The sequence below is a fragment of the Chlorocebus sabaeus genome, chromosome 24, assembly GCF_047675955.1.
Source record: "Chlorocebus sabaeus isolate Y175 chromosome 24, mChlSab1.0.hap1, whole genome shotgun sequence".
NCBI classification, from domain to species: Eukaryota; Metazoa; Chordata; class Mammalia; order Primates; family Cercopithecidae; genus Chlorocebus; species Chlorocebus sabaeus.
In genome coordinates, this window is record NC_132927.1 from 75,518,857 (window position 1) to 75,663,035 (window position 144,179).

Consider the following 144,179-nt stretch of genomic DNA (forward strand, 5'->3'; position numbering starts at 1 on the left):
TTTGTAGGTACAGCTTTCATGTACCAGGTACCTTGTTTGCATTTTCTTGCTTGATCCTCTCAAGAGCTCTGTGGCATAAAGATCCTTGACCCCTTTTTACAGATAAGGAAACTGAGGCTGAGAGATTGCAGACTCCACACATTTAGCTGGTAAGAGGCAGAGTAGAGGTTTCTACTCAGCCTCAGATGCGCCCAGATAGAAATTCCAGGTTCCTTCTGCTGCACTAACAATTCTAAGCTCATGAGAAAACAATACACAAGATGTTTTGAAGCAGTGCAACCTTGCAGGCTGGAGCTGTCATGGGGCAGTTGTGACTGATCACAGCCAGGGAGGTTCAGATATAGCATGAGCAGTATACTGGAATGGTTTGTGGGGTAGAAGGAGTTATCTCTTTATTTATTAATAATCCTTTACCTTAGCATCTTCTAAGACATACTATGGAGGCTACAATAAGATTACATATACAATAAAGCTATCGCAATGGTAAATCAAGAATAATATAAATGGAAGAAAGGACTTTTTAAATTCTCAAACTAATACTGTGGCTATGATTGACCATTAAATTGAACACTGAGCTCCCTAGCAGTCTCAGCAAAAAAGGGAAATGCAACAAGTTATGTGGCTCAAATACAAAATGAAATGTACTGACTTACCAAGGCAGATATTTCTTTTCCATTGCTAAGTCCTAGAAATCAGTGAAAAGACTTCTAGAAGGATAAAATATCACAAACACTTGTCATCTCATTTTATTTATAGCTACGCACATGCACACACTCATAAAACAATATATATAGTGTGTATATATTAATAAATATGTGTGTGTGTGTGTGTGTGTGTATATATATATATAGCCAAGCACAAAAGAAAGAGAATCCCTGAAAGCTGCAGAAATCAAACCCAGAGTGAGGAGAAATGGCTTCATAGTTTATAGATTTCAGACCCAGAAATGGAACTAGAGATGAGAGCTCCAATGTCCATATGGGCACAAGTCCATGTGTGGCTGGGCACCTGGAAAGGAACCTCCTGCGTAGAGGCTGAATTTTGAAGAGCTTCTCCATCAGTAAAAACAGGACAAGAAAAGCTACACTCACCAGGAAGTGGTGAAACAAGAGGGCTGCCCACCTGAGCCGTGGGATGGGGAAAACGCGCTGGGGCCAGAATCTGTGGGATCCAGATTTACAGTCCCTTTCCAGAACAACTAGAGGCCCTCAGCTCTTATAGAGGCAGCCATGAAAGTGCACTGAAGGATATTTTTTAAGCCAAGACACATCAGACACACCCAAGAGAAACCCACAAAGATAAGCTCATAATCTGAAATCACAAACCACTAAGGAATCAGATCCATGAGAGTCCTCAGAGGAGAAAACACAAGAGAACTTGGACAAATGGAATGGACTAAGCAAGAGGACAAAACAACCGTGTTCAATGTACATCACCAGCACAATGGAGGCCAGGCATGGTGGCTCACACTTGTAATCCTGGCAATGTGGGAGGTCAAGGTAGGCAGATGACTTGAGGTCAGGAGTTTGAGACCAGCCTGGCCAACATCTCTACCAAAAATACAAAAATTAGCCAGGCACGGTGGCATGCATACTCCTTTACAGGTGCTCCCAGCTACTCAAGGGGCTAGGCAGGAGAATTGCTTGAACCCAGAAGGTGGAGGTTGCAGTGTGCTGAGATCCCACCACTGCTCTCCAGCCTGCGTGACAGGGTGAAACCCTGCCACGCACACGCACACACACACACACACAACACAATGGAAAGCATCTTTAACAACTTTTCTGTTTATTTTCATCAGCCACAGTAGATAGAATTGTTAGGTAACAATAATTTTTCTTGTAGCTAGTTTCAGAAATAACCATCAATGGCAGATGAAAATAGACATTACAGTCAACCTTGCTCTGGATGTTGATGTGTGGGTAGCAAAGCTAACGTGCCCCTCCAGTGCAGCCTTGTGATGTCCTACTTGGAAATAAGGGTTAGAACTTGAAATTCAGACAGAACTGCAGAGTCCCATGGACTGTCATTACTGATAAACATGGTCAAACCCTGGTGAGAACCTGAGCCCTAGTCCTCCTTAAGAAAGGGGACAGGTATAGGTGCTCAGAACTTTCCAGGTGTTTGGTTCACTGTGTACTCAGCCACATTTACAAATAGTAATTAACTGAATCCTCATCATATCCCTATGAGGAAGGTGCTACTACTTCCCCATTTTTACTGATGAGGAAACTGAGGCATGACCAGGTTACATGACTGGGCCAAGATCTCACAGCTTGTAGGTGACAGCCAAGCAAAACCCCCATGCAGTCTATACGCAGCATGCCTATTAGTGACTATACTGTACTGTTGCTTTGCAGGTCTTAATATTTTTTTTTTTTTTTTTTTTTTTTTAGACAAAGTCTTGCTCTATCTCCCAGGCTGGAGTGCAATGGCGTGATCTTGGCTCACAGCAACCTCTGCCTCCCAGGTTCAAGCAATTCTCCTGCCTCAGCCTCCCAACTAGCTGGGATTACAGACACACACCACCATACCCAGCTAATTTTTTTTTTTTTTTTTTTTTTTTTGGTGTTTTTAGTAGAGACGGAGTTTCACCATGTTGGCCAGGCTGGTCTCAAACTCCTGACCTCAAGAAATCCACTCACTTCGGCCTCCCAATGTGCTGGGATTACAGGTGTGAGCCACCACGCATGGCCTGGCCTGGCCTTAATTTTTGGATTCTCTCAACGACCTGGTGAGATAGGCATTGTACGCACTTAACTAGTTGTCTCTAGCTTCCTGTGCCAGAGAGAACTCTTGCTTCCATTTCCCCTAACCCTACCTCCTCACACATCTCTAGTCTTCCACCAGGTCGGTAAATGGTCATTCATCCTGTTGCTCATCTGAAAAACTCATGATCACCCCGATGCCTCTCTATCCTTCACACCCCTACTTACTCCATCAGCAAATCCTATCAGCTCTTATTTGCACCCCAAACAGATACTGGATCAGATATCTTCTTACCATCTCCTTCTTACCTTTTTCAATTTAAGTCTAAGCCACCAACTTCTTACCATGGAAAACCCCTACTTTACATCCCACTATGACAATCAGTCCCTCCTCATGCAACCTGAAGGGGCCTGCTACAAACAGCCTGCAAACGGCCACAAACAGCCACCATTATCCCTCCCTTGCATTTCCTTCCCACACTTTTGTTTGATTCATCGCGTCTTTGTGAGACCACAAGTAGGTAACTAACCCCCTAATGTGTCCGTCATGAACACCTCTCCAATACCATGTATGTTATTCTGACAGCAGTATTTTTGATAAATGCCTGATGTTCCATTGCACTGACATCCTACCCCTTGCTTATCTAATCCCTTGTTAATGGGCATTTTCTTTATTTCCGGTTTTTGCTATCGTAAATATAGATACAATGAACATCTTTGGAGCTAAATTTTTGGCTGTATTATAGCTTCCTTAGGATGATTTTCTAGAAAAGGAATTATTTTAGAGATTAATCAAAAAAAAAAAAAAAAGATGGCTTGTGATGTGCTTAGTGTTGGTTATGCAGAGAGCAAACCTTTTCCACATCCAGCAGTGATTGCATGCAGACCTTCATGGGCACCAGAAAGTCACCATTAGCCAAGCAAATGGCTCCAAGGGATGGAAGATCCTGGCGAGACATCCATGAAAGTCCATCCAGAACACATTCATTTGAATATTTTCAGTTGCAAAGGCAACAGGACTAACTTCCTGAAAATTTGGAAAGGTAGGAGAAATACCTTCCTGAAAAGCCTTTCCTCCCAAGCATCTGCATCTGATACACATCCATGTCCACACATCCCTTCAACTAGATCATTTAGACTCACATTATCTCATACACAGTTTTCCTGTTGCTACCAAAGTCTTCAGCCCCCTCATTTTCGATGTATGTAAATAATGAACGAGTTCTTCTTCACTCATTCACTCCTTTACTGTTGAACACGGAGGCAGCTTCCAAAATTTTGCTATCATGCATGTCACTCCCTGGCATATTTTGTCTGCATGAATAATAAGCAGTGTATCTACATTTCTTTTTTCCCTTTGGCTAAAAAGAAGCTTAGACTCAAATTTATGATTTCAGTATAGCTACGTATGGCCGTCTTCTCTAGGCAATATTTTTACATAGGTGTAGACATCTTACTAGAGCTTTTAATCTCTCTGATCCTGATGTTTTGCTGCTTGTTTATGCTTTATTACATTTCCTATTGGCCTGCTCACAATCTCGAGGAATGAGGAAGGATGCAAATTACTAACAGAGTATTTAATGAAATGTCAAAATGGCCATCTACGGGCACATAGCTTTTCCTCTCTCTAGAAATTGCGAATTAGTATTCTTAGTATGGTTTCCAAGAACGATGTCACCAGATCAAATAGTCAGAAGATCGTTTGGGCCCTTGATACACACCACCCCAGAGCTTTGCAAAGGGAAGAGGGAAAAGTGGTTGAAACATGATACAGGTAACAAAGCTGAACCCTCAATTAAACTTCCAAATGCAGGCAAGAGGGCTGGGTTGTGCCATGTGCCAAATGTAGTCAGGGGTCTGAGGTGTTACCTGCGGTCTGCCCCTTCCTTTTTTTCTTTTGCTTACCAACCCCTCTGCTCTGCACATTTGCTTCCCTGCTGCACCATAGGACCAGGAGCAGATGCTTAGTAAGATCTTGCTGACGGAAAGAAGTCAGACTAAGAAAAGAGAAGGCAGGAAGGAGGCACTCTCCCTCCTCAATAGCTCCTTGTTTTGCTGGGAGGCCAGCCTAGCCTTTGCAAACCTTTGCAAATGCAGCCTGCAGTGCATTTTCAGTCAAAAAAAAAAAAAAAAAAAAAAAAAAAAAAAAAAAAAAAAGCCCTTATGGGGCCTGGCCAATGAGCAAATACTTCAGCATCACTTTCTCGTTTTGGATAGGTAGGAAACCACCTACATCCTCTAGACAGCACCCCTGGGCTCACATCTTGTGATGCATCCTAAACTGGGCATTACTTACTTTAAATATTTTTAATTATGAAAGATCACAGAAACACAATTTCATTTTTGTTATGGTCTATGAGAAATACACCATAGTAAAAGTTGACAGTTTGGGCTGTGGCCTGGCACAGTGGGGCGAGCACTGGTTTTCCTTGTCTGTAATGAAGAGCATGAACATTTCCTCCAGCCTCCTGGTAGACCCTAAGCTCCTATCCAGAAGACTGAGCCCTGATTGTCTGTTCACTGCCTCCCCAGCTAATCAGGAGTTCTTCCAGGGCAGGTATTGTACCCCCTGGCCTAGGAGGGTAGAGCACGTGGTAGGAACTCCAGGAGACTTAAGGGAATAAACAACTGAGCAGATAGATAGATGGATGTCCCATCCTGCCCACTGAAGGGCAAACTCTGGGAAGGCAGGGGGAAGTCTTACTGACCCCTATCTTCCCAGCAGGGTCTGTGATGCTGCAGAAATGTTTATTACACGAACAAGCTTGTGGCTGGCTGGATGAATAAGTGGCTGTGTGGATAAATGGATGGATGTACAACACGCTAGTGTTTGGGAGACTATTTCTGATACAGTTTGGCTGTGTCCCTACCCAAATCTCATCTTGAATTGTAGCTCCCATAATTCCTATGATTCATGGGAAGGACCTGGTAGGAGGTAAATGAATCATGGGAGCTGGTCTTCACCATGCTGTTCTTATGATAGTGAATATGTCTCATGAAATCTGATGGTTTTATAAAGGGAAGTTCCCCTACACAAGTTCTCTCTTGCCTGCCACTGTGTAAGACATGCCTTTTGCCTTCCACCATGATTGTGAAGCCTCCCAAGCCACATGGAACTGTGAGTTCATTAAACCTCTTTTTCTTTATAAATTAACCAGTCTCGGGTATGTTTTTACCAGCAGTGTGAAAACAAACTAACACAGTTTCTATGTTACATAGGGTTATAGTAAATGACTTCTAAGGGTTCCAGCCAGCTCTGGGATCCTGCATCTCTTTGGCCTTAACCGGGCTGTTCCAACCTCCATGCGCATTCTCTGCAAGACAGACCACTGCTCCCTCCCTGGTCCTCATTTTCCTGGTGAATCTTTACTCATCTTTCACGGAGAAGCACAACTTCCCTAATCCTCCCTCTTCCAGGCTGATTAGTCACGCCATCTTCCCGGCCCCTCTCACTGCCCACACTACCCTGTCCTGTTTCATAACATGTCTCTCTCCTTGAGGACAAAGACCAGGCCAGAGACTTCCCTGTGCCCAGTCCTGACATCTGACTCAGTCTTTGCTTTGGGAATTAAAGCGACTTCCAAGCTCAACCTTTTTTGACTTCTTTGGGACATCATATGTGGTCTGTAAGCAGGATCCCATAAAACCGTTTTGAAGATTATGTAGGGCAGGCAATTAGTGACTAAGGTTTCATCTGCACACAAGAAAGTCAGAATTTGTATCCTCCCTAGCTCAAAAGTTACGTGAGACTCATTCTATATTTCCATTGCATTAACATTAAAAAAGAAACCCAACAAGTCCTATTCATCTAGTTTTATCGGCAAGCAGACAGGGAGGTTTTCTAGTTTTAATTGTCCCAAACCACAATTAGGAGTGCTTGGAAAACATGGGGACCTTGTGGCTTGCACGGTGGCTGAAGACTCCAAGTCATAGCCAACAGTAAAATGGGATTTTCTGTCCTTGAGAATCCATCCTCGCCCCGATTTTTGTAATCTGAACAGCGAACATTTCTGACATTACCTTTCCCATCATATCTTGTGACTCTGTACACATGTGGCACTCTGATCAGGGTCCAGCTGTTCAAAGGTAGAATAGTTCCTTCCCAACTACCTTAACTCTCCATTTTACAGATGGGGAAACCAAGGCCCAGAAAAGGGAAGGCACTGACCTAAGGTCTCAGAGCTGGTTGCCGACGGAAGGGACTGACCTAAGATCACAGAGCTGGTTACCGACAGGACAATGGTGAGAACCGAAGTGAGCTTTTCCTTTGCCCCATGGGTAATCCCCAAGTTTGACCAGAAGTGTGAAGACAGGTATTCATGAGTGTTAACTCCCTCCTCCCAATCAATTCCTGGTACTCAACCTAGGGGTTTGTTCCCCACCTCTAAAATGGAGAGCATCTCCCCGAGATGAGCATATCCTGCTGTATTCCAGCCAGAAAGTAACTGAGCATTTCAGTTCTGCTATTTGCCTAGCTTTCTGGGTGGGAAAGACAGACACATTAAGGTTTGGTCAGGCACAGTGGGAGGATTGCTTGAGGCCAGGAGGCTGAGTTTGAGATTAGCCTGGGCAACATAGGGAGACCTCATCTCTACAAAAAACAAAAAAATAGAAAAAAATTAGCGGGCATACTGGCACACACCTGTAATCGCAGCTACTTTGGGAAGTTGAAGCAGGAGGATTACTTGAGCCCAGGTGGTTGAGGCTGCAGTAAGCTGTAATTGCACCATTGTACTCCAGCCTGGGCAACAGAGCAAGACCCTGTCTCCAAACAAAAAAGGCTCAAATATCTGTGTTTCAAAGCCTACTGGGGAAAAGACTTGGAGCCCAGGACCTATGGAAAAGGAAATTTTTTCTCCGGGAATTCTTATTCCTTAAGGCCCTAGAAAGCAAGGCAAGTGTCTCAAATAACCATCAGCTCCATTTCTGGTGCTGGAGTTCAAACCCCACTTCTTGTCCAGTGGCCTTGGGAGAACAATGGCTTGTGTGGGGTGAAGACAAGACATAGAGGAACATGCTACCCTTCTTTTTCTTCTCATCTCTGTGAGCAGAGAGCCCACAAATCACCTTAGCAAGCATGGCTTGTTATTTTCATTCTTGTAAAGTCTCTTTATGAAGATTCTTGGGCTGCCTGAATTCTTGGTACCTGGTTCACATCAGTGCCCAGTGATAGTTTGCAGAAGTGGTGTGAGCAGATTGTTCTTTGTCCCTTTAAGAACAGAAAACATAGAAAAAGAATGGTCAAAAACCCAGTGGGCCCTTTGTTCCCTCATGCTCAAGGGTGGACCTGCCTCTCTCTTGCTCACATGGAGAGAACCAAAGGTTCCTTCATGCCTTGGTGTGACTGGAACCCAACAGCCGTGCCTCCTTCCACCCCATCTTGTTGGCTGCTCCAGGCCCAGCACTGGGAAATGTGGAGTTAAAGCTACTTCATTCTGCAAGGGCTAACTTTGATCATCCCCAATGAAAGTTTCCTCATTCCTCATGAATGAGTTTTAACATAATTCATCAACCTCATTTTACAAATGGGAAAACCAAGGGGACCTGCCCAAGGGCACAGAGTCACTTAGACCCTTGGGGTAGGGTCTCCTTCTCCCTGGATTTTGATTCCCCCGTGGCTCACAAGAGCTCTCCCTGGGTATTGAGAAAATGGGAGCTGAATTAGGCTCAACTTGAGTCTAATCATTCCTAACCAAGTGTATTTTCTTTTCAATTACTTGTTCACAAGTTCAGTCGGATAGGAGAATCACCTGGATCATTTTCAAAAATGCTGATACGGGGACCTGCCTCCAGAGATTCTAACAGAATTGGTCTGGGATGTCTCCTGGGCCCTGAGATTTTTAAAAGCTCCCAGAAGATTCCCATGTGCAACTGGGCGGAGAACCACTGTTCTAGATCACACTGCTGCACAGGGGCTAAGAGAACTATAGGGCTCTCGTGCCATGATTTCTTGTCATCCTCTCAATGGGCTTAAAGATTTGGGTCAGGAAGAAAATGGAGAAAGACCTTCAGTTCGCCCTTGGAAATAAGCTGTCCATCCCCCACCTTTAAAAGACACAGAAAAGGACAAGGTTTGGAGATCAAGTTAAATGTCCAATTTATTTTTATAACTTGAAACCAGAACAAACTTGGTTTTGAACAAGCGTACAAATGAAATGGCAGACACATGCTGAACTCAACATTGTGACATTAAGGAAAAAAAGAGGCCCAAAATCTTGTACAGAGAATAAAGGAACAATAAATATTTTACTAAGCCATATTGAAATGACCTCCTGTCATCTCAACATTTTATCCATAATAAAAAAAAAAAAGTGCCTGTTTCTTAAACAGAGCACAAATACCAAGCAATAATAAATAGTTCCAAACTTGTAGTAAAAGACAAAACCTCCAAGTAAACAACAAAAGCTCATACAATAATAGAAAAGGTAATAAAAATATTTTGCCTTGCCAGTACAAATGCAAACAACTTAAATCAATGGGACTTTGCTTTGCAGGGCTGAGTTACAAGGAGCACCAAAATCACGGGTTTGCCTGTGTTCCACGAGACCTTCGGCTGACGGTTACTTAGGGCTGGGATGAAAGGCTGATTTCCTTACTTTTCACATTTTGCTTAGAGTAATTCAGTCTCCTCCTCTCCTCATGAAAGACTCTCTAATGGCAAGTGGCGGGTTCCAATTGGGGGCAACTTTGAACAAAGTTGTGGCAGTGTGGAAACCGGCCTGAGGTCGGCTGGGTCACCCATGCTAGAGGCGTCTCTCCGGATCACCTGCTTCCATGTTGGTTTTTTAAACACAAAACGGAAGCAAAGTTCTCTCTTCTCTGCAGTCACAGAGACACACAATGCTTGTGCTTTGGGATGGCTTAGTCTTGGCAATCTGGTAAGCTGGTGAGCACTGGCTAGCTGTTATGACTACAGGAGGCCCACCCTGGAGGCACTCCAGGACCTCAGCGGGGCATCCAAAGGCAACAGCAGCCCCTGGATCTGCAGGTAGGAAACTGCAGTAGGAAACTGAAATCTCAGCTTTCTCTCCCATTCCCTCCCCCTTTTTTTAACTTTGCAAAGGTAAGTGGCAAGGAGGAAAGAGTGCATCGAACAGAAAAGCTTCTGCATTTGGTAAGGAATTGCCCAAAAGGATGCTTGGTTACACTTTCATAACCTGAAATAATGGTTTCTTACATTTCCTGAAATAAAAAAATGGCTTCCTGATATTGGTATTTTATTTAAAAATGCATTATTCCCTCATCCAAAAGACCACCACTTTATCTTAAAGCTACTTGGCTTTACAAAAAATAAAATAAAATAAAATAGAGGATTAGGGGAGGAACAGATACGAAGAAAGAAATTAAATAAAATGTGAAAAAAAAAATAAAGGACCAATGGAGGATGAAGGATGGAGAGGAAATGCAGGGGAAGGAGAGAGAACGAGATATGGAAAGGCACCAAATTCATCCCAGGCCCTGGCATTCGGAAACTGACGGAATGTAGGTTTCAGAGAGCAAAGCAGCAAAGCAGGGAAGAAAGACAAGAGGCCAACACTCTCCACGGCACGAAAGGTCCTGGCTGTGATGGAGTCTCCTTCCTGAAATCCAATTTGTACCGGTCTCAACAGCAGGTCACTTCACTCGGACCCAGCTGAATCACCAGCTCCTTTTATGATATTTGTGTTTGTTTCACAATTTCTCAAGGACTAAAGCAGCTCGGTTTGCATTGCTTTCTGCTGGTAAGGGCGGGAGAGGTGGTGGTGGTGACCGCCACAGAAGTGATGGTAGAGGAGGAAGATGTTCTCTCGCTCTCTCTCCTCTACATCTGACATCTTACAGATGGCCTCTTAGAGAAAGGGAAGACAATGTGGAATGTTACTGACATCTTTACAAAAACTGATTTTTCTTTTCCACTCAACACAAATAAAGAATTTCCCATCCGGTCTGCTGTGGCCACACCAAGGAGCCTTGATGCAAGGTTCGGGCGTTCAGAGAGAAGCCCAACACGAACGGTTCTCTGTGTAGGCCAATTCCGACAAAAAATATATACAACTAAATGATTTGTGAACCAAAGCATTTAACTACTTCCTTTTGTTTCTTTTTCTCAAAGGTTGTCAAACAACCCTTTTTCTCCTGTACAATAGGACTTAACATACAAATTTTTTTTTTTTTTGCAATATTTTATCCTGCCAAATTAAAAAAATATATTATGGCAGCCTGTTTGTTTTTGTTTTTTTTTTCTTTTTATTTCCAAATTCACTAACAAAAAGGTACATTAAATCCCTTTAAAAGGACAAGCTTACAGTTAAAAAATTACGAGCTCCAGTAAAAATACAGCAAGTGCCTACATCATATGAACCAACCAATATATCCATTCCAGAGGGAGGCGGGAAGAGAAAAATAAGTACAGGTCAGAAATGTGATTTTTTTTTCTGCAAAGCAATAACAATATTAAGCACTTTTTTTCTACATACTTTTTCTACATGGTGTAGCAATCCCCTTTGAATCCCCAAATACAAGTTTCTATACATTTTTTTTGAAATAAAAATTCAACACCCAAGGCAGAAAAAAATTTACTAAAACTCCGACTTTACAGTTACTGTGACAAGAACAAATTTATAGACCCACCATTTAAATTTTACTGCAACATTTTCAAGGAAAAGAAAAGGGTATTTTTTTTTTTTCTTGTTTTGTAAAATGCCCAGGCATTCTCGATTATTACAAATACTGGTCCACTTTTACAGTAATCAAGAAATTTTAATATATATAATATATACTAAAACCCCGTCACCAAAAGAAAACAATATACACGCGGCCACTGTGGCATTTTTGTATAACCTATTAAGCAAACTTTGAAAAAAAAATGATCGCTCCAACACACACACAATTTTTTTTACCCTTGTATGTACCCAATACTGTAAACGTATTTTTAAGACAGAGTGCACTAAATTTAACTTTAGAAAAAATTAGCCGTTGTTCCTGAATTGTTTTTGTTTTGCTTTTCATTCAACGATATCAACTTGTAACTTGTGTCACTTGAGTTTTAATTCAGCAGTAGATCACCTCCACTCCATATCTAAGCAGCGTTGTCCCAAAAACAAAAGGGGCTGAGGATAATTCAGCTAATGGATGTCCAAGGTTGTGCTGGGTTTATTTCTTCATTTGATTGGGTCTTATGGCATTTCATATCCTCTATCTTCAACCAGAATTTTTTTTTTTTTTTTTACTTAAAGTAAATGTGGCTTTGTTAGTTTCTAAAGAATGTACTTTTCTTGTTTTACTTTTTTAAAAAGTCTTTTCATTTCAAAAAAAAAAGTTTTGCATTTGTCTCAAGAGACTCAAATAGGAAGATCAGTTTTCAAGGCACTCACATCAAATTGAATGGCAGTAGAAAAACTGTCCTATAAATTATTATTTTATTTTGTTCTTTATAGTGCCAGTATTGTGAATGCCACGCTTAGCAACACTGACACTCAATCTCAGCTGTCCCTTACAGTTTAACCCACCTCTGGGCCAAAGAGAAGAATATGCTGCAATTTCTTGTTTAGAAGCCATTTAATTTAAATGCAAACAAAAGCTTTAAAGTGCGGGTCAACAGAATTCAAATGTCTAATCTTAACAGTTCAATGTTTAGTACCTTCCAACCTAATGAGATAGAAAAAAAACAAAAAAACAAAACCTGGGAAGTAGCGCTGGGCACCTTCTGATGGAACTCCTCCCGTGCTTTTTCAGCAACAGAGAACAGAAATTTGCAAGATCCCACCCCACCCATCCCTACAATATCATCAGTGTGCATTAAATGAGAGAACACTAACTCCAATTCATTAGGGCATTCGTCTGCTTGGGAAATGATCAATGACCCCTTGTAGCAACATAGGATTTGAGATTTATGTGGTGGGGGTGATAAATAAAGAGAGAAGCCGTCAAGCCAGAAAACGCCTAAAAGAACACCGCTAGTTTCTTCCTTTTTGTGTCACTGCAGGCCAACCCATCTCCCCAAAAAGGTACCCCTCAGCCCATTTTATGTAGCCTAATCTACAGCGAATAGCAGCCATGGCACCCCAGGGCACGCCAATATTCCAAGAAAAAGATAGTATCTGCTGGTCATGCACAACCTCAGAATGCTGTCGGGCCATTTCCCAGAGGAGCCCTCCAAAATCCTCTCTGGCGGTGCTGAGTTTGTGGGGTGCCTCTTCTAGCACCACCACTCAAGGCTTCCCTTATGTAGTATGAAAGCTGAAATCAACACAGAAACGGCCCCTTTACTTGGGACGACATGAGTGCTACATCTCCATTCCAATTCTGAAAGAAAGTGCTACGACTTTAAAGATTGTTATCCGCTGTACATCCACATCCCCCACCCCAAAAACAGAAATAAAAATAAAAAAAATTCTTAAAAAAACTGCATGCCACTTTTTATTTCAGGACAAAAAAAGAGGAAGGAATGAAAAAGTAAACAACTTTAAAAGTCATTTGAGTGTTGGCTTCTTCACAAGAAATTACACATGCTTAGCTTAAATTTCAAAAAAGCAGCACCACCCCTCCCCCCAAATTATAATTTAAAAGATATGCTTCCCCTCTAACATTGCTTGCGAGTCATTGCTCAGGCTACTACCGGGTTTTAAAAAAAAATAAAGAAGGGATGGATACCCAACAAAATCTCTTAAAGGAATTCAAACAGAAAAAATAATAATAAAAAGTACCTGCACATGCCAAAAAAAATTACAAAACCCAATAAATACAGAAATTATTGCACAGTTAAAAGGCTCCACAATTTGTACTGCCTTAATCAACCCTCGGGTTTCCATAGGACTTCGCAGACACAGGTTAGGTTGGAGTGCCGCCTCCCCTGGGCCCCGGGGACACGCGGGGTGCGGGGTGGCGGTGACACGGAGGCAAGTCAGGTCAGCATTCTCTCGGTTGGCAACGGTTCCACTGTACAGGTGCGGGGCGCCAGGGCCCGCGCGCTTAGCTCCTCTCGGCCTGCTCGATTTTGACGTCGTTAGTCAGCAAGTGCTCCCCGTGCCACTTTTTCATGTGTTTCTCCAGGGTGCTGTAGACGCTGAAGGGCATCTGGCAGATGTCGCAGCGGTACACCTCCTTGCCGATCTGCCCGTGCGTCTTCATGTGGCGCGTGAGCTTGCTGCTCTGCGCGCATGCGTAGTTGCACAGCTCGCACTTGTAAGGCCGCTCGCCGGTGTGGCTCCGCCTGTGCACCGTCAGGTTGCTGCAGTTCTTGAACACCTTGCCGCAGTACTCGCACGTGTCGCTGCGGCGGCCCTCCTTGGAGCTGGGCCGCCCGGGGCCGGGGCCGCCCAGGTGCGGGGTGCTGCCTCCGCTGGCCGTGCCACTGCGGCCCGAGAGGCCGCCGTCCAGCAGGTCCCCGGGCGGCGTGGAGAAGCGCAGGCTGCCGTTCTCGGACGAGTGCTCAGACGACGTGGCGAAGGGCGACTGTCGTGCGTCCGTGAAGCCCAGGAAGGGGTCCTTCATGAAGTGCCGCGACGCCGCGTAGCCCACCAGCCACTGCGAGTACACGTTCTCGGACGGGATGAGCGCGGCGGGCGGCAGCTCCAGGTCCTTCTCCACCTTGATGCGCTTGGCGGCGCTGTTGAGTCCCGGGCTGGGCAGCGGCGCGGGCTTGCGCGGGAAAAGCCCAGGGAAAGGCTCGGTGCCCGGCGCGAAGCCGCCCCCGCGCCCGTTGACCGCGCCGCCCGCGCCCGCGTCCCCACAGCCGCCCGCGTCGTCGTCGTCGCCCGCGTCCCCGCCGCCAGCCGCGCGCTTGAGGAAGGCGCCGCGCTTCTGCTTGTCGGCCAAGAGCTCGCCATACTGCGGCAGTGCGCCCAGGCCCACGTTCTCCATGACCTTGCCCAGCACCAGCGCCTTCTCGTCAGCCAGTGCCTTGGCCGCGCCGCCCCCCGCGCCCGGGACCCCGGGCACCCCGCCACCGCCGTTCTCGCGGTTGCGGCTCAGCTCCGAGTCCATGCTGAAGCTCGACTCGGGCCGGCTCTCGTTCTCCAGCAGCAACTCTTCCTCCTCCTCCTCCTCCTCCTCGTCCTCCTCCTCTGGCTCGTGGCCCAGCGATGGGTCGCTCTCATGGTGGCGGAAGTCGCCATCGGCCGCCTTGAGGCCCTCGCCCGCCAGCTCGCTTGTGCCGGGCTCGGGGGAGCTGGCGGCCGAGAGCCCGTCGTCGGAGCGGCCAGCCAGCGAGCCGGCCTTGTGCATGTGCGTCTTCATGTGGCGCTTGAGCTTGCTGGCCTGCGAGCATGCGTGGTCGCACAGCTGGCACTTGTAGGGCTTCTCACCCGTGTGACTGCGCCTGTGCACGATGAGATTGCTCTGGAACTTGAAGGTCTTGCCGCAGAACTCGCACGACTTGCTCTTGGCCGGCGGCTGCGGGGGCGGCGTGCCGCCAGGGGGCATGGGCGGCAGCGGCGGCGTGCTCAGGAACGGGGACTTGGGGCTGGGCTGGAAGGGGTTCAGGAGCCGGTGCATAGGGTTTCCGCGGCCCGGGGACACGGGCGGCGGCGTGGAGCTGTTGCCCGCCAGCTCGCGGAGCCGCCGCGAGAAGTCCATGGCGGGCGAGTCAATGGCCATGGGGTTCAGGCGCATGACTCGGTCGAAGGCACTGGGGTGCTGGGCAACGAGCCCCATCTCCTCGGCACTGAGGCGGTGCGGGTCCAGGTGGTGGCGTGGCGGGGGGCTGAAGAGAGGCGGCGTGCCCGGCAGGCGGCCCTCGCCGAAGCCCGGGTGGTCCCGCAGGATGGGGCCCGTCATCCGCAGCAGGTTGAAGGGGTTGCTGTCGCCCAGGAAATTCATGAGCGGGGACTGCGCCACGGCCTCCGGCCCGAGCGGCGGCGGGATGGTGAGCCGTGGCGTGAGCGAGCTGCTGGCCGGCCCGGGCTCCAGGTAGATGCGGAAGCCATGCGTGTTCTGCGCGTGCTGCAGCAGGAACCACGCGCTGTTGAAGGGCTGCTTGCATGTTGTGCAAATGTAGCTGGAAGGCTCATCTTTACCTGGGGAAACACACGGACAGAAAGGCAGAGACAGCGTGAGAAGCAGCAGCGGGGCGCGGGCACCGCAGGGCCACTGGCCTGGGGGATGCAGCCCAGGCGGATCCGGGATCCCAGTGCCCTGCCTGACAGGGACTGCAGGGCGGCTTTCAAGCAGGCCCGGCCTTGTCTCCACCTGGCTGGGGGGCCGAAGAGCCAGGGTCTGTGGGCAAGCGGCCCTGGCCACCTAGGCACCAGCGACTTACTTCAATTGTGTAAAGGCCCGCCTTGCTCCCTCAAAGGAAAGGGATTATGAGCCCCATTACCTCCGAGACCACGGGAGATCGTGTTTGTGAGAATACGATCCAGTAGTAGGAATTCTGTCAAGGTTGGACTGTGTAACAGCCCTGGCAAATCCCAGCCCTCCAGGATGCTCCACACCCGAAACCATCTAGGCAAGGGTTTCTCAGTCAAGGCACTAGTAACATTTACATCCTAATTCTTTGGGTGGTGGGGGCTGTCCTGCACATTGCAGGATGTTTAGCAGCATCCTCTGCCTGCACCCACTAGATAGATGACAGGAGCATCCACCTCCCCCAGTTGCGGGGACAAAAAATGTCTCCAGCCTTGCCAAATCTTCCCAGGAAGGGGGGCAAGATCACCACCCCCTTTGAGAACAACCAATTCTGATATTTGATTCCAGGGAGTTGTACAGAAGCACAAATCGAACTGTACCATCCTGCAAACTTTTTTTTTTTTAAGTGAAATAACTGCAATACCTCTGCAACATTTGGGATTTTTAGCTATAGGAAATTCTCGTGTTTCCTACACCACCGTCTGTGCAGAAAGCACTGTACACCGGAACATGGAATCGTAGGAACAGAAGAAATTTAACATGCCGTGAAGACCCGCTACTACTGTGACAGCTGTCCCCACCCTGTGTCCTCACAGACACGCCCAAACACCGCTTGGAATTCCACCTCCAGACCCCCAGGGAAGGTGGGGGCACACTGGCCTAAATGAGTCTTTCAAAGTCCTCTGCCAGAATACTAAGCAAGGAATGAACATCCTCACATCTGACAGGGCAGTCAGGATGAACAGTGGCAAATGCTGACGTGTTAGCAACTGGCTCTGGTGACACACATGGGCAGCAAATTGTAGCGGACACTTGTGGTACAGAGCCAAAACGTCATGGTCTTTGTCCATCACTGAGACTGTCACAAAATGGAGGCTGAACATTTACTCCGGAACCCATCCTGTGGATGCCCTCCTGCACCTGTGGGTGAAGCTCCCTGCTTTTCCAGCATGTACCTCTCCTAATACTCTGCATAAAAGAGATGCTGCAGACAGGACCCGTCTTCCATCATCGCACTCACTAGCTGGGGAAGCAAGAGGAACAAGAATCACAGCTCAGATCCAGCAGAAGACATGGCATGAGAGATCTTGAAAGACCCCTTTTGTTTTCTCAAACTTTCTTCTACCTGGAAGATTTTAACGCAGATGCTAAAGTCCAGGAGCCACAAGCTCTGGTGAAGTCAAACGTGCAAATGAATGACCATACCCAATATCAGTAAGGTGCCGTGGGAAGTGGAGAAAACAGTCCCGTCTCACCCTCTCCACCAATCGATTACAGGCCTTCTGAAATCCTAGGCAGACAGCATTTTTGTTTTCCACCCACTAATTATGTTTCTGGAAGGCTGCACTCTTAGCAGTGTTTATAGGCACATAAACCTTCATTTGGAAACCATCTTTTAAAAATCAAGTGACTCGGGGACCAAATACCCTGAATTCCATCCAAGGGCTTCAGTCTTGAGTGTGGCCTGTGTCTCTGTCTGAACCTGGGCTTGCCAGTTTCTGAGGGGCCGGGACCTCCCCAAGACATCCCATGCCTGCAGCGTGACAGAAGGCTTCGTGCTGTCTGAGGGGCAGGGTGGAGATTCCCCCCACGACCTCAGAACCAGTTGGCCCAGGACACCAACACTAGAAACCGAGCCACGCTTTTACGAGTTTGGCATTACATAGGGATTCTTTCCCTCTCCTCTCCTATTCTGTGTGTTTGGTGAGGAGAAGACGTTGGTAGGGAGGACAGAAATGAAAAAGGAATTCTGAAGTTCGGCCTCATCCCTCTTTTAAAAACAGCTCAAGGAGCACCTCTGAGGCTGTCTTCTTTCTCCAGGGTGTCTGGGTCATTTTCCTGTCTCAGTCCTCCAGGTAACTCAGTTCTCCCACGAAGGAGCCCCTGAGGGGAAGCCTCCCCACCTCGGACAGGGCAGGGACGCCTTCCCAAGGCCCTGGGTGGCCGCGACTCTCCCCATAAGTCCACCCCAACACCCCAGCCCTCCCCTTCTGTGCACCCTCAGCAAACAGAGGAAGTGCCCAGCTTCTCTAGGGACAGCATTTCTGTCCTCCGCTTATTAGTGAATGTACTTGGGGAACAGCAGGCCTTAGCTCAGACAGCCTCACAGGAGAGCTGGCCAGAAGCCATACTTAGACGACTCCTCACACCCTTTTTGGGAACAAAGCAGAATAAATAAGTAATAAAAAAAGAAGCTAGATACACGTCCCTTTCTGACACAGGAGTTAATAACGCAAATGAAGTGCCCCTTCCACCAGGGTTATAGATCTTCAAATTAAAGATGGTTCCTGTACCCTGCACCACCCTTCAGCCACTCCAATTAATCAATTCACGGCTTTCCATCGCACCAGTTCCTCATGTTTTCAAGTCAGGCCACCTCCCTTCCCCCAATCTTTTTTCATCATCTGTTTCCCTGGGAAGTGCTCCAAAGCACTTCCTGTTTCTTGATCAGGGTGGCCACAGATTTTCTAGAAAATTCTGTGGCTGGTGAGGAAAGCGTGGCTATCAGAGGAAAATGCAGAGCTCCTAGGCAGGCCAGCAATGAAGGTGGCTCTACAGCCGAAATGGCCAAGTCACAGGTTTTTCCATGCAAAATGGTAGTTACTGGAAGTCAGGTAGCTACACGTGCTAAAGAGCTCAAGTGTTCCCACTTCTTGTTTGCTTTAAATGCTTCTGGCTGGGCACGGTGGCTCACACCTGTAATCCCAGCACTTTGGGAGGCCGAGGCAGGCAGATGACTTGAAGTCAGGAGTTCAAGACCAGCCTGGCCAACATTGGGAAATCCCGTCTCTGCTAAAAATATAAAAATTAGCCGAGTGTGGTGGCAGATGCCTATAATCCCAGCTACTTGGAGGCTGAGGCAGGAGAATCGCTTGAACCCGGGAGGCGGAAGTGGCAGTGAGCTGAGATCGCACCACTGCACTCCACTGAGATCACACCACTGCACTCCAGCCTGGGCGACAGAGCGAGAATCCATCTTTGAAAAAAGCATCTAAAACTAACTTGGAGCAACATAGGGAGGGAGTTACCTGTCCATAATTCACCATCAGGTGAGAAGAGCGATGTTTATTCATCAGGCTGGATTTCAGGGCCACCTGTCCTGCCAGGGAAGCTCTTACTGGACCAGTGTCCGTGAACCTCTTTGGTTCCAATACTTCCCTCTACACAATGGCAAGATTTCACTGCAAGCAATGGCCTCCAGTGCAGGATCTGATGCCTTCCAATATCCTAAAATCGCCCAGCCCTCAGAGGCCCACCCTAGACAACTTTCTTTCCAGTCCCCCCCGCTTCTTTTTTTAATAAAATGTTCATTTCCTTATTATTACTCCATGGTTATCTATTGCCCAGAAGCAGCCCTGAGCATGAGGCTTGCTCACTTTTAGGAACAGAACGATGTCAGAAAGTCTTTGAAGAGTCACTCAGAACATTTTTCTATTTGAAAACTTGCTAAATATTTTAAACACATGGCACGCAGTCTTGGACGGCTCATTTTTAAGTGCAGAAAAAGACCCCTAGTGAGCAGGCTGCTTCTGACTAGGGGCTGGCCCACTCCCCTTCCCGGGACCAGATGTTTCTTGGCTGTCACCCCCCTCCAGGAACTCAGGGTCACCTGCCCACAGGTGAGCTGGAGGCTGCACTGTGGAGAGGGGTGACAACTTTATGCTCAGCCCAGACAGGCTGCTGAGATTCCCACTGATAGGTCAAGGCCTAGATTATTTAGAAGCGATTTACCCAGCAACATCAAGCCTGGCCTACAGACCTAGAAACGTCAGCTGCACTTGGCTCACTGAGTCACGCTTGGCAACTCAGACCCAGGGCCTCGTCTTCCCTTGCTTCTTTCGGTCCTCCTTCCTTTCTCAGACGTTTTTTGTATCCATTGACAGAAACTCACACTGGATCTTCTTTGCTCCACCGGCTCTAGACAGAGCTCCTGGACATCTTTCTCAAATGCAATACCCTGGGTCATGGGAACCCTGGACAGCAGCAGTGCGTCCATACCCCTCTGCCTTGGTGTTCCCAGAAGGGGGAATTCAGTCAAGTCATTTAACCTCTCTGAGGCTTGATTGCCTCATCAGTAGAACGGGTACCTGGCTCCGGAGAGAGCTGGGGAGACCGAATGAGCTCCTGTATGTGGGCACGGCCTATAAATTGCACATGGCTATGCAGGCGTTACGACGGGTTTTGCATGTTTTGCTTTTTTATTATCCATGCTTGTACCTGGCCATGGATGTTTCAGGGATGACTTTCAGTATAATTCCAGCAATAATGAAACCCTGGAGGACATTTAATGCAGCCTGCCTCATGCGTTAGAGGTTCTAGGGAAGCAGAAACTTGCAAACATTGAGGAAATAATCGTTTTTTATTATGATGCTTGGGAACCGCCATGCAACTGGACTCCTGCAATGAAATGTGACTCTCCCTCTGCCATTAGGCTTTTTTATGAGCATTTAAATAATTGTTCCTCCTTATTAAGCTGGCTACTCTAATAATACCAGTAAAGGTATCAGAGATGTTCAATAAAAAACACACCTTTAATTGAAATTATTATCCAATGAAAAGGCCGTAATTGATAGTGGTCCTCCTAAGGCCAAGTGATACCAAAGGGAAGGGCATTCCTGCCTGGGTGAGATTTAGTGGCCCACTGCTGTTCGAGAAGGAGCAGCAAGGAGACACCCCCTCAACTTGAGCAGGGCCCGGGGTGATATCCCGAGGCTGGGGGGCTAAAGTAAGAACTGGGTCCTGGCTTCACAGGCCCCTCTACAGGTTGCAAAACATTTTACACTAGGCGTGGCATTTCCCATGCATTCACTCAGACCATCTTTGCTAACTGTGGCCTCGAGGGGGGCCAGGCAAAAACTGCACCCCAGCTGGCATGTGAGCATACTGACGCTCAGAGAAGCAAAGTGGCACAGCCAGGAAGGTGCAGACCACACCCCTCTCAGGCTTCTGGACCCCTGAGCAGGGCTCCAGCCCCACCTCGGCACACAGCACCACCTGAGGGATTTATCGTCAGGGCCTGTTTCACAATGAAAATGGCCAGGAAGGAGGTTCTCCCACCACACTTGAGTGTCCTCCCAGTGGAAGGCACTGATGATGCTTGGATGGAACCCGGTCAGGTCCACCACAGGCCTTTACCCTGGAGAGGAGAAGGGGAGACATTTCACAGAGCGAGCAAGCGAGCCTGCTAGGTGTGACACGCCACTGCGGACCTGGTGAGGCAGGCCGAATCCAAGGATGGGAAGCCGGATCCCAGGGCCCCCTGTGGCAGCTCCCTTCCCTGCTCTGGACTTCAGGGTACCCAGTACCCAAGGAGATGGCTGGTTTCACCGGCCAACCACTAAGTCTGCCTCCAGAATCCGTCTGCTAAAGATGCCGTCTCCACAGTTCCAAAATGATCGTAATTATCAGTGTTATCCCTCAGTTGTGTAAACTCCTTATTCATTTAAAAACTATCCTCTTTCATGACGTCAGAAAGGAGATGTCAGTTGGGCACCTCAGGAGTCTATATGTTTCATGTCTATATAATTCCTGGGCACAGCCATCTGCAGAACTGATAACCATCCTTGCCTGTTCCAAATGCATTCTGTGAAACCTCAGCTCTCTCCAAGACAAAGGCAGAACTAGGGAAATAATACAGTGGTAACAAGAAGGCTTTATGAAATCCTTACCACCTGCCAGGCCCTGAGCTAAGCACACCAAGGACCTCACATGCTGCTCCAACAACCCCTGCAGTACCCACCGTTATCATCACCATTTTACAGATGGAGAAACTGAGGATGGGAAGAGATAGGGTATCCGCCTGGGGCTGCACAGCTGCCCACAGTAAAGCCTGTGTTCTTGTTATGCTGTTCTGATAAACGCTGGTCAGAAGAGCAGCAGAGACACTCTGGGCAGGGATGGGGCTAGCTACCTGGGCCTCAGTATTTTACCTTTCATTTCAGCCCATGTGCTAATAAAAATGCCAGGATGTGTTGCTTTTGGCTAGAATTGCAGTAACTCCATGAAATCATGCTGATTATCTCATGGCAAAAATAATAGATGCCACTTACAAGAGAAAAACCTTTCAAAGCAAGTGGCCCACTGAGGGGTGCAAGTGCTGATGGTAGCAGCAGCGGTACTATGACCCACAAGACATGGTCTCCTCTGATGGTAATGTGCTGAGCCAGCCTCTAGCTAAGAAAGCCACTGTCCCCACACCAAGGCCTGTGGTAGACATTGCCAATTCATCCCCGCACTCTCTCTCCAGGCCTTGGACTCCTCTTTAACCCCAGGCTCCAGGCAGTCATTGCCAAATAAAGCTTGCCTGCACCTCTTTGCCATCCCTGGATCTCAGTACATGTAAAGCCAGTAAATGTGGGATCAAAATAGATTGGGCTGAATAAACTTGATAGCACTGTGTGTCCTGCTGAGAACTATATCTACATCTGACTTTCATTAATTCACTGAACAAACAGGATCTGGGCACCCTTCATCTGCTAGGTACTATACTGGTAGATAAGGGTGCAGCCCACACTCCAGGGGGAGACAGGGAACCCCCAATAACCCATTCCATTATTTAATGCAAATTATAAGTGGTGCTAGGAGAAGTTCAGCGTGCTGGGAGAGAGAGGAACTCAAGGGCTTGACTCAACTTGGGGGTTCAAAACCCATGTGATGCCAGACCTCTTTCCCACATCACCTCATTTAGACCCCACCTAACTCTATACACAGTGACCATTGACAGAAGAGATAAAGAAAGTCCAGAGAACTTGGGTAAGTTGCTCAAGAAGAAATTATTGGCCTTAGATTATTTATTTCAAATTCATCTTCTAGACTCCAAGCTCACTGAGGACAGGGACTGCGCTGGTCTTGTGGACTGTTTGGACACCAGCCTGCAACATGGTGACTAACACAAAGTTGTGCTTTAGGACTGCCAGCAGCCAAGACATCCGACAGACCGGGAGTCTTCTTAGCCTTCTGCCAGCGTGAGTCATGTTCCTTCCAGACTCAATTCAAAGCCCAGACACTTTGGCCAAGTTGCTGGACATCACAGGGCTTCAGGGTCTTCATCCCTACAGTGAAAACAATACCTGTTTTCCTGGGTCGATCACTGTAGGATGAAGGCTCATCGTGGTAAAATACCCCAAATGGGACCCACATGCAGTAGGCACTGGGTACATGGGAGGTGACAGAGACTGGGACTTTCTCTGTGTTTTCTCATGGTCAGTGTTCCTGAAGTCCCACCAAGACAAGGACTAGACCTGTGAAGACACTGCAACTCCACAGTCCGCATGCCGCCCTCCACACCGGGCCCCCTCCTGAGTGGAGAGCAGGGCTCCGCTCAGCAGTCTCAACAAAGGACCTCTCTTCCCCGACACCTAGCACTGCCCCCACCCCGAAGCCGGCTGCATCCCAACCACCAAAGCATGCCAGGATCCCAGGAGACTACACACAAAACCAGGACAGTATGCCATTACCTCTGCTGCCACCCACCCCAAAACCAGGGACGGATCTTCCCAAATCACAGAGCTGGTGGGGCCTCCCTGATACCCAGGACGATGTATCAGGCACCCCAGCCTTCGGGATCTGACCAGACTCACTGCCTGCCTTTTGCACACACTCATGCGCTGCCCGCTCGCCCTCTCGGTGCCTCCCTTTGGGCAGCACATTTTCACACCTCCATGCCCTTGCCAGTGCCATTCCTGCTTCCTGGAATACCTGCTGTTTATTCTTTCCCCCTAAAATAACTTTTCAGATCCAGCTCAAGTCCAATCCCCTCAGCATTCCACAGCATTGTATTTAGATCTGCTTCAATATTGATCACCCTACTAGACTGTCATCTTTTGTCCTTGACCTTGGTGTGTTCAACATGGCTACAGCCTGCACGTGCCAGTGTTGCCCTTTTGCTCTCAGGTGGATGCTCACAACCACTTTGGAAAGTGGGTTTTAACCCAGGTTCTCTAGAAAAAAGAAACTAAGTCTCATCACAGTTGAGTGAGGGGCCCCAGGTCACAGGGCTGGTAAGTGGCAGAGCCAAGATGCACACATGGGTCTGTCTGACCCCAGAGCCTGTGCTGGGTCCAGACTCACAACTGGCTGCCCCTCACATGGGGACGGCAAACCCTGCTGTGACCAGCCCTGTCCAATCATTCCACGTGCACCCGGGATTGCCAGTAAGCCAGCCCGGGAGGCCAAGCTGCAGGCCTTCGAGGGCAGGAAATGGACCATAAGAAAGAGGCCGCACACAGCAAGAAAACCTCGCTCACCCCATAGTGTTGGGTGACCATCCACTTACCCTCATGGGACTCCTGCAGCAGAGGTGAGCTGTGCGGCTTCATCTGCCTGGACTTAATTCAGGATTTGAGAAAAATCCTAGGAAGCTGGGCCTGCACCCTTCAAACAAAGAGGCCCAGCATTCCCCTTGACAGCCAGATTTGCACAAAAACGCCAGCGAGTCTTGCTTTCCTCCCTCAAGGAGGTCATAGGTGGGGGTCAGGGAGTGGGAGCGGGTTAAACTGTAGACACAGATAATTGTCAGACACAGCAGAAACCTCGAGTGACTTTTGAGCACCTGGGGAGGAGGCAGGAAGCAAAACTACACGATGAGGATGGGCACAGTGGCTCATGCCTGTAATCACAGCACTTTGGGAGGCCAAGGCGGGCAGATCACCTGAGGTCAGGAGTTGGAGACCAGCCTGACCAACATAGTAAAACCCCATCTCTACTAATAATACAAAAATTAGTTGGGCATGGTGGCGCATGCCTATAATCCCAGCTACTTAGGAGGCTGAGGCAGGAGAATTGCTTGAACCCGGGAGGCGGAGGTTGCAGTGAGATGAGATCACACCACTGCACTCCAGCCTGCGTGACAGAGTGAGACTCCGTCAAAAAAAAAAATTTAAAAATCTATATGACAAGTGATGTTCAAGCCGGACACAGAGAACCGGATGTGCCCAGGTCAAGGAGGGAAAGGTCCACAAGGTAGGGAGCTGTGTGAGCACACTCAAGGTGCAGGGCACTGGGCCACGCAATGGAGAAAGCAGCTCTGTTTGCTGTAGAATGAAGCAGGTTGGGGGAAACGGGAAATGCAACTGGAGAGGCAAATATATACCCAAGAGCATTCCACAAAAGGGGTCTCCATCCAGTGCAGGCCTGGCTCATTCTACAGGGCTGTCCTCACTCCCGCACACTTGCCCTCCTGACCCCGGGTAAGTGTTAGGTGTGCAGAAGACGCCCTGTTCCCGAGGTGCTTTCCCAGGGAAGCCCTAGAGGAATATCAGGATGACCCAAGACCTCACCACATCTGGCAACTCAGAAATGGTATTGTTACAGCAAGAAATGAGAGCACGGCTTCACCATCAACTTCTCAACAAAATTGATTCACTTGTTCCCTCCTCCCTTCCTTCACAGATGCACGATTTGTCCACTCTGTGCCAGGCCCTATGCCAAGAGGAGGGACACAAAGAAATGAAGGTCTGTCCTCACAGAGCCCGAAGTCTAGAGCAAGAGGCCAATGACTCCAGGAACATCTAGGCAAGGTTCAGGCCATTCAGTCACTAGTGAAGGGTGTGCCAAGCAGTGCGGAACCCAGAGGAGGGAGAGGCTGACATCCTGGGGGGACCACGAAAGACTCTCCGAGGAAGAGACCCTGTTGTTCGTTCAGAAGGGAAAATAAGAGTGCATCATGCACGATGGCTCACGTCTGTAATCCCCGCACTTTGGAAGGCCGAGGTAGATGGATCACCTGAGGTCAGGAGTTCAAGACCAGCCTGGCCAACACGGTGAAATCCCATCTCTACTAAAAATACAAAAAGTAGCCAGGCGTGGTGGTAGGTGCCTGTAGTTCCAGCTACTCTGGAGGCTGAGGCAGGAGAATTGCTTGAACCTGGGAGGTGGAGGTTGCAGTGAGCCGAGGTCGCACCACTGCACTTCAGCCTGGGTGACAGAACAAGACTCCGTCTCAAAAAAATAAAAATAAAATAAAAATAAGTACATCATGCAGAGAAGGGAGGGAAGGGGCAGGCCTGCCAGAGGTACTGCATGCCCAAAGGCAGGAGATGGGACTCCAGACTCAAAGACAGGAAGAACTGAATGTGAAATTGAAAAGGGGGAGGTTCTGAAAACACGCAAGAAACTTAGCTGAATATAGAGCAAATTCCATTGCTGTAAATCCCATCATAGTGAAAACTTTCCTATTTTGTCCATGAAAAATTTCAAACCCACACTCAAGGCCTACTCAAGTCAAGAACTGTTCAGTATAAGGGAGAATCTCTATATAACAAAAGGATGCAGGTGAACCTTTCAGAGGGCCACCCTTCCCAAGTTGCGAAACCATAAGGTATAAAGGAATGAAACTTAAAATCCAGTCTATGAAGATCACTAGCAAGAAAAGTGGTTTCTGTGTTACCCTCTACAGCAGAAGTTCAATGATTCCAGCAAGCCTCACATCTGAATACCCTAGGCCTGTGAATCCACCTTCAGAAACAAGACAGTCCAGGCTATTGGTGGAACAGGGAAGTATTAAAACTGAACTATGGCTGCAGGCACCGTGCACCCGAGATTTCCCAAAACAGTCTCTATTTCAACGGCTCAATTCTTTGGTCAGCCCAGGTATGCAGTTTCAGGCTCAGGAAACAGCCACCCAACCCCAGAATAAAGCAACACTGCCAGCCGCAGGGGTATCACGGCACAGGGTGAAAACAGTGGTGCTTGTCAGTAAGATGGAAGAGCTGGGGCAGGACGCACAGAGCAATTTTCCATGTGGCAAGTCATCTGGAGCATTCGTGAAAAACTACAGCACATTCCTAGAGGCTGTCTTTAGAGGTCCCCCCTTCGGATAAGGCACTGAAATCCACTGGAAATAATAAAGAAGGCGTTGTCAGAGTCCCTTGAAATCTGCTTTCTGTGAACTTCCCTGAAAAGGGCCTACGCCGTTCCGGTGGGTTTTGGTGGGCCGATAGCTGAGCTCACTTTGATGGTGACGTTCCCCCACGCCACCCAACATGAGAGTTTTCTGAAAGGATTCTAGAACTCTGGGGACAGGAATTTTGCAGAGAATGTGAAAGAAAAGCACAGAGCAAACCATCCTTATCATTTAATGGACAAATAAAGAGGGAATTAGGAGATAAACAGGCAAGAAAAAGCCAGGAGTCGGCTGCAGGTGTGTGAGCGGGGACCAGTGTGTAGCTGTTTCTCACTCACAGGTGGGATCTCAGTCTCCCCAGAAGCACCCTATGCGGGCCTTCCTCCTCCTCCTCCTCCTCCTCCTCCTCGAGACAGGAAGTCTCCCCTCTCCATAATTCACGACTTCCTTCATCAGGCAAGCCTCCATCTTTCCTTTCTTTAAATCCACAAAAAATCTCTACATTCCACCCCAAGAAGTATGGCAGAGCAGTAAATCTCATTTTAATGGAGTGTACGTTTAGCTCCAAGGAGATAATTGACGTTATGGAGAGCCTCGCCACCGAGTTATATAGGTTAGCTAATGCAGAGGGGACTCATTACCGACACACTACAAACAAGTAGTAATATATGTATATTGTTCTGAGTGGCGTTAGAGCAAAAGTGTTCCGGTCCGCAGGGATTGATAAAGCACAAGAAAACAGCAGATATGCACTTGTAAATTTGTCTCGTTTGTCTCTGAAGTTAAAGGTTATTCCCTTGTTCTGAATTTGTAATAAAAACATGCTAGCCCAGGGTTTGTGGAGAATGTTTGAATATTTAAATTGTGTATAATGATAGGCAATTATAGGGTAAAAAACTGGACCTTATGAATGGGGGGATCACCGTTTGGATCACCAAGTGTTTTCTTTTATCTTTAATGCATTTTGCAAGTAATTTCCCCCCAGTGGGGTTCAGAGACCATTACCCAGTCCCACGACCACTAACCAGTAACTAACCAAGCTTCAGTTTGCCTGAGTGGATGGGCTCTTTTCCTTCTTTTTTCTTTTCCTTTCTTTTGTTAGTTTTATTTCCTTCGATATGCAGAGTACATCTCTCCAACCAAGGGCTGGCCTGAGGCTGGGGCTGGGCTGGGGCTGAGGCTGAAACCGTGGCCTCTCTGTCTCCAGCAAGTCAGTTTGTCTTTCTGGGGTAGGACGAGGCTGGCCATAGGGAAAGGCCTGAGGCGCAGGGTGTGAATTTCCTCTGCCCCTCCAATGGGCTCCCTTCTCCCCAACCCTCTCCCAGGAGGAGGGCCAGGGGCTGGCGGGGAGCCCCAGCTGTGCCACCGGCTTGGGGCGGGGGGTGGCGCTGCGGCTCCTGCGGCTGGAGCCCAGGTGCCCGCCTGGCCAAGTCCGCTGTCGGCCCAGGTTAACCAACTGCAGTGCTAGAGTAACTCCAGCCAGCTTGTCACCGAGCACAAAAGTCATCAGCCAGTGAATGTTCTTTTCTGCACCACAATTAAGACGAATCAATACAACGTGCCACAAATGGTATTTTACTCTCAATAAGAACTCGAGCTGAGTTTATTCAGAATATTTTAGCGCTTCCCCGGGGGATTTTGGGCCGACGCAGATGGCAAATAAAGTACTCAGCCTAAGGCTACAGCACATTATGGTAATTCTAATGTCAGATGTACTTTAATATACAGCTCTATTTAATCACCCCATTATTTCACATTTCCATATGAAAAACCTGCGGCACTTCAGCGGCGCTTTGCCTCTGCCACAGTGCCAAGCTTCCTCCAGCCGCTGCTGGCTGCCGGGACGTGGTCATCTCGCCAGGCACAGCCTGACAGTGCCGAAGTTACCGGGTGCCCGGATGCACAGCCGAGCTGCCTGGTGCCGCTAGAACATCAGAGGACTCTAAGATGCACCAAACACCACCATGGGAGGTTGGGGAAGGGAGAAGCTGCACGCACACTACATGCACACATGCAGGTTCACAAGAAAATGCAGGGGGCGGTGTGTGTCCACATAGCACACACACACACCCACAAACACACACACAGTGTACAGGAGAGAAACTAATGTCAACGAGGAGTTACACCCACGCTCCTAACACAGCCCTCTCCAGACACCAACACCCCAGCACGGTGGCTACTGGGTCAGCAGCTAGATCCAATCACACCGCTGGCTCCAGCCTGTGGCCCCCAGCAGCTGTGCCCATTGGTTCTCCCAGGACTGCCCCCCACCCATGAGGGCAGGATAAAGGCATCATCCACACCAAGGGGCAGGAGGAGGCCAGGCTGGTGACAAAGCCGGAGAGGAGTGCACGAGGTAGAGTGGGGGATGAGAAGGGCTGGGAAACAGCTGCCCACACTGGGTGACCTGGAGCAAGGAGGCTCCCAAAACAACCCCTACAGGGGACTATGGGCACCAGGGAACCTGAAGCCTAGAGGTCCAGGCCCAAGGGAGGTGGAGTTCTGTGAATTCCAAGTGGCAGGAGCACCTCAAGGCTGGCTGGGCTGGCCGGCAGAAGCAGGAGTGTGGGCTGAGCCCAGGAAATCACTCTCAAGGCACTCCAAGGAGGCCCAGCACAGCACCTGCTGACAATCCAATTCTAGATTTCCCAAAGACAGGTTTTGCTGATGGATGCTGGCACCTGACCCTACTGGGTGTCCCAGTAATGAGCCAACATTTAAAGCCACATAACATGAAAACAGTTATAGCATATGTCTTTAAAACAAGGCACTTGGGCCGGGCGCAGGGGCTCACACCTGTAATCCCAGCACTTTGGGAGGCTGAAGCAGGTGGATCACGAGGTCAGGAGATCAAGACCATCCTGGCTAATACAGTGAAACCCCGTCTCTACTAAAAGTACAAAAAAATAGGTGGGCGTGGTGGCATGCACCTGTAGTCCCCAGCTACCCGGGAGGCTAAGGCAGGAAAATTGCTTGAACCCGGGAAGTGGAGGCTGCAGTGAGCCAAGATGGCACCACTGCACTCCAGCCTAGGCAACAGAGTGAGACTTCATCTCAAATAAAACAATAAAATAAAAATAAATAAAAAATAAAAAATAATTTTTTAAAAAAAGGCACTTGCCTGTGCCTTTTTTCTTTTTCTTTTTTTTTTTTTTTTTTTTTGAGACGGAGTCTCGCTCTGTCGCCCAGGCTGGACTGCAGTGGTGCAATCTTGGCTCACTACAAGCTCCGCCTCCCGGGTTCAGGCCATTCTCCTGCCTCAGCCTCCTGAGTAGCTGGGACTACAGGCGCCCGCCACCACACCCGGCTAATTTTTTGTATTTTTTAGTAGAGACAGGGGTCTCACCATGTTAGCCAGGATGGTCTCGATCTCCTGACCTCATGATCTGCCCGCCTGGGCCTCCCAAAGTGCTGGGATTACAGGCGTGAGCCACCGCGCCCGGCCGTCTGTGCCTTTTTTTGTCTTGTTTTGTTGTTTTTTTAGCTAGGTCCCATTCCTAACAATGGGGGAAAAAATCTCTAAGGGAAGGAGGGAAGTGGAAGGAAGGAAAGGAGGGAGGAAGGGCAGTAAAACTGAGAAAGTTCCAACACACACTGCCAAAACCACTGGCAAATTTCTCAAAAGCATCCGTTCACGAATAAGGCTATCAGTAAGCTAATTCTAGAAAGAAGAGTTGTCCTAAAGCTCGGCATTGGGAAATATTTCAGAGAAAAACTGCGTGAGTGTTTGAAGGTACAGATGTCTGACCTACCTGGCCATTCCAACTCCTACAGGTGCGACTGTGATGGACAGCTCACTACCTCCACTCCCACTGCCCGCTTCAGCCCCACGGGGGGTCACCCTCCAAGCAGGGTCATCCTGTTACTTCTTTTTAAAATATGCTTTGGGGTAAAATCTAACAATGGAAATTCAGTCCCAATTTTCAAGGCCGTTGATTCCACTCTTTTATTATTGATTATTCTTGAGCCTCAAAATAGATACTAATATTCCCCCAGGCCTTTTCTGGGTTGTTGTCAGTTAGAAAAAAACAGGCTAGAACAGTGGTTCTCAACTGAGGGCTGTTTTGCCCCTCTAGGAAACCTGTGGCAATATTTGGAGATATTTGTGATTGTCAAGACTGAGGGGCTTAGGCTTGGGGTGCTACTGGCATCTAGTGGGGAGAGGCCAGGGATGCCACTGCACATCTACAATGCACAGGACATCTCCCCAGCAAAGGATGAGCCAGTCCACACAGCAACTGTCCCAAAAGTGGGCAGCCCTGGGCCACACCCGTCAACTTAAACACTGGCTTCCTTGTGGGCACTGCCCCTAAATCTGAAAAAAATAGACTGAAAGAGAAAGTGGGGAGTCAGGAAGAGAGTGGGAAAGGGAGAAAGAGGTGGAGAGAATTGAAAAGACAGAGAGAAGAGGAGCGCCCCACACCATCTACTTCTGGCAATAAAGAAGCTGTGGAATCCCAGTCAATTTCATCATTGTAGAAATCATTTGAATTCCAGAGTTGCCTGAAGCTGAGAATCCAGGGCTCCTAGGAACTCCGTGCCTTGTGAAGGGGGAAGGCAGCCTGAAATGGCAGGGGGGCAGGGGGGCTGCATTTGTCAGCAACCCCCTGCCTGCCCGCAGCCCTCCACCAAAAAAAAAAAAAAACTCTGAGTGACTTCCCTCCAGAGCTGGGCTTGGCCACTAAGGCAGGGATGTCAGGGGCTGCCCTAGATTTGGTGGCTCAGCTGTGAGCCCTGCAACGGCGGCTGCAGGAGATGAAAAACAAATATACTTCCTGAAGTCAAAGAGATAAAAATACAATTTCTGCTGCGTATGCCACTCTCTCATGCAGCAGCAACGCTTATGTGGGGTGACGGGGGGAGGAGGATGACCACGCAAGCTTAAGTGATTTTTTTTTAAACACGATCCAGAGAGATTACATAAAAAGTACAATTAAGGGACGCTCAGAATCCCGAGGCCTTCAAGAACGTGCTGCCTCCAGAATATTTTTAGAACAATCACTGGAGTGATTCTTCTTAGTTGTAGAAACACTCCAAATCAGAAAGTCAATTTTTCCTCTATTTGCAGAAGTGAGCTGGCTCCACTGGACGGAATGCGTGTGTTTTGCTTGGCGGCTGTTCATAATACTGTCTTGGCAGCGTTTCCTTGGAGCGCACACGGTGAACCTGGCTCTCGCATACAGTAGCACTTTCATTTTAAGCGCCCCAGCCACGCTTCCCTAATAACAGCCTGGGAACTGCAAAACCCCTGTAAGCCCAGCCCTTTAAATGGGGAACAGAGCAGGGCTTTCGGGGCCCCGCTCGCCACAATAGGGACTGTAAACTGGGGCTGGTGCTTTCAATCAAGAAACGTGGCTCTCGTTAGAAGGCGGAAAATAAAACAATGCCGGCACGTTGGGGACCACAGCATGTTACCTTTCGCCTTATTCTCACCACACACACACAGGCCCAGCCCTGTGGCCTCCTCTACCCTCCTGCTGTCCTGCCAGGTACCAGGTGTACCAGACCACCTGAAATTTGGATAGGAAGGGACATGGCAACTTGGGAACCACACTGGGATTGGGGCTGTGGGCCAGAAAGATCTGAGTCTCCTGCTTCTTAGCCTTGGCTGAACATGAATGAGTGAGCTCAACTGTGAGCTCCAAGTTCCTTATTCATAAATGTGAGTGACACCTGTATTGAGGATGGTGGGAAGATTCCAGAGCATGCATGGAAGAGTCCTGCCTCTGGTTGGTGCTCAATAGAGAATGCTATTTAATGATCAAAATGTAAATGAGTGAATGAATGAATGAGTGAATGACTGAGTGGATAAAAGAGTGAATGAATGAATGAATGAACGAATGAATGAGTAAATTAGTGAATAAGTGAGTGAATGAGTGAGTGAATGAGTGCGTGGATAAAAGAGTGAGTAAATGAATGAGTGAGTGAATGAAGGAGTGAATGAAAGAGTGAGTGAATGAAGGAGTAAATTAGTAAATAAGTGAATGAATGAATGAGTGAATAAATGAGTGCAAGACAGCAGGATGGGGCTAAGAGGGGCTGAGATGAGATGGGACTGCTCATGAACAAACCCCCAAACCCCTCTCTGTCACTGATCAGCCACGTGGTCAGTCATTGCCACCAAGGAGTCGTCATTCAAAACGGGCCTTCCAGGTACCATTTCAGCCCCTCCCTGGCATCAAGAAATGTAGTGATTTCAGCCTCTTAGAACTGGCTCATCACCACTCTCTCTGTTCACACACTCCTCTTTCTTTCTCTCTATGTTGTTTACAAAGGTTTCATTATGTTTTCAACTAATCAGAAAGGCCCCGCTAATACACAATTAACATGTGATTATAAAAAAAATTAAAATAGCTTCCAGAAGAAGGAAATGTAATTAAGTAGAGAATGCTTTTCAATAAGTGCTTGCTTTAACCCATTGTCAGAACACAGTCTACGTTCGTCCACAATGCCTGGAACAGATGCCAAGGGCAGAATGTTAAAAGGAAGTTTAAAAAAAAAAGGGGACATTATCTTCTGGGGGAATAATAGCCATCAACTTGGCACAACATGCTGGAGAACTCAGATTCTGGCTGCAGAGGAGAGACCTTCCCCCAATCCTCTTACCTCTCTTTTCTGAAGGAAAAAAAAAAAAATTACCTTCTAAAAAAATGAAATAAATGATTAAAGCCAAATCTAAGATAGTAAGAATACATATAACTAAATAGAGAAACCAACAGCCAAACGCACACACTAACAAACTCCATTGCCAACAGAAGTTCTGGTCCAGACCATGAAAAGGGTTTGATAGCACCCCTTTTTAATCAAGTCTGTGATCATTTTGTTTCAAATCATTCCTGGCCAAATTTCAGAAGGGATCTGTCTTTTAAAAACCCCAAATCTAAAATGCACTTGTAGACTCCTGTTTGAGAAGCAGGCTGACCAATCTGAAGGATTTTGTTATTTTTCCTCCTCCTCTGCAGCCTTCCCAAAGCAGTGCTCCAGCCAATGAGATCCAGCCATTTTATTGGCCCCAATGCTTGTCAATGTAAACGGGGGCACTGGGGGTTTCAATGGTTTCTGCCAGCCAATATGGCCCCAAAGCAAATGGCAAATGCAATGATTTTCCAAGGAATGGGAATGTTCTGAGAAACGTGCATGGCCCCGCACATGAATTCTTCCAAACATGATGGAGAAGTCGAAATATCAGGAAGCTCAGGGCAGGTGAGAGGGCGACCACCTGGACACCTGCCCTCCCTCCTCATAGCCCCAACACAGAGCAAGTGCTGCTGGCCCCGGACTGTTCCCTAACAGCAGAAGTCACAGTCAGCAAACCGCCAAAGCCTTCCCTGGACTGCACTGACTTACAGAACACACCCAGGTCTGGTAAGATGGGCCCGCCAAGGAGCCAGTGCTCCTGGACAACATCCCTGGGGGTTGCAGGGTCAGGAAGAGGCCTGTAGGCATGGCCAGAGCTCTATCCTTCTAGGCTTCTGCCCTGTGGACTACTCAGAACCCCATCCAGTGTTGCCCATGCACCTTGAGCAAAGGACTGAATACTTCGGGTTTCTATTCCAAACCAGCCATGACTCGGCAGTTATTAGCTGGGCAACCCTGGGAAAGGTGCGTAACTTCTCTGAATCTGTACTTTGGTGTGAAATGCCTTGTCTGCCAAATGGCCCCCAGAGGAAGCTAATAGTTTCCCTGTCACTCAGGGGAGAAAGGTGAGATTCAACTGGGTTGTGTGGCTGGTCCTACAGGAAGTGAAGGAGCTGGGACCCAGGCTTGGATGACTTGGCTCAAAAGCAGTCTCAAGCGTGCAGCAGACGGCCTTCGATAATAGCAACCCCCGAGGATGCAGACAGGCCTGAACTACGGGGACCCGACCAGTAGGACCTTGGTCAGTCCTTACCAGGATCCCATCTTACCTCAGCTCTTAAGTGCAGAAGCCAAGGATTAGGAACAAAGCGCGTCTACCCAAGGCCATCCAGGCAACAAGGCAGGTCCAGCCAGCCTTCCCTTGCTCCTTCCACTAAAAAGTCACCTTAGCACAGAGCCATCTCCCCCAGGTGCACAGATGGGAGAATGAAGGCTGCCCAGCAGGCAGAAAGGGCTTCCTGAGGTCGCACAGCCCAAGGATGAGGCTGGTGCAGGAACTCGAGCCTTCGGACTCCTTTTCTACCCAGATGATCAGGGGACTGAAAAGTACCTAAATCGAGCCGAGATGCGTTCTCAGGAAATGTACGGCGCGAACCACCTGGCTTCCTGACCTGTACTTTCAAGCCCCACTGTCAAGTCCACCACAGACACCAACACAGTGGTCCACTCTGACCCAGGGCTCCTCTGAAAGAAAAGGAAGAGAAGTTGCCCAGGACTCTCCAGTATTCCCCACACCTTCTCTGTGGGGCTCCCCCAGCACCTCCATTTCGCAGGTGAGACCAGAATGCTGAAGGCGAATGGCACACCCAGCATTCTATCCTTGCCCACCCCACCACACACCACAGCCCCCAAGCCAGGAAACTGCACTGGGCTTTGCACCCCCGAAACAATGGCTGGCCCTTGTTGAGCACTTGCTGAGTGCCTCAATGTACCTTCATGAACCCCCACAAGACTCGTATGCCTTGGAATCCCCATGGAGGATCCAAGCTCAGAGAGGTAAAGCAACCCACCTGAGGTCACACGGCTTACATCCATCCCAGGGCCTGCAGCAGGGAAAGCGCTCAGAATAAAGCATAAGTAAGTTTCCTTGAGCTAGCACCCCACCCCCAGGATGACAGGCCCCTACAGAGTGGGAGCCTCATCCCAGTCATCCCTGTCACCCTTCACCACCCAACACCATCTGACACATAGTAGGTGCTCAGCCAACACCTGCTGGACTGAGCTGACACAACCCTCCTGCCTGCTGCCCAGAAGAGCCCTTAAAATTCTGCAGTCTGCACCCGCCCCTCGCGTCTGCGTGGCGCAGTGAGAACTGACAATTCTTCCTAGATAAATATCTGGAAAGAAGTCGGGAAACAATTAAAACTAGAAGCTAATAAATGATGAAGAAGCCCATGAGCCAAGTCCTGGCCCACTTCCCAGTCTTCATTCATGCATCAAAAAAAACCCCAGCGGTCTGAGGCTTCGAGAGGGCAGCTGGGTGGTGGGGCTGTCCAGCGTAATATAAATGGGAATTAGATGGGATCGAAGGTGCTCGTTGCATTCCCAACAGCGAACACCATCTCCCAATGCTGCCCCCCAGCCCGTGTCTCCCCAGCCCAAGCCCTCTTCTCGGGGAACACATGACAGATGATCTTGTAACCAGGCAACCAGGGGAGGAGGAAAGGTTCCAAAGTTCCTCTACACGAGCAAGGACAGCAGCATTTTTATCATAGTGGTGACTGGGGCACAGCACCGTGATACGTTCTGTGGACCTGAAAAAAACAGGGTCTGGGGGTGCACTAGCCACTCCTCCAACGTGAAGACCTCAGTGTCCTGGCATCCTCCCCTTCCCCTCCTGAGCCATGCCAGCCAGCCCATCTTTCAGGGAGATGGCTCCATGTCCCCGACTATCCTGGTCAAAGCTGTTCCCAGCGGGTTGAAAACCTAAGGGCCTAGGCCACAGCAGCTTTCACTTTGCAGCAGCTCATGTGCCCTGACCATTCCCTGTCTGCAGCTGTCTTCACAGATGCCCCCCAAGATTCCCAGGAGCTGAAGCCTCAGCAGTTCCACTGGTCAGGTGCACACTGGATAGATGTTTGCCCACCATCAGAGAGGATACCTGTGTCCATAAAAGAGGGGACCTTGCAAACGGAACAGGAGCTCTGTGTGCAGTGAGTGTGCAAACCCATCCACTCAAAAAATCCAAATGCTTGCCAAGGCCATGTGACACACCTCAAACGCTGAACTTTTTCACATGAGCACCTCATAAGCCAGGCATTTTCTCAACCAAGGCTGCACGGGATCCTCACCAGTTGGGATTATCACACGGTGATGTTGAGGCTCAGGGCTGGAAGGAGGAAAGGGAACATTTACCAAGAACTTTCCATGTTCCCGTTCCTTCCATGTTCGGAACCTGGCCCGAAGGTTTCGCATTCATAATCCCAGGGAGTTTATTCTCAGACTGGAAGCATACCCATTTTGTTACAGGGGAAGGAACTGAGGCCCAACACCAGACCAGAAGCTAAATGCATGCCTTTCCACCTCCCCAGCCTGCACCTTCTCGGGCTACATGACATCCCTTTGCTAACATCGTCTGTTTTTAGGGCACCGTCTAGGGATACAGTTGGCAGCAGTGGGTCAGAAGCAATGAGCAGATGAGTGAGAGAAGGACCCCAGGGCAGAAGGGGACGCCTACAGGGACCCAGTGTGTGCCAGGCACTGCCCTAGGGCTTAAAGACACCCCTGGCCCCTCTCTTGCCAGTCAGCTGAAGTTGGTATGCAAAGCAAGGTCTCCCACTCTGGATTCAGGGCAGAGCTGTCATTTTATCTCTTTCTTTCCAATATCCATAGTACCCTTAATAAAGAAAATGAGTGAAGTTGGAAAATTGAAGATTGGAAAGAGAATTTTTTTTTTTTCACGTGGCAAGCCTCCCGTTCATTCCTTTGGGTGTCAGAGGGTGGTGAGGGGTGCTCCAGGGAGGAAATGAAGCCCTTGCTGTGGGGAGGAGGATTCGCCTCATATCTAATAAGGTTCTCCTGACAACGCCAAGATACACACCCCGCACACACTCTTCCTCGCTGCGTGAATAGAATATGATTATTTCTAACGTCTCTATCTGAAAGGAAATGACCACAGCCAGAAACGAAGCAGACAGACGGCTGGAGCGGAGACTCAGAGACGGAAGCCATCAACTGGACAGCTGGGTGCGAGGGAGACATCCTCACCAAGTGTCCCCCTTTCTGGGTCATGCACCCCCAGCCCCAGAAGAGGACAGCAGACTCTGCTGTGCAGGCCCCTGACTTCCAATTTGAAGCCACAAGCCAGGTATGGAAATCAGAGCAATAAAGAGACGATGCCTCCCAGATGCACAGGACGCTGGCTGTGTCAGGAAGCTATCCATCACAGCTGGCTGACACGCGTGGGCTTAGTGTGTATCCCCCTGATCCATCGAAGGGCTGGACGGTTTTCTGGGAAGTAGGAGGAGGAGCTAATGAAACCACAAGGTTGGCAGAGACTGCCGATGCAGAGTGCCCAGCTAGAAACCTTTCTTTCCACTGAGCAAAAGTGACTGCAACTTTTGAGATCAATGTCACTTGCACTGTCTGATTTTCAAGGAAAATTTTCTTCTTCTAGAAACCTTTACAGATACAGACAAGGATATGGAAGGAAATATAATCCACCAAAATAACTTCTCTTAAAATGTCAATGTTTCCTTTCGGTCCCTTTCCTGTGGATTCAGATTGACAAGAACACACAGACATCGAACAGCTGAGCTCTTGCTGTATACAGTTTTGATTTGTGCTTGACATTTTCCCACATCACTAGAAGTGCCCTGACATCATTATTTTCAATTGCTGGGTAATGTTCCATCCTATGGCTGGGACATGTTTATTTCACCACTCTCTTTTCCACAATTATAGGGACGCTGCAGGTGTGTGCGTATGAGCCTATGCGTGTCGCTGGTTAGTCTTCAGGCTGTGGTCCTGGAAGTAGAATTCCTGGATCGAACGGTATGAAAGGTTTTGGGACACGTTCTCAGCCATACCCCCAGCCTTCCAAACAGAGTGTACCTTCCAAAGTGCACTGCTTTGCACTCAGCAGAAGAGCCCCGTCTGGGCTAATCCTAACACACGAGAATACCTGTTCCACCCCTCCCCTGGTCAGCACAGCAAAAAAACTTTCCACTTAATCAATAGTTTTAGAAAACCTTTGGCGACTGGGGCTGGCAGACTTCCGACTCTCTGCGCTCCTCCAGGCTGACTAGGTCAGCCATCCCCAAGTGCACCCCAGCCCCGTGACATACCAGAGCATCTCGCTCAGACTCCCCGGACGCCACTTGCTCACCACTGAAGGACGCTTTGCGCGGGGCCATTGTCCACAAACAATCTTTTTTTAAAAAAACAAACAGAAAGGAAGCATCACTGACACTTTTGCGATACTTGTCCGCTTCCTGAAAATGTGAGATAATGAATAAAAATGTTCATTACTGAATTATTCGCTTTTCCTCCCTGATCCACATCCTGGTAATTACCGTGACCAGCCTAATAAAAACTGCTACAAACCGAAGGTCAACTGGCAGTTAGAAGTGTTCATTTTCATTTCAATGTATTCATCTCTGGCTCCTAATGGCCTCATTTTCTCCCATGCTCCTTAATAAATACCACTGAATTACAGGTTAAATAGCTAAATTAAATTATTGCAATTACAGCGTGCAGAGCCCTGAATCTGGGTTTACCTTTCCCAGTTCAATTAGAGGCGAAGTTTCAACAGCCGAGGAATTCTGATTGCTGTCAATATCCTCAATGGCTGAGAATCTGCACAGACGCCCAGATATTTGCTGAGAGGGTTCGTTCCCCCTTCTTGTTTCTGAGGGACTGATTGGAGCGCTCTCGACTGAAACAGAATCACACAATCAAAAGTGGTTTTTGGAAAGCGACCACAAGGCATAATTGATTCTTTTTGACTGAAAAGGGAGAAGACTTAGCAGGGTTCTGGCTAAATGCTATGTGTGTGTGTGTATGTGCGCACACGCACACGCGCGCGTGTGCACGTGTGTGCGTGTGCATATGTGTGTGTGTACACAAAAGAAAAATCCCCGTCTTCTAAAGGGGAAAAGTACATTTCAATAAATACAGACCCTCTGTTTTTCATGCCACCGGCCCACAATTATTTTACGGGTCCACATTAAAGAACTTCCTCATTATTTAAATATATTCGAACGCTTGTTGCTATTGCCTCACCACAGGATTAATTATCCAACATCCCTTATAAGACAGAGTGTCTTAATAATACAGCGTGCCTGGGAAGGAAAAAAAAAAAAAAAAAAAAAAAACCTCACCAGTTCTGTTTTCCCAAATCCCAAGATATGAGAGTCTATTTCTTGTGAAAGAGCTCCCCCTGACTTCTCCATCCCTCGGCTTCGAAAGGCACCAAATTCCACCACAGACAAGGACTCTCGTCTTTTTTTTTTTTTTTAAACAGTCTTATTAACACACATCACGGGTGCGTGGTAAAACCCCATGAGGCCCACTGTGAGTATTTGGGAATCCAGGACCCTGCAGGGGTCTGCAGCTAAGAGAAGAACCTGCTGTCCTGGCGCAGGAGCACAGGCGCTGGTCAGCCTTGGGGAGCTCAGATTCCACCCAGAACGGGCAGGGGAGGGGCACTGGGCTGAAGCCCCATTCGGAGCTCTGTCATTCCCACTCAGAAAGCCCAGGGCCGTGCCAGGCCAAGTGCTAAGAAGCCAATATCCATGGCTGGAGCTAGAGGACATGGGCAGTGCCCAAGATCACCAGCATAGGCACAGCTGGCCATGCAGGGCAAGGCGTCTGCTGACATCTGGAAGCCCTCCAACTGCAACAGGCCTCCTCTGGGGGCGCGGGCATCTGTCCCTCAGAGAGGTGAGAAAATCTCTGCCTGGGCCCAGGGATGCCACTTTGCCCAAGAGGCAGCAAGGCGGGGCATCTATCTTCATACCACATGGCCCACCCATCTGGACACCCAGCAAATGCCAGCTCCAGGGCTGGGTCACAGACCCCCATGGCCACATGTCCCTGGCATGGTGCAGGAGGCTGGCACAGACACTACTGGAGCTAACCCAGGATGGAATGAGAGCCGGCAAGTCCTGGACAAGAAGCTTCCAGAGGGCAGAGACTGCCTGCATGTGCCTCACCTCGGGGCCTGGGACCCTCCCCCAAGGCCTGGCACAGAGCAGCCCCTGGTCAATATTAGCTGACTCAAACTGCATGGTAAGCAGCCCCCCAGCGGTCCACAGGCTGGCCAGGGGGAGTCCAGCCTCCCTATCCTTTATCCTCTCCGACCAGACTTTGCTGGCTTGGGGAAGTGGCACAGCCAGACCCAGCATGGGAGGAGAAGCCAGGGCACCAAGGCAGGTCAGACAGTGGACACACAGCACCCCCCACCAGGCCTCCAGCATTTTCCTAAGAGCAGGATCAAAGCCGCAGAGGAGCCCAGTTCTCCGAGGGAAGTGGCCAGTAGCCCGTGCAAATCATTTCTACAGAGGAAAACACAACCCTCACCAGGGATTTCTCACCCTGGAAGCAAAACCAAGGTTCATTGTAAAGAATGCCTGAAAAGCAAATTGACCTTCACTGGCTGAAGAGCAGTCGGTAGTAAAAAAGTTGTCACACACAAGTAACAGTCCAAATACTGTTTTAAGGGAGGGCGGGACACAAATGGTGACTGGGCGATGCTCCTCTCTCATCTAGAGCCTGATGAAAGCCTGCGGCAACCTGAATCGCTGTCATCATCACCACCATATCACAGGCGGCTTCCTCCCTGCTTAGAGATGAGAAACCCAAGGCTCAGAGAGGTGGAGTAATTTGTCCAAGGTCACACAGCCAGAAGCCCCCACCTCCTATGACAAGGCTACTCCCTAGGGAAACAGACCTGCCCCCAGTCCCTGTCCTGGCCCTGTGTTCACCCTGCTCTGCTCCCAGCAGCCACCCAGGCTATCTCTCTGCACCCTGTCCCCCATCCCTGGTGCTGCACTGCCCCTGGCACATCCCAGAAGTGTCTCCTCACTCACACCTAACACTGGCATCTCCTCTGCCTTGTGCAGCTGCCCCTCCACTGTGCCCACCTGGGAAAGTCTTTGCCTCCTTCACATTTGGGCTCAGACTCCCTTGCAGAGCTCCTGGCCTCCCTTTGACCATCCCTCGGTGTCTCACATTGCTCCCGGGATCTATGCCCAGGTGACCCCAAGGGGCTGAACCCTTCCTCTCTATTTCTGGTGACCAGAACAATGCTAGGCTCCAAGGCGGGGTCCTTGAGCACACAACAGGTAGGAAGAAGTCGGGGCAGCAGCCAGACACACTCGCCTCTTTTTTTTAGGTAGAGACAGCTCACTCTGTTGCCCAGGCTGGAGTGCAGTGGCTCGATTACCACTCACTGCAGCCTCAATCTCTTGGGCTCAAGCAATTCTCCCCACCTCAGCCTCCCGATTAGCTGGGATTATAGGCACGCACCACCACACTCGGCTGATTTTTTTTTTTTTTTTTTTTTTTTGAGACGGAGTCTCACTCTGTCACCAGGCTGGAGTGCAGTGGCGCCATCTCGGCTCACTGCAACCTCTGCCTCCCAGGTTCAAGCAATTCTCCTGCCTCAGCCTCCCAACTAGCTGGGACTATAGGCGAGTGCCACCACGCCCAGCTAATTTTTGTACTTTTAGTAGAGACGGGGTTTCACCATGTTGGCCAGAATGGTCTCAATCTCTTGACCTCGTGATCCGTCTGCCTCAGCCTCCCAAAGTGACGGGATTACAGGCATGAGCCACCGTGCCCAGCCTGATTTTTTTATTTTTTATTTTTGTGTAGAGACAGGATCTCACTATATTGCCCAGGCTGGTCTCAAACTCCTGGCCTCAAGTCATCCTCCCACCTCCGCCTCCCAAAGTGCTGAGATTACAGGTGTGAGTCACTGCATAGACAGCCACTGGCCTCTTTATAAGCACCAGAGTCACTTGTTTCTGGTGAAAGTTTTGCATGTGGTAGGAGCTTCTAAGAGTTCTTTTTTCCTGTTTTTCTTTTAATAGGCCCATCCCAGGAGGACACTTGCGCCTCCCAGCTTGCCAGCTCACTGCCCTTCCATCAGAGAAGGTGTTGGGAGAAATTTCATGATCAGCCGAAAATGTGCCTTGAAGTGGAAGAGGACAGCCCAGTCCTAGGCCAGAAATGACAAACAAGACAGCTTCCTCCTGAAGCCATGCACAACGCAAGGAGTGCAGCTGAGGACTCACAGGGATGGGAGGGAGAGAGAGGGAGGCAGGGCCCACAGAGCCCAGGGGAGGGAGCAGAGGCCACCCGTCAGCCACTAGAGCCCAAGTCTAACAGTCCTCGTGGCTACAGGGCAGTCCAACCTCCCCAGCCCCAGCCTCATTCAGCCTCGCTCACGGCAGGGAACAGTGAGTGAGGCCAAGGCTGCCTGGAGCCAGCAGAACAAGCCTGGGGTCTCATGCAGTGCTGCCCCTGCCGAGTGACCCGGAAGCGTCCCTTCTCCTCTCTGGGTTCTGGTCTCTGGTCAGGAAGGGAGTGAAGCCAGGCAAATCTAATTCAAACCCCCGCCAAGAATCCAGGGCCTCACAGCCCAAGTGCTCTGGGGTCAGACAGCTGGGGAAAAGCTGTTTCCACTAAGAAATACCCAGGGTCCCCACATCCCGGCTCTCAGCTGTTCAATGTCCACACCCCACTGTGGCACGAAGCTGGGCCCTTCCATACTCAACCTCAACTCCCACCTTCTAGAAGACAAATTGAGGCTGTGGCTTTCCCCAGCCACAGATCTGGAAGGCACGGGCCGCTCCACTCCCCACGTGGCCCCGTTCTCATCCCCCGTGACCCCAGTGAGCAGAACAGGCCTAGTCAGCCACATGACCTGGCACCAAACAGAAGGTCCCCACAGGGCTCAGCTCTGCTCCTGCAAATCCCATCATCAAAGAGGGAAATAATCCGGGAAGCCCCAGGACAGAGACAGGCTTCTGAGATGAAAAGTTCTCACTTGACCCCTGAGACCTTCTCAGTGGCAGGATGCTGACACGCATGCCTGGGGCCAACAGAACACTGACACTGAATCCAGAACTTTAATTTCTTAAAGGGGGGTTCAAAGAGGTTAACAAAAGAAAAGGTGCACCACGTGCCATCAGTGTCAGTGAGGATGAAGAAAGGAGAAGTGGGTTCGGAATGGGTCCACTGGCTGAGCAGCATTTCCTAAGCGTCTACTATGTGCGAGGCACTGTGGGAGTCCTGGGAAGGTCCCAACTCACAAGGAGTTCATTCATTTGCTCGTTCATTCAGTGAGTTATTCTGTACCGTGTCATTGCACAAATGGGCCTGAAAACTGCATCTCCTGGGCCAGGCTCTGTGCTGGACAAGAGAAGACGTGGTCATGAAGGGAGTTCCCCTACCCCTGACACTGAAAAGGCATCATTACAGGCCAGCACAGTGGAACCTTTAACTCAGACGGGGATAGAGGGCTGCGGGGGGGTGGCGCACAGAAGGAAGCAGCCACCTCCCTCTCGCGGCCTAGTCAATCTCATCGCGGCGCCCCAAGCTCCCCTGAACCTCCCCCTCTGAGCCAAGAAGTGCCACAAGAAGGTCAGCAGTGCCCAGGATGCCATCGGCCCCCCAGTCCCCCAGGCCCTTGCAGATGAAAAGACTTCCTCCTCGTGGTCTTCCAGCCACTGCCCCCACCCCAGCCTTCCAGCCACTGCCCCCACCCCAGCCTTCCAGGCTCTACCCAGTGTCCAAAGCATGGACATTCTCCCTGCTCAGTCAGAGCTCGGCCTCAGAGTGGAAAACGCTGCCTTGGGGGTGATGGCTGGAGGTGGGCACACCAAAGGGGTTCACTAATGAGCCACCTGTGAACCCATCACTGGCAGGGCTGCTGCAGGCGGGATCCATGCACAAGCTGCCTGGTGGGCCTCTGGGGAAGTCTGTGGACTCATCTTTCCAGGGCGTCTGGAATGAAGGCCTCTCTCTCCCTGGGGTTAGTGCAGAGAGGCTAAGGCACCTGTAACAACCTAACAACCACTCCCCACCCCGCACCCACTGGCCTGCCTTGAGCACCCAAGCTCTTCCATTTGCAGTGGTCAAAGGCATTTTCACCACCCAGTAGCCTTGGGGCAGGGGATAGGGAGGCAGGCAGGGGAACTCAGAACTTTGCTCTCCCAGCCCTATCATTCACCCCACAGTGCTCAGGGACGCGGGTGGGGCAACTCACCAACACCCTCTCCGCCCCACATTGCTCCACCAGCTTCCTGCCAATGCTCAGCATCTGCTCATCCCAGGGGCAGTCCCTGGACACCTTCCGGGGGCCAGGCCAGTGCTAGGCATCTGGGAGCCTAACAAGAGTCTAGAACCTTCTCCCTCACCAATGACGTCCCTTTTCCCCTACACCCAGGCAGAGCGAGAGCTCAATCCCAAGGGGTAAAAAGAATGTTCTAGACAAAATCAAGCACCAGCGTCTTCCTTCCATCCTTGGGTCTCTGAAGGCTGTCACAAAGGGCTGCCTGCATTCCCCATTCAAAAATATTCAAAACCTAAAGAAACTCATAAACGTACCCACAATAAGGCCACATGGGCAAAGCAAAACACAGACATGTAACTTGGGGCCTAAATTCAGCCCACTTCATGTGACAACACCATTACAGTCTATCCCCTGGTCCTTGGATGGAGGCGTACCTGGGACAGGACAGGTGGACCAGGTCCCAGATCACCTGTGGGCAGGTGTTCAGGGGATGCCCCTCCAGTTACATTACTTTGAAAGGGAGCATAAAGTGGTCCTTACTTAATGGAAACAGCTCTTTCACAACAGTAGGAAGAGGGAATTAAATTAAAACAGGCCCTTGAAGGAACCGAGGGCCCTCCTGGGCTGTCAAGAGAGAATTCTACAGCTGGTAGTCACGATGGCTCCATCCTATCCGGCCATTTCTTCATGGAGTTTGGCCACAGGGTCTCAGACCCTGAAAATGAGCACCCAGGGACAGTCCCTAACTGAGACAGCACAGGCCAGCAGGGCCAGTGGAGGATTTGCATTCACTCTGGTGCTCCACATGTTTGATAGTTTGGGAAAATTCACGGACTCTCCTAAAGCCTGCATCTCCCACTTCTACAATGACTGGTTAAATGCAGCCAAAGACCAGGCACCGGCTACACCAGCATGCCAGGAAATGGGAGGACCGATGTGAGGACCTCCTGTGTCACCCTGTCCGGGGTGCTCTGTGAACCTTTGTGATGCCTGAGATGAGCTCCCTTTTCCAGAGGAGGAAAAAAAGAGCCCAAAGTTTGACAGGACACTTGAAGCATCCGCCTCCCCCACCCCCCAGCTTTGTGGAATGAGGTCAGGAATATGTAAATAAACAAACAGAGTACGTGGTAAGGAGCAGAATTCCCAGAAAGTTCTATTCCCACATTTTACCTCCAAAATTAAAAGAAAATACCAGCACACATACCAGTTCCCAGGAGCGGTATGGTTCTCAACCACGGTGGACCAAGTCCAGACAGTCAGAAAACCACTCCCACCAAGGTCTTCCTGCAAAGATCTCTCCTTGCAGAATCAAGTTGTTGAAGGAAGGTTAGCTCCAAAGAGGCAGCCCTTTGTAGCCGGGGGTTGGGAGGGGAGTCTTGTGGGAAGGGAGCCTAAAGGACCCCTGATACCCTCAACAGAGGACAGAGGCTTTGGGGAGGGAACACCTGAGCCAGCGAGGTTCATCCGATGGAGGCCAGGGTCAGAGGCCTCCTGGACCAGACTCTCTCTCCAGGAACAGAGGAAGAGGGTGGTCCAGGGACACAGAACAAGACGATCTCAGCCTCCAACAGGGTCAAGATGGGAAGATGTCACAGTCATCCATCAGGGTAATACTATCTCTTATCTCTGGAAGCCACAAACTACAGGCCATGGATGTCTGCCTGTTTCTGTAAATAAAGTTTTATTGAAACAACAGCCACAATCTGTTCATTAATTGTCCACGGGTACTCTTGCGCTACAGTGGCAAAGTCGAATGCAGTAGCTCCCTGCTACCCATGATTTCACTTTCTGGGGTTTCCACTACCCAAGGTCAACCATGGTCCAAAAATATTAAGTGGAAAAATCCAGAAATAAACAATTCGTCAGTTTTAAATTTTGAGCCACTCCGAGTAGTGTGATGAGATCTTGCACGGTCCTACTCTGTCTTGCCCAAGACCTGAATCTTCCCTTTGTCCAGCATATCCATGCTATAAGACACCACCTGCCCCTTGGCCACTAGGAGCCTTCTTGGGCATCAGATCAACTATGGTAGTATTGCAATGCTTGTGTTCAAGTCACTCTTATTTTACCTAATAATGGCCCCAAAGCGCAAAGGCAATGATGCCGGCATATTGTTACAACTGTTCTATTTCATTATTAATTATTGTTGTTAATCTCTTACTGTGCTTAATTTATAAATTAAACTTTATCATAGGTATATATGTATAGGAAAAAGAACACAGTACAATAGGGTTTACTGCTACCCGAGGTTTCCGGCATCCACTTGGTGTCTCTGAACACATCCCCAGAAGGATTAGGAGGAGACTACTATTGTTGCAAGAGAGACCACTTGGCCCACAGAGTCTCAAGTACTTCATTATCTGGTGATTTATCATAGATAAAAGCTCGATCTTACCTGGAAAACCATAGGATTAAGCCCTCCAGGCTTGCAGTTGACCCAAAACTCTCTATGCTGAACTATTACTTACTTTCATAAGTGAATCAGAAATCACAATGTTTCCATTTTTGCCAAGGCTGCCAGGAAGCTCAGAGGTAAATTCTAGGTTTTCATGCAATGCAAGTTACTAGGACTACCTTTTCTGTCCCTTGATTGTATGATTCTCATTCTTTCACCATCATTTTAATGCTTATATTACTGGTTCACTTAAAGCAAAAGACTTCCAATTCCTTTTATTATGACATAAATAAAAAAGAAAGAAAAAACTCAAGAGGACCCAATAGCTGCTCCAGCTCAGGGGACCCCTTGCACCTTGATGAGCCTTTGCAGACCTAACTCTCAGAATTCACCTGGCCAAGAGCACCTCATCCCTTCCTTTCCAATCTAAAGTCCCTCTAGCTGAGATGTTGGGACCAGAAAATCCCCCACGAAGCTGGGGGGGCTTTGGGCACTCACGTCAGTCACTTCCAGTGCCCTTCCTGTTTCTGGTGGGCAAGAAGGTTCCAAAAACACCCCCTATTCACTCAGACCCTCACTGACCTCCTGTGCACCCTGGGTGCTGCGAGCCAGAGCTAGAGGCATCAGGCACAATCCATGCCCTGGAGGCCTTCACATTCCACACAAAGAGGATGTGACATCATCAGCCAGCCCAGAGGCAGGTGCAAGTGGTGCCTGGGGGAGCTTTTCTTGGAGAGTAAACAGGAGCTCCCTCGGCTGCCTGGGGACGCCGAGGGCTTGCTGGGCAGAGTCCAGCCAGGCCAAAGGGCAGAGGCACCCAGGAGCCCAGTGGAGCAAGGGGCCCAGTGGAGCACAGCTCAGCTGCCAACAATAGCAGCCCTGAGGGACAGGGCTCTGGCAGATCTTGTCCCCAGATCAACCTGGAACTGAGCTCCCACCAGCTGGGTGGCCCTGGGCAAGTAAGAAGCTCCTGAGTCTCCATCTCCCCACACCAGCAGAGCAGCATTACTGGGAGGACTGGAGAGAGCAGGTACACCATGCCCAGCACACAGCGGGTGCTTTGTAAATGAAGGCTACCCCAGGAGGCCTGGCTGGGTGCTGGCGGTCGCGGGCAGCATAGGGAGATGAGTCCAGTAAGTCCCAGGGGCCATGCATGACGCAATGAGAAGTCTACTTTCCCACGGGGGTGTCTGAGAGCCCAGATGTTTTAAAGCAAGAGGCAAAGGATCCTGTCTCTTGTCCTTTCGAGTAGCACAGTTTGAACAAAGATGCCTGCTCAGGCCTGGCATCCCTTCCCCCACTGGAAAAGCCTGGTGTGGTCACCCGGGTCACAGTCACAGTGCCTCGGACTTCCCTGAGCCCCAGATCCCAGGCGTGGATAAGGACCCTTCCTCCACAGAGGCCAGCATCTTGGGGCTGCAATCCCAGCTAATCACCATGTTATTTATTTGGAGTTTATTAAGCAGTTGCTGCCACTGGCCGTTGGCAGGCTCTAATATTTACACCTAGCTTTCCCAAGGTCTCCTGAAGCGCTGAAGTAATAAAAGGGCCGTTCCTTCTAGCTGCAGACAGGGAAGCTAACCCAAGCAAGAGCGAGCACGGGGCTGCACTTAACAAGAGGAAAGGGGACTTTCAGGTTCCCTTTGGCTTCAGACTGGATTCTAGCTAATAACACTGCCTCCCTGCTGTCCGGGCAGGCTCGGGGCAGGGCCCCTTCCCAGAATCCGCTGGGCCCCTTGTTGGAGGCATTTCTGACCCAAGACAGTAGTAGAGTCTGTGAAAGGAGTGCTCGCTGGAAAAGTCACTCTGGCTCCATTCACCCACCCAGCAGACATCACGCCCCTCAGGGTTGGACATGATGCTGATACCAGGACACAGAGGTCATGAGGCTTGTCCCTGCCCTCAGCTCCAACAGCCGCATACGCTGCAGCTGGGCCAAGGCCAATGTGGACATGGAAACCTCGAGCCCCCAAGAAGTGGAGAGAGAGGCTCCATGTGAGAGCCAGGACACCTCCCAGGGAGCAGAGCACAGTGACAGCAGAGGAGGCTGAGATGGGCTACACAGTGGGGGAGAGCTCTACTAAATGTGTCTAGGACAGAGAAGGGCTACAGTCTGAGACCTGGTTACACCCCCCTCTCCGCCACTCTAGAGCTGTGAGGTCCCACAAGAGGCCCTGGACTCCTATGAGTCCCAGTTTCTTCATTTGCAAGATGGGAGCTGCCGTCCTGCCACAGAGTCACAACGAGGACTCTGAAGGGAAAGGGCGAAAGCTAGGCCATGGGCCGGGCAGGGGATTCCACCCCTCACTCAGCTTATAATCCTACTGGACCCCAACACTCCGCTTCTTGTTTATGAAAACACACGGCCTCCACTGACATCCGCAGGGGACTCCTGGGCGACCAGAGAGCAGGGCACAGCCCTGGGATGGAATCTGTGGAGACCATGGAGGCCACGTGACGGAACAAGCCTGGTCATGGGCTGGAATGAGGTCAGTGCCAGGGCCAGCCCAGCCCAGAGCTCTGAGCAATGACAGCTGCCAGGGACACTGGGACAACGAAGGGAGAGAAGCATGCACCCAGCACAACCTCAGCAAGGTGCCACAGGGATGCAGGACCCAGCCCCTGGGGAGCCTGGCCCCAGGCAGGGGGGAACCGCAGCCTCAGGCTGGGTCAGGGCCACAGCTGCAGGAAGCCAAGAGAGCCAGGAGGCTGAGGGTTGGGGAAGAAGCCCGAGGGTGGATGAGAGGTGAGTGGCCTGGAGTGGACTGGCCAGGCCAGCTGTCCTCTCTGCCTCTAAATCTATGACCTCAGATCAAAGCCTTGCCTTCTGTGCACCTTGACTGCAAAACCACCGCAAAAATGCAGTGCTCAGGACGGCCTGACGCCCACTAGCCCTCAACAGGGCAGCCACTGTCTCCACAGTGGCAACACTTAGGCCAAGGCCTCCAGCTAAGTCCCCTCAATGGTCCCATAACCAGGAAGACTTCTGAGCACCCCGAGACTCTCACCAAGGGCTGAGGAAATGGTACGAGGTGGTGCACTCTCTTACTATTTCCTCTGAGGAAAGTCACGCCAGGACAGAAATTAAGTTTCAATTCCTGGGCCAGCATGATTGATTAGCAGAGGCGGCCCTACCTCTCAGCTTGAAGCATCCAGGCCAGGACCCAGGGGAAGGAGGTGCTGTGATGGACAAGTGATGTCTGCTATGGTATAGGACGGAGCAATGGAGGCACATGTGCTACGGATATGCCCAACTCTAATGCACCTCTGGACAACCGCATCCTATTCCTTGAAGAAGAAACAAACAAAAGAGACAGAACAATCACTGCAGAAAGTAGAAAGGTTGGGAGAGCAGGTCCAAAAGAATAGCCAAAACCAGAGAAGGAGAGGAAGAGTTGCCTGCAACTGCCCTATATCCCTGGGCTTTCTCAGCCCACAGTAAACAGGAGACACAGGTTTTCTAGCCCATCTTGACTGCAGAAGTGTGTTTACTGAGAAGGTCTTATCCAGGGAGAAATCACCGAAGAGAGCTTTCTCTCCTCAGCTGGCCACCTCCCTGCTCCAGTCCTTTCGTTCTGGGTCTGGAAAAGGCTCCCACAGGAGCCCAAGTAGCTCATGCCTGAGGACCAAGAAACCAACTTCCCCAGCTTTGGGTCCATGGCCAGGCTCTTCCCGCTCAGGTGTGGACGGCCACTCTAGGGAAGAGAGAGATTGAAGGTAGGGCTTCTCAATGGGGAATAAGGATGTCCCCAAAGCCAGATCCAGGAAAGCACTGCAGCCCCAGAGTTGGTCTAGCAGGGATGCCTTTGACACTGACGTGCGGAGGAGCCCGAGGTGGAAGCCCAGTCTTCACTACCACCTCCTCCTGACTTAGCTGCACTTGGGGCCACAGACCCCTGCATCACCATGGAGAAGACACCATCCCCTCTAACAACGATGACAATGACCATAATAATAAGATCAATAACATCCTCTCGCTGAGGCCTGCAGATGCGGGTTCAATCCTGAGTCATCCACACACGCCTACCCAGGTAATACCGTGATGTCCTTTTAGCAAGTGAGGAAACTGAGGCAGGAAGATGGAAGTGAGGGCCAAGGTCATTCAGTTAAGAAGGCAAAGCCAGGTCCTGCCCAGGCCTGCCTGGCTCCCCATCAGGCTCTCTGCCAAAGAAAGCACCATGGGAGCAGCAGAGATTCCAGTCCGCAGCCCAAGGCCATGGGCAACCAGGGGAGTAAAGGGGTCCCCATGAGAGCCTGCAGCTGGACAGCCTCTGGGCCCAGGGCAGAGTCAGGTACTTGGATGTTGTCCGGGCCCCTCACTCTGTCCTGGCCTGTGCCTTTTGCTGCTCTGTCCTCCTTCTCACAGCAGCTGGCCACAGAGCCTGGTCTCAGGGTGTAGCGTAGAATTGCCATTGCCACTCATGCATCCATGGGCACACACATGCACACTCACACATGCACTCATGTGTGCACAAGACATAAGCGCACACATGCATGTACACATGCACATGCATCCACATGTACACAATTGCACTCATGCACAAACACACGTGCATGCACATCCCCCTCCACCTGGTCCCTTGAGTCCATCGTCCTTACTTGTCAAGGCTGCACCTGACCTCTTTCACATGTGTGACTCTGACCTGCTGGTGCATTTCCCAGCCAGAGGTTCACACCAAACTTTGCCCTGCCCTGTGGAGTACCCCCCGCGGCTGGTTCCTCGGTTCTAAACTTGTGTTTATTTTATGGAAAATTTAATGAGTAAACAAAGTCTGCTTTTCCAGCCTTTCTCGTCATCTATGCTTCTTACTTATAAAAAGGGGAAACTTCAACTTAATACAAGTAAATGAACTTGAAGCCCTGCCCTTCCCCACTCCCCAACACACATCCCAGCAGAAGAGTTGGTTCCAAACTCAGAAACCACACTTTGGATCAGATTCCAAGCCCAAAGCTTCTCCCATCCTGCCCACCAACTTCCACTCATTCTCGTCCTCCCTACACTTTGTCTTATTTTCCAAGAGGTGCCATCAACCCAAGGAACTGCCCCTCCTACACAGGGATTCACGTGAGCACTGTGGGGCTGGAGCAACTTGCTGAATAAAGAAGCAAAAGCAAAATGGACCTCCCCAAAATTTCCAAAAATCAAATGGTGCACCCAAAGCCAGAGAGGCAACCTTCCAGGTTGGTCTGACAGTTGCAGCGTGTGCAGCTCAAGCCCCATATTGTCCAAATGTGCAAACCTGCAGCCTCCCCTGGGCCTGAGCGGGCAGCCAATACGGCGGGAAACTGAGGCTCCGAATGCACCTGCCCTGGGTCTCTGGCCACAATGGGCGTCTGCTTAGTCAGCTTCATTTCACCCAATTTCACTTCATTCACAAGCGCTCACGGAGAGCCTCATGGGGGCCAGACCTCCGCCCGGGCCTATGGGGACAAACAGGGCCCAGGCTAGCTCACAGCCTGGTCTCCCAGGACAGCCAAGGAGACAGGAAAGGAGACCAACCCCGTGATAGGTGTCTCCATGGGGAAGTACAGGGGCCCATCAGGGAGGGCACAGGTGACACGGACCTCAGCCCTGAGCTCAGCAGAGACTTCCCAGAGAACAACCCCTCCACGCCCCACCCTCAGGAGCTGAATCTGGAAGCAAGTGTCCACTTGCCTGTGACCCAGGCCCTGACGGGGCCCATGCGAGAGGCAGAGGGACTGCACTGCAGAAGGCTGGTCCCAGGGCCATGATGCTCTTCAACCTCCTCCACCTGCTTGGCTCCCTTGCCCCAAAGCAATGTGCTGTCTTTAGACAAGAAGTCTCTGGGTCTGTCCCCAAACCCAGTGACATCTCCTGCTTTGGTTCCAGTCTTGGTCATTGGTGGCTTCTGGGAGGATAAAATAACATCACTGAGGGAATAAAAGCAAGCCTTTCTCCACCTTCACCTGAGCAGGACGCCCACGAGGGGAGAGGGGACCCTAGACCCTGTGCCAGCGCAGAGCGGGCGACCCACTGCCATCTGCGTAAAATTCACATGAGCAGACAGACAGCGAGCCTTTTCAGCTGGGCAGGAATCATTTGCAAGAATCCGATGTCGAGACCATGCCGAGGCTCCCAATGAGCCCCCAGAATGAAGAAGGGAGCCCCAGAGCAGAGGCTTGGCCGACCTGGGTATGCCAGCACAAAAGAGGACGGAGGCCCCGAGCTGCTGCCTCTCAAGTGCGGCAGACACAGCCCCAACTAATCAGACAGCTGAGGTTGCCACCCAGAATGCCCGGCACGTTATTCAGCAATGAGGTATAATTGAATGGATTAACATGAATGCGACGTTTCCCCTCCAAAAATTCGAGGAACGCCAAAATGACTCTCATCTGGGCTGGTATGACTCATGTTTTTAATAGAAGAACTTAATTTTCACTTCTGAGGAATCTGGGCTCAGGGAAATATTGTCTAAGAAACCCTCATTTTACTCCACGGGCAATGGTAAGTCCTACCACCCCGAAAGTACAAATGCAGAACCCCAGCCTGTGCCTGTCTCCCACACTCCCGGACGCCACAGGCTGCAGAGTCCATGAGCTTTAGCAGAGCACAAAGGTCTAAGGGGAAGGCGTAGAGTCCAGTGTCAGCCACATGTGTCCTAGCTCAGTGCAGGGACTTGGGGCACGTCCCATCCCCTCTCTGGGGCACTGCTTGGAGAGCAGCTGGCATCAAGGCACAGGGGCCCCTGGCAAGGCCCCTGAGGGGCTGCCCAGTGCGCCTAGGCACCAGGGTACTGCTGGGGCCAGCATCTTGCTTCTGATGCTGGAACGCTCAAGGTGACACATCCCAGCCCTCCAGTGCTCCTCCTCCCAGCAGGCTGGAGAGGAAGCAAGTCCCCAGAGGCTGGGCCCCAGGACACTGACTCCTCCCTCTGCCCAGACCTGGTCCTCAGAGCCCACGGAGGACAGGCAGAACCTGGGCTCAAGTGTGGGAACAACAGGTCACCATTTATCAGCTACCTAATTAGTGGGGAGGACATTACTGACCCCCTTGGTGAAACAACACAGAAGTTCCCCTTCCCTCCTGGCATGGTCAGTGTCCCCCCGTCCACGGCCCTGCCTATTCCTAGCTTCAATTCCCACAAAGACCCTGCCTCCCAGGGACACCTCAGCCTACTGCCGTCCACTCCAGATTCCAACAAGTGGTAACTTCTACATAAAATCTGAACCCAGGTGTGGCCAGGTGTGGTGGCTCATGTCTGTAATCCCAATGTTTTGGGAGGCTGAAGAGAGAGGATCACTTGAGGCCAGGAGTTTGAGACCCGTCTGGGAAACATAGCAAGACCCTATCTCTACAAAAAAATTTTAAAAATTAGCTGGTTATGGCGGTACACGCCCATAATCCCAGCTACTTGGGAGGCTGAGACAGGAGGATCACTTGAGCCCAGAAGGTTGAGGCTGCTGTGAGCTATGATCATGCCACTGCACTCCAGCCTGGGTGACAGAGTGAGACCCTATCTCAAAGAAAAAAAAAAAAAAAACATGCAGCAAAGCACCACGGCACACGTTTACCTATGTAACAATCCTGCACATACTGCACACATGTATCCTGGAACTGAAAATAAATTTAAATATTAAAAAAAAAAAAAAAAAACAGGATGAGCATCTGGATGCAGCCTTCTTAGGAGCATGGGGACCTGGCGGGATGGTGCTGTTCTGCCTCTTTACCTTCCCAGCAGCATCTTATTCCCATGGCCCCAGGAGGTCGATGTGCTTCGAACTGATATGCTTCTCCCCTAAAGCAGGGGAGGGGTCACGGGGGTCAGGAAGTAAGTGCTGGCTTGAGGCTGCAGCACCCAGGTACAGCCATCTCCCGGTTGAAGAACTCCACAGGTGAGTTCACCAAGCATGCAGGGGTGCAGGATGCTCCCACACCACCATTCCTCCTGACAGCACTGTCACCTGGACAGCCACAGCGGAATGTCCCTTCTGAGTGCTGCTGACCTCTCACCAAGGGCTCCATTGGCTGCCTCCATGCCCAGAAGGACCCCCACCTCCCCCAGCCCCCATCCTGCAATTAAGAACAGAGATCCACATTCTCCCTCCCCAGTCCTTCCCCACCCCTGCTCCGGCCAAGGGAGAGGCACTAATTTATAAGTTGCAGATAATGTCACCCACCATTCATCCAAATGTGTCACTAACATCCCATTAGACTGTAATTATTTTTTAATTAAAACTAAGAAAACTGGCATGCCTGAGCCGACTTTATGCATCTGTTATGGGTTAAAATAGCTTTTAAAAAATGTTTCGGAGACCGCAGTCTATTGTGGCCGCGGCCCCTGCCAAAGAAAACGCAAGCTTGCTTATTTTCTCCATGGGGCGCAACAGTGCCTATGTGTGCCGGTACAGAATCGGCTGGCCGTGAAAAGAATTCTAAATAAAACACAAACATGGAATTTGGCAACGCCACAGAAGCAAGCTTAAGACTAATTCCAGCATGCGGACGGCTCTCACATAGTAAGTCTGGCTCCAGCATAAACGAAACCAGGCACTGTAAAATACCAAGGCACGTTGGAGTTTCAACTTAAAGGGGCAGAACACTGATTCCAGGTATAAAAGCTTATTAAGCCGGCTCGCACTGCCTCCATAAATCCATAGGTTATTAGCTGTTTGCTTTCAGCCAATCCCTTCTTAAAGAGATGTATATTAAGAGAGACAGAGAAAGAGAGAGAACAACAAATGAAAACCATCACTTTGCACTTGACTTTTAGTGCAGTGGTTCTGGAAACACTGTGTTCATTATCTCAATTAGAGGAGAAAGAGACCTCAAATACACACAACCCGAAACGGAGGAGAAAAGCAGGGAAGTAGCGGCTGAGAGACAAGAGGATGAACGTGGTCCCCAGGAACAGAGGGCAGTGCCGGGAACAGAGGAAGAAGCCCCGTGGACCCTGGAATGCCTCCACCCGGGGAAGCGGCAATGACAGTGACTGCAATAATAATAATCATAGTTATAACAACAATAAAAATATAGCAGTAATACCTGCTACTATTCAGCCCCTTTCACAGGCCAGCTGCTGCTCAAGGCCACACAGTGTAACAGCGAAAGGCTCTAAGGTAGGATAAAGCAGTAAAGTGTTCTGAAATTGGACTGCCTCCGTTTCCTCATCTGTAAAAAGGGGATGTGAAAAGTGCCTTCCTCACAGAATTGGGGTGAGGGATATTGAAGATGAAGCCCACAATGAACGCTTAGCATAGCACCCCGTTATCACCGCTAGCCGCCCACTCTCAGTCGTAAGATGGTGCTGTTCTCATGCCACAGGTGGGGAACCAGATGCACACAAAGGCTGGGCTACCCGCCCAAGGCCAAAGCTCAGAGACATCCGAGTCGGGATTTGAACCCAGCCGTCCACCTCCACAGCCCTTATTCTCTCTGCACTCACTCCTGGTGGGTCACACACCAGACCGGCCACATTTCCCAGCACTGTGGATTGTGGGCTCCCTCTGAGATTGGGGGCAGGGGGGTCAGTCTCCCCCAGGAGGTACTGAGAAGGTGAATTCAGCTCTAGAGAGAGACTCGCCCTCAAAGTCCTCAGCAGGCCTCAGGATGGACACACACCACAATCCAGGAAGAATCAGAAAGTTCAGGGAAGAGAAATAATCACAAGTGCCCTCACCATAAACACGGAGCATGGGGGGTTGGGAGGGGTCTGTTCTGTGCTGATAGTTCTCCCTGGACTGCACACACACACACACACACACACACACACACACATACACTCAACATGCACATATGCACATACATACATGCTCACACACAAAATCACTCATACACACATGCACACACATATATACACATATACCGCACTCAGATATACACATATGTACTCACATATGCACACACAACTATCCACATACATACACATATATGCACACACGTGTGCACATACACACAAATACATACATATGTATATATGCTCTCACATCTACACACATACACATGCATGCACATATATACACTCAGACATGTACACACATGCACATCCCCACATTCACATATACACTGACATGCACAAATACCCACATACACATATGCACACACAAATACATGTGTGTATATGCACACATATACACAAATATGTATATATACACTCACATGTACACACATGCATGCTCATATATACACTCAGATATGTACACACATGCATGCTTATATATACACTCACACATGTACACACATGCACACCCACACATACACAATGCTGACATAGGCAAATACCCACATACACATACACTCACAAATACATACACTCACATATACACGTGTACACACATGCACATGTATGCACATACACACTCTCACACGTACAAAGACACACACATACTGAGACACACACATACATACAGGGCCTTTTATTACAGATCTGTGCCAGGCACAAGGACCCTGGCAGAGGCAATGGGAAAAACCAGGGAGAAAATTACATGAGGCAATGTTTGGCTCCAAATGAAAAAGCCATGGAATGTTTTCCCTCAAGTCTTGGTTATTTCTTGCAGGTCCGCTCAGACCCTGTCAGGTCCACCTCATCCAGGGGGAACTCCCACCCCCTGGCCTCTGAGCTGAACCAGCTGCTGTTCTCTCAATGCTACCAGCTTCCAGATGAGGAGTAGCCAGGACATCCCAGGCTCCAGCACCCACAGAAGCCGCGGTAGGCTGGTGGAACGCCTCTCCTCAAATACAAGCTCAGTAAAATGGTACTCAGAACTGGGCTCCTTAACCTCTGACCCCGCCGCCTGCCCCCACCCCCTCCCCACAGGCCTCAGGTGTGCTCTGACTTGGTGACATCATCACATGCCAGTGGGCTCCGAGCTCCTCCCCCTGAAAACATGTACCATATCTTAGAAGATGTAAACTAAAAATACTCCTGGCTTCTCAGAGCCAGTTTACAAAAATAATTATATTTTCTTTTAAAATCTGGATTATAGGCAAGTGTGTGTCCAGTTATTTTTAGCACCTATTCAACTCTGTTAATTCTCATAATAATTATTGCAGGGTTTTTTTTTTTGGTTTTTTTTTTTTTTTTTTTTGAGACAGAGTCTCGCTCTGTTGCCCAGGCTGGAGTGCATTGGAGCGATCTCAGCTCACTGCAAGCTCCGCCTCCCGGGTTCACGCCATTCTCCTGCCTCAGCCTCCCAAGTAGCTGGGACTACAGGCGCCCGCCACCATGCCTGGCTAATTTTGTGTGTGTGTGTGTGTTTTTACTAGAGATGGGGTTTCACTGTGTTAGCCAGGATGGTCTCAATCTCCTGATCTCGTGATCCGCCCTCCTCGGCCTCCCAAAGTGCTGGGATCACAGCATGAGCCACTGCGCCCAGCTGCAGATTTTTTGAAACCATCCCCCCGCGCTATTGTTAATAGCTGTGTTCTGACTCAGCGTGGGGGCAGGGCTGGGGGCCACAAGTGACCACACTGCCTTCCATAAACACAGAAGTCTGAGTGCTAGCCGAAGGGCCAGGCATTTCAGAATCACCACATTCTTGAGAAAAAAGGAACATGTGTCCATCTTGTCAAAAACCAGCTCCAGGTTCAATGCAGGAGACACTTGGGGAATCCCCTGTAAGTGCCTGAACCTGTCCCAGACCTCAGTTCACCGAGCAGACCAACTGGGTCTCCTGCCCTGGAAGGGCCTAGAATCCAGCAAGAGGCATGCAGAGAAGACTGAATGGGGCCACAGCCAGATCCTAGGACCTGTAAATGTGAGCTTATCTGGGGAAAAGATCACTGCAAGTGTGATTAAGTGAAGGCTTTTGAGGAGATCATTCCGGATGGTCTAGGTGGGTCCTGAATCCAAAGACAATTGTCTTTTTTATTTTAATTGTTCAGAAGAGAAGACAAACCCAGAGCAGAAAGCTGTGTGCCCACAGAGGCAGGGAATCAGGGAGCACGGCCCTGCCGACACCTCCGTCTTGGACCTGTGGCCTCCCAAACTGTGAGAGAATACATTTCTTTCTTTCTTTCTTTCTTTCTTTTTTTTTTTTTTTTTTTTGAGACAGGGTCTCACTGTGTTGCCCAAGGCTGGAGTGCAGTGGCACAATCTCAGCTCACGGCAGCCTCGACCTCCCTGGGCTCAAGGGATCCTCATGCCTCAGCCTCCCCAGTAGCTGGGATTACAGGTGTATGCCACCATTCTTGGCTAATTGTTTTAGAGAATGGGTTTCGCCATGTTGCCCAGGCTGGTCTTGAACTCCTGGGCTCAAGAGATCTACCCACCTCGGCCTCCCAAAGTGCGCGGATTACAGGTATGAGCCACCGCACCCGACCACAGAATCAATTTCTTATTGTCTTAAGCCACCCAGTCTGTACCCATTTGCTACAGTAGCCCTGGGACACTAATACAGGACAATAGAGAGAAAACACAACCACTAATAAAAATCATTGCAATTACCATCCCAATATACAAAGGACCCAAGGCCACTCACTTGAGATTCCCTGTCCCCAGTCCCTCCCAGCCCAGCCAAGGAGGCAAAACCAGTGTGATGATTCCTATCAGGCAGGAAGACCCCACAAGGCTCAGAGAGGGCCAAAGCGTGCACAAGACACCGAGTGAGCTCTACCTCGCTCCTAGGGATTCTGATTCCAAATACGGGGCTCCTTCTGCTAAGTCACACTCAAATCAACACCCTGAAGACGAAACAGAAAGAACAAAGGAAATGGTCCATTTTTAGAATTTTCTTCCCCAAACTATCAAGGTAGCTAAATGTTCAGATTTGTTTAAAAAAAAAAAAAAAAAAAAAAAAAAGCTGTCCTGGGAGACAGAGCTGAGAACTGTCATGGGGAACCATTTCCAAGAGAAAGGGGATTCAAGACCCTCAACTAAAATATACTGAAGGTGGTAGCCCCCAGCAGTCTGGCAGTGACTACAGGTGCCACACCCAGGCCAGCTGAGGCTGGATTCAAATCGCCCTCAGGTTTATTACCCACCTAACTTGGGACAGTTGTCACACCCCGAGAGGCAGGTTCCTTGGCTATCAACTCCAACTGTCCAAAAAACACTAAAATTACCCAACAGTCAGATTAGGATGCAGAGAAATGAGAACCTTTGTGCACTGTTGGTGAGAATGTAAAACGGTGTAGCCACCGTGAAAAACGGTCTGGCAATTCCTCAAAAATTTAAATATAGGATTACCCTTTGATGCAGAAACTCCACTTCCAGGTATAAACCCAAAAGAACTGAAAGCAAGGATTCAAACAGATTATTGTCCACCCATGTTCTTAGTTGTGCCATTCACAATAGCCAAAAGCAGCCCAACTGTCCATCTACGGATGGGTGGATAAGCAAAATGTGGTCTATCCATACGAAAGAATATGATTCAGCCTCAAGAAGGAAGGAGATTGTAACACATGCTACAACATGGATGGACCTCGAAGACACTATACTAAGTGAAATGAGCCAGGCACAAAAGGACAAGCACTGTATGATTCCACTTACCTGAGGAACCTAGAATAGTCACATTCAGAGAGACAGAATGGAGAATGGGGGGCTGGGGAGAGGGGAAATGGGAAGTTAGTGTTTAATGGGGTCAGAGTTCTGTTTGGGATGATGGAAAACCTCTGGAAATGGACGGTGGTGATGGTTGCAAAACAATTGCCATGTACTTACTGCCACCGAACTGTGCACTTAAAAATGGTTAAAATGGTAAATCTAATGTTTATCTTACCACAATTTTAAAAACTCACAATCGAAGCATTGTGAGAATCACTGGAGATACACAGAAAGCCCACAGCACAGAGTGGACCCTTGATCAATGGTATTTTTTAAGATTAAAATGCTAATAACTGAGCTGGCTAATAAAACGCAAGGAAATTCATGCAAAAGAACTTGAGTCAGAAAGGACTGGTTAAATACAACACCAAGAGCAGACTCACGCACCCAGCGGGCCTCGCCCTACCAGCTATTCCTCACTTCTTAACAAAGGCAATAATTAAAAATGTCCGGTTTTATGAAAAGATTCCAGCGGCCCCCGTTTCTGCAGGTAGTGACTCCATTTTTGCATTCACCTCCCTGGAGAAGTCCTGAGCCCTCTGATCCCTTCCTTGAGAATCATACAATACTGGCGTTCTAATTACCCGGGGCTCAGGCTGGCCCAGCAGCAGCTCCGTGATTCACAAGCTCACTCCTCTCCCTTGGCTGCTCCTACTCACACCTGCCAGGTACAAGGCCGGTTGGGAGGGGCAGGCCAGGAGCCAGACGCAAGGACAGGAGCAGGATGTCCACGTGGGCCGCAGGCTCGAGGAGGCCTGGATTCAAATCCCGCCTGTGCCGTCCACCAGATGCGCAAGGAAAACAAATTCGCATCTGCAAAAACCAGGAGCAGGTCCTGTCACCTCTCACCTGTGAACTATGAAAGGAGCTGCCTGGAAAGCCCAAATTCAGATCTGGGAGAGAAGGCTCCACCTGGGGCACCCCCACCGCAGTGAGTTCCTCTAGGACGCTGTCATGCCCATTTCTGGATCCCTACACTCTAGCCCAGGGTCTGGCACATGTATGACCAGCATATGAAGGAAGACCTGGGGGACCCTCTCAGGGACCATATCTGAGTTTGATCTGGTTTCCCTGGCATAACGCTGGGCCCCACAGAGGGGCCCCTGCCCACCGAGGGTTCTGTCCCACTTCTTTTTGGGTAAAAGTGACCAGCCTTGATTATGTTGGAATAAACTATCTATCATGGTTTAGACTATTTGGGTTTAATTGTGAAATACACACGGAACACAGCCCCTCCACCCCGACCCTGCTCTCAGGTTTGAAAAGTCAAGTACATTTGGTTCCCCTCTCCCGCCACCATAAAAACAACAAAGAACACTTCAAGCTTTCGTAAGGGCTGTGATTTCTTTCACGCGGGAAAAAAAAATGGATTCCACTGCCCTGTGTACAAAAACAAGGAGGACGCTCATAAGAGAATGTGGCTAGCAGCGTTTTCTGTGTTTCCTCTGCTTTCTCTCATGGGTGTAGATACCGCCTTTTCTGGGTCTTCATCATCCCCCAGCATCTCCTGGGCACCTGCTGGGACTCAGCCCTGCCCCAGCCACTGGAGACACAGAGATGAGCCTGGTCGAGGAAATGGACTTGGTCAAGGCTGGTGTGGGACCACATGCCAAGTCCCTGACTCCCAGTCAGACCCCCAAAACCCAATTGGAGGTGATCGGATGAGAAAATCTTGCCTATGCTCCAGCCCTCTTCTTCAAGGTCAAAACCGCCTTCTGGTAGACTGAGGATCGGTGACTTTGTTTCCCTCTACGTCCAGTCAGGGCTGGAGGAAGCTTGGAGTCAGCAGGCCCCTTCCCAGAAGACACCACACCCACACCTGTCACTGCCCACAGTGGACTGGACCCTCGGCCTCACGTTTCCCAGCGGTAAAACCCCAGCAGATCTCCCGACCCTCCCAGCTCCCGTAAGCCCAGCCCTTTCATTTCTTTCTTTTTCTTTCTTTCCTTCCTTCCTTTCCTTTCTTTCTTTCTCTCTTTCTTTCTGCTACAAGTAAACTTTATTTGATGTAAATGTAATACCACATTTTCAAATTTCACAATGAGTATTTGACATAAATAATTATTTAAATTAGGAATATAAGTATGCATGGTCACTTGAGCTAATGTGCAGTTCAGGGGTTGGTCCAAGCTTTGTCTGAAAGCCTTTTTCCCCTTTCGGAAAAAGTGGCCCTTCCCTTTGCCTAGTAAGAAACACTGTCAGTGGGAGTTGGAAGAAGTCCGTAATCCACCTTGGAATTCCAGCTGATCTGTGAGAGGACAGCTTTCTGTATTCTAGAAAAACAATATTCTCTTTCAGTTCATTCATTTTTCCCCATGGAAGATATCGGCACTCTCCTCATCTACTGTCTTTCTGTCTCCTTAGCTGCTGCTTATTACACAGGACCATTTTTTAAAAATATAATATCTGCAAAGAGATCTCTTCTGTTCCCTTACCTGTCCCTCATGTCTACCATTTTGTGGAGAGGGTAGGGTGGTGGGAGCCAGGGACCAGAATTGCTTAGGCACACATTTGATCGCAGGTGCAGAGAACACAGATTCTCTGAAAGGAACCCTATGGGGGTCAGGAGCATTTTCCAAGAGTGGTCCAGGTGACCCTCAGTTCACACAATTCGGTTTAACACAGCGCTACTCCATGAGGATGAACATGTGTATGCCCCGTTTCCAGAAGCAGCACCACCTTTCATGGAAAACCCATTACTCTCTCACTTCTTCCACATAACACACGGTTACGGACCAGCCGTGGGCCCACTGCACTCTTGGATAAAATGAGAGTCAAAACCACACCGATAATCACGTGGATTCCAATGCAGTCAGGCCCCACTTGTGCTTCATTCAGGTAAAAATCTTCGCAGAAGGTACCCCTGTGCTCAGCAGTGTTAGCACAGGGACAAGCTGTCCTCAGGCGGAACACCTCTCCATCCTGAGATCTGCTCCTGAGCTGCGCCATAGCAATAACGGAGAGAGCACCCGGGCGGCAGCCAATTTATTCATTTTTTTCAAATAGAGAAAGGCGCCATGGAGACATGCATTTCATATCCACTGAGTGAGGAGGCCCTCCATGGGGCACCTCCACCATGGTGAGTTCTCTAGGGCAAGGACCCTGTCATGCCCATTTCCGGATCCCTCAGTCTAGCCCAGGGTCTGGCACAAGGATGACCAGTGCATGAAGGACGACCTTCAGGACCCTCCCAGGAAATAAATCGGAGTTTGATCTGGTTTTCTACCAGCAGCTCCTTCTCTGTTGTCCACTACAGCCCAATGGGAAGCTGGAGGGGAGAGCTCTGAGCACATCTGGGAGGCTGGCCAGACCTGAGTCTGAATCTCTGTTTTGAGACTCTCTGTCCAAGTTCTGCTATTTGTGTGCTGTGTGACCCCTGGTGGGTTGTGTGGCCTCTCTGAGCCCCACTATCCTCATAAGCAAAAGGGTGGGGGAGTGCCTCTTCTTGGGAGCATTATGACAATGAGATGTCATGCCTAGGACTGAGCTGGCCCTTTAGCAAACAGTGGCAAGCCCCAGGAATGCTGATGATGTTGGCCCTTCCTCTGCCTTCATTCATACTAAGAAACTCTCCCGGGCAAGTGGCTTTCCAAGAGCTAAGTCATCACCGGTGTGCTGGGTACCCAAGGCTACAGTCTCAAAAGGCTTTCCAGCAGCTCAGCTTTCTCCCTCCTTGCCCTCCCACTGGCCTTTCCCCTCTGATTCCCCCAGGCGCTGGTCATGGGCTATGGCCACACCCAGACGGTGGCTGTTCATGGGACCTGCCAGTGGAAGGATGGTGAGCAAATACTTCACTGTCCCCATTTTACAGATGGGGAAACTGAAGCTTGGAGAGAGGAAGTAAGTGGCTAGCCTGGGATCACATACTCACACCCATTCACTGCAAGGGAAGGACTGAGATGGCCCCATCTCTAGAGCTTCCCACCATGCCTGCAGTCTAATATGGGTCCACAATAACATTTAACTTCAAATACGCATCCACGCCACAGAGCCCCACGGGGACGGGGCAGCCAGCTGTCAAAGCACAACCCCAGAGTCTCAAACCCAGGATGTGCCCGGTGTGTTCCCACTGCAGATAGCAGAGCTGAAGTCCAAGGCGCCCAACGTGGGGCTCCTCAACATCAGAGCTCTACCTGCTGCCCAATCTCACTGCAGGTTTCACACTGAGCCTCACGGTCAGGCAGAGATCAATCTTTAAGTGTCTTCCACTGGGTGACGAATTTCCTCTTCTGGTTTTCAATAAAAACTCAAGAGGGGCAGTATGGCCTAGTGAGCAGACCCAGGTATATGAGTCAGCTCTGCCACCCACATGTCATGGCTTCATCCCCACTGTCTTCCTTGGTTTCCCCATTTATATAATGAAGGCGTTGGAGGAGATGATCTTTTGGGATCCCTAGTCTTGGATTGTTAAAGATTGACTTGACCTCAGGTCACCCAAGAACCCATTTCTGGGCCAGTCCGCTGCACACAGGAGGCAATGCCAGCCTCCCCTGCCACTTTCCAAGTCCCTTTAAAGGAGAACGGGGCTGCCTTGCTCTGAGGTCTCTGATGTCCATGGCCAATGCTGCTTCTTCACATCCACTAACTGCTTGAAAGCGCTGCATCCAGCACTGCATTAAAAATTAATTACACATGCTATCTTATTGCCAGTGCATAATGTAATGAGCACCAGCTGTGCTAAACAGCCAAACTCCTTTTTAAGACAGCTATAAAAAAAAAAAGGAAAAAAAGAAAGAAAGAAAGAAACTGCACTTCCAAATGCCTCTCCTGTCAGAGCAGAAAAACAGCAACATCTTGTATGGATTTGAACAGAATTCTTTGATTTAGCTCTGCCTTCAGAACGTCTGAAGGGCCAGCTCAGAGAGTGAAATGGAATCTGGCGAGGCCGCAGCGATCTCCACTCAGGGATTTGCTGGGGCCTCTTTTATCTAAGGACAGTCATGCTGGTAGGTGCCCCACCCCCAACAGAGCCACAGTGCAGCCCTTCTGTTGTCCCCAACTCCTCAGCTCCTCTGGCCCTTGCTGATGCTGTAGGAAATGTCACTTTCCAGCTCTGTGGGACAGGGGACTTTCTGGCATCCACCAAGCCCTGCCACCCTTGGCTACCTCCAGCACTCTGAGAATCAGCTTCCCCCACCCTGGGGGCCTTGCAGCTCTCCATGGTTTCTCCTGGCACTTCCTCCAGTCACAGAAAGAGGCATCTGGGTTCTCGAGGCAGGCGGGCAGGGACAGCCTCTGCAGCAATGTGACCTCAAGAAGCAGGCAGGTGCTAGGGTGGAATCAATGACACTTGCATGCGGGAAGAGCAACAGCGCTGTAAATGCTGGTTTGCGGATGCTGGGACCACCGGCCCTTGGGCGATGTAGACATTGCAAGGCATACAGATGACTCTCTAAATTTTTAATAACTCCCCTGAAAGCCTTTTTCCTACATCGAGCCAGCCCCCATCAACCCTGGGACCTGTCTGGTTAGCCCAGAAGGATCCTAACAACAAACGTTACTTTGCAAAGGGAATCCCATGAGCACGTTTTCCAACCTTCCCATGACGGAGCTCTGCTGTCCGCACACGCTCACTCACACGGTTCTTTTTGTCTTCACCCCCATACTCACCCCTCCCTCCAATCTCAGTGGCCGATCTAACGCCCTCCTGCAGTGCCTCTGGCACCCCCTGCACCAGAATCAAGGCGGCGCATCAGCAGGGGCCTGGTGAGGTTGCCATCTCTGTCCGCATCACCGTTTGGCTTCCCATGGATCCTCCGGTGTTAATCAAACCCAGTCCAGAATGAAACTACAGCTTGCTTCTTGTTCTGGTATGAAATGTGCAAAGCACAGACCATATCATTAACATAAAACTTCCAGAAATAAGGCCCCTTTCCAGGCAGACTGTATTAATTGCATCAGGCTTCCACAGCTAGGGTGGTCTAATCCACGGCGCCCCATTGGACGGCTCTGGTTATAAAACCAACACAAAATGAACACTGGGATATAATTGAAGGAGGAGAAAAGGATAGATTCTATGGTTAAACCCTACTATTTACTTACAGGTATTCTTTTATCTTTATTGTCCCTTTAACCCATGCCAAGAAACCCCAGACTAGTTAAATAACACAGCAAGCACAATTTCAGTAGAAAAGTAAATTGAATTTAACTTTACAAGATTGCCCTGTGATTTCAGCATATACTAATGACTGCAACTGACTCCCTCTATTAAATCCAAACACTTCCACTTCCCTGAGCTGGGATGCTGTGTGTTCTTGCATGAGACCTTGAACTTCACCAAGTACACGTATTAATCACTGTGGCTGATGACCATTTGCAGCTTTTAAATATGCAATGAAGTGTCTCAGTTCCTATTCCACCTCCCAAAGCTGGTACATGATCTGAGCCAGCCAAGAGGCTAAATATTTTTAAGAATGGAAAGCGAGGATCCAGCTTGCCACGAGACCTGACGGAGTCCCAGTGTTGTGAAATCCATTCGGCTCGTGCATGGACTCTAACTTCGACAGGGCTCACTCGGCACATGGCGCTGTTCTCAGCACCTGGCCCACAAAATTGTGTGATGATCTCACACAATCCCCAGAACGACCCTGCAGAGCCTGTCCTATCCGTAGCTCCATTTTGTAGATGGGGAAACTGAGGAATGGAGAGGGGAAATGACTACGCGGGGCAGAACAGCCTTCACCCCCAAGCAATCTCATACACTTGATGACCGCCTTCCAATTGTGGAAGCCTCAGAACAGGGAAGGGTTCCAGCATGCGGGGCACAAAGCCCAAGAGTGTCCAAGCCATTCTCTGAATGTCCCACGCCCTGCCCTGGGAACCTAGCTAGCCCCATGCTCACTCCACCCACAGCAGCTCCACGCTGACCTGTCTCAGAAAATAACACAAGCCTCCTTTTCAAATGTTGCATACATACGCATAAACACACAAAGATGTATTTTTACAGAAGAGAAAACTGAGGCAATGACTTCTTTAGGGCCTCTGGCCAGCTGAAGCAAAGACCAGGACCACAGTCTGAGGCTCTTGACCCCACAGCCACTGTGCCAAATCCTCTATGTGAAATTTCTCAGGGAAGAAATTTCAGTTCCCAGGAATGCCTAGACTCAAAGCCCCACATTCCTTCAGCAGAGTCAAAAAGAGTCAGGATCCCCGAGTCCCTTCTCCGCACTGCGACCGTTGGAAGGAGGTCTAGGCTTGGGGTCTCGGGAGGCAGGACCACCTGGGATGCTGCCAGCCCAGGATGTGCACAAACACACATACCTGTGTGGTTTTACCCCCCCGGTAAAATCACATCCTTCTATAAATAACTGCAGATGCAGTAACAGGCACACAATTAACCTGTGTGAAACACGTTTACACTGGGGTTCTCCGTATTAATTTGAAGAGATGGGTTCAGCGCATCCTGATCTGAAAAGGGACAAAATCAAGTAAGGACGGCAGGCCCATTCCATCTTTACAAAGGCCTGCTTCTTCCTAACGGGCTACTGGGAACTTAATGACTCCATTCCAACTACTAATTAAACAGGCACTAAAAACACTTAAGCAAACAGCCCAGTGCCAGGGACGCAAACCACAAAGGGACAAAAAAACACCAGAATAGGATAGTTTCAGGTATTGAAATTGATCGGGAAACATGGTGGTGCAAGCTGGTGCGGGCCAATGAACTGGGACCGAATGAAAACAAAACTGTACTGGACATGGTGGTAGAGGGCAGGAGGTAAGAACAGGCCCCTTAGAAGGGTCTCCTGGAGCAGTCCTAGGGGCTCAGCCTCCTGCAGTCCCAACCCCAGGAACAGGACACTGCCCTTCCTCACGCCCCTCCCAGAGCACTGCAATCAAGCATTGGTTGCTCACAGGCTCTGAGTCCTGGCAGCTCTCAAGGCGTAAAATCTAAAAAGGCCTTTAATGCCAGATGAAGAGCCAAAGCCAAAGATGTGGCAGGTGCTGGATGGACAGCCTGGGATCAAATCCCACCTCCGCCACTCCCTCCCTCCCTGCTCCTCCTTCCCCTTCTGCAGGTCCCCACTCTGCCCTCCCCACCACCAGACTGCAAGCTACAAGAGGGCAGGGACCCCCCTGCCGACTCTTCCTGTGTGTGCACAGTGCTACAAGCTAGGGGCCTTCCAAATGGCTTCAAGCTAAAGAATAAATGGATGGATGGATGGATGAACGGACGGACGGATGGATGGATGGATGGATGCATGGATGGATGGATGGATGCATGGATGGATGGATGGATGGATGGATGGATGGATGGATGGATGCATGGATGGATGGATGCATGGATGGATGGATGGATGGATGGATGGATGGATGGATACATGGATGGATGGATGGATGGATGGATGGATGGATGGATGGATGGATGCATGGATGCATGGATGGATGGATGCATGGATGGATGGATGCATGGATGGATGGATGGATGGATGGATGGATGGATGGATGGATGCATGGATGCATGGATGGATGGTTGCATGGATGGATGGATGGATGGATGGATGGATGGATGGATGGATGCGTGGATGCGTGGATGGATACATGGATGGACGGACGGACGGACGGACGGATGGATGGATGTGTGGATGGATGCATGGATGGATGGATGGATGGATGGACGGATGGATGGATGGATGGATGGATGCGTGGATGGATACATGGATGGATGGATGGATGGATGGATGCATGGATGCATGGATGGATGGATGCATGGATGGATGGATGCATGGATGGATGGATGGATGGATGGATGCATGGATGCATGGATGCATGGATGCATGGATGGATGGTTGCATGGATGGATGGATGGATGGATGGATGGATGGATGGATGGATGGTTGCATGGATGGATGGATGGATGGATGGATGGATGGATGGATGGATGCGTGGATGGATACATGGATGGACGGATGGATGGATGGACGGACGGACGGACGGATGGATGGATGTGTGGATGGATGCATGGATGGATGGATGGATACATGGATGGATGGATGGATGGATGGATGGATGGATGGATGGATGGATGGATGTGAGCTGTGAGAACTCAATGTCTCTGAACATTTTCTCATCTGCAAAGTGAGGAGAGTAAAGTATTAGGGTTGCTGTGAGGGTTAAATTCAAGAAGGCACACAAATGCCCAGCAGAATGCAGCACACAGCAGGCTCTCCATAAACAGCCTTCATAAGGATCCTAGTGGCATGTATGAGGACTTGCTGATGGCAGAGTCCCCCAGAGCTAAGGCAGTGGAAAGCTCACTCGACCTCCCGTGGATGTCACAGAGGCAGTGTGGCTCCACGGGAAGAGGGGTGGCCTTTCAGGAGGCAGCCAAGGACAAATCCCAGTTTTGCCACCCTGGCCAGCCACTCTCCCTCCCCGTGCCTTTGCTTCTCCATCTGCAAAATGGGGATGGTAACAGCTCCTGCTCAGCACCATACAAAGATGCTAAGCGGGCCTGGCCACATGAGGGAAGGGCTCAGTCCTCTAGCTGAGTCTCATCTACTTCAGCAACTTCTAAGTAGAGCCAACAGAGGGTTAAGCAAAGCCCTGGGTGAGCCTCTGGCGAGATCAGATTTCTGTACCACAGAACTCGACCGCGTCCAGTAATAAACACTCAGGCTGATCTTTGATAGCACGGCCCCCCCAGTAGCTGCAGGGGCTGCAGCGCTAATGACAGGAAGCCAAGAGAGCAGGGCAACCACCCAGACAGAGCAGGCACCCCCTGCTCAGCAAGCAGGGCCTTCCGCAGACTCACAGAACAGATCTACTGAGCCAGGACAGGAGCCCTGAGCACCTGGGGACCAGCACAGCCCAGAGAAGGGAGTCGGCGTCTTTGCAAGTGGTTGCGACTCCTTCCCAGGAGATTTTGGGTTTTGCTTTGTGCATTTAAGGCACAAGTCCAGTAAGAAACCAGAACTCCCTCTTAGAAGCCAGATCCTGTGATGTCACCACCTGTCACAGCAGGGAGGGTATACTAAAGGCTCCAGGCCACCCTACAAGGGAGCTCTGCAGCCCAGGGAGCACTGAACCTTGGAGCAGGGGCTGCCTGTGGCCTTTTACAGAGCTGTGGCCATGGCCTTTTGCAGAGCTGTGACTCCAACAGGGACCGTCCCTGGGGACAGCTTCAATTAAAAACAAAACCTGCCCAGTAAAAATTGTCTTCCTTTCACAACTCAAGTCAAGAGAAAGCCTGCAACATGCCTAGTGACAAAGCAGGGACCAATCAAATCTGCCACAGCTCTGCACCCCCCCTCTCCTTTCCTGCCCCTGCCACAGAAACCAGGCCACGGCCGCTCACCACATGTGTCTGTGTCAGCATCCTGGCTTGCGTGGCCACAGTGCTTTCACACCAGGCCCTACCGAGATGCTGGGGGGATAGACTTGTGAGAGGGGCCTCTGCCCTTGAATTCCCAGGGACTCCAAGGATTCCCAGAGACCCTAGGCAGAACAAGACCTTGGGTTCCACTTGGGGAGAGGCGGGGCATGTAGAGGAGGCCAGTTTGTGTCGCCACACTGCCCTATCCGCCCATCTGTAGAATGGGCAGCCACACCGCCCTCCCAGGAGAGCGGGATGAGTCGGCACAAACAGCTGTGTCTGGGTCTGGCCCAGAGCTGGACGCACAGCAGGTACTCAGCCCCCACCCCCACCCCTCACACACCCCACAGTGTTTCACTCCCTCTCGTGGCCGCAGCTTTTTAAGAGGCTCCTTTTGAGCCACTTTTTTTCTTTTTCAAAGCTAATGGGCAACACATTCTCCCAAAGAGAAACTCAGCATTTTGGACGGCTCCAGCAATGTACACAGACAACCAAGGAATCTTCCCCTAGCCTTGTCTTGGCGGGGCAGGGGGTTGTCTGGGGTGGGGGAAGGGATGGCAGTGGCAAGGGCAGAAGAAAATATCAGATGTTAAGTGTTATCCAATTAAGCTGTAGCTAAACAACCCAAAGAAGCGGGATTGGGAGGCTGGGGAATGCATTCTGGGAGCAAGACTCTCAGAACGGGTGGGGGCACCATGGGGGACTCCTGACCAAGGGGCACCGGGCCCTGGCTCATAGTTCAGCGAACATTCTTTACCACTTCCCCTGGCACCCCAAAAAACCTTCTGGGTGGGAGCTGCCCTTCCTCCCTGGGTCCCCACCTTGCTCCAGCGCTGCCCATGGCACAACCCGCCATCCCGGGGGCCCGCCCCCCACCGCGGCGTCGTCTGTTACCTGACAACTGACACTGGCATCCAAAGGGAGCCTCCGTCTGACCCTCACCCTGAGTCCCGTCACCCGAGACTGGGCGCGCGCTGCAGCACGGCAGGGGGAGGCAGGGCGGGAGAGCGCCCAGGGCACGCAGAGGTGAAGTGATCACGGATGAGTGAGGGTGGGAGGAGGCAGCTATGGGGGCCACCGCTGACAGCTGGGCAGGCCTGCACGGCCCTGGAGAAAAAACAATAGAAAAGACTGGTCAGTCGGGCCCTGGACTGTGTGAGAGGCACAGGGTGGGACGGGGCTCGGGGCGTGGGGCTTGGCTCAGGCCACCCTTCGGGGGTGGGAGGCCCCCGGGGTGCCAGGCCCTGCAGGGAAGGCAATCGGGACACAGGCGAGGGAATGGGCTTGGGGAGGTTGGCAGGGGGCACTGGGGAGGGCCCTGTTTCCACAGCTGCCAGGCTGGGCTGTCGGGGAGGCAGGACTCCGCCTCTGAGGGCCTCGTGCAGGGGGCTGGGTGAATGGGGGCTGTCAGGGCCCCATTCTCAGGAAGGACCCCCCACGTGGGGGCCTCTGGAGCAATCAAACAGGTTCCATTTGGGGATTTGTTTCCAAAACTTCGGGCTACCCCTCCCTGGAAGAGCTGGGAAGCGCAGAGCCTCCCCTGTTTGCTGTATCAGGATGGGCTGTTGGTACAGGCCCGGGACACCTCAGGTCCGCCCCCAGGTGTCTGGCATCGTTAGCCTCCTGCCTGGCAGACCACCAGCTGGGGGCTCTCTCCAGCCCCAAGCACTGAGCATGCTGTATCCAAGCCCCAGTGCCCTTCAGAAGGTTCACACCCCCCACCACACCCCAAGAAAACCCTGGCGCTGCTCACCCCCTCCTAATGTCTCGGCCTGGCTCGGGAGGCCTCCCGCCATGTGACAGCAAGGACACAGGGCCAGGGCCAACCCCGCCTCTGCCCAGCCCCACAGCTCGCTCAGCTCCGCAGCAAGGCCTGCGTTTGATTTAGCCGTTTATCTTAAATGGCTAAGAGACCACCAGGGCAAAACATTTGTGTGAAGCCCTTGCCAAAACCACAAGTGAAGAAGCCCAAATTCCCTGGGTAAATAATTGAGCAGGGAAGCATCAGAAAGACAAAAAGGAAACGTCAACAAGAGGATGGGCAGCTGGGGCCAGCCGGCTTTGCCAGGGAGGCCCAGCACAGGTCTGCATGGGTGGGAGTCTGCCCACTCCAGGGCCCCCACATGGATTCCTCCATCGCAAGGAGAGCCACGGTACCCTGCAAGCCACCATGAGCCAGGAGCCTGTCAGCCTTCATTGGACTGAACTTCCTAACACACTGACGGGGGCTGTGGCTTAGAATACCCATTACACAGACCAGGAAGCTGATGGCGTGACTGCAGAAAACTGCAGGCATCAGCAGCCCCATCCAAACCCCAGCTGTCTGGCCCCAGAACCAGGGTTCTTTCTCTGCAGCCCTGGTTTCTCTAAAACATGGGTTATCCAGCATCAAGGCATCAGGGCATTTAAGAAGACCCCCTGCTTAGGGATTGCAAGCTGTCAGTGTCCCGTCAAGAGGTCAAAGCTAACACTAACACTGCTCGGACCCCTCTGAGCCAACAAAGACCTCATACTAGGTTAGGCCTAGGGCCCAGGGTATTTCTGAGCTGGGGATAGCCCTGGAAGGATGTGGCTGAGGAACCAGTAAACGGTTTCAGCCTCAGATGCTGATGGGAAAGCCATGCTAGATTTAGTGACGTCCCTCAAGGAAGGTCAGGACCCGCCTCCTCCTGGAAGCCTGCCCTAGCCTGAAGCTCCCAGCACCAGACGCTGCCTTTGATCCTGTCCACACATGGTCTCAAATCCCTCTGTAGGCCTTCCCTGCAGACCACCGAGGGCTCTGGGTCATCCATCGTCATGACGGCCACCTCACTCAGCAGAGATCCACATTCCAATGGGGGAAAACTGAGGCTCAGGGAGATCTGAGACTGGAACCCACTTGTGTCCCCAAAGCCCACAATGCTCTGCTTCCCTCTAGGGCGGCAGCTGGGTACGTGACCGGGGGTCCTGGGATCTCCAGAGCAAGGGCCACGTAGTGGGTGGAAGTCTGAGATCCCTGGGCTCAATCCAGCCATTGGAATTTGCAAAGGCCAATCCCAGGCTCCGGTCCCTGGGTTCTGGGTGAGGCCACGACACAGCCGGCACCATTTATCACGACTGAGAAACCAGCAGAAGCACCTGGAGGCCTGGTAAGGGATGTCCCAGGTGCTAAGGAGCTGACTCTGCCTCCGTGACGGGAGGAACAGTTGCAGAGCAGGTAGAAAGCAGGCATCTGGCCACGCCCTTCTCCTGGAAACATGCAAGGTGGGGCTCAGGCCAGGGTCTGTAAAGGTGATGTCACACACCGCATTTTGCTCCCTGCATAGGGATCAGAGGCTAGGCCGCCCTGGACAGGTTTCCCCAGAGTCTCACTAGGAATTCTGACCTTGCTGAAGTCCACCTGCTCCAGGGGCCGGCTCAACTGAGGCAGGGGAGCGGGGCAGCCAGGAGAGAGGCTTCTAATCCCAAGCTCTGCAGGGCCTCTCTGGGACTCCCAGAGCACCTTCTACCCTGGGAGAGGTTTCCCCATGGGGCAGCTTAAACCCAGAGCCCTTCCCAAAGGTGCAACTCAAGAAATCTGAAGCTGCTGCAAACGCCCAAAGTGATGAAATGAGCCACATACTGCATAATTCCATGGATACGAAATGTTCAGAAGAGGCGAATCCATGGACACAGAGAGCAGTGGTTGCCAGGGCCTGGGGGGAGCCGGTAGGGGTGGGAGGGGTGGCTAATGGATATGGAGTTTCTTCGGGGGATGATGACAATGCTCGGGACTTAGGAGTGACGGCTGCAGACATTGTGAACAGATTCAAAACCACTGATTGTACACTTTAAAATGGTCAATTTTACATCCTGTGAATCTTAATTTTTTAAAAAAAACAGCCTCAGTACCTGTCCCAGGCTACCTCCCAGCCCGCACCCTTCCTCAGAGGAGGGCTATTTGCCTTTAAAAGCATAGCTGGGAAATCCGGAAAGCACTTAAGGAGCCCTTGAGACCCGGGGACAGGGTATGCACCCACACACAGGCACAGAGGAAGCCACCAGGGCTCCCAGGCCTCACAGCCAGAGGACTGTATTCAAATTCCTCCTCGGCAGTCTCCTGGCCTCGTGACCGAAGGTGAGTCACTTTCTCAGAGCCTCAGCTCCCTCAACTTTAAAGGAAGAGTCAGATCAGCCCTGAGCTAGAGCCAGGGATCCGGGAAACACTCACCAAATAGTCACTATCATTCTCTTACTTTTCATGCTGAAACTTTCCCCACTCCCTACAGTCCTTTCCAAGGCATCATCACTGCTCAGCAAAGAAAGCAAGAGGATGTGCTCTGAACACAGCAAATCACCCTACAAAGACCTGCAAGACACTCCTAAAAAAATGCTTTCTTAGGAGGTCTATGCACAAAAAAAAAAAAAGTCTAAATATAAGGTCCCTAAAATCCCGCTTCTTAGGCTCCAAAACAGGGCAATGATAGATAAGCTCATTCTTGATGCCCTCACGGGTTTTAAGCATTCCACAGGGGTCTGTCACCCGTCTCTCTTCTAGAGGGACTTTGCAGATGCTCCGGCTCCGTTCCTCACACATGCGCACTCACCCAGCGAACACGCCCACCGCCAAGAAGCGTGGAGACACAAAAACGCCTGGAAAAGCCCCAGCCCTGTTTTGGGGGGAATTCGAGCCTTTCCCACCCCTGAAGCCTCTGGGGCGTCCCCTCCCAAATGGGAGGATTACAGATTCCATGTTCAGAGCTAGAGTGAGGTGGTCTGGAAGACACTGTGCAGGAGACGTGTATTTTTCTCCCTACTGGTGCCTTTCAATTGATACATTTTTTTTTAAGCTGAGAACTCCTACCGATAGTGCAGAAATGAGTCATAGATCAAGGAAGGAGACAGCCAGGGAGGCAGCGCTCGTGAGTGAGGGACACTGGCAAGGGAACCTGACAGTTCCCGCGCCCCCTCCCCCCATGCCAAGACATTAATTCTCACAAGTCGGAGAAAATTACTATGCATGAATGCAAAAAGCATGATCAGGAGTAATTAACATGGCTTCATATGCAAATTTTATTAATGCAGAAGTACAAAGTCATTATGCAAATGAAACTTACGTCAACTCTCTTGACAAATATTCATCTCTGAGGCTCAAGTTTCTCCCTTTTTATTTATTTATTTATTTTTCTCTCCCCCTCCTCTTTTATCTTGGGCTTCTTTTTTTTTTTTATTTTTTGGTTGGGGGAAGGACAGCGCGGGGAGGGGGGGAAGGAGGTGGCGCTGGTGGACGCTACAGCGGTGGCAGCAGCAAGCCACAAGGACTGTTTGACAAGTTTGCAAAGTTGTTTTCCAACCAGAGAAATTTATTCTTGCATTGTTGATTTTTTTTTTTTCTTTTTTTGGTTGTTGGCAGGTACAAGACAGCTCATAGGAGAAGGGGAAAAAAATTAAAAAAATAAAAAAAAGCTCTGGGCAGCAGGCAGCCAATCAAAACGCCAGAGCCTGTAATGAGGGCGATTGATGGCTGTTTGGCTTTTACTGCAGGGTAATGAACTAGAATTCAGTCTGAGGAGGGGGAAAAATATGAATATTCATGAGACTGTGCTCCTGCCTTTGATGATTAAAGAAATTTTTAATATTCAAATAAGCGCTTGCCAAGTGATTAACAAAGAACAAGCACGCAGAAATATGGAAATGGGAGCCGGGAAAGATTTGAGAGGCGAACGCACTGTGCAGGAAAGGCAGCGCCAAATTTCATAAACAAGATAGGCAGATAACCCAATTCGCACGCGGGCAAATAAAAATATTTCTTTCTGATCACTTAAATATTTTGCCAGCTACTTTGTCTTAAGGATGATAGAAAAAAACGCTATGTATTAAGAGGGTGAGGGGGAAAAGAAATAACATGAAGTCAAATGCCTGGCTCGCATTTAAAAATCATTATCCTGATCCTAGCTCATCTTCTCCCACCCCAACGGGAAATTAGGATTCTTTTTCCGGTTTGCTACAGAGGGAAGATGGAGGAGAAGCCAGCACAGACTTGAAAACCCCAATGCGTGAGATTCAGGCCTGCCTGTTCTGGGTAGGCATGAACTGTGGTCATCTGGCACGTCCAGGCTGGTCCAGAGGGAACCCTGATGTCTACAGGGGAGGGGATGTGACACTGGAGAGCTCAGGCCTCCTGGAGGCTCAGGCCCTGGTCTAAACACAAGGAGAAGATGGTCTTCGGGAGAGCAGGGGGCACCTCTTGAGAAGCTGAAAGGGTGCAGACCTTCAGCACAGGGCCTGGCCCGGGGATCTTCAGAGCCGTAAGGAAAAGCCCCTCCACCCATCCCAACAGTTCCAAGAGCCGTCTGCTAAGACTGCACGCTCATATTTTAACAGCTCCACCATGGGTTCACATTCAAGCACATAATAACAGTATTAGCTGGTAAAATGATCCTGCAGTTAAAATACATCTAATTAGCAGCCCATGACATCCATTTTGGCAGTTTCCTATTTGAAAGAAGTGGAGTGCTACCTTAAATGAGACAGGTACTGGGCGTTGACCTGACAAGGCCGGCCTTCTCATCATTTGTCTTTCTCTCAATTCCTTTTTTTTTGGGGGGGTGGGTTGTGGGAGATATAGAGGGGGAGTGGCTGAGACAGCAGGAATAGAGAAGAACAATTTTAGGGGAGCCTTCTTCATCTGCTCACTTTCAGAGCTACACAGGTCTTTGGGGGTGGGGGCGACTCAAAAAATAAATTCCTTCACTCCACAGGTATTATTTCATTTCTTTTTTTAGGTTTTGTTTTGTTTTGTTTTGTTTGAGATGGAGTCTCGCTCTGTCGCCCAGGCTGGAATGCGCAATCTCAGCTCACTGCAAGCTCCGCCTCCCGGGTTCACGCCATTCTCCTGCCTCAGCCTCCAGAGTAGCTGGGACCACAGGCGCCCACCACCTCGCCTGGCTAATGTTTTGTATTTTTAGTAGAGACGGGGTTTCACCATGTTAGCCAGGATGGTCTCGATCTCCTGACCTTGTGATCCACCCATCTCGGCCTCCCAAAGTTTTTTTTAACTTTTAATTATGAAAGTCTAGGAACCAGCAATGACTGGAACTTGTTTTCCATTTCATTGTAAATATATACCAACAATCATCATCATAACGCAGAAAGGAAAGTCAAGCATGTAAGTGAACAGGCGGGATACCATGAAAAGCTGCAAGTCTAGGTTGGGTCCCCAAGGCAGGACCAGACAGGGACTGGGTGTGCCACATGGCTCAGCTCACTGCCCTGGAGCATTTGGGGGACCTAGAAATGCCAGGCAGGGCGACAGGGATCCCCAGGCCCCACCTCCCACTCCTGGATTCTCATTCTCCATCAGACACCACTGTTTTGTCTGGGCACCCGATGGCCATTACAGATCTTTAGTTCCTTGCTGCCATGGGTTTTGGTTTGGGGGTGAACATGTAGGTGTCCTCAGGAAGAAGAGCAACAACAAGGGAAAATCAGGTCTCACAAGGGTTTACACAGCTGTGTTTAAAGAGTTCCTTCGGGGTCATTACACAGGAGACATAAAACAGTTCGAACCTACGTTTGGTCTCTATGCGGGCAGCCGGCTGAAAGACAGTAGTCCTTGCAGGTGGCTGAGGACAGTAACAATTCAAATGCAAGTGAAAGAGCCCATCCAGCATCCCTCATCAACCATCTAGGCCCTGATGGACCCAAAGAGGGTCACTGATGGATGCCAGGCTGCAAGAAGTGAGGTGGGTTCGCCAGGGGCCTCCAGGAACACGGGCAACTTGCTCATCTTTGGGCTTGAGACCACTTCTACCATCACTTCCACAAATGACCATCCAGAGATCCCCACAGGCCATCCACAACCCTGTGTGGCCACCAGGGTATCGCTCTGCACCCACCGTGAGAAGGCTCAGCCGTGAGGGAGACTAGAAGCACACCTCGGGGAGCACCCTGAGCCAGGCTGCCCTACTCTAAGCTCCTCCTTTTGGAGCACTTCCGAAATCTCGTCCCAGAAAATGGAGAGGCAGAGCAAAGGAGTGATCGTGTCCCCCAACGACACTACCGAAACCTTTCTCCTCCTTCCACCAGAGATTGGAAAGGGAACATCCTCCCCAGCAGCTGCCTCTTGCAATTTAGAAGCAGGCACGTTTGGGCACACCCCTTCCCCAGGTCCGAAAGCACCTGTGTCATTGACTGTCAACTCCAGTTTCCTCAAGACGCAGGCCGCTGAAATACTCCAGGGCTGCCAATCCCCTTTCTGCACCCTGACCCAAGGACTGGTGAGCTTACATCACAAATTCCTGCACCAAGGCCCCTGTGAGGGAGCAGAGGACACTTCAGATGTTGCTGGGGAGGAAGGGCATCCCTCAGCCATCTTCTGTGAACCACGGAGGTGGAGGGGGCTGGCCGTTCCAGCTCCTAAGTGGGCATCTGCAGGGGGTAGGGGGGCACGGTGAGGGACACGCAGCTTGGACTCTTCTTTTGCTTGTCTCTCGGGGAAAATCCTGCCATGCTCCTAACTACTGAAATGCAAATAAACCACAACCACTTGTCCTCCAGCCGGGATGCTCATCATTCCTTTGCTCCTATGCAACACGGCTTCAGAACACAGATACAAAAATGAATATAACTCCTCCGGGTGACCTCAGGCAGGCAGGGTCCACCAAATTGGGGCCCACCATCCTGGAACGGGCAGACCTGAGGACAACAGAAGGTGAAGCCATGTGTCGCACTGGTTAGAAAAATGTGTGCATGCACATCTATTACCTATAAGAGAGATTCTACGTACATATACCTATGCACATACATACACAAACACTCATCTATCAGCAATGTGGACATGTTAAGATGTCTTGCGTGCATCCAACCAGAGTCCATAGACGCCAAGGACAAATTGCAACTGAGAGATTCTCTAAATCTCACCAGCAGCATCAGCCAGTCAATACCTAACAGAGGAATTGCCCCTTTTCCTCCCAATTTAGGTATTCTTATCAGAGATGTGGTAGCTGCTTCAACCTTCAGCAGTCTCTGCTTTCTAAGACAATTTAATTCAAGATCCTTCAGTAATTTTCTCTCTGGTTGCGTCCAGAGCCACCAACAGTATCCTACATGTCATCTGCAGGAAGCATAACTTGATGAGGAGTGAGGGCAGGCTGCAAACCAAAGTAAAGTTGTTAGATAAATCATTTGGATTCCAAGCATAAAGAATGTAGGACTTAGGGTTGGGACCCTGTAGCCCTTTCCCAGACAGAACTTAGGGGCCAGACTCCAATGACAAGCTTGGCCAGGCATCCCTCAGATACGTTCCTATTTCTTCATTAATTTAGAGCTGGGGGTGGGAGTGGAAATACACAGTTAAGATAGAAGTCACATGTCACACAAAGCAAAAACCAGGAAACTCATCTTCAGATTGGGTGCCTATAGTGAGTTTTAAACTAAGGACACCTTTTTCTATCCCCTCGGCATCCACTGTGACTGACCTTTGAGGAATGACCCGGAAAACACTGAATCCTGACACGTGTTAAGAATGTGGCCCTCTATAAAACATGTTTACAAACTGGGGAGTTCAGGAAGTTGTGGTTCCAAGGTCCCACAAACTCCAGTGCTGGCTTTTGCTCAATGGCCATGCGCAGACAGTGCAATGGAATAAACAGGAGGAGGAAGGCTAAGCTGCGAGAATCCCGGAGAATTAAGAATGAAAATAAACAGCACAGCCAATAAAAAGAACATAAAGAAAACGGAGTGCCCAGCAAGGAGGTTATTGGGATGACTCAAGCCCAAAGCAGCCAAAAAAGGGAGCAGAAATTTCAGGTGCAGATGGAGTCATGGATATGAGGAATGTAAGCATCATCGACCTTTTTAAGATCAGACCGTAAAACTCTACCTGAGCAATAAGGGAACAGACAACCACAGGGCCAGCAGGGTTTCTTGTTTCAGATGGAACAGAAATAAACTTGGTTAGTAGAAGGTTAAAAAGAAAGAAAGAAAGAAGGAAAGAAAGAAGGAAAGAAAGAAAGAAAGAAAGAAAGAAAGAAAGAAAGAAAGAAAGAAAGAAAGAAAGAAAGAAAGAAAGAAAGAGAGAGAGGGAAAGATGGAAGAAATCAAATTGTAAAAAGGAGGACCCTGCTATAGCTTAAATGCACATTTTGTTTTGGGTTGCATTTAACAGAATTATAGGCAATTGATTTCTACTATTGTAATAAAAAAAAAATCCAGCTCTCCCCTGGATTTTGTTGATGATTAAATCTCTTTTTTCCCTTTCATTTCTTTTTCCCTTTTCCTAATGGACTTACAGAATACTGAGGTTCAGTGCTTTGCATTACATAAGAACAAAATATTTCTATGGCCTCTTTATGTTCCTAAGCCAAGTCTGAAATGTCACTGACTAAAAAATTGAACAGGCCTGTAATTACTTTCAACAAAGTAGTTCCTTTAACTGCGTTTTCTGTAGGTAGATGGCATTTAATATACATATTGTAAGCCTTCTTTTCAGCACAGTTAACATTTGATGACAAAAATCACAAATTTTCCTCTATGGGAGCAGTCTGACAGCCACCTCCTTACTTATTTTTTGACGTGCAATCCGTTTTCATCTCCTAACACACTAGCGGTGACGTGCAGTGTGTGCATAACAAAATTTGTAAAAATTAACACTTCACGGGATTAATTTAATAAAGATTGTTAGCACATTAACACTAGTAACATTGCTCCTTCCGATTCATCCAGCCACGCTCAAGACGCCGCTGTAACAGAGGTTTACATTCAGCTGAGGTTTATACCGCTATTTAATGTAATTAAAGAAACCGGCAGCGCAGTCCTCAATGGAAATATCATTTCTATTGCAGAGTATTCCCATTAGAAATTGGGGGAAATCATAGCACGCTGACTTTGATTTTGTTGTAATTTTATTTTTCCTCGGCTGTCTTTGAAACAGAGCTGATGTGCTGGACCTCAGACAGAATTTACTGCAGAAACTCTGCAAAGATTCCGCGATAAGACAAGCCTCTTCTCCCTACAGGAGTGCCCAGTATTTATATGCCACTTATTTGGTTTTGAAACTGTTTTTTTATTGTTTTTTAAAAATCTACAGCCTCTGTTAGGCTGTAATTATCCAGGAAGTTCTCTGCCCAGCACCCCATCATGAAATATACCCCAAAACAACATCGTAGGTAAGAGCCCAGAGGCAGGGAGGCCTCCGGGGCCACTCTCACACATAAGCAATCATAGTGTAGCTAGATCCCAACGAGCTCCAATTCCTGATCGGGGCGAGAATCTAGCTGTAATCTCAGAGGAAGAAGGCAGCAAGCATCGTTCAGGAGGCCTCAGAGACTAAACAGACACAAAACCCAAAAGAAAAAGAAAAAAAAAATCTTCGCACCACATCACCAAAATGGCAGAGAAAATTAAGTCTTGGGGCTGAGACGAAGGGAACCTGACTCAGCTCCTCCGCCTCTGACAGCTGCCTCCTGCCCTTGGAGCGGCCAAATGCAAACAAAAATGAGACCTTTCTTCTCTAAACCTGCCGTCCCTGTGCTGCAGGGGTGACCACGTCGCTTTTTTCCCCTTCCCTAAGTGCATTTTAATATCCTTATTCTACATCCTAATTTCTTTGAAAAAAACATCAGTGTCACTAAAAAAACGTCACTCTGTTTTGCAAAATCCAGCAGCTTCCTTGGCAGCGAGAAAGGCTGGCTGGCATTATCCCCTCATTTGACAAAACTACTATTTCTGGGCATGTGCTCAAAAGCAGGTAGGAAGCAAATGCTGAGAAATAAGGAAGTAAAAACAGCCAACAGATTTTTCACTACCGAGAACGCCAAGCGTAAACATGATTTATTTAGCTGTGTTTAACGTGTCTGTCCTCCACTCGACTACAAGCCCACTTGGGTTTAAGGAAAGGGTGGGTAGAAGGGGACAGGAAAAGGGGAGCGGGGAGGACATCGGGGGAGAGGGAGCAGGCGCAGGCGGCGCTGAAGGGAGACTTCCTGAACGGTTGGGTTCAGAGTTTTAGGAGAACAAGAATCCTCTACCCCAAAATACATGCGTGTGTCAAAAGAAGGCAGCACTAATCTGCTGGTTAATTAACGAGCTGCCACTAACAAAAGATGGAAGACCCAGTTCATACAGACAGTATTTACATGGGCGTTGCGTGATCTTGTCCCCCTGCTTCCCTACCTTTTCTCGCAAACCATGTGGGCTGGGTACAGTGACGGGCGGAGAGGCCCGTCAGGTTGGGTTAGGAGTCCAGCCGTGGAGAGGGGAATATCACTACCCTCCTTGCCCAGCCTTGCATGCCCACGTGGAATTTACTTAGATCTGTATTCAATTAAGAAGCACCAGACAGTTCCTGGCTCTAAGCCTGCACCATCGCAGACTCTGGGTATCTGCCGTTCCTCACTCCAGCCCCACTGCCAGTGAACAGGGGCTGGGTCAAGGCCCCCATGGAGAAAGGAGAGGGCCACACCCTCCCACCCCTACCCCACAACTCTGTCCCGAAGTCTTGGCCCAGCCAGGGTGAACAAACCAAATACATAAAGCAAGCTTCTGTATTTCCTAACTAACAAGACTAATCCAGAGGTTTTGGGCCCTGCCAGAGGTTATTTTATTAAAAATCTAATTCAAGTCATCCAGCTTTAGCTGGGAAAAAGAAACCAGGCCTCTTCCAAAGAAAAGCAACAACCAAAAAGTAAAATGGAGCCCCAACAGGACACTTAGGCCCTCTGGCTTCCCTAGTGAAGGTACCATTTCATAGCAGCTAGCTACGTGCTCCATGGGGATGAGTACCAATTTTTGTGAGCTCTGAGAGGCAGTGAGAATTTCCTCACCGGTCCACTTTGAGTTCCCTCCTCACCAGCACCTAGCAAGACTGTGCATTTAAAGACTGCTTGCTGTATGCATTCCTCCCCAATCCAAGTCCGTATGTCCCCTGTCCAGCAACTCTCCTTCTGGGGCCTGAGACCAAATACCAGGAAAAACACCTTTTCTGGGGTATTCGGGTTAAGGTCAACAGTGACACTATTCAGTGTCAAGATTCTGAATCAGGTGACAATCCCAACAATAACAAGGAGCTGGGGCGGGGGAACAGTCCTCTAAAATGAATAGGGAAGGGGGGAGTTTCCTATTGGTATTCAGTTACTAAACTGAAAACTCAAGCGCCCCCCTCCCCACATAAACCTCCTCCCAAAGCCCCTAATTCTTCCTCCTTGCAGTAAAAAATTACACCCTCTACAAGTAGCTATTTGATTCCTTTCCCTTTTGCAAATCAGTCACCCTGCCCCCATGGACTGAACAATAACAGTTCTCCATTTTTATGATGTCTTTGAAATCAGCAATTGCTTCACTCCTACCTACAGGTTTGTTTTCATATCTGAACAGGGACAGGGAAGTAAGCAATTGGCTAGCCCCATTTTATAGATGAAGAAACTAACAGATGAACTGGTTTGCCCTGGGCTGTTTAGGAAGTAAATGCATTTGAGACTGCCCGACACCACAGCCCAACCTCTAGATTCTGCTGCTTTAGCAGTGAGACGGGCCCTGACGCTCCAGCAACAACAAATATTATTGAACCTCTAAGCAGGACTCAGGTGCCACTCTGGAAGCCACCCTTGTAGGAAATCCTATACGAAAATCCAGATTTCTCAAAGCAATAAAATTGAAGATGCTTAACACAGCACCTCTGAAGGACGCTTCTCCAGGATCCCTTTGGCTACCAATTGCACTGGTATTTCAACATGATCCAGCTGACAGAACCCCCCATTTCCAGGCAAATCTCCCACACATTGCCCCTAAAAAAAAAAAAAAAAAAGCAAGGCAAGTGCTCTACAGACACATGGCAGGGCTCGGAACCACACACTGCAGGGCAGCTCACCCTGCCACTCAGGCACAGAAAGTGTGTGCCCTGCAAAGACACAAGAGCACCCTGGGGGCTACCAGTTTTCCTCGAGGAAGATCCTGAACAAGAGCCTTCCACCACACTGTCCAAGCCGTAGCCCAAACCTAGAGGGAGAAATCACGCGTAATTCTGATCACTGTTGAGCCGTCAAAATAAAGTACAGGAAAATGAAAAGTCAGCCTCCCTGTCACTGTACCAGCCAATACTTCAGCCAACCACAGGTTACCTGTCTTTCAAGCAAAACATGAACAATTACCCGCCCCTCCCAACATACACACCCCTGGTCTCCAAAAATCCTAAAAGGTACATCCCTTTAAATGAACTGCAGAGACCTAGGATGGGGCCCCTCAAACACACACACAAAATTAGCGTTTCATCTTTCTTTCTGTAAAGGAATCCGGTAACATAAATACTAATCAAACACGAGAATCTGCCAGTTCGTTTTGGACGATTATGAGTGCTGGATGGTGATCTTTACCCGTATTTACAGATATTCAAAGGCAGATTCTATCTTGTTAGAACTGTTATAAATGGACGTCTGAGAAATCAGCGAGCAAGTTCAGACAGATATGAAAACCTTCCTGTCCAGGACTGGCAGTAGCTTTGAGCTCCCAAGTGTTGAATTTGTTACCTTTTCCGGAGGCCTTTCAAAAAATAAATTGACAAATGCCTTCAGATTCCTCCACCAGAAAAGCTGGCTGCTCAAAGTTCGGGTTAGCTAAATCTGAGATTTTAAAATCAACTCTTACTCAAAACGCCATGATGGTGCCGTTTACACAATACTTTAGCCTTGAGAGCACAGCAAGTGTAATATACTGTTTCATATTATAAGTATATATGTATACGCATATTTTTAAAACTACCTTGACTCATTATAGCAAATCTATTCTGCCTGGTTCAGATTTATTTCTGAAAAATGGAAAATAGAGATGTGGCTCCAATCCTAGCCTGGAAAAGCTGTCACAGTGAAGGTAAACTTCTGATCGGCTACAGGCGAACAGCAGACAATTTTATTTCCAGAGTAACAACTTTGGGAAAATGTTTGAACATTTTCTTAAGAGCTTTGTGGTGGACAGGCTGGGCGTCCAACCACTGCTTCTCTGGACCTTTAAGGGCCCGATGAAGTGCTTTAAACAATTGGAGGCCAATTTTTAAGACACAAAACTAGAGACTCCTAGCAAGGTGACGATTTGCATACAAATTCCTGTTGGAAGGGGTTATCTTAAGAGAAGTCAGGCTGGAAGGAGGACTGACATTAAATCCCTGTGATTCCAGGAGCTTCGGTGTCCCACTCTAGTGGAGGGTTCCATTCCCACACAATTGGGAAAACACTTTTGTCCTTGAGAAAAGCGGGTTTACTCTCCTCCCACTCGGGAAGAAAATAAGGTCCCCACGAAATCCCCACTTTGAGATTGGGCTGTTGCCCCTGGATGATCACATTTTTGTGCAAGGGAACTCTCCGAGGCTCCTTCCGCCCCGGCCTCACCTGGATCCCGGGAACCGCCCGCTCTGTCCCGCCAAGGTGGGCTGAGGAAGACGGCGCCACTCATCAGGGCAATGGCGGCGGGCGGAAGAGAGATCCCCGTGCGCCCCCAGCACCCGGGAAGAATGCCACCCGGCGGGGCGACCTGACCGGCGCGGAGCGGTTTCGGGGAGGGGACCACTTCCACATTCCCCATGCCCGGGAAGGTCACCCACCCGGGAGAGCGCCCAAGGGCCAGAGAGGAGGCGACTGGTGGAGGAGGGGCGGCCCCGTGCGCACAAAGGGGCCCGGGGCCGGCTGGCTCCCCGCCCTTGACCTTGGGTCTCCGCCTCCATCCATCTCCGCCGGCTGCAAGGAAAGGGGGCTGGCCCGAGGCCAGGGGCGTGCTCGCAGGGCTGCTGCTGGGCTGGGGACCGACAGGGGGCCGACAGGGGGCGGGGGGGAAGGGGCCAGGAAAAAAGACTCCAGGGCTGCAGAGTGCTCCGAGGAAACCTGCATTCCACCTCCTTCGAGAGCTGGTCTCGAGGCGGCTCCGATTCACTGCATGCCCCCGCCCCCCAAAGCAAAAGTTGCACGGATGCACGAGGGAAACCCCTTCCCAAAGCTAGCCCTTCGACTCGCCCACCCCCCGCCTTCCTCGGACCCAGGCCGAGTGGGGGAGGGGAGTGTCAGGGGAGGAAGAAAGGAGCGCGCCTTCCCAGGGAGGCCAGACGAGGGATGGGTCAGCTGCGCCTCCGCCCGCCCCTCGCCGCCCGGCTCAGGCAGCTGCTCCATTAAGCCCCCGAATTATGCATGGACCTTGAGCCCTCTCGGTCCTCCCGCCCCACCAAGGCACAATCAAATTGCGCAGCGGGCCCGGGTCAGAGAGAGAGGGAAGGAGGTGGACGATGGGCACAAGGCCGTGGGCGAATCAGAGGCCGGCGGCCAGGCGGGGCCCCGAAGGCCTCAGAGCAGTGCCGAGGAGCCTCCCGACCGGGCCAGGGCCAGCCAGGAAAGGGGCACCGCTCACAGGGGAGGCCCCCACGCAGTTTTGAAGTTGCCAAAGTGTCCGCGCCGTGCCGGGTGCGGGGACCCGGGAGATGCAGCTGCCCCCGCGGAGCTCTGCGCCCCTGGCCTCGGGGAAGGCCATTGTGTTCTCCGGTGTGGCAATGAAAGGGGCTACAGACCCCAACCACTGAACCCTCAGAGGGCCTGAGTCCCCTGCGGGCAGGGCAGGGGGAGGCCGTCTCACGGGCGGCGGAGGGGATGGGTATGATTTGCTCGGGATAGGCACCCTCGGAGGGGAGGAGGCCAAGCTTGAGAAGGGGCTGCTGAAGATGGAAGGAAGCGAAAGGAGACTTGCAAGTTGCAATCGTCGGGGAAACTGGAAAATTGCAGTAGTGGGGAGCAGGTGGCGCCCAGAGGTTCAGAAGCAGAATTAGGAGGACTTCGATGTCCACCCCGCAGACAGTGACCCAGGCCCCAGAGGACTTCGGGCCTCGCGTCCCGCCTCTCCGCAACACGCTGTTTTCAGCGTTCCAGACCACCGCGCTGCAGTGTACGCTGCCCTGACGCTGGAGTGTGGACCTTGTTTGGCTCCTCCGGGCCGTCTCTTTCTGGAAATTACTTCTCTCTCTCCTTCCCCGTCTCCCCAAAGCAAAGGCCAGGTCAGGAAAATTACATACTTCGTTTTCCCAACAAATAAAGTCGCCTAGTTTGCAGGGAAAGTTTTACAAGCCAATGATGCAGAGAGAAGACCACACTGTTTAGCTTTCTTAATTGGCTGGCTTTGAACTTGAGGTGGGAGGAGAAAAGAACCAGCTCCAGCCCCAGGAAAACTTAGTTTTGCTGGGTTTACCAACGCCAACAGTTTTTAGCCAGCTGCTGAAGGTGGGAAGGTGTCGCTGAAGGTTTGTCCCATTTTCTCCTGAACAGAGAAGAAGTCAGACAGTTGCTGTCTCTCTGAGCCCAGGACAGCCAGTCTCTGCCCTCAAACCCCAAGGGAGGAGCCTGGAATCCCTGGTTAGCTGGCTACACTCTCCAGAAGGTGTGCTCTGCCCTGAAAAAGACTTTGAAATAAAGCCACCTTCTCCACTCCTTTCCAGGATGCCTTTGGCACCTGCCTTCGTCAGGAGGTAGACCCGTGTTTTCTGGACACTCTTGTGGTTTCGACAGATGGCTTCGTCTATGCCATATCACTAGAGGCAAAGCCTAGGCACTGGGGCTACCAGCCCCTAGAGCTCTGTGCCTCTGTATTCATCTTGAGTAGACTCTGACCCACGCACCTGTATGTCTGCACCTTTGAGATTGTGTCTACACTTGCAACCTGAAGGCCATGGAAGCTGCCCAGGCTCTCAGCCCCCAGGCAGGGTATGGGGGAAAACAGCCCTGATCAAATATTGCCTTGGCTTAGAGACCAAGCAGGCTGTCCTGGGCTGGGGGGCTCACCCTGCCCTTGGCTGGTGCATCTGAATAGCTGCCTTCTCTCCACACCAGGAGTGGGGGAGTCTGACTTTTCACCTCCAACAAAAAGGCTATTTTGTTACTATTTTTCAGCCCAGAGAAGCCTGTGGTCCCAGCTTCCCAGCTGTCTGAGCAGCCAGGGGCAGATGCTTTCCCAGACCTGGGGCTCATCAAGGGGTCCCACCTCCCTCTCTCCCTGCTCTCCTCCCCCAACCCTCAGCACAGATTCCTCCTTTCTGAGACACCCCAGGGCCCTCCAGACCAAATCCAGCAGGCCAACAAGAAGGCATCAAGAAAACTTAAAGAAATAAATAAAATGAAGCCTAGGGTGCCTTGCCTTCTCCAGCAAGGCCTCTTCTTCCCTGGGTCCAGTTCAAGGCTCACAAGTCCTGATCACACCCTGCCCTCAGGAGGCTCCCACTCCCTTTGTGCCCAGAAGTCACTGGCCACCCCCAGCAGGCTTTGGGCCACGGTGAGTCCAGATCTTGCAGGGCCCAAGGTTTATACAATTCAGGGTACACTCATCACAAAGAAAAGAATGCCAAACCACACAGGGACATTAGGGACAGGGCCTGGTCACATGAGGGGCTCTGAGCTTGAACTGTTAACCTCACAGTGAGTGGACCAAATTCTCCCAGACAGATCTTCACAGCCTGGGGCAGAAAGACCTAAGCTTTCAATCTAACAGTTTTCATATTCACCACCAATTTCTTCAGAGAAAACTGACTCCTAAGTCTCATTAATGTGAAAAATGAGGAAAGTTGGGGAAACTACTAGGTGGGAAAGGAATCGAGGTGGGCAATCCATGACCTTCTGCCTGGCTCTTGCAGCTGTTAGAAACCACTGGTGGCTCCATCTCACATTTCAGCCCAGCAGGCTCAGCCCCAGAGACTGGGAAGATCCGTCTGCTCAAGGTCACACAGCATGCCAGCCACAGTAGGATGCCATTCTAGGTCTCAGGCCAGAGTCCACTGTGTCTGCCTCTCCCCACTCTGGACTCAACAGGCCACTTGCCTATAACTCATGACGAGGAGGGGGCCAGCTCCTCCCAGAATGCAGCCAACATGCAACTACAGATATGTGCAGGACAGCGGGTACCCACTGTCTTGGTTCTTTCACCCCACTCTGGAACCCAAGTCCCATCACCAAGATTCGACCTCAAAGTGGAAATCACTCATTGCCCAGCCAGGAGCAGAAAGGGCCTGCACCAGCCACAGTTCAAGAACACAGGATCCCACGAGGCCTGGGCTCCTGGACATGGCCCAGTGAAGACCCAGGGCCTCCCTGGGAAGTCAGGAGCCTATCTTCTTTTCTTTATTTAATTTTAATTTTAAATTCTGGGGTACATGTGCAGGTTTGTTACATAGGTAAACGTGTGCCATGGTGGTTTGCTGCACCTATCAACCCATCACCTAGGTATTAAGCCCAGCATGCATCAGCTATTTTTCTTAATGCTCTCCCTCCCAGGAACCTGGTCTCTAGGCACAACTGAGCCGGTGACTCACAGGACAACTGTGCAAGGCACCGCTCTATGACTCAGTTGCCTCCTCTGCAAAATGAAAGTAATATCTGATTTACCACCCTCGTGGGACAGAGACAGTGGATGGGAATGTAGGCATACTTACGACCACAGTGAAGAACATAACTGCCAGAGTTGACACCCTGGGACCCTACTCACCGCTGTGTGACTTTGGGTAAATAACTTAACATCTCTGGGCTTCAGTTTCCTCTTCTACAAAGTGGGGCTGATACTAGTATATCATAAGGTCATAGGGAGGATTACACCAGTTAGTATCTGCAGAGTCTTTAGAATAGTGTCTGGCAATAAGTAAGATCTAGTAAGTATGAGTTAAATTCAACATCAGGCTGGGTGCGGTGGCTCGTGCCTGTAATCCCAACAGTCTGGGAGGTCGAGGCAGGCGGATCACCTGAGGACAGGAGTTTGAGACCAGTCTGGCCAACATGGCAAAACTCCATCTCACCAAAAATACAAAAATTGGCCAGGCGGGCGCCTGTAATCCCAACTACTCAGGAGGCTGAATCTTTTTCCTTTTTTCTTTTTCTTTTTTTTTTTTGAGATGGAGTCTCCCTCTTTTGCCCAGGCTGGGGTGCAGCGGCATGATCTCCGCTCACTGCAAGCTCCACCTCCCAGGTTCACACCATTCTCCTGCCTCAGCCTCCAGAGGAGCTGGGACTACAGCCACCCGCCACCTCGCCTGGCTAATGTTTTGTATTTGTAGTACAGACAGGGTTTCACCGTGCTAGCCAGGATGATCTCAATCACCTGACCTCGTGATCCCCCCGCCTCGGCCTCCCAAAGTGCTGGGATTACAGGCGTGAGCCACCGCACCAGGCAGGAGAATCTCTTAAACCTGGGAGTCAGAAGTTTCAGTGAGCTGAGATGGCGCCATTGCACTCCAGCCTAGGCAACAGAGCGAGACTCTGTCTCAAAAATAAATACATAAATTTTACATGAAATTATGAAAAACTCAATCTCTTTGTTTCCTCAGTGAAAAGATGACCCCAAAGAGACGGGGTGACAGCCAGCCAGCCTTATTTCTATAGATTATCAGCAGAACCCACTCCTAACAGATTCTAGACCTGGTGGTTAATGCATTAGCCAAGCATGAAAATGAGCAACAACCGCCCAAAAAAGCTGTCAAATGCCTGATTAAAAAAACTTTAGTCAATTACTAACTATTTACTGTCAAATAGACAAACTAAGAATAATAATATTAACTCAGGCTGAATGTTGGTTAAGTTCGCCCCTTGGGAGCCCAGCTGCCTTTCTCTCTTTTTCTTACCTTATCTCTCTCTCCTGTTTCCTGAATTACTGCTGGAAGTATGGAACCACGTACATTATAAATAAGGCCTCAAACCTCAAGAGGAAAAAAAAAAAAAACCACCCATTTATGTGACCAGTATGGTCTCTTTTTTTTAATCCAATAAAACTTTCAACTACAATTGGTGCTGATGTCACCTATTTTAACTGCACACACTCTTGACGCTGGTTTGCACAGTTCACATGGCAGGTGGGTCCGCCGTCTCCCTGGAAGGCCAGCGGGACAGGAAGGGCTCACCCCCTTTCTCAGCTGAGGAAACTGGGACTCCACCAGGGGAGATGGCTTCAAGCTACAGGGCTGGGCACCCTGGGATGGCAAAAAGTCACCTGTCCTGACTCAAGGTAATTGGGGTCTGGACTCAGCTCTGCCAGTAACTAGTTACGTAAGCTCAGGCAAGTTACTGAGCAGGTGAAAAGGGAAGAGTTAGCAGCAAGGTCCTTCCGGGAGGCTGGGAAGCCAGACCCTTCCTCTGGATCCCACCGGCAGGATGTGCATTATTAACAACAGCTAAAACCCACAGGAACCTGTTCTATGTATACCTTGTCTGAATCAAACCTTATAACAAGCCCAAAACACAAGGAGTGTATCTCCAGTTACAGGGACCAAGACCTGAGGAGGCGAACAGTTGGCTGACAGTCACATAGCAAGTTCCTGGCAAAACCACAATTCCACAAAATAAAACAAATAATTTGTATGTATGGGGGAAAAGTCTATACAACAGTGAATATAAAATAAAAGAAAAAATTGAATATATGGAAAAAAATCTAAAATTCTGGCCCAGGTGCACCTGAATTTACATTGGACTGCATTCTTTGTCATCACTGATCTCTCCAATGCCCTCATTAGGAAGTACAGGACAGTATACACAAAAGCCACAGACTGCAGGTCACAGTCCCTGGGGGTCTGAGGACTCCTGGCTGTGTCCACAGGTTCCTATCTGGGATGGGCTCCAAAAACCATTTTGGATGGGGTCAGAGGTAGTGCCTGCCATCAAGGCCCTACCAGCCAGACAGACAGAGTTAGAATACCCATCCCCAAAATCCTCCCCACCTCTTGCTATCCAAGGAAACCAGACAGACCCGGGTGTGACTCTGCTTTGCTGTGTGACCTTCAGCAACTCCCTTAACCTCTCTGAGCCCCAATTCAAAGTGGGGTTAGAAATATATATTTCAAGGTTGGAGAATTAAGTGAGATAACCCAAGAAAAGGATCTAGCACAATGAGGGATACCAGGTAGCGCCCCCTCTTCCCTACCAGCCACCAACCCAGCCCAAACTCTGCCCTGTTCAGCCATCCCAACACCCAGACCCCAGCCTGAGCCCAGAGCCATGTCCCTCAGACAGAACACCGCACTATTCCTTGGTGCAGACAGAACTAATAATTAGCTGTCACGATTTAATAATAAAAAAAGATAATCCATGCCACCACACACATGGATTTAACTCATCTCAATTTGAAGGGAAAATAACAACTCTAAATAGATCAAGTACAAGTTTTCTAAGGCGACCTGCAAGTGGGGTTTATCTCCAGTTTCCAGCACAAGCAAGTGATTTACTTTCTCTCACTGGCCAAGCTACTATTTTTTTTTTCACGTTTATTTTATTTATTTTTAAAAGTCTGGAGAGAACATTCTCAAAGCAGCATGTAAATCCCTGGGCTCGTCAGAAGTCCTTTCCTCTCACACGTTTTGCTTAGCAATGGGTCACTGGGACCCCAAAACAAACCCTGTCTATGCCCCACCTGCTAAGAGACTCTCCCAGGTACATCCCGGATCCTCCCTGGGTTACAGATGAGGACATATCAAGTGGGCAGGGGCATTGCAGCCAGGGCTGCCTGCCACCTCCAAGCCCAGGGGGATCTGCCACCTCCTGTCACCTGCTGCCTATCTCCACACTTCTCCAGAAAACTGACATTTGGGACTTGCAGGGTTAGGGGGAGGCAGGCTTATGAGTGACAGCTGATAGTTAATTCCTCCCTCTGTAGCTTCATTTGGTTATGGAAGGGCTGATAACAGACAAAACCAAATTCCTGGTGATCAAGCACCTCCCCTTCAGCGACTATCAAGTGGGAATTATATAGAGGAACCTGTAGGAAATCACCATGAGAGCAATCCCAGGTAAGTGATCATGGCTTTGACCAAGGAAAGCACGCACTCGGCATGCTGCCAAGCAGGGTCCACGCTTTCCTGTGCTTGGCTTTCTAGAAGCATCCACTTCTCGATCATCTGCCTCAGGCCCAACCTGTGCCAGGTGGGTGCTTCCTCATTTCATCCTCAGCATCACCCAAAAGGAGGTGCAGACGAGGAAACGTGGGCCCAGAAAAGTGAAGTGACTCACACAGGTGGCCAGCAGTGAGTGATGGGGCTGGGATTCGACCAGGAGACGCCAAAGCCTGTGCTCCCTCACCCTGAAACCCCCCCGCCAGCTCCCCAGAGTGCACCGCCAGCAAAGAGATCCTCAAGGAACAGTCACCTAACAAAAGGCAGAACGGACGGAAGAGAGACTCCCCCATGCTGACACTGCCTATGATGGTGGATTTAGTCCCACAACCCAGTGGAGGTTTGTCCCAACCCTGACAGGAGCTCAGTGCCAAGAAGACCGGTACAAGCTGCTCTAACGCCCGAAAACGCCGCGGAGGAGGGAAAGCCGAGCGCCAGGAAAAGCTCCTATTTGCAGCACACCTACCCCCACCGTGTGCCAGGCACTCATCATAAATGTCACAATGACAGATGAGGAAACCGCGGCTCAGAAGGTCACGTCGCTGCCGGAGGCTGGCAGGGAGCAGGGTGGGGCTCTGACTGGGGCTGTGTTCTTTCCCACACAGCAGCAGCAGCCTTTAAACCCCAAACACCCTGAAAGCCCCTTTCTCCTCACCCCTCCTCAAAACAGCCCTCCCAGATAACGGCTTGGCAGCGCCACGTGCCCTTTGCAAACCCTGGAACACCTCTCAGCTCCCCCAACGGACGGGTCCTGTGCTCCCCCGAACCCCCACAGAGGCAGGGAGGATGCCACAGGCAGGAACCTTAAGAAACATAAAGAATATAAACCTATAGGCAGCAATGTATCAGAGGCACCATAGCTGCCCTGAGTCAGACCACCGGCTAAAGACCCTGCCTCTGACCAGCTTCGCCCCATCCCCAGACAGGCCTGAAACAAGCTGCCAAGGACCTCCCTCTGTCCACAGCGAATGCTCAGCAGGGAGCTGGATCCTGGACCCAGAATGCACACGTCAAGAGCTGGGCTGCTGCCAGCTCACGCTCTGCCCATTATCCCCATGTCAGACGTCTGCTGCCTCCTCTGGGGGCTCTTTACCTGGGGATCCAGGTGGGGACACCCAGGGCGGAGGAAGGGTCCCAGGTGCTCAGTTGCTGAATGCATGAATGAATGCCCTCCAGAAAACAAAGCTTCAGAAACTTCCTCCCTCTACCTTCCCACTTCTCTATCATTTACCAAAAATAAAAAATAATAGTAATTACTCTCCAGATTGACTGTCCTGAGGAAACAGCTGATATGGGGTCCACGACCTAGTGTGATGATTGACAGAATCCCCCTGCAGTTCTCACCCTGGGATCTCCCTTAAGGGTGGGAAGAATCCCCTTCGGGTCTGTCTCTGGAGTCCCCACTTCTAGAAGCACCTCGTAGCAAGGAAGAGCGGGGACCTGCCTGGGTATTGGGAAGGTTGCTGGTCCTGGGAAAGGCAGGACCCTTGACGTCACCTCACCCTGGACTCCTCTGCGCCTGGACAGCCAAAGCCAGAGGCAGAGTCCAAGAATTAACAGCCACCCACTCACCAGCTACTGGCCAGGGCCAGCAAGGCCCTGGGGACAATAGCAGGTCATGGAGGGATTGGAGGACTCATTGGAGTCCCGGCCAGGAGGCAGAAGCATGGAGGGACAGCCGGCCCGGGGGCCAGGAGCGTGGGCAGCAGCTGGCCGGGTTTCCGGAAGCCCGGGCGGAGAAGTGCCCGTGATTCCTCGTCCCCCTCTTAAAATATAAAGACTCAATTATCTCTGAGCAGCTTGCTTTACACATGAATTGACACATTTATTTTACAATAAATAACTGAAAGTTATCTGTGTTTCCTTTACTGTTAATCTACACAGAGAAATAATAAACAGGGCTTGTCTACAAAAATGCAACTACTGCAGTCCTCAGAATTCAATTAAGCTAAAATAATTAATGCTCCCACCATATTAAATTACTTTATACATTTGAGCCACTGAAGTTTTATTCTTTAATCTTTCCTTTTTATTAAATAAAAAAAGAAAAGAAAAGTTGGTGCCCAAGTAGGCAGGGAAATCGGAGGAATGGGAACTAGAAAGGCAGGCGCATGGTGCGCTGTTAAAATGGGATGGTCGTCTTCAGCTGACACAGCATGCAGAGCGCTTTGTGCCTTTGATTAAAATAACATTTTAAATGCTTTGAACAAACATATCTCTTTAGACTTCTAAGGGATTATTTTACATATTTCTTCTAGAATGAAGAAATCCATTCGTCCTGTTGCTGAACAGAAAGGCCAAGAATATCTTTCGTCACACATAAAATAAAAATACTGTAGCCTGCTGCAGTATCACAACCCAGGGAAAAAAAAAAAAAAAAACAGGGGGGCCAGAGGGTGGAAGGATGAGGACAAAGCTGCCTTGGAGATTAACTTTGCCTTTTATGAAATCACATTTAGTCACTTTCTTAAACAAACCTGCCACAGTGATCTGCAGCCTCTCACTGGGAAATGCCTTCAATGTGAAATGAGGATTTGGATGTTTTTGGCAAAAGCAGCAAATCTTTCCATTGAAACATAAATAGGTGGCCCAAGTCTCCCTGGCAAGGCCACCCCTGAAAGATCTGTGTGCACTGAGGCCAAGCATTGACACTACAGGTGAAACTGTCCCCGGACCATCAATCAACAAAGACAAAAGGCACCCAGCACCTCTCTGGCCTGGTGGCTCAGCCCGGTGAAGAGACGCTGCTCGGGTGTTCACAGCACTCTGAGAAGCCAGTGTTTACATGCCTGTGGCCTGGACATGTCTCAAAGCCCCTTGCATCTTGGAAAGCTTATGAGACACTTCATGCTAGGGCACCCATCAGAAGGCAAGGCCCAGAGGCCAATCTGGTTCACTGACGCCTCCCCAGTGCCTGGCAGGAGCTGCAGGAATCTGCATACCACCAGTCTCCCCACAAAAGAGAGGGCTCACTAAGTCCCTTGTACAGGTGAGCAAAGTGAGGCTCAGTGTCACAAAGCTTTGGAGACGTGGCGGAGACAGGCTTGCAGCATTACCCTGACTGCGTCCTGGGTGATGGGTGTTGATGAGTGCCCAAGCCCATCTGTCTCACCCTCCTAGAAGCATCCAAAGCCTGAGTCCCTCCAGAGCCCATGCTACCTTCCATGATGGAAGCATGGTAATGATCAATGCACTCGTTTTCCCAGCCAGCCACCTACTTGCATGCCGCAGAGCCAGAGGAGGCCCCTGAGAGAGAAGTGCCACAGGCAAAAAACTGATTAAGAGCCCCTGCTCATCGAATCCTCACACCAGGCCTGCTGGTATTACCATTTCTGTTGACAGATGGGGAAACTGAGGCTCCGACCCATGAAGGGGCTAACCCAAAGTCAACCATCAGGATTTGAAGACTCATCTGCATAAACTCTGATGCCCATCTTGCTCCAGGACGGGCTGCTGCTTTTGAGGGAACCCAGGCTGGCCAGGCCCTCCTTTCTCCCCCAGGCCTCCTGGGCTCAGAAGTATAAACCAGAAACGCACACTCTGGTTTGCACAGAAAGCAGTGGCTCCCCGGAAGAGGTTCCAGCATGCCACGGTGCTGGCCAAGAGGGAGGGACTTCATGCTAACTCACTGCGGTGAGCAGGCCCATGCCTGGGGACAGAGGGGCCCTAGACCTGTTCTCAAGGTGGTAAAACCAGCTGTCCCAGTGGTCGAATGAGTGAGCATGTCAAAGGGCATGTCCAACCTCCCCCAACGGACCCAGTGCTCCAACAAGTTCCCACACCCCTGCCTGGGACCGGCCCCTGGGGTCAGGCAACGTCAGAAGCAACGTCTGAGATCAGGGGACCTAACTCCTCTTTTCACACATGGGAAACTGAGTCCAGAGAGAAAGGAGAGGGGAGAGAATAAGCACTCCCATTCCTAAGTGCCTACCAGGTCATGCCACATGCAACAGCTCATTAATCCTCACAGCAACCCTAATAGGTGGGTTTCCTTAGCTCCATTTCATAGATGGGCAAACTGACATGTCCAAGTTGTGAAGACAAATTCTAACCCAAGACTGTGTAGCTTCAAAATCAGGGACTAAGCTGAGATCAGTAGCAAAGAGAGGGCCAACCAGACTTCCAAATTTTCATTCTGTGCTTCTGACCACCTCTGGATTAGCCCCTGAGACAGAGTCCCCTCACCAAAAGCAAGCAGCCATCAGTCATTTGGGCCTTCCCGAGCCCCAGGCCTGTCTCCTCCTGAAGGTCACCTGGATGGTGGACCCTCAGAAAGGGGGAGCCCTGGCTGGTGGCCCAGAGGCCATCCTGGAAGCCCCTGAGCCTTCCCCTGCACCAGTACACTCAGGCAGAGGGCGTGGGACCCCGGAGGTGGCTTCTGCAGCAACCAGGCAAGCGCAGCATCCCATACCTGCAATGTTCTCCTGCTTGGGACAGATGCCTTTCGTGGGCGAGAGCAGGTGGTCATCTTCGTCGGGGGTGACTTGGATCCCGATCTCCACCGGCTCGGACACTTTCCTGAGCTCGGAGCGTGAGGAGGGCGGCGGGCTGTCCTTGTCCAGGGCCTTGTCATAGCAGGCACCCAAGCTGCCACCACACTGCTTCCTTTTGTGCTCTATAAAAACCAGGATGTCCCCCAAGGGGAAGTTCATTTGACACTGGCCACAGGTGAGCAGGTCAGGGTCGGGGCCACCCACCATCAGCCCCAGGCCACTTGGCTCCTCTATCTCCAGACCCTCGTCTTCTTCGAGGATGGCAGCCTCCACATGGTCAGCCTCTGCTGGAGACAGAAAGAAGAAAGGGAAGGGGCAGAGAAGATAGAGATGGGCTTAGGCGGTCACAGCACCCGACTTCCGGTCCACCCCATCCCCGCCAAGAAGCAGACCCCACTGCTGCTGGTTGCTAGAGCTCACCAGGTCCTCCCTGGGGTTGGGGGCTGGTGAGCATCCCCCACGGGACAGACGGGCACACACTGAGGCTCTAGGAGCAACGTCGTGCCCCCTGGGCATTGCCACATAAGTATTGCTGATCTTACTGCATTCTAGTTTATTTTCTGCCAGTTTCTCTCCAACGTAGTATAAGAACACACACGAACACACGTGCAAACACACACACCCTGGCTGCTAACAGCATGAGATCGTGACATGTCTCTCAAAGTTTCCAGTATCTGAGAATCACCTGGAGGCTTTGAAAAATCCCAACGTCCAGGCAGCACCCCCCTGACCAATGACCCTGGGAACAAACATCGGAATATTCTTTCGGACTCCCCAGGTGATTCCAATGGGCAGCCAGGGCTGAGAACCAGTGAGCTGGAACCCTTTCCCCCTGCTGGGCTGGAGCCCCACCCCTCCCATCCCTTACACCTTCATTCATGCCCTCCCCATTCATGCGAATCCCACTGACATTCCTCTACCTGGGACCTGGAAACACACCAAACTAGAAAACAGAAACCCAGATGGGCGTCTCGGGGTCCGTCCTTAGGAGAGAAGGAAGCCCACATGCTCAGAAAGCAACAAGTGAGTGTCAGGTTCCAAAAAAATATCTTAGGAGAAAGCACTGCAGCAGAAGGGAGGCTGGAACCGGCTTGCAAAGTTGGGAAGCCGGCTCTCCCTGCCAAGCACCCGGGGCCCGGTCAGACTTCCCTTTCTCTGTAGATTTCCCCATACTCATCAACTCCCCACTGTCCTTTTCTGTTTGTTGATTTTATTTTCACTCCCAGAAAAATGAAAGAAAGAAAATTCTCCAGACTCCAAAAGCATTTCTTAGAAGATATCAAACCATACTTTCAATGGACAGTATGTGTTTATATTTCTTTAGCAGCCGATAGATTTCTCTTGGGTTTTTTTTGTGGGGGTAGGGGGGAGTAGGGAGCCTAGGACCCAAATATTTGGAAGCTAATAAATGCCTCAAAAAGCAGCAACCTCCTCAAGGGAAAATTGGAAGATTCAGCAGCAGAAAGTGTCATAAATAAAGAGAAGTGGACAGTGTGGAGGTTTCATATTCCCCTCGGGGTCTGAGCAACTTCGGGCTGGAATTTTTCGAGAGCAAATGTCAGTAGTCGTAGAGAAGGCACGAGTGGCGGGGTCTTCAGAGAAGCCAGAGGGCAGCCAAAGGTCTGAAACCCGAGGAGGCAGGTAAATTTGAAGTTGTATGGTATTTAGGAAAGGATAATGAAAACCACAGAGGAACGGGGAGAAGGAATGGGAGGGAGGAAAATACATTCCGTGGCAGTGAAGTTATTGAAGTGCCGGAGCCAAAGAACAGATAATTTAAGGAAAAAATTCTGTGGCATCTCCCATCCTACACATAAATCACTGTTCTCTATTTTCTGAACACGAGCCTATGCAGGGCCTAGGAGAGTCCATGTGTGAAACTGAATATGGAATATACAACGACACGTGACGTACAACGCACACGTATGAACTGTGTGTGGACAGGTAGCGATGTAGGTATCGCTAAGAAGAGAAACTACAATTTGAGATCCCATCTGTGGTTACAGAAAAGCAGACAGAGCCCTCGATGAATTAAATGTAGAATGCATCAGAAATGTGGCAGTACAAAAACGCCCCGCAGACGAGGAAATCCTAAATCTGTTGTCTGCATCTCTCTAACAAAAAGAACCTACAAGGTAAAGAAACAGTCCTCACAAAGCCAGTCCCAGAAACCATTAATTACACTTTAAAAAGAAATAGGAGTTTACTTAAAAAGGGGTTTGAAGACAATGCCACATAATTAATTTACCAATTTATTTTATGAAAAGATGCTTTGCTATGGTTAAAATGTAATCACAACCTTCCCACCGAACAGAGGTTCTAGGGGAGACCGGATTCCTGTGAACGGTTTGTCAGAATGTAAAAGGTAATTATTTGGTGCCTCTTTTTCCCTTTAATGATCTAACATTGAGCAATACTGTTTATATTGAAAAGCTCGCACCTTTAATTACCAATTACATATACATAATTTCAGAGCCAAAGGAGAGGGCTGTAAAAACAGTTCTTTAGAAATATAAGGATGTATTGTGCGCCATTTTTACAGAAGGTGCTCCAATAAATGGGAGGAGGATGTCAAAATATTGTTTTGTTAAAAAATAGAGAGGCACAAAAGAAATGAGCTGAAAAGCAAAAAAGGACATAATGAAATTGAGAATTCAAATGAAACAGGGGCGAGGTGCGGTACCTGGTACTATTTTAAATGCCACCCTGTCCAGGCCTGGCAAACTCCTGCATCGAGGGAAGATTTGATAAAAACAAACAACAACAAATCCACAGGGCCAACTTGACCATCCTTTCTGAGGGCGAAGAGGTTTTCTTGGTTTTTTAAATTTAATCTTCGGTTTACTTTTTTGTTTGTTTTTTTTATTAACTTTTTCAGCCTCGTCTGCCCTCCTGAGTAGTTCTAGCTAGCCTAAGTATCTCCTCTCTGCTAGGAGGTTTTCAACTACATAATTTCATATTCATTTTCTAATTCAAAAGAAACACAGATGAATTTAAAAATTAGCAGAGGTCACATACGCCTGTTCGCAAGCACCTCTCCTTCTCAGCTTCCTCTTTTGCCAAGACTATGTACCAGCACTTTTTCCTTTCTCTCCTTTTTTTTTTTTTTATTTTTATTTTTGGTAACATCTGGTATTCTTTCCTTTTTTTGGCAGTCTCTGCCTTTTCACTTTCCTCATGCAGCAGCCCTGCGAGCCCCTGTAATTGGGTTTGAAGGTGTCCAAAGCCGTTTGCTGTGCTGCAGCTCTGATTTCTGCGTCAAGTCCTAGCAGCCAACCAACCTGGGAGCCAGGCCCTGCTGGCGTCCCCGAGACAGCCCCAGGATTATCCAGGGCTCCAGGGCTCAGCTCTGAGCTGGGATCTCCACCTCCCAGACCAGAGATCCAACTCGCTGCCTCTAAGGGAGTCTGGGAGGAAAAGAAACAGACAAAAACAATCTCCTTCCCCTCCCACTTTCAGCGTTGAAAGTCAAACCCCCAAGATGACAGGGTGTTCACCCGATTCCAAAGAACAGGGTTTCCTCTCCCCACCACCCAGGCTGTGGGGCTGTGCCTTGGCCTGCTGTGTGTGACACTTCCCAGGAAGGTAGCAAGGTCACCCCCAACATCAGGCAGCAGAGTCACCCCCAGTCCCAAATTTCTGGGTCAGAGTAAGTGGACCAAGTGGGCCTGAAAGCTCACGTTCAAGGCCTTTGTAGACACCCCCAAAGACTGTGGTTTCATTTCCGCTGGCAAGCTGATACCGAGCTGGGCGTGTAGGGTGCCTGCATAAGTGTGCATGTGTCCCTCCTTTGAACTGTATCGATAATGGAAGAAATGAAAAGAGAAAAACATTTGGCCAAGCCCTGGGAAGGGCAAAGGGACACCCTGCTTTCTCTGCCCTATGGACACCTGAGTCTCCCGGCTCTGCACAGCCTCAGAGAACCAGACCTCTGTTCTAACAGGCAGAGTGGTCCAACCTGCCACCCAGAGATGAAAAAGCACCAGGAAAAAGACCAATGAAAACAGCCTTTCAAATTCCCAGACCCTACAGACCAGCCTCTCATGCAGTCTTGTCCAGCAAACTCGGGCCTTAAAAAAATAAAGCCAAGATGAGGTTTTCTTCTGAGATGATCTCTGCTTCCATGAAAAGCTCCCCAAGTGTCGGGCAGCCCTGCAGAATATTGCTGCTCTCAATATATTATGAGCCGAATAAAGTAGAGCAATTGCTAAAATGTTTGACTCATTAAGAGGAAAAATGAATGGATGCAGCAGGCAACTTGTTCGAAAGGCAGCTATCAGAGGGCTGAGGTGAATTCTGAAATGCTCAATCCTAAAGTGAAGGGACAAATCTGTATTTACACACACACACACACAAACACACGAGTTAGATTTTCTTTTACAACAAAACCACATTTTATTTACAAGGCCAGGCCTCCTCCCAGCTGGTAAATGCATTTAGAAGCAATGAAATTAGGCTTCGCAAATAATAATGGACATCGTTGTTAAGTGAAAAGGGAAGCACTTGATCCCAAGACAAACTTCCCCATGCTGGGCTTTGCTGGGAAGGAATTTGAGGCAGAAGACAGAAATGGAAAGACATCGTTAACACAGGCCCAGCCAAGCAGCCAACAAGCCCCCAGCAGCTGCAAGCTTTCAGCAGGGCCTTACCTGGCCAGTGACTCCCCCACACAGAGGGTGCCAAGGGCCCCGCCCTCCCTGTTCCATCTCTAACAACTGCCCATGCACCTGCCCTTAGGGGAACTCCAGCCGAGAGGTCTGCTGCCTGCTGTCCCCAGAGCACCGGGCATGTGCGTGGCTGCCTGCACACACACGTACGTTGCTACATACACAGCACATGGGCTGCTGCTCCTCCTTACCCTGCATTAATTCAAATCCAACTCTCTTATCTTTAATGGCTAAGCTACAGTCCAGGAGAAACATATACAGAATTATTGTTTCAGTGATGACGGGGGTGGGAAGGGGAAGGATGTGGGGGGATGGGTCCCAGGCTCTTAAAATCGTGTGCCACCAACGTCACAACCGCCATCATGATGTGTACGCATGTTTACAAGAAATGTTCAGCATCCATCCGCCTGAGCTTGCATTCGACTGGAGACTTTACACCTGCTTCCTACGAAGAGAGAGCTCTTGCCAGCAAGCCCATGCTTACCCATAATCTACGAAGAGATCTTTTCATCTCCTCTCCGTGAACACTCGGGGAGGGGCTGGGACTCCAGGCGACACGGAAACGCCACCACACGCACACTCGACGGAACACAACACTTTCTGAGCTGCCATCCATTTTTAATTTATTGGATCCAAGAGAAAATAACAACCGTAGGGAGGGGGGACGAGAAGGGTGGAGGGGGAGAGAGCAGGAATCAATTCTTGGTGGAGAAAATAATCTATGACTAGATGACGCTTAAAGGCACGACAAGAGATTTTATGAAGTTCCCCTAACAGAGGGAATAATGAAGTGCCCGGCAGAGAAGGAAATGGAGATAAGAGGGAGGCAGGTGCCAGGAGGATGTCCACGAGGGGTCTTGAAGGGTTATTAGGGCACAAGGTGGGGGTGGGGATCCTGGGAGGGCACAACCAGGCGGAGTCTGAAGCAGGAAGCATGACACAGATCACCTTTCTCTGTCCTGACCCTCGACCCTCTCAGTAGACAGTCAGAGGAGTCCAGCCTGCTCCAGGTCAGCTCTGCAGCCCCCTGACACCCTCCAAAGGCTGCCTCCCTGGAGGGACAGATGCATACCACAGCCACCACCCCATGAGGTCCTGTCTGCCCCTCCTCAACTGAGGCACACACCTCGATAGCCATTTCTGACTTGTGGGAGGGAGAGCAAGGGAAGGCGGCCGGTGCAAAACACGCTTCCCAGTGTGGGTTTCCCAGGAAAATGATCAGGGTCCCGCTGACTCCATCAGCGTCAGCGGGGGAAACTTTGGGCCTGGCCTGCAGACCAGGAGGTGGGAATTCCAGATCCACGAAGACGTTTTAGATACAGGAAGAGCGTCACTCCCATACCTCTGGTCTACAGACTCCAGGCGGGAAAGTCGAATGTTTGGGGAGGACCTCCCAGTGTGCAGACTGTTTGCAGGACTCCAGCCTGATTTTAGGATGCTGAAGCAGCTCCCTGAAACATTTTCTCAGTTGTTCTACGGAGTCCAACCGCCTTCTCTCCCCCACTGCACACACCTCTCCAGAACCCCAAAAACTGAGCCCAGGAGTCTGGGTCTCCCCAACACAAGAGCAGAAAAAAGAACAAGTGAATAAGGAAAACAGTACTCAGGTATATCCACAGGTCTCGGCCATCACTAAAAGGTTACAAATTAAAGGCTTGACTAATAAAACAGGCGCTTTAGAGAAAAAGAAAAGGAAAAGGTTTACCACAATAGCAGTCCTTCTCAACACATTTAGCAGGTTCTATAAAACTGCAAATGCCTTCCATCTTCAGAGCCACAACAGGCTCCTAATGATGTGATATAAAAGCACTCTTTGTGGCCAAATGAAGAGATTTGTTTTTATTTAACGTTATGCTTTTTTCAAAGGTGTGGAAGAAAAGAGGGGCCTCCACACAGGACACTGGACCTCAAGGCTTTAGCTGGAGGAGTTTGGATCATCTGAGGCCAACAGCAAACAGCAAGCGCAGGAGTACTTTCAACATCTCTTTTCCAAGGTAGAAATTTAAACATGACCCACACACACACACTTCTTTTTTTAATTCTTAGCAGCGAATCCATTTCTGAGGCACATGTTAATCACAACAATATTGGCATTCAACTTTTCTCGGTCATTTCTGCGTGTTGTTTTAGTAGAAAACTCACTAGAACATTTCACAAATGTATTTGTATTTCAGCAGTTCAGTAGGAGGGGGGCATAAAAAAGAAGTTATGTAAAAGAGAGGATTTTTTTTCTTTTTTTACTTTGAAGTGACTTAATTTTGTGTGGTCTGGGATTTCATTACAGTAAAATAGTTCAGGCTGGCTAATTCAACACCCAAGTAAATTATCAGCTGCCACATGAAAAAGAAAAAAGAATGAATTTCTTGAATTTCAGCAACTGCACAAAAGACTTGCATATGTCAAAATGCTGGACCAACGTCCCGTGAATGTGGCACCATTCATCGAGCCTCCATCGAGTGTCACTTTTGCCAGTAAAAAACGAGGCTGCTTTGCTCACCCTCCTCACTGGCTTGTGCAGAAGCAGCAAGAAATGTGTCCTTCTCTTTCCACGCATCTCCAAATAGCCTGCTCTCGGCACTTTTTACCCACGTCCTGGGAAACCTACTGCTCAAGGGAGGCAGTCAGCACACGGCGTTTCTTGGGGAGGGACGGAGAAACGGGGGGGACTGTGCCTGAGCACATCTTCCTGACATTTGGCTCCCTGGGACCGGAAGGAAGTTGAGAGGGATCAGGGAGCAGGGACAGGACAGAGCGCACAGGACATCAGACCGAATGGCCTGAGTCAAGAGTGTCGCAAAGTGACAAAGCATACTCACGGCAGCTGGATGACACATTCATTCATTCCTAGTGTCTTCGGTGCCCCTCCCCATTAATAAATACAAAAGTGTGTCTACAGCTAACACCGTCTTCAGAGAAGTATGCTCTGCGGGTATCAATAACTCAAGCATGTGGTTCAGGGTACAGCCCCCAAAGAGCACTTACTTTCTCCTTGTCCTCCCGATGTGAAGCCAGCATTAACTTAGAGGCCAAAGTCCTTGGAGAGTTTCAGCTGAAGGTGAGGCCTAACCAGGCAGCCAGAGGGTCCATCCTTAAGCCGTGGGAGATGAAGGAGAGTCTCCAAGGGACAAGAACTTGACCCCCTCCCATTCCCTCCCCCATATATTTTTTTCCTGCATTGTCTTATCTATGATCTGTGTTTAGTTACAGCTTGTGAAACTCCCCTGAGTTCTAAGGCAAAGGATTGGAGATTACTAAACTGATTTTTTAACGGTTATCTGCAGCTCAGAGACCACCGCCCAGCCCAAGACTTCGAGGTGACGGTGCCTCTTCATCTCTGAGAGGTCCAGTAAGCTCGCCGCCACTACATGCTTACAACTGGCTCGATTCAAACATTAAATGAAGTAGAGAAATAATCAGATAAATTGCTGGTCCTCTGTACTGGAGAGTGAAGGCTCTTTCTCCAGCTGATGACAGCACTAGGCTTTTGTCTGACCTAATTTATTTCTCTTTTAGGTTAGAATAAAGCACTCTTTCCTGTCTCAGGGTAACCTCTTCTGCTCATATATTGAACTCTAGCATAAGACTCAGGGTGCAGTCTGCAGATTTCTTGAACTTGGGAAAGAAGACATTATAAATCTAGAAATCCTATGATCAAAAGCACATTTATTCCCCATCACTAAATTACATGTTTAGGGGAGAAATCGTCTCATTAAAAACCATCCATAAAGGACAACTGTTTGGGGTGAAAGATGTGATCAACATTGGTTCTAGCAATCACATATTCTTTCCAAACAAAGTTTTACATGTAATTTGAGTTGGCATTTTAAATCTTTGGGGAACGGTACTATTTCCCTTAGTACAGTGGGAACATTACCTAATAAATGGAATTGAGAATCCAAGTGTTATAAAATTTGAGCTAAAAGGATTTCCATTCATCAAGCTGTTTTAGGTACACGACTCCCAAAAGCAGCAACTCTCGACTGTTCCCTGGGTCTGTGACATACAAGACAGAAATGAGCAGTACGCCTTCCCCAAAATGATGTGCACTCTTCCCAGACCTCCCCAGCCCGATCACCAGCGCCTTAATAACAGAGCAGTATTTTCAGAACGTCAAGACCATGGACAAATCAGGGAAAACACACCCATTCAAAACTCACAATTTTAATTGTTAAAAAAGAAAGAAAGAAAGAAAGAAAGAAAATCAAAGAAAAAGAAAATGCCCCCATCTGCCAAGTGAGGGCTTGTAAATCAATGGCGATAGCTTGAAAATAGATTTCTCAAACTTATATTCTCATTTTGTCCTGCACGAATCTCTGCTGGAAAATCAATATTACAACTTCACACTTAAGACATTTTGCAGCAACGTAAACTGCCGCCGCTGCTGATGGAAGCCCGTTCCTAGCCCATTGTAGCGAAGGCGCCAAGCCATGACACGGGCACCGAGCTCCCCCTAGCTGCCAAGTGGCGCTAGGCGCGGCTCGGCGTTTCAGCTTGCCATCAACCAAAAGCCAATTCAACTGAAAGTTTATTTTGGAAAGTATTTTATCACAACAAGCAACAGAGAATGCAAAGCAATCGAGATAGGAGATGAAAAGGGGAGAAGTAAAGGCTGGTGCAAGCCGTGTTCTAAGCTATAAGACAGTGCCAAGAACTCGATTCTGAGAAGGCGCTAGAAACTGGTATCTGTAAACGACTGTTTTCTGTGCTTCCGTCTCACCTGAGACATAATTCTAATTATTCTCAAATGCACCCAAAGTTGGCCTTCCCTTGGGTTGAGGAGGACCCATTTAACCCTCTGCACTGGTCATTGACGCAACAAACCCAACCAGTTAACCCCAGCCTCGATGTCTCTAAGGCCGGCTTCACAAAAGCAACTGCATTCACCCCAGTACTTCAGAAATGACTAGTTTTCTGTTACGAAATATTTCAAAGGCCAGACAAAAAATCGCCAAGGCCAGGCACAGGCAGATAGCAACTTCCCCATTAAAAAAAAAAAAAAAAAGAAAAGAAATATGCATATATACATCATATCATTCAGGTAGGGAAAAAAAAAAGACCCTTTAAAAATATTAGGGGTTGTTAAAATATGCTCACTGCTGTTTTCTCTCAGGTGTGAATTACAAATGAATAAAATCAGCCTGGCATAACACCTTTGATGAACACATTTTTATTCTCCCGTTGAATCAGAGCAGCTGACTTATATCACACTTCTAATGATATGGGGTTCCCTTCTGTGCAGAAGGGATAGGAACTTCACTCCCCCCACCAACTAACCAGAAAAAAAAAAAAAAAAAGAGGGTTATGTCTTATGAAATTTATCGGAGGCCCAATTTTGAAAGACACGTGGACCATGGGAGATATACTGTACCCTGGGGAGTCAAGATAATTGTGAACACCGCCGCCTTCAAAACATACAGCTACAGCAAAATCTAATTTAAAAGGCAACCATGGAATTAACAGTTAGCCTAATTTTTGCATTGAATATTGGGTCTCTAGTTGTTTTACAAAATGGTGAATTCATACGGAAAATTACTAATCTTCCTAGGAAACCTGTTGGTGGGTTATTGAGAAAATCATCTTGATTGGGGTTACGCAGTTTACCATGGACATCTTATTTTCCTTGGTCTCTTCAGAAAGCATCAAGCTTCTTCTCGGGCTTAAGCACTCTTGCCTTCACCCTCGCCCTGTCTGGCACAGCGGGCTCTGGCCCTTTCCTCTGCCTGGTCAGTCGATCCCCCCTAACCTCCCCTTGGCACGATTGCCACTGTGTTGTTTTGTTGTTTGTTTTTTTATTAATAGCTGTGTCTGTCCTCTGTTTTTAAAAGCCATATCCATCTGGGTCAAACATTTTGAAGCAAACCAGAAGCCCAGGTTTCCATCACCAGCTGTCTCTCACTCTTTTTTACCTCACTCCTCTTGTCCCTGGTCCTGTCTGTAAATTTAACTAGCTCATTATGGAGCCCTTCTCAGACGCTCCCTCCCCCCTCTCTCTTCCCCCCCCCCTCCGCCCGCCACCCACCCACAAAGACCATGCTTGCTATTTGTGTGCCCTCCTGTTTCCCAGGCCATCAGTTATTTGCAGTTGCATCATCCCTGAAGGACCTGAGGCTGCTGCCCCACAGGCCTGGGAGCTGCCACCCCACTGATAAAGATGGACCATGTTTTAAGGGGTATCTTTTGCATTTAAAATCTAAAAGGTGAACCCCAAGTGGAGGCTGCAACAGCGCCCGCTTTGCCAACCAGGGCTCCAAAGCACCCTGAGTCCAAGGCTCCTGCATTTGTGGAGAGGCACCTCCAGAGGCCACCGAGGCTAAAGTGCACCCCATTCCTGCCTTTCCCCTGCTTGCACTCCCACCTCCCTCCCGGGTGACACAGGACAGACGAAAAGCCAGCTGCTTTTGGATAATAAACAGCCTTGTCTGAAAACTGGTTGGACCACTCTCCTAGCTTAAACCCGTACACATAGCCTGGGCTCCATGTACCCCTCGAAGGCAGGCGGGCTTTCCTTTGCCCTCTGGTCTCCTTCCCCTTTCTCTCCTCACCTCTCTTCTCCTTTGCCTCTCTCTTTTCCCTCCCTGCCACTGCTCCAGTGTCAGCTGGCTTTGCCCAGTGCAGCTCTGAGCAAGGCTGAGTGAGACAGGGAACAAATGAAGGATGGAAAAGTGCTGCACCAGGCACCCCTCACCCTCATGCCCAGCTGCCACCAGTGGTCTGGCCAGGGCTCTCGCCTGATGTCCCAAGAATGCCAGGAGAGGGAGAGCCAAAGCAAAGAGAACCTACCTGCTTCTTCCCTTACACACAACTGCAACCACTCCTGGCTCGCCGCTGCTGCCAGCTTGGCAGTGCACCCCCATTCACTCCCCCTTCCCCGACCCCCCCCCCAATTCCCCCTCCTCAAAAACAACCCTTGCAATTATACAGAGGCTACGTGGGGCAAATTGCCTCCTGGAGAAATTAAGCCTCTGCAAGTATAGACGTTTTAACAACCACCCCATCTAAAGGGGGAAGGGTGTAGAATAAGCGATTGCTGTGGCTTGGTAAAGGATCGAAATGTCAACTGGCAAAAAAGACCTTGATCAAACCAAGCTCAAATCTGGCTGCAAAACATTTTGTTTTAAATGCAGCCGGCGAGTCTTCTTTGATGTTACAATGGCGAAAAATAAAAGAGAAGTCCTCTTCCCTCCCTCCAAAGAGGCATCCCTCTCCCAAGGCGAATCCCACTTGAATTTCTATTCCCCCCAAAAAAAAATCATAATAAATCCACAAATTCTTACTAATGTATCTGCTGTAACAAAGGAGAGATGGCAACAGCAATTGCTCCGAGCAGATGGCTCCTATGCTGGGTTTTCAGGGGAGGGGAGAACCCCTTTATATATTTATTTATTTATTTAAATTTTTTAAAATATAACATAAATATTCGGCTCTCGGCCGCCCCGCAGCCAGTCCTCTGCGGCGGCTGGGCGCGCAGCCCTCTCTAGCTCCGCGCGGGCAGCCCGGCCCCAGCCCGGCGAGGTGCGCGGCGGATTGCAGACAGACAACCTGCCCGCGGTCTCGATGGCACCCAGAGGATGTTTTATTTTTAATGCAATTAAAAAAAAAAAAAAAAAAAAAAGGAACGGCGACCCAGGCACCGCGAGAGAAAGAACGGCGGGGAAATGTTCGCGCGCAGCGAAGAAGCGGCCCCGCGGGCTGCGGCGGGCGGGGAGCGCGGCGATGCCACCTTCCCGGTGCAAGTGTGCGGGGACCCGGAGCGGGCTCCCCTGCAAACACCGTACCTGACCCGCTCGCGCTCGCTTTTCCCCTCTGCTAAATAAACCCAACAGGGACGGTGGAAGCTGCTGCTTGTCTTGCCCCGCTGCCTGACTTTGCCCGCCCAGCCACATGCTTGAAATCTACACGATTTCAGCCGGTGGATTTCCACTGCGACCTGCCTTGTTTATTTAGATAGGAAAGATGAAAGATACTGAGATAGAAAGATGGATACAAGATTGATGGGTCTCCTTTTTTTCTTTTTCTTTTTTTTTTCTTTTACTATTTTACGAGCGCATCACTCTCTTCCCACTCCTAACTGACAACCTTTTTTTTTTTTTTTTCCTCGTGGCGGGGATTTTTCACCAACCCCAATTCCCCCACCTTTTTTGAAGTGGGGGAAAGAAGACAAGATCATCCCAGGAGACAGACGGAGGTGGGGAAATGGGGGGTGGGGAAGGGGGCTTGAGCCCTGCAAACAGCCGCGCAGCTGGATTATTTTGCAAATAGCAGGAGGAGGGGAGAGAAAGGCGGCTGCGGAATCCTAGGACCGGCGAGGCCGGCACCCTGCTGGGCCGGGCGCAGGGACCGGGAACCCGGAGCCGGCGGCCGCCCCTGGCCCTACGGCTCCCCCAGCCGCAGCGCACCCCGCTCTCCTCCGCCCGCGCCGTCAGCGCGGACCCACGCGCTCGCCAACTTTTCCCCACTTCCCGGCTCCCCCCTCCCCCTCCGCTCCCCCAGCCCCCTCCCCCTCCTCTCCAAACCCCGCCACCAGCGCCGCCGCCGCCACACACGCCGCTCGGAGGGGCGAGCGTCCAGCCGGGCTCGGCGCGCACACACACACTCCTCTAGCCTGCACGCCCCCTCCCCGGCCCGGAGCCGGCTCCGCAGGCCCCCGAGCCCGAGGCGCGTCCGGCTGCTTGGCGCCCCAACTCCCCCGGCTGCAAAGAAACTTTCCTATGGCCCCCGCCCCCCGCCATGCTCCAGGCCGACGCCGTTGACTCTGCCAGCCAGCGGGCGGCCCCGGAGCCTGGCCCGGCTCGGCTGTTCCGGGCTCCGTGTCCCCAGCCCCAGGCGCCCGGAGCCCCATCTCCGGCCCCTCGCGCGCACTCCGCAGACACTTACGGGTGATGAGCTCCCTCTGGGACAAGTGCTGCGGGTTGCCCTGTTTGCGGCGGGACATTGCCCCGGCATCTATTCTGGCATCGCCCGGAGAGCTGCACTGATGGGGGGAGCCGGGGGAGGGGGTCCGAGTCGCTGCCGCTGCCGCCGCGCCGCTGCCGCCGCCGCCGCCGCCGCCGCCGCCGCCGCGCCTCCTCCTCTGCCCGGGTTGGTGTTTTTTTTCCCTTCCTCTCTTGCCCTCTCTTCCTCCTCTTCTTCTTCTTTATTTTGCTCTTTCTTCTATGCTGTTTTTTGTTTTGTTTGCCAAAAGAAAAAAAAGGGAAGAAAAGCAAGAAAAACCTTTCGATCTAAAATAAGAAAAAGAGGCAAAAAAAAAAAAAAAAAAAAAAAAAAAAACTGCTGTTGCTTTCCGCGGACTGGCTGGTTTCTTTAAAAATATATTCTTTCGAAGGAAAAAAAATCTCTTACACTTCTTCAAACTGCTTGGCCTCTTGCACTTGCAAATGTCTTCTTGAACTTAAACTGGATTTTGCACCGGCTCCTGACACTTTCTTTCAGGGTCTGGTAGGTGGAAAGCGCACTTCTACCAGGAGGGGAAAAGAAAAAAAATGCAAACAAATAAAAAAAAAGAAGAAGAAGAAGAAAAAGCAAAGGAAAAAAAAAAAAAAGCAAAGAAAACTTGGGGACTTGTCTCGTACCCCCTCACCCCGCCCCCTCAAAAAACCCAAAGCAATGTAAAACTGCCCCGGTTCGGTTGTTTCTGGGTTTTTCTGCGGGCTGCCTGTTTTTGTTTTTTGTTTTTTTTTTCTCGGAGACTGACCCTTCCGAGGCTCTGGGGGGACACCAAGAGAGGCTCCTTCCCAGTTCACCTGGCAGGCTGGCGCCGGCCGGAGGGGCTGCCGAGTCCCCGCGAGCGCTCCCCAGCGCTCCCCTGGCGCCGCGGGCCCGGGGGGAGCGGGGCGGAGGGGCGGCTCGCCCAGTGCGCCTGGGTCGGTGCGGGCGCAGACTGGGAGCTATAGATTGCAACGTGAAGATGGCGGAGTCCGGGTTCTCTGGGAGCTCTCGGTCTCTCTATGGCTGGGGCTGCCTCTGTACAATGGGATAAAATTCAAGTTCAAGTGCGGACGTGACGTTTAATCTGCACTAGAGACAAAAAGACCCAGAGAGTCGGAGCACTGGGGGCGACTAGCGGTGGCTTTTTAACATTGTACCCTGTAAGAGAACAAGAAAGCACACACAGAGACACACTCGCGCGCGCGCGCACACTCACATACACACACACAGTCGCCGGTTGCGCACACCCGCAGCCCAAGCCGGACACACGTGCAAACCGCGTTTTTGTGCGCTCCTCATCTCCCCCCAGCCCCGGCTGCGCAAAAGCAGGAGGGGGTTGGGGGGAGACGCTGGGCAGCGTATTTTAAAATAAAAGAAAAATCGTCCTTATATCGCCTCCCTCCTGGGAGCAGGACCCCCTGAGAAGGGGGCCGGGGTACTGTGTGAGTGAACTAAATTGAATCAATGCAAGTCTCCACCCGCCCAAAAGCTCTTTCGGACTTTGGGGGTGGGGGCGTGGACTGTGGAAAAGGGTTGGGGTCGACATGGGAGTTGGGGGACAGTAAGAATTGCTTCGTTTCCGTGGAAAAGTCGCTTGGAAGTTTTTACTTTTGTTTTATGGTCGCGGGCGGGGGCGGGGTGGTGGATGTTGGAGTTCAACTTCCAAAAAGTGTCTCCATATAAATCCTGGTATTACAGACTCTGGGAGGGTGAGGAAGACAAAATAAACGACACTAAAAGAACAGAATCAAGAACACGTGAGGGGCTGAGAAGTGTTTGAGACCTTGTTTGAGTCCCATTTGGAAAAGGATTTTCACTCAAATCTCTGTCCCCTCCCCTCACCTTACCCCCATTAACTCCTAGGGGTCAAACACGGCCCCACCCCCTAAACCGGGTCTATGGCAAGCGAGAGGGTAAAGGGGCCGGGGCGCTCCACGTGGGAGAGGGACTTGGACTTGCCGGCCCAGGAGTAGGTGTGGCCAGATCTCCGCAGATACTCGGGTGGGTGACTCCAGGAGGCGCCCCTGACAATCACAGCAACCTGAAAGTCACACCCCGCCCCCCGCGCTCCTCGGCCCAGGGTAGGACTTGGAAATGCCTGTCAGACTGGGAAGGACGCAGCTGCCTTGTCAGCCGTTTGATCTCCAGCCGGCGAGGACAAGAGGAGTTGTGGGGCCTGTCCGTGGCCCGGGAACAAGGCCGGACCACGGCCCCCGTGGACACCCCCTATTCCCCAGGCTGCGGCCAACTTTGTGAATTTGATGACCTGGCCTCCAGGGCTGGGCGCGCCACGCGGCTGGCCTCCTCTCCATTCTCAGGGTTTCTCCGGAGGCGGCCAGGGCGGGTCGGGGCCTGGCTCCCGCTGGGCTTCGCGGGCGAGTCCAGCTGCACCCACCCCACTCCGCCCCTAGGCCTGGCTCCGGCGGCTTCACCCGGACGCACAGCGAGGCCGTGACGCCTCCGGGGGCGCCGCCTCCCTCGGGACCTTTTCCTCGGGGGACACACGGGGGTTTTTGTTTTCGTCCCGAAGGTCTTGGGTGGGGCGATGGCACCAACAATTTAACAGCGCCCAGCGTCCGTGAGCGAGAATGGAAAGAGATCCTTTCCAGTCCCATACCCTAAAAAATATAACAATAAAATGTGCCCTGGCTTGCAGTTCTGTAAACTGTGGGCTCCAGGGTGGGCGGACGCGAGGCCGAGCGGACGGAGACCGGGGGCGGGGCGCGGACTTGTACCTCCTCGCCCTGGCCAGGCAGACTGCACCCGGCTGCCCACTCCCAATACCCCACCTCCACGTGGTCCAAAGTCTAGAAGGGCCTCCCTCTTCTGCCATCCCTCTCACTGCAAAAATCTTTCCAGGAAAGTGGCTTAAGAAAAATATGCCCTCACCCACCTTTAATAAACTTATTAAGACATTCATAAACTGGCCATCCCTCCTCGCGCAGACTCTAAATTTGAAAGATCAGCTCGCGCTCTCTTTCTGAGAACTGGCGATGTGAAGCCCAGAGAGGGTGAGAACTTTGCCCTAGGACACACAGCGCATCAGGGACAGGTCTGGACCCAAAACATCGCAGCGTGCCTGCAGCCCAGCGCCGCCGGCGATCCGGGACTTGAAATCCCGACACGCGACCCTCAGGTTGATTACAAGGAAGGGAGACCCCGCCAGTGGCAAGGCGGGATGGGGAGGACCCCTCAGGAAAAGGGGACCCCTCCGCAGGCGGGCTCTCGGAGTCCCAGTTGCAGCCACCACCCCGCGTGCGGTCAGGGGCCGTGCCTGGGGAGGGGGCACCCCCTCCCCACCCCCAGCAGGAAGTAGCCGGCGTGGGCCGGCGAGGGCCCCACCGACCCGAAGAGCACTTCCTCATTGGCCCCGTGCTGCCCCGACGGCGGGAAGAGGGACGCGCGGGCGGGCGGGCGCAGGGCCGGACACGCCGCCGCCCGCCGGCGCGCTCCACCTCGCGGCAGCCAGGGAGAGGCTGCCCTGCCCCTGCCCAGCCTTGAGCTGGCCCCTTCGCTCTCCTCCTCCCCTGCTTCCTCCACATCTTCCTCCTCCTCCTCCTCCTTTTCCCCCTCCTTCCCCTCCTCCTCCTCCTCCTCTTCTCCCAAGAGGCGGCCGGGCGCAGGCAGGGAGCGATCCCAGCTGCCACTCCAGTCTCCTCTTTTTCCCTCTGCCCGTCTGGCACGGGCCTCATCAGCGCGCAAAGCTGTTAATGTCTGGTCTCACAGCTCCCCCTTTAGTCTTGCTGCGCTCCCTGTCTCGCGTTCCAAGCCGGATCAATAGCCGCCTCTCGGCCGACCTTGACCTCTCCCTCGACCCTGCCTGGCTTCCGCAGCTGGCCCCGTACTAATGTTTCCCCACTCTCTAGATGCCCAGACAGCAGGCGGGGCGGGAAGAGGGTGGCCGACCTCGGCCCACAGCCCCGTCCCCACCCCTGCCTTAGCACCCCAGGCAGGCGAGAGGAGATCCAGGACTCTCCTGAGAAGGTCACTGCACGACCCCACCGCACCCCACCCCACCTCTTCTTCACCAAGCCTTTGTTTAAAATACAAGTCACTCCTGCCCCCTCCCCACCCCCAAAAAAGAGGGTGCAGGTGGCTCACATATGAAAATGTAAAAGGAAAAAGTGTGGGTCCAAATGTGGTCCTGAACTGATATAAAACCAGATTAATTCCTGCAGCACCTGCTGCAGACCTACTGTGTGCTGGGCCCAAAGCTGGGGCTTTGTGCATGCTGGAATCAGATGGAAATAAATGCCACCTTTTCTGCACTATCTTTACACACACACACACACACACACACACACACACAGCAGATGTCAAAAAGCTTTTTGAACTCACAAATATTTCCCTGCTATTCTTTTTCTAGCTTCACAGTGCATTCCAGCAGATAATCCTCCATATTCTCAGTCACTTTAAATTTCTTTATAGAGGAATAGTTCAGAAATCAGAAATCATTTCATCAAATCAGAGTGCATTTTTATTAACCTTATGTGGGGCTTTAATTCCCTGTGTGTGCTGCATGTAACACGCCATGCAGTGGGGGCAGATTAAACAGACACGTGACCCCCAAGCCAGGCTTTTTGTTTAAAATTCTTTGAACGATTCTCAATACTTAACTCAGCTGAGGTTGGACTCTATTCGAGATTCCACAATGTTATCTTTGCCTTCTGAGCTGTTATATTTTATCTCTTACTTCTTTACAAAAATTTGGAAAGAATCAAGATAAGAAGTGTCAGTAGAAATGGGAAGTCCTAATGTTTCTGCAGAAAGAAAACTGACATTTCATTTGTTTTTGTTGTTTTCTTTTTAACACAGATCCACCCTCTAAAACGCAGTCAACTTTGTAGCAATACAACAGCACATCTTACCAAATTACTTTAGGCTTCATTTTTGGTGCTTTAAAACAAAGAAGAAGAAATCCATGCAAGGAGAAGGCAAATCATTTCATATTCACAGGTACAGGGCAGACTCTGAAGCAACGCCTGTCTGTTCATTTCTGTTCCTCCGGATCTATAAGTGTTCTTGACTGTGAAGATGAGCATGAATACGATGTTCTGATCTGATCAGTGGATGGACTTATTCTAACTTGTGAGGAAACCACAGTGGAGGCACCAAGCAAATCATATTTATGTACATATTAATAAGGCTCCCAAGGTGGTCCTTATCTCTTTCCTTACGGTTCTAGAATCTTTAGCAGCTATCAAATACAGAGGCATAAAAAGACAAAAGAGGCCTTTTGGGCTTCCTGCCATATCTTCTAGAATTATTTTATGTCATTTCTGAAAATTACAGCAAATTTCTGGGCGCCATAAGCACTCAGTTAAAGCTTTGCTGGATTTAGAGGAGTTTTTCATATTGTCACCTGATAGCAGAGTCAGGACCACAAAACTTGCCTTTCAACAGTTGTTTGGTGGATTCTTTTGGTGTACTGAATTTAACAACATTGCTTTTGTTAAAACATGACATCATTTGCACCTTATTTTTTTCTGCAAGTAATACCTGGCCTTGAAACAATAGTATATTTCCGACTGTTGCTTAACTGTATGAAGCATAGATAAGCTGTAGGAAAACTGAGGCATCATTGCCCGCTGCCTTTGTATCTGCAGCCTACAAGGGGTTAAATCAAATTCACTGTTCCTGATTCATGTATTATTTTCCTTAAAAAATACTTACCCAGCTCCCCGTATATGAAAAGGACTCACACCCACATTGAATGTTCCTAGCTCTGTCCCTGTCATCAGAAATGATATTGAATGGCTCAGTACTAGAGGATCTGGAACTATTTCTACAGCTTTCTCACCTCATTTGGAATTTTCTTGTCTTGCTAATTTTAATTCTTTAGTTGAGTCATCAATTCAAATTTGGTAGGGACTGGCATCACCCAGTTGGTCGACTTGGGAGAAATATTGTTCATGAAGATGATCAGACTGCACCAAATTCCACCCCCACCCTTCACATATACCGAGATCTGAGCGGCTGTGGTGTGAGTGCACGTGTGTGTGTGTATGTGTGTGTGTGTGTGTGTTATGCAAAAGGGTCTCTCTGCTGCTTTCTCTTTTGTCACTAAGTCTCCAAATTGTGTAACTGAAACTGCAAGGAAGACCGTTTCCCTGAAGATGCTGAGAGCTCTGTTTTGAAGACATACACATCCATGAGTTTGAATTCAGTGGTCTAGTGACCATCCATCTGCCCTGTGTAGAGCACAGACAAGGAAAAAAGAGAGAGTTAAAGTGGTTCAAATGAGAAACTCAGAAGGGAATTTTCAGTTCCGACTCTGGCTGTCAGCTGCTGTCGTTGAGACCGAGCAACAGTGAGGTGTCTGGTGATAGGAAATAGGGAGGACTAGGGATGGAGGCAGTAATGATCACCTTCCTAACAAGGGTTTGATGATGCTGTGAGGATTAGTTAGTTTGTATCCTTAAGCAGTTTGAGAAAGATGAAGTTTCAGTAAATGCTAAGCTGGAGTTGTAGACATCTGACTCAGAAGAGAGGTCTCCCCCACCCCCAATCCCAGGCTCTGAAAACTCCTATCTGTGCTGTGATGCACTACAAAGGAAGTGAGGGGGAAGCACTCACTTATGGAAGAACAGAGAAGGAGAGAGAGACATGAGTCAGGCTAGCATCCCTCCAACAGGCTCGGCTAATGAGGATGCTGCAATGGGGGAGCTTACCAATAAATAAAACTAAAAATCAGCCAACACCTTGTTTCAGATATGCCTTCCAGAGCTAGGAAAGAAAGAGAGCTCTGGGAGATCTCAACTGTTGTTTTGTAGTTTTAGAAACAGCCACGGATGCTTTCGAGTGAATTCAACAAAGGTAGTTTGTATCCTAGAAAACACGTAAGTGGTGTCTCTCTGTTTAATAGAGAAGGGCTGAGGTTGCAAGCTGACAAACGAGGCTCTACGCCACAAAGTTTTAACTGCAGGCACATTATTGAAGATGAAATCATATTTCTATAGTATGTGGAAGTTATGAAAGTTGTTCCATTATGTACATATTAAAACATTGCCTCTGCTTGAAGATGCACTTTCAGCTCAATTTACAAGGCAGACAATTTGCTACAACAAAAGATAATTAATGCTGCCCAGGGAAAACCGAGACACTGGATTACTGTGCATTCTTGTATTCGTTTAATCTGGATCCTTTTACAAAAATGATTTCACTGTGATTTGAAGCCTTTGGAATCATTGAAACAAGAATGGCTTCTATAATATGGATGTGGCAAAACCATTTCCCGTTTGAACTTGTGACAAAGCCCCTCTGCCTGCCTCTCTCTCTCTCTCCCTCTCTCTCTCTCTCCCCCTCTCTCTCCCTCTCTCTCCCTCTCTCTCTCTCTCTCCCTCTCTCTCCCTCTTCCCCCGCCCCGGCCCCATCACACACACACATGTATCATGAAATTAACACTAGACAGAAGCAAAAAAGATCATCTCTGACCTGTTCCCAGACCACTCTGATGATCTGGATTCTAAATAAGGCAGATTTATGGTCAATTATTTTAAATCTGTATTTGGACCTCTGGATTCAAATGGGTAGATTCATCAGCTGTTGGGATTTAGCACAGGCATCTGCAGTTTCATTATTTGTATCTGCTTAACAGGAACAATTAGAGACTGAAGAGTGAGGACGCCTGTTTGGGGACCGGTTTGGTATTGTACCCAGACCACACATTCCGGCTGGGAAGGAACACAGTAATGTATAAAGCATTAGTGGATTTAACACTCTGCATTGTGCTTGGGGAATCGAATTGTTGATGTTTCTGGCAAGAGCTCATACTCCAGTTGAAATCTATCAAACACCTTAATTAGCTCAGGGTACCTAAATGCACCCAACCCAGAGGCAAGTTGGAAAGCAGCAGAAGGAAAGGGCAGGAGCTGGCACAGAGGCGGCACGGGCCTCCCTGGGTACCCCCAGCACCCCGTGGCCTCACTTTCCAGACCAGAGTACAGGGGCCATGGTGGAAAGTCAAACAAGTTGCAGCTCTCACTACAGCAGCCATAGGGATGTGATTGAAGGTGTTTGGATGGTTTGACCGGTGTTGGCGAAGGGGATGAGAAAAGGCCGCGGTGACACAAAGCTGTCGCCGATAATAACTGGAGCCTTTTTCTGAGCCAACCGTTCCACCTGGACCTCAGTACAAATTATTGTTTTCAATTACCACCTGTGTATTCCTTCCCATGCAACTTATTGATGTAAAATTACAGCTACACCGGTATAAATAAGTTATGCTGCAGTTGTAAAATGGAAGAAATTTTGTTGTAGCAATTATGTTCAGCAAGATGACAAAATAAATTTCCAGAGCTGTGCCTGCAGTAACCTGGGGAATTTAAACCTCATAATTTCCATTCATTTCAGATAATTTGGAGTAATTTCTATATGTAATAACTTTGTAATGAAAACACAGCGGTACTGAAGTGATTTTGCTCTGGTTTTTTTTCTCCTATGGTATACATGGCACAAAATAAATGATAAAAATAATATTTCCTTTTTATATGTGTGTGTGTTGAGTAATTCCTTCAGTAAAAATCATAAACTAATACCCAGACTAAATCTCTGTCCACAAAATGAAAAATAAATTGAGTTAAAGAAAGTGAAAAAGTATGAAGGGCTTTGGATGCTTTATTGTGACTTTATTGAATTGTTTTGTTCCCATGCTCCCTCTGATCCCTAAGGGTTACAGTTCCCAAGTAATGGGCAAATGCAGGGGAGCCCCAGATGGCCCAGAGGAGGTGGCAAGGGGACCCCCAAAGGCCAGGAAACCCTTTCCAGATGGTGATTTCTCCCCAGAAGCATAAGAGACTTGTTCTCCTCCTGAGATGAGCATCTTTAACAGCTGATTTCACTGAGATTGGAAAGGACCTGGTAGGCTGGTCAGTGGTCATGTCAGTTCTGACACATTTCCTCCTCTAATTAAAGACAAGGCAAGGTGGAGCACCAGTGCCCTGCCCAACCTCTGACGGTGACACCTGCCACTAATGTACACAGCCCCTGAATGCCACAAGTTATTCATCGGAAGCTTCCACTGAGCTGTGAGAAGGTGACAGGAATTACAGCGGCTGCATTAGCGCCCAGCTCCGCGCGATTAGCCTCTGCCACTGCCACGGTGCACATCAAGGGTTTCCTCTAAGTGAAAAATGGAGGCGTCATTCCCTAAAACCTGGATGCTAGTAGTAACGGCCAGTGACTGTCAGCCCCCTCCCCACCAGCCATGAGGGCTGCCTGCTGCCTTGAACTAGAATGGCTCCCCTGCCCTGAAAACCCTGGCCTGCTACATGCTGCCAGGGGTGCCCATCTGGAGGCTCAAGCTTTGGCTGAGTCGGCTGGGAAAAGGGCATTCATTTCTCAGGCTCTGTGGTTTCCCTGTCAGATGGGCTTCACTGCTTTGTATGAGCAGAGATAAGTGGGTCTTAGCAAAGCGCCTGGCCCGGTCTCTCGCCATGCAGCAGTCGCATCATAAGCATGGTTGTGATATGTTCCTTCAACAACACACACGGGATGGGACGCCAGCTGTATGCCAAGCACACCACAGAGGACAGGGCCCAAAGATGGCAATATTGTGAGGTGGCGGTACCAAGGTTCCAAGTTCAGGCAAGTCTGAATCTGACACACCACCCCAGCTCCAAGGAACAGAGCAAGGGAAAACAAAACTTGATGACATCGTCTATTAGAGTAGTGACAGTTCGGCGATTAGAGTAGTGAGAGTACAGCCCATCACGTGGACTCATGGTCGTGTATCCCAAGTGCCATGGGAGCAAAGCAGCAGGGCTCAGGGGTCCTGAGCACAGATTGCAGAATTCTTCCAAGACCCTCAAGTCCTGCTCATTCAAAGAGACACTCTGTCTAATTACATTGTTAGGCCATTTATCTTATGTAATCCTCAGAAGAGAAAGACTTTCATCCGCCTTAGACAGGAAGCCTGAAGTCAGCCACCACGAGGTAGAGTCCAAATCGCCCCAGGTCTGTCTCTGTGTATAACCACTACACTGTCCTATACCCGGGTTGGATTTCCAGCCATCCTGCAAGCCAATAACAGGCAGCTGAAAAGATTACCAGATGTGGAACTAGAACAGCAAAGACAAAGTCAATGCTGGATCAAGACATGGAGGAAGGAAGAGAATTATAGAGAAACAAAGTTTGCAATAAGGAAACAGTATACTCAGTAGAAGAGATTTTGTTTGTTTGTTTGTTTGTTTGAGACAGCAAAATCCAACAAGACACACCACAGTTATGAAACTAGATAATTGAGGCAGAGAGAAATGGGGTAGAGAGAGTGGGGTAAGACAGAAGTTTCTGCTGGTGAAATTTGAAACAGACAAACAACTCACGGTGGGACAGAGTTTTAGCGTACAAAGCCCTTTTGCTTCCCGGACTTGAGTTTGTCCTCCCAGCAGCCTGTGAGAAAAGCAGGACAGGGCGCACACAGCTTGATGGACGCCTCCGAGATCACCAGGGTCAAGTGTCTGCCGCGCTCGCTGCTAGCTGCAAGCCTTCATGCGGTTTCTCTTCTCGGCATCCCAGGTCCTCCTCTATTACATCCAGTGCCTCTGTGGGCATCTCATCAGATGACCTCTCAGAAAGCCCCCAGCACAGGCCTGGCACAGAGGAAGCATTGAATACATGACAGATGTTATTACGGAGGCGCTATACTCGTGAAACAGGAGATTCACATTCAACTCAATCTGGTACACACGTCAACCTTTCAGGAATGAAATGGGAACGTCCTCCCAGATTTCACTGGTGTACATAATAGACTAATATTGATGAAGCACCTTGTCTTAGCGCTGCTGTAATAGACATTGCCGGGTGCCGTGGCTCATGCCTGTAATCCCAGCACTTTGGGAGGCCAAGGCAGGCAGATCACCTGAGGTCAGGAATTCAAGATCAGCCTGGCCAACATGGTGAAACCCCATCTCTACAAAAATACAAAAATTAGCCAGGCATGATGGCAGGTGCCTGTAATCCCAGATACCCGGGAGGCTGAAGCAGGAGAATCACTTGAGCCTAGGAGGCGGAGGTTACAGTGAGCCAAGATCACACTATTTCACTCCAGCCTGGGTGACAGAGCGAGACTCCATCTCAAAAAAAAAAAAAAAAAAAAAAAGAATAGACATTGATTTCTCACATTTCTAGAGGTTGGCAAGTCCAAGATCAAGGCGTCAGAAGGTTCAGTGTCTGGTGAGGTCCCCAGTCTTTGCTGCCAAGATGGTGCCTTGTTGCCACATCCTCCAGAGGGAACAAACACTATAGCCTCACATGGCTCAAACAGGCCTAAGCTTGTTCCCTCCAGCTCTTTCCCTCCTAATCCACCCATGGGGCAGAGCCCCTGTGACTCAGTCATCTCCCCACAGGCCCTACCTCTGAATACCACCACAGTGGGGACTGAGTTTCAATGCGAATTTTGGAGAGGACACATTCAACTCATAGCACACCTACTTTGTGCCAGGGACAAGGCTAACCTTTGCCAATACCCAGAGGAAAATATTATAGGTGTTATCTGCTAGTAGCAGGTCATTGGGCTCTGAGCTTCTCAAAGCAGGCAGTCCAGATCCTACCTTGTCTCCTGTGCCTGTGACAGGCACATAGGAGGGTATCAGCGACTGAGCCAGCTGGACCTCACTACAAGACCTAATACATAGGCAAACTAGAAAATCCACGGCCAGCCGGGTGCAGAGGCTCACACCTGTAATCCCAGCACTTTGGGAGGCCGAAGCAGCCTGACCACCTGAGGTCAGGAGTTCCAGACCAGCCTGGCCAACATGGTGAAACCCCGTCTCTACTAAAATTACAAAAATTAGCTGGGCATGGCAGCAGGCACCTGTAATCCCAGCTACTCAGGAGGCTAAGGCAGGAGAATCACTTGAACCCAGGAAGCGGAGGTTGCAGCGAGCCAAGATCTGGCCACTGAACTCCAGCCTGGGGGACTCCATCTCAAAAAAAAAAAGAAAGAAAGAAAAAAAGAAAAGAAAAAGAAAAACTATGGCCATGGGACAAAAACTGGAAAGAAAGCTCTCGGGTTCAGAGATGAGCATATGGGAGTTTGCGGGTGGTGGAATCATTGTTCATTTTCTTCTCTCAGTCTCCATATTTTCTATAATCTGCATTTATGGTTTTTATTATCAGCCACCAAAAATAAAAAATTAAAGGTGTAGCAGCTGAACCTTTTGGCTAATTATTCAGGGCAAAAATAATAGACTACATATGAAAAAAAGACTGGAAGGAGATTCAGAAATAACAGCAGCTATTGTGTGAGAATTATGAGATTGGGGGGATTTTAAAAGAACTTTGTCTCTCGCCGAGCGCGGTGGCTCACACCTGCAATCTCAGCACTTTGGGAAGCCGAGGTGGGTGAATCACAAGGTCAGGAGTTCAAGATCAGCCTGGCCAACATGGTGAAACCCCATCTCTACTAAAAATACAAAAAATTAGCTGGCCGTAGTGGCGGGCTAATCCCAGCTGCTCGGGAGGCTGAGGCAGGAGAATCGCTTGAACCCGGGAGGTGGAGGTTGCAGTGAACCAAGATTGCACCGCTGCACTCCAGCCCAAGCAACAGAGTGAGGCTCCATCTCAAAAAGAGAAAAAAGAACTTGGTTTCCCAAACCTTCTAGAATGTCACTAAGAACTGCCATACTTTTTTTTTTTTTTTTTTTTTTTTTGAGATGAAGTCTGGCTTTGTCACCCAGGCTGGAGTACAGTGGCACAGTATCTCAGCTCACTGCAACCTCTGCCTCCCAGGTTCAAGCAATTCTCCCTCAGCATCCCAAGTAGCTGGAGCTACAGGTGCCCGCCACCATGTCTGGCTCATTTTTGTATTTTTGTATATTTAGTAGAGACAGGGTTTCCCCATATAGGCAAGGCTACTCTTGAACTCCTGACCTCAAGTGATCCGCCTGCCTCTCCCTCCCAAAGTGCTGAGATTACAAGCGTAAGCCACTGAGCCCAGCCTTGTACATTGTAATAAATCATTTTGTAAAACTATTCTTTGTGAAAGAATCAAGGAGATGGTTGCCATGCTGTGATGTGAGACCATCCTGGGTTCGGGGAGGTCTGTGGGACGTGGTGGGATGAGACCTTCTTTAAGAAGCTGCCATGCTTTTTCCTTCCTTTCCTTCTGTCTGCGGCCCTCCATCACCTGAGACTGCACGCTAAGGCAAAGCTCTCTCACAGCGGCCAAACACGCTGATTTTAAAGCCACCTCTGCTCGCCCTGCTGGGGCAGGCTAACCAGCCAACCAGCTACACAGAACCTGCTGGAACCTGGCCCTCCGTGGGCACGGGAAGCAGCCGGTTGGGCTCTCTGCTGGGTGCTCGTGAAGCGTGGAGCACTTTCCGACACTCACAGTGAGAAATGTCCTCTGGAAGCCTCCCCGCTCCCCACCTTCTGTCATCGGGGAGATAATTCATTTATGCAGCATTCACAGAAGACTGACATTTTCGACTTTTTTAGCAGAATAAATTTATAAGGTAAATTAGGGGGTGGGAGCCCTAGTGTCCTAGGCAGATTCAAACTGGTAATTACAGAGGGCCTAATTATGTATTCACCACGGAGCCTTCTGGAACAGCAAAGGCTACAGGATGGCTCTTATTCTTCCTGCAGAGGACCATCTCCCCTGGAAGCTTCACAACCAACCTTTGAGAGCTTGTGCTTCCAGCCCTGGGCCATGGCAGCAAAGCACCCTTGTCATGGGCACCCACGTCCTGATATCTACAGAGAACATCCTGACCCTGGGCAGGGAGCCCCAATGTCCCCCAATAGTCATGAGGCCAAATATTCTTCAGACCAGGAGTCCTGACTTGGATAAAATAAAAGTCAAAAATACAAAACAGGGTTTTGCTTTTGTTTTTGTTTTTCATTTTTTGTTTTGAGACAGAGTCTCGCTCTGTCACCTAGGCTGTAGTGCAGTGGCACAGTCTCGGCTCACTGCAGTCTCCACCTCCTGGGTTCAAGCGATTCTCCTGCCTCAGCCTCCCAAGTAGCTGGGATTACAGGCGCCCCCCACTACACCTGGCTAAGGACAGGGTTTTTTTAAATCTGGCTCTGCCCATTTTCCCCCAATCCCCCCCGAGTTCCAGATGACATTGGCAGGCTGTGGTATCAGAAGGATCATTTCCACAGCCTTCTCTCCTGCTTGGCTGAGAGCTCCTTGGGGGCAGACACTGTGTCCTTTGCTTCTCCATCTCATCAGAACTCAGCTTGGGATCTGGCCTCAGTGCAGTTGCTGAATGAAGGGGAGAATCAATAGTCAACAAAAATGCACAATGGCCCTAGGAAGACAAAAACCCTGGGCTTCGGCAAAGTGGTAAACTGACTAAAAGACTCCCTCTCTCACCCAACGCAGTGCCACGCAATATTTGAATACATAGACACATTTTAGCTGCAAATCCCTCCTTTCTGTGACCCGTTCGCCCTTGTTTACCAATGCCTTGTTACCCTGCTCCCAAAGTACCTCATGGTTCACTTGGTAACTACGCATTGTGTTCTGTTGTGGGTCAAATCACGCCCCCCACCCCACCATAATATGTTGGAGTCCTAAGCCCTGTACCTGTGAATGTGCCTTAGGATCTTTGCAAATGTAATTAGTTAAGATGAGGTCATCCTGGGTTAGGGTGGGCCTTCCATGCAATGACTGGTATCCCCCTAAAAACACAGCCATGTGAACACAGAGACACACAGGGAGGACGTCTGGTGACAATGGAGGTAGACACTGGACCCAGACAGCTGCCAGGAACACCAAAGAATGCTGGCAACCACCAGAAGCTAGGAAGAGGCAAGGAAGGATCTTCCCCCAGACCGCGAGCGTGGCGTGGAGACACCGTGATTTCAGACTTCTAGCCTCCCCAGTTGTCAGACAATCAGCGCCTCTTTTTTAAGCCACCCAGTTAGCAATACTTTGTTACACCAACCCCAGGAAATGAATGCGTGCTCCTGCCCATTGCTGGACAATGAGCCAGGGCCAGGCCAGCAGAGCCAAGCTATCTGGACACAGACCCTGCCCTCGGAGGCTCAGGGGTCACAGGCCTTTTCTATGAAGTGGCAAAAGTGGAAAGTATCCCCAAGGCCGAGGCGCAGTGCCTCACACCTGTAGTCCCAGCACTGTAGGGGACTGAGGCAGGAGGACCTTATGAGGCCAGGAGTTCAAAGCCAGCCTGAGCAACATTGTGAGACCCCCGTCTCTACAAAAATTTGAAAAGAAAATTAGCCAAGCGTAGTGACACAGGCCTGTAGTCTCAGCAGCTTGGGAGGCTGAGGCAGGAGGATTACTTGAGCCCAGGAGTTCTAGGCTGCAGTGAGCTCTCATGGTACCGTTGCACTCCAGCCTAGCTGACAGACTCTGTCTTTAAAAATACATAAATAAAGATTTCCCTGCACTTCATATTTGCAAAGAGAATGTTGACAAGAACTCGTGGCCCTCCTTGTCAGCCGCAGAAAAGAGCAATAATGACTGGACTGTGACTATCTTGAGGCCCAAACCGTGGCAGGTTTGCCCTGAACTCCCACTCAGACATCCCCTGCCACCCTCTCATCCTAGCTTGGGACTTTGCACATAGTTCAAGCTCCAGTTATAAAGCCAGGGTTTAGGAGAAAATAATGCTTCAGTGGAGGAAATATTTAAGGGCTGAATATTTGTAGTGGCCCTTAAATCATACCCTCCAAGTAACCACATACAAAGTTGACCCTAAAATAAGACTGCACCCCTGTGAAAGTCTTCAGCCACTGAAGTGTGAGCTTGGTGTGTAGCTGGTTTCATTTTCATTTTTGTGTTTAATAAATAAAAAATTAAAAACAAGAGAAACAATTAACTAACTAGGAGTAGATTACTGGACAGGAAAATGGAATTACATAAAAGGCACATTTCTCTGGTGCTTTACTGAAAACCCTCCTGGACATAATAGAGTGAAGAAGCCCTGTTTTCACTCCTCCCCCGAGTGCCCCACGAAATGAAATGATCTAGGCACATAGATCCGCCTCTGCTCCTGCACATGTAAGATGAGGAAGACACCGCTTTACCTTTCTGCCCCACGAGTCTTTTAAGAAAGCTCAGGCCTGGGGCAGGATGGGTTCCTGCTTGGCTCTGCTGCCTTCTCTCCTGTGTGTGTGACTGTCGGGGAGGTAAATTAAGAATTCACACTTCTGCAAAGTGCTGGGTTCACGCCCAACCACAGGTTTCTGCAACTTTGACCAAAGACACATATGGTGGGGTGGATGCGACCTCGCTGTTTATGGAACGGTCTCCCCCAGTTGGCTGAGCCTTCAGCGGGAGTGAAGTCGTGGGGCAGGGCTCACAGAGGGCTGACTCAGACCCAGGCTGTGCCCCTCTTACGCACCAGGCAGCAGCTGGACATTTGACATCCACTCTTCCTACACACCACACCCCCCCACCACCGGGTTAGACATCCGTCTCATTTTACAGGAGGGAAGCCTGTAAAGCTATGCAACCAGCTCAAGACTGCACAGGCAGTAGGAGCAGACCCAGGGTTCAAAGTCGGGTTTTCCAATGACGGGTCCTGTTGTGTCTACCTCCTCATGTTAGGGTACCTCAGGCTGTGCTGCTACACAACTTAATCTCTTTATCTAAGAAGTTGACACAAGAAAGGTTCACATGTCCTCTTTTGCCCTAGGCTGTTGGCAGTCCTCCTATCCCTCCAGCCACCTCTCATGGCCTCCAGGGCCTCCATGGCAGGAGAAGAGGGAGACAGAGGAGTCCCACTGGCTCTTAACTGCCTCAGCCCAGAAGTGACACTCATCACCTTTACTCACAGACCACTGGCCAGAGCCAGTCACATGACCCAACCCGAACCTCCAGAGAAGCTGGGAAATGCAGACCAGCACCCGAGTGTGGTTGGCGGTGCCCACTGGTGCCATGTCCAGGAAGAGAGTGTGCACAGTTACTCTGTGTTGACTGAAGGGGCCTTCACTAGAAATTTCTTCACCAGTCAATTTGGGAATCAGGACCATGGGTCAACGGAAGTGCCCGCACACCTGGGTTTGTTACATAACACATGCAGGATCTTATTCTGAGCTGACTGGGGTTTTTCCCTCCATCCTCTGAACTTCACTGCTGGCACTCTTCCTTTATCCATCACTCACTGTGCTTGCTGCCATCACCCTGAAGAAGCATGGGGCTTTCAAGGTAATACAGAGGCAATAATCTAGGAGACTTTATTCCTCGTTGTGCAATATGCCCTCAGGAGCAAACAAATCTGCAAGATTTGGAAGTGAGCAGCTAGCTCCTTGGAAACAGAGACTCAGAGTCAGGCCCCTCCAGTCCAGAAATGTGTCCACTTGACATGCCAATCAAAGGAGATGTTGGAACTTTGGAAGGTGTGAGGTAGGTGTGTGGGATAAGGTAAAAACACCCAGGCTTCACTTCAAAGCCCTCAAAATAGGGTTTGATGGATGGATTTAGAACATAGAATTTTTAAGCTAGAAGGAACCAAGAGATAATGCAGTCCACCTACTTCAGGAGGGAGTCTGAGGCCAGGGGGAGGCAGGGGAGTCACAGACCTGGGGTAGTGACTGAGCCATGGGGTGGCCCTGATGCCCCTGACTCCCAGGCCCAGGACTCCTTCCTCAACTCATGGCTCTGCAAATCCTTTTTCCATCCGTCAATCAACAAAGGAGAAATAAGCATTGGGAAACCATAGAACTTTGTCTCCAATAGACCTGACAAAAGCTTAGAAAAGGCTCACCAATTCCAGTCATTTAGGAGGGACCCTGACTCACAGGAAAAGGGCGGGAATCCTCACGGACCAGAGAAGAGAAGCAGAGCACTTCAGGGCTTCACTCCTTCTGTCTCAGTCGGGCCTGCTATAACAGAATACCATAAACTGGGTGGCTCAAACAACAGACATTTAAACAGACATTTATTTCTCACAGTTCTGGAGGTTGGGAAGTCCAAGTTCGAGGTGCAGGCAGAGCCAGCGTCTGGTGAGGGCTCTCTTCCAGGTTTGCAGACTGCCTCCTTGCTGTGTCCTCACTGGAGAAAGTGGTCATCCTTCCGGTGTGCCTTCTCATATGGGAGCTGATCCCATCTAAAAAGATTCCACCCCCATGACCTAATCAACTCCCAAAGGCCCCATCTCCTAATACCATCACATTGGAGGCTAGGATTTTAATTTTTAGGATTATAAATTTGGCAGGGGCTGCGGGGGACACGTTCATACCATAGGATGTTCCATGTGCTCGGTTCCTAGTTTCCACTCACTGTGCCCTGGGAGAGGCTTGAGAGGTTGGCCCTCAACCCAGACAAGTTTTCTCTGAACAGGAGAAACAGGAGGCTGCTGTATTCTTAAAGAAACCAGGGGCTTATTCATGAGAAAGTGGGTGTCCAAGCAGTCAAGAGAACCATGCCATTCCACAAGAGCACTGCACTGAGATGTATCAAGACCCAAGCCAGGAGAGGGACCTCCCAACAGGCCCTGCTGCAGCAAGCGGGACACCATGCCAACATCTCTCAGTGGCTGAGCTGTGCCCTCATGGACCACAAGATTTGGTCTGATGCCAAGTGTGGGAAAACCAAAACATTGCAAATCGCTGGGGATCCAGGAACTGTTTCTAAGGAAGCTCATTGTCAAATGGGTCAGGATGGATATGATTCCAGAGTACACTTCCAGAGCCCAGGTAATCCTGGGGATTGTCAGGTCACAAATGGAGAAACTACAGCCAGGGAGGACAAAAGGCCACCAATCAGCCTGTGCCACCCCCACTGTAAGGCACCCTGTGCTCCTCACTGCCTCTATTCAGAGTCTTGGGCAGGAGGAGAGCCCTTGGTGTCTGGCTCTGGCTTCTTAGCCTCATCCCCAGCTGGGCCACCCTCTGATCCCTGAAAACCAAGCACTGTGCTCACCTTGATCACTGGACTATTTCTCTCCGCCTGGCGGGCTCTGGCCAGGTTTCAGCAGCGAGGAAAACACTGCAGCTGGTTGTTCAGAGCCCAGACAGCCAAGGGTTGCCTCCTCCAGGAAGTCTGCCATCCTCACAGTCTCCTTTCCAGCAGACACTTGCTCTGTCTGCTCAGCCCACGCGTCACTTAGTCCTGCTCCTGTTCCAGCTCCACAGCACCCACTGGGTCCCAGGTTTTGCTGGGCTTTCTTTCTGCCCCTCCCCTGCACCTTGAGTAACTTCAGGCAGAGACCACAGCTCATTCAGCTGCATGTCCCCAGCTCCCACCCCAAGGAGACTCCCAGGACATGTGGGTGAATGCATGGACCCTCAACTCAGTGGACACATGGGTGATGGGATGGACCAGTCAGCAAATGTGCGAATGGGTGAGGGAACGATGCAGGGTAAAACAGTGAGTGGCCGCGTGCCTGCTGCCTCCCCACCAGGAGAGGCCAGCAAACAAAAAGATTTGGCAGGGTGACACAGGACTTCAATGACATGTGTAAGATTCCTCTCCTAAAGCAAGTGCAGGGCGCATGCTGTTTATTATATGGTTGTCTGCCTTTGTTGGAAACCTGAAAATCTTTCCTTTTTTTTTTTTTTTTTTTTTTGAGACTTTGTTTTTTTTGGGTTTTTTGTTTGTTTGTTTGTTTGTTTTTTGAGACGGAGTCTCGCTCTGCCGCCCAGGCTGGAGTGCAGTGGCTGGATCTCAGCTCACTGCAAGCTCCGCCTCCCGGGTTTACACCATTCTCCTGCCTCAGCCTCCCAAGTAGCTGGGACTACAGGCATCCATCACCTCGCCCGGCTAGTTTTTTGTATTTTTTAGTAGAGACGGGGTTTCACTGTGTTAGCCAGGATGGTCTCGATCTCCTGACCTCGTGATCCACCCGTCTCAGCCTCCCAAAGTGCTGGGATTACAGGCATGAGCCACCGTGCCCAGCCGAGACTTTGTTTTTTAAGAGCAGTTTAGGTTCACACCAAAACTGAGTGGATGGTACAATGTATAGTCATATTGTTCCCCTATACCCCTTTCCCCCACAGGCAATCAACATCCCCTACCAGGGCAGTGCCTTCATGACAACTGAGGAACCAGCACTGACGCGCTGATATCACCGAATCTGCCGTGTGCATCAGGGGTTCACTCTTGGTTTGCACACTCTCTGGATTTGGACAAATGCGTAATGATATGTATCCACCACTAAGTGTAATACAGAGTAGTTTCATTAATTTTTCGATGGCTTTTATTTTTAAAAAAAAATAAAAGGAGAAGAAAAATAAAAGGTACGGAGGAAAACAGAAAGAAGAAAGGGAGGGAAGAAAGGGAAAAAGGCAGGAAGAAGGAAAGAAAGGAAGAAAACAGAAGGACAAAGAAGGAGGAAGGGAGAAGAGAAGGGGGCAGGGGAGGGAGTGGGGACCAGCAGCCAGAAGGAGCGGTGCTAGGCTGGCGAACTTGATGCTGAAGGGTTTAGGCCAAGGCGAGACGTGGTAGGGCTAGGGTTGGGAAGGCCCCTCTGGAGTTAGCCTGTAGACATTGTTAGAGGATGGGGTGAAAGGCCAGTGAGAGGCCATGCCTTCATCTAGATATAAGAAGGCGAGGCCCACCTGAACCAAGGTGGGCCCTAGGGTGGCAGAAGGGCTTCGATGGGGCCTTCCCCTCTACCTCCAGCCTCCTTTATTCTGGAGCAGAGCCAGGGATCCCGAGCTCACTCCGAAGTCCAGGAACCAGGTGTAAGCCACACAGCTCCCTTGAAGCAGGTCCCAAGGATGAGCGAAGGGGGTTTCCCTCTGAGCTGTGTCTGTGGAGTCAGCCAGGAGACCCTCCCCTCCTCTGGCCTCTGCAAGATCAAACCTCCCTGTTAGTGTCAAGTCAAAAAACGTTTCCTGAGCCCCTGCTATGTGCTAAGGCTGCTGGATAGGGATCAGAAAGAGTTCAAATCGAGCTCGGCTGCTTCCTGGCAGTGTGACCTCGGGCAAAGCCCTTCAACCCCCCTAGAGCCTTAGTTTCCTCCTCTGTGAGATGGAATCCTAGCGGGACCTCCTTCACAACGCAGTTCCAAGGAGGAACTGAGAGAGCTCAGGTGGAAGTTCCGAGCTCAGCATCTGGGTGTGGAAGGCGCTTCACCTGTGTGAATGCAAGCCCCATAGATGGCCAACACCAAGTAGAACGCAGCAAGTTCTACGGAGACAAAGATGAGGGGTGTTGTGCAAATGCACCAAGGAAGGCTTCCTGGGGGAGGAGGTCTCTTCACCTCCCATTCAAGGCTCAGCCAAACATCACTTCCTCCAGGAAGGCTTCCCTCTGCAGGCTCCGACCAAGCTCTGGGCCTCATCCATCACAGCACATCAGTCCCTGGGCTGTAACCCTGCAGGCCCCAAGCTGCTACTGAACTCGGTGGGTGCAGGAATGGTGTCTTCTTCACCTCTGGGACCCCACAGTGCCCCAGGACTTGACATGTAAACAGCCCTCGTTTTACCAGCTGTAATCGAAACATGCTGTAATTTCTCCACAGCTCCCGCAGGTACCACCCTATTTCTCCAAGAAGAGCACATTTGTGACAGGGCTGTCTATGCCCACTCTGTTGGGTCTCTGTCTCCCCAGTCCCTGTGGAAGCCACCCCATCCGCCTTGGCTCTCAGGAGCCACCCAAGGGCCCTTGCCAAAGTCACCACTGGCCTCTGTGCTGCTAAGTGCAATGTCACCACGCAGTCCTCATCACCCCAGACCCGTCGGCTGCCTGTGCCACGGCAGGGCATTCCTCCTCTTCGCTGGGCTTCGAGGTGGCCACGTGCCCCTGGTTTTTCCCCCCATCTCACGGGCCAGCAATCTCTTTTCTTGTTCTCCCTCATCTCTCAACCTCGGGGCATAGTTCTGTCCCAGAGCCCATCCCTCGGACCTCTTCTCAACTTATACTCGCTCCCTTGGCGATACCAACCTCTCATGTGGCTTCCAGTGCCATCTACATGACAATGTGTCCCCAGCCCCGAACAATGCTTCTGTGCATCCAGCCACCTGATGGACTTCCTCACTGGGTGCCTAACAGGCCTCTCACTGTTAACCTCTCCAAGACTGACTTCAGAGCTCCACTCCCCACATCTGCTCTGCCACAGTATTCTCTAATTCAGAATATGGCCATTGCTCAGGCTAAAACCCTGAGAGTCAGCCCTGACCTTTCTCTTTCTCCCACACCCAACATCCAACCGCTCATCACACCATATGGGTTCTGCCTTTAAAATCTTTCCAGAACATGACCTGGTCTCACTACCCCCACTGCCACCTCCCCAGGCCAAGAACCTCCTGTCTGATCTTTCTGTTTCTTCCTTGAGGCTAATCTCAACAGTCAGTCTGACATTTTGAGGCATAAGCCAGATCATAATGCTGCTCTGATGAAAACTTTCTGTTACTCAGACTAAAAACCAAAGACCCTGTGATGGCCCAGAGGGTCCTGGGTCCCGGCCTCCTTTGCCTCTCTGACCTTAACCCCACCACTCTCTCCCTCCAGAACACCACTCGCTGGCCTGCGGATTATTCTGCAACTCGCCAGCAGGTACATGCCTCAAGATCTTTGCATCTTCTACTTCCTCTCCCTGCAGTATGCTCCAGGTCATGGCCTATTTCCTCTCCTCCTTCAGGTCTCTGTTCATATATTGCCTTCTCAAGGAGGCCTTCCTGGACCAGCTGATTTATCACTGAAACACTGACAACTTGGATAAAATGAACCAATTCCTTGGAAAAACACCAATTAGCAAAACTGACATAAGGCAGAGTAGCTCACACCTATAATCCCAGCACTTTAGGAGGCTGAGTTGGGAGGATCCCTTGAAGCCAGGAGTTCAAGACCAGCCTGGGCAACATATCAAGACCCCGTCTCTACAAAATTAGCCAAGCATGGTGGTGTGGATCTGTAGTCTCAGCTACTCGGGAGGCTGAGGCTGGAGGATCACTTGACCCCAGGAGGCTGGACTGCACCACTGCACTCCAACCCAGGTGACAGAGTGAGACATTGTCTCAAAACACACAAACAACCAAAGAACTACCATCAGAAGAAACAGAAAATTTTCAGAGTCACGTCTGTTTAAGATTGAATCTGTAATTTAAAACCTTCTTCCCGTGGCTTGACTTCAGAGGTACAGCTTGACTGCATGGCTTCGGAGAGGAGTCCAGCTGGGGATGGCCAGACTTCGGGGGTAGATTATCTTCCAGCTCCACATCCCCATTTCCGCTCCCTTTCTTCCTGCTGAGAGCCACTTTCATTGGCAATAAAATCCCCCGCATTTACCATCTTAAAGAAAAAAAAAAAAAAAGTAGCACAGTCTGGTTGGCTTCAACAGCAGAAACACATTTCCTCACAGTTCTGGAGGCTGGAAGTCTGAGGTCAAGGTGTTGACAGGGTTGGTTCCTTCTGAGGCCGCTGTCCTGGGCTTGCAGATGGCTATCTTCTCCCGTGTCCTCTCATGGTCCCTCTGTCCTTGCCTACGTCCTGTCTCTTCTTATAAGAAAGACAACAATCAGATTGGATTAGGGCCCACCCAGATGACCTCATTTTACCTTAATCATCTCCTTAAAGGCCATATCTCCAAAAATGGTCATGTTCTGGGGTATTGGGGGTTAAGGAATCAACATACGAATTTGAGTAGGACGTAATTCAGGCCATAGCAGTCACATACAGGGCTTGGGTGAGAAGGGGGTGAAATGTTCAACATGATGGGGTCATAACACAGAACACTCTCTGATTATATTTTATATAATCCTGATCATGTTAATGTGTCACATGCTCAAAGAAAAGAAAATGAAATCAACCAGGAGACACGAGAGGACCTGAATCACAATACCAACACACTACAGAGCTATATTTCAAGTAAATAGCATAACTGCTGCAGGGGAGAACTGAGTCACTTTTGAACACGGTACTTGGATTATATGCCCTCAGACACTAGACAAAAAGACCCTAAACAAATATTGAACTCTCATTAGTAGGCTTCCTTTTTGCAGGGGAATGGATTAGCAATTCGGATACTCTGTACATTCTATCACTGGACAAATATGTGACTATGTTGTTGATCATGGAAGCCAGCCTTTTCGCTATTGAGAATGGAGTTACAAATATGCAACAGGAGAAAGATAAGAGGTACCATGAGGTGTTGTTTGGAATTGGAGATATTGGTGTGACCTTATAGGTTTCTATAGATAGATAGATAGATAGATAGATAGATAGATAGATAGATACATAGATACATAGATACATAGATACATACATAGATAAATGATAGATTGATAGATACACATACAGATAGGTGTGGATATGTGATGTATGTGTGTGTGTAAAACTTCCCAGTTCTGTCTGCTAAGAGGGCCTCATAGCAATAAGCATATGTATAGACAAGATCTTGGTTTATAAATGTCATTTTCCACACAAAGGAACTGATGACTGATTCCAGGGCTGGAGCAAGGAATGTACAAGATGAGCTTAGAACATCTTGTAGCAAAATGTAAGGAAGTGCTCCAAAAAAAAAAAAAAAAGATAGAGATATGTCAAAAAAGCACAAGAGCCAGACTAAAGAGGCTTCCACTGGCCAAATCTAGGACACTTTGAGTGTCAAAATAAACAATGGCAGTAAATGGTTATAACCTATAGTATGAAGTAAGAATCTATGAATCATACTGATATAAATAGATGAATAAATAGGAAGAAAAATTCGTTCTTATAGTAGAAAGCCAACTAATAAAAATAGAACAAATGATAAAATTAGAAAATCACCATTTGGCAACCATAATAATAATTATAATAATTGATTCAGGCAAGAGTCATTAATAGATGCTAAAACTAGAAGATAAGACTTTGAGGAATAACAGGATATTTACATAGTCTCAAAGTATAGCCTCACATCATACTTTTCAATTACAAAGGATAAAATAGTGTCTATACTAGAGAGGCCTGACAGTGCCATCTCAACCAAGTGATCAAAGTTATGTCACCAGCCATGGGACTAATGGGCCACATGTGCTTCCTGATAGGATGCACTGAGGACACAGCATCACTGCATGGTGCTCCAGCCAAAGGCCTTACCTGAATCTACCTACGAGAAACCATCAGGAAACCCATCCTTGGATTCCAGGCCAGGCACGGTGCTCACACCTGTAATCCCAGCACTTAGGGAGGCCAAGGCGGGTGGATCACTTGAGGCCAGGAGTTCAAGATCAGCCTGGCCAACATAGTGAAACCCTGTCTCTACTAAAAATATGAAAATTACCTGACTCTGGTGGCACACACCTGTAATCCCAACTACACATGAGGCTGAGGCATGAGAATCGCTTGAACCTGGGAGGTAGAGGTTACAGTGAGCTGAGATTGTGCCACGCCAGCCTGGGCAACAGAGCGAGACTCCATCTCAAAAAAAAAAAAAAGAAGAAAAAAGAAAAGACACCCATTCTACAAAATAACTGGGCCATGCTCTTCAAAACTGTTTATGTTATAAAATATGAAACTAAAGAGGCATGACAAATGAGAACAACAGATGACCCTGGGCTTTCTTGCAGTATAAAAGATATTATTGGGACAACTGGCGAAACCTAAATAAGGAATAGTTTAGGTTACACTTTTGTACCAATGTTAATTTCCTGATTTTGATCATTGCACTGTGGTTATGCAAGAGAAATCCTTGCTTTTAGGAAATACACACGCTGAAATAGAGGCATCTTACTCTTAGAAAGTTCAGGGGGGAGAGAGAGAGAGAGAGAGAGAGAGAGCATATGTAGTAGAGTATTTGCATTTGGGGAGTGATATGGTTTGGTTCTGTGTCCCCACCCAAATCTTACCTTGAATTGTAGTAATCTCCACATGTCGTGGGAGGGACCCAGTGGGAGATAATTGAATCATGGGGTCGGATTCTTCCTGTGCTGTTCTCGTGATAGTGAATACGCCTCACAAGATCCGATGGGTTTTTTTGTTTGTTCGTTTTGTTGTTGTTGTGTTGTTGTTGTTTTTTTGAGACAGAGTCTTGCTCTGTCACCCACGCTGGAGTACAGCGGCGCCATCTCAGCTCACTGCAAGCTCTGTCTCCCTGGTTCACACCTTTCTCCTGCCTCAGCCTCCGGAGTAGCTGGGACTACAGGCGCCCGCCACCACGCCCAGCTAATTGTTTTGTATTTTTAGTAGAGACAGGGTTTCACCATGTTAGCCAGGATGGTCTCGATCTCCTGACCTTGTGATCCACCCATCTCGGCCTCCCAAAGTGTTGGGATTACAGGCGTGAGCCACTGCAGTCAGCCAATCTGATGGTTTTATAAAAGGGAGTTCCGCTACACGTGCCCTCTTGCCTGCTGCAATGTAGGCCTTTTGCCTTCCACCACGATTGTGAGGCCTCCCCAGCCATGTGAAACTGTGTGGGAATCAATTAAACCTCTTTCCTTTATATATTACCCAGTTTCCGGTATGTCTTCATTAGCAGCATGAGACTGGGAGTGTGGGTAAAGGACAATCAAGAATTATTTGGACTATTCTTGCAACTTTTCTCTAAGTCTGAAATTATACGCAAAAAAAGGAATCAATCAATAGAGTAAAATTGCAGTCCCATTCCTGGCACTTCCTACCTCCCACTTGTGTTTTGATTTTCTCTGTAGCAGTTACTGCCATATCAACATCATGCATTTTATTTTAAGGTTTTGTTTTTTTGTTTTTTTTTAAGATGGAGTCTCACTCTTTCGCCCAAGCTGAAGTACAGTGGCGAGATCTCAGCTCACTGCAACCTCCACCTCCCGGGTTCATGCAATTCTCCTGCCTCAGCCTCCTGAGTAGCTGGGATTACAGGCAACTATCACAATGCCTGGCTAACTTTTGTAGCCTGTCTTCACCCACCAGAATATAAACTCTAAAAAGGCAGAAAGTTGTATCTACTTTGTTCATTGCTGTCCCCAGCCACTAGAACAATAATTGCCACAGAATTTTAATAATGTTTGTTACATCAGTGATTTGCACAGAGTCGTGCCTAAAGTATATTTGTTGAATGAATGAGTGAATTCATGGGGAAACAATGTCAAGTTGGGCCTGAAAGATGGGGTCCTGTCTTCTGTCTTGCCAAAGACATCTCTTAGATGAGGCGCAGCTCTCATGGCCTCAAGATTAATATTTGAGGGTCAGCCTTAATGGAGGTACCACAAGAGAGCATCCTCACAGCCTAACCCTGGAACTTACTTTGCTGTGCTGTGAACCCAACCTGGTTTTGATGAGTCTATTCCCACCCCCAACAAGAGCAGCACTGTTGTTGGCATGTCCCCAAGAGAAATATGCCTGAGATGTAGTTCTCCTTAGCCCTGAGGGCTGAGAGGAGACAATTCTTCAGCAGCCAGTAGGACCCACTCGAAGCTCGTCACAATGCCAGGGCTATGACTCAAAGCTCCCCAAGTATTATCGCTGCATATACTCGGTGCTTCTTTTGGTAGGCAAGACTGGAGGGCAAAGGAAGATCCAAAACTGCCTGGTTTTTAGCACAAGTTTAGGAATTACTTGGGAAGAGGCAAAGGGACTCCAGGGAACTAAGGCAGCAGAGAGAAATGCGTGATCCCTCCTCTTCCTCTCTCCACTCCCTCCCGGAAAACGTGTAACCATCTGTAATTCTTTGGCATCTACAGCCAGTGGATCGTTATTGTTCCTGTCTCTTATTCTACAGCATGGTTCTCTGACTCGTAGAATCATGAAGCTTGCCTGGGAGATAGATGCAGTTGATCTGGAGGGAAGCCCAGGAATCTGTATTTTTCACAAGATGAAAGATCGGATTTGAAGCCAGGGTTCTTGCTCAGAGGTCATGCCCTCACCCACTCTGCTCTGCTCTTCTGACTCTCTGGAAAGGCTACAGGAGTTCACAAGAAGAAGCTACAAGGATGTCCATTGTAGCACTTTTCAATATCACAAAACCGAAAATGAACTTCATGCTTCCCAATGGAGGCGTGATTAATGAATTCTGATGCAGTGGAACTTGTACTGTCAGCTATGATAGAGCAGCTTATAGAAGACCAAAATACATGTTAAGAACAACTGAAAAATCCAGATAAAGTAAATTTTAAAAATCTTTTTTTGAAAGAATCGGGACCATAGGCTGGACCATATAGTGATTCTCAAATTTCAAAAGATTCAAATCATTCAGTTTGTGGTGAGATCATAGTGGTATTAAAGCCAGAAATCAATAAGAAAAAGAAAATCAAAAGAGAAAGTCTCCAAATGTTTGGAAATGAACTAAAACACTTCTAAATAACCAATTGATCAAAGAATAAATCAAAATAGAAATTACAAAATACTTTGAACAAAATGAGACTAAAATACAACATATTAAAATATAATCTAGAGCTAAAGCTGTGCTTAGTGGAAAATACATACCCTTAAAAGCAGATATTGGCTGGGTGTGGTGGCTCATGCCCATAATCCCAGCACTATGGGAGGCCAAGTTGGGCAGATCACTTGTGGTCAGGAGTTCGAGACCAGCCTGGCCAACATGGTGAAATCCCGTCTCTGCAAAAAATACAAAAATTAGCCGGGCGTGGTGTCCACGCTTGCAATCCCAGCTATTAGGGAGGCTGAGGCACTAGAATGGCTTGAATCCGGGAGGCGGGGATTGCAGTGAGCTGAGATCACACCACTGCACTCCGGCCTGGGTGACAGAGCAAGACTCTGTCTCAAAAAAAAAAAAAAAAGGCAGATATTGCAAAAGAAGAAAGACTGAAGTGTAATGAAGACAGCAGAAATAAGTGAAGAAAACAGAAAACAAACACAGAATAGAGAAAATTAGCAAAGGCAGAAATCACTCCTTGAGAAAAGATGATTACATTGATAAATATCCAGAAAAACCAACCAAGATAAAAAGAGAGAGGAAAAAAATGCCAATATTAGAAATGAAACGTGGACATCACTACAGTCCCTATGGGTACATTATGAACAACTACTTTCCAAAACATTCACACATTTAGACGACATATACAAAGTCCTAGAAAACACAGCTTTTCAAAACGGATGCACGAAGTCAGAGAACATCTAGCATACAAATATTTTTAAATTATTTTGTAATTTAAAATCTTCCCAAAAAGAAATGTCCAAGCACAGTCCGTTTCCCTGGTGAATTCACTCAAACATTTATGGAAGAAGTAATGCCAATGTTATACAACCTTCTAGAGAATAAAAAAAGAAATGCTTTCTTACTAATTTTATGATACCAGTACAACCTTGATGTCAAAATCCTGATAAACACTTTGCAAAAATGGCAAATTACAGATCACTCTCTCTCAAACATAGACGCTAAAATTCTAAGCAAAATATAATCAAATTGAATCCAGTGATCTTTTAAAAAGGATAATATATTTTGACCACATTTGATTAATTTCAGGGATGCAGGCCTGATTTTTTAATGTTTCAAAAAATCAATTTAACTTCCTACATTCTCAGAAGATGCAGAAAAATCATATTATCGCCTCAACAGATACAGAATAAACATTTAATATAATTCAACATCCTAGCTGGGCGTAGTGGCTCACGCCTGTAATCCCAACACTTTGGGAGCCCAAGGTGGGACGATCACCTGAGGTCAGGAGTTCAAGATCAGCCTGGCCAACATGGTGAAACCCCATCTCTACTAAAAATACAAAAAGTAGCCAGGTGTGGTGGCAGGCGCCTGTAATCCCAGCTACTCTGGGGGCTGAGGCAGGATGATCGTTTAAACCTGGGAGGCGGAGGTTGCAGTGAGCCGTGATCATGCCACTGCACTCCAGCCTGGGTGACAGAGCAAAACTCTGTCTCCAAAAAAAAAAAAAAAAAAAAAAAAAACAACCTCTAAGCAAATACTGAATAGAAATAAACTTCCATACTCCTGTAAATAATATTTATTTTAGGCCAGGCACAGTGGCTCACACCTATAATCCCAGCAATTTGGGAGACTGAAGTAGGAAGATTGCTTGAGTTCAGGAGTTCAAGACTAGCCTGGGCAATATAATGAGATCCTGACTCTACAAAAAATTTTAAAAATTAGCTGAGTGAGGCAGTGCACAGTCCCTGCTACTTGGGAGGCTAAAGTGGGAGGATTGCTTGAGCCTGGGAGGTGGAGGTTGCAGTGAGCCATTAATGCACCACTACACTCCAGCCTGGGCAAAAAGAGTGAGACCCTGTCTGGAAAAAAAAAAAAAATCTATTTTAAAAACCTACAGTCATTATCATCTTATGCTTTCTCCTTGATCAAGAAAAGAAGACAAGGATTCCCAATACCACCATTTATACAAACATTGTTCTGAAGGTCCTAGAGAGTGCAATAAAAATAAATAAAATATATAAGAATTGTGAAAGAGTAAATGAAACTACCGTTTTTTCAGACAACGTAATAGCATATGTAAAATTATCCAAAACAATCCACAAACTGTTAGAATTAATAAGTGAAGTTAGCAACACTAACTAGATTGCTAGACACTAGATCAGTATTAAAATGTCATTCTCATTTCTATATAACAGTGGCAAATATTTAGAAAATGAAATTTTGAAAATGATACCATTTAGACTTCAGGCTTATGATAATGGAATAATTGGTCAGGCAAATACTCTCAAACATAACAACTATAAAATCTGGACAAAATTTATGAAAAGAAAAAGTATTTGAAGACACAATCAAAAGAAGGCAGAAACCAAAAAGGATTTGTCACAAGGTGGCCATTGGAAAAAAATTTTGAATCTGTGGTTTTTTCCTTGAGGTAACTGAGAGTGATCTCCATCCTCACAAATCTTGTGGCCGAAAACTTCATTTTTACAGACTTGAAGATGTAGAGGAGATAGTTCAGGGCTAGCAGAGTAGCTGGAAGTTAAGGGAGGCATTCCAGGAAGAACAAGAGCAATAGAAGGAACAAGACTCAAAAATCTGCATGTAAACTCTGCTAATTTGCACATGCATAAAGGAGAACACAGGGAGTCCAGGGGAAAAGAAGCAGACATCACTGAGAGAGATTTGTAAGTTTGTTGCATTTTTTTTTTTACTAAGGGCATTCCCCAACATGAAGAGCTCAAGTAGCAGAAGGTTGAATCCTTACTGGCTTGAGGTATTAGAGGTCAGAGCTCAAGACTGGCAGAGCAGCAGGAATTTAAGAGAGGAACCATAGGAGCAAGGAAGTCACAAGGGTAGATGCCAAAATGTGGACATAAACTCTATCCAAACCCTTGACTGACCACTAAACTATGCTGTTGCAAGGGAGACCCCAGCAAGACAAGCCAAAAATACAGCACCTGGAACCTGAAAAACCAGGACAGAAAAGATGACGTTTAAAGATTGAGTCTCAGCGAACTAACAACCTTCTAGACGAAAAAAAACAACAATCCTTAGAAGAACATAACAGAATCTAGAATCACTACAGTATACTGTACTCAGTATCTAGTTTGCAACAACATCAAAATACCAAAAATGCAAGTAAATAAGAAAATGTGACACACACTCAAGGGAAAGAGCAGTCAATAGAAACAGACTCCAAATGGCACAGACGTTGGATTAGGAAACAAAGACTTCAAAGGAGCTATTAAAAATATTTCAGAAAAGTAGGGCCAGGCATGACGGCTCACACCTGTAATCTCGCACTTTGGGAGGCCAAGGTAAGAGAATTACTTGAGGCCAGAAGTTCAAGATCAGCCTGGGCAACATAGTGAGACCCTGTCTGTACAAAACATTTAAAAATTAGCCAGGCATGGTGGCATATACCTGTAGTCCTAGCTACTCAGAAGGCTGAGGCTAAATGATCACTTGAGCCCAGGAGTTAAAAGTTATAGTGAGCTATGATCACACCACCACACTTCAGCCTGGGCAATGGAGTGAAACTCTGTCTCTTAAAAAAAGAAGAAGAAGAAGAAAGAAAAAGAGGAGGAGGAAGAGGAAAAAGAAGAAGAAAAAATAAAGAAAAACGTGATGCTCTAATAGATTAAACGAAAACATTGTCATAATGAGTGAACATATAGAAAATTTTAACAGAGAAAATGAAACTTTAGAAAATCTAGTACATAATTTTTTATTTTCCATTTGAAATGGAAAATGAAGCATTTACTGGGTATGCTTAAAAACAGATTGGAGATGGAAGAAGGAAAAATATCAGTGAACTTGAAGATAAATTAATAAAAATCATTCAATCTAAGGCAGAGAGAAAACTGATTGAAGGATAATGAACATCAAAGAACTTTGAGAAAATATCAAAAAGTCCAACGTAGATGTAATTGGAGTTCAAGAATAAAGCAGAGAGAGAATGGGACTAAAAAATGCTTAAGTAAATAATGACCAAAAAATTCCCACATTTGATGAAAAATATTAAGTTATAGACAAAGAAACTAAACAAATCCTAAGCAGGATTAATACAAAAAAAAAAAGCTACTTTGACACCCCATAGTCAAAAGACTGAAAACAAGATAGAGATAAATTCT

General features: G+C 49.4%; 1 protein-coding gene across 5 annotated transcripts; it reads right to left on the minus strand.

The window, feature by feature from the left end:
- Nucleotides 1-8,777: 8,777 nt before the first annotated feature.
- Nucleotides 8,778-113,232, minus strand: BCL11B (BCL11 transcription factor B). Of its 5 annotated transcripts, XM_073011310.1 has the most exons (5): nucleotides 112,702-113,230; nucleotides 111,836-112,415; nucleotides 98,213-98,581; nucleotides 71,862-72,074; nucleotides 8,778-15,700 (listed from the first exon to the last, which is right to left on the minus strand). In XM_073011310.1, exons 2-5 carry the CDS (start codon nucleotides 111,891-111,893, stop codon nucleotides 13,656-13,658), a joined length of 2,685 nt encoding a protein of 894 aa, XP_072867411.1. In that variant the 5' UTR covers nucleotides 111,894-112,415; nucleotides 112,702-113,230; the 3' UTR covers nucleotides 8,778-13,655. The 5 variants fall into 5 exon arrangements, with proteins under 5 accessions (XP_072867411.1, XP_007985984.1, XP_037840404.1 ...); XM_007987793.3 differs by having other exon boundaries at nucleotides 98,213-98,578; nucleotides 111,836-113,231; XM_037984476.2 differs by lacking the exons at nucleotides 111,836-112,415; nucleotides 112,702-113,230 and adding an exon at nucleotides 109,742-109,800.
- Nucleotides 113,233-144,179: the final 30,947 nt, after the last annotated feature.

Bases quoted from the DNA above. Each gene is read 5' to 3' on its own strand.
- BCL11B (XM_073011310.1), bottom strand. From the start codon at position 111,893: ATGTCCCGCCGCAAACAGGGCAACCCGCAGCACTTGTCCCAGAGGGAG. The intron at 98,582-111,835 runs GTAAGTGTCTGC...TTCTGTCTCCAG, and splicing joins CCAGAGGGAGCTCATCACCC to CAGAGGCTGACCATGTGGAG. The intron at 72,075-98,212 runs GTATGGGATGCT...TTTTTTCTCCAG, and splicing joins CAAGCAGGAGAACATTGCAG to GGCCGTGCAGGCCTGCCCAG.